The 135,530-nt window shown below is 41.9% G+C and overlaps 6 protein-coding genes and 1 long non-coding RNA gene across 9 annotated transcripts in view; 4 read left to right on the forward strand and 3 right to left on the reverse strand.

The window, feature by feature from the left end:
- Positions 1 to 5,352, forward strand: part of LOC130155128 (deleted in malignant brain tumors 1 protein-like) — a 10,119-nt gene extending 4,767 nt beyond the window's left edge. The window contains exons 5-9 of the mRNA XM_056352092.1: positions 1,078 to 1,255; positions 1,566 to 1,777; positions 2,031 to 2,203; positions 2,735 to 3,123; positions 3,760 to 5,352. Of these exons, the coding sequence (XP_056208067.1) occupies positions 1,078 to 1,255; positions 1,566 to 1,777; positions 2,031 to 2,203; positions 2,735 to 3,123; positions 3,760 to 4,045 (1,238 nt within the window). The 3' untranslated portion in view covers positions 4,046 to 5,352. The remainder of the gene's footprint in view (positions 1 to 1,077; positions 1,256 to 1,565; positions 1,778 to 2,030; positions 2,204 to 2,734; positions 3,124 to 3,759) is intronic.
- A 41,626-nt stretch (positions 5,353 to 46,978) lies between these two features.
- On the reverse strand, positions 46,979 to 53,501 carry LOC130154876 (uncharacterized). The gene is made up of 2 exons (XR_008823872.1): positions 48,468 to 53,501; positions 46,979 to 48,290 (listed from the first exon to the last, which is right to left on the reverse strand). It is a non-coding gene; the product is annotated as an uncharacterized LOC130154876 (long non-coding RNA).
- Positions 53,502 to 55,561: 2,060 nt separating this feature from the next.
- Positions 55,562 to 61,824, reverse strand: C9H10orf88 (chromosome 9 C10orf88 homolog). 2 transcript variants are annotated; one of them, XM_056351507.1, is made up of 6 exons: positions 61,643 to 61,824; positions 61,250 to 61,447; positions 60,244 to 60,316; positions 59,457 to 59,663; positions 58,229 to 58,698; positions 55,562 to 57,175 (listed from the first exon to the last, which is right to left on the reverse strand). In XM_056351507.1, the coding sequence occupies exons 1-6, from the start codon at positions 61,777 to 61,779 to the stop codon at positions 56,947 to 56,949; spliced, it is 1,314 nt and encodes a 437-aa protein (XP_056207482.1). In that variant the 5' UTR covers positions 61,780 to 61,824; the 3' UTR covers positions 55,562 to 56,946. The 2 variants fall into 2 exon arrangements, with proteins under 2 accessions (XP_056207482.1, XP_056207483.1); XM_056351508.1 differs by lacking the exon at positions 61,250 to 61,447.
- A 1,189-nt stretch (positions 61,825 to 63,013) lies between these two features.
- On the forward strand, positions 63,014 to 82,403 carry LOC130154864 (disintegrin and metalloproteinase domain-containing protein 9-like). The gene is made up of 22 exons (XM_056351477.1): positions 63,014 to 63,289; positions 66,004 to 66,101; positions 67,017 to 67,093; positions 67,712 to 67,790; positions 68,737 to 68,813; positions 70,414 to 70,633; positions 71,147 to 71,212; positions 71,294 to 71,365; positions 72,043 to 72,215; positions 72,712 to 72,796; positions 73,929 to 74,050; positions 74,932 to 75,103; positions 75,937 to 76,026; positions 76,529 to 76,724; positions 76,844 to 76,949; positions 77,149 to 77,323; positions 77,736 to 77,816; positions 78,442 to 78,547; positions 79,501 to 79,633; positions 80,071 to 80,134; positions 80,641 to 80,693; positions 81,037 to 82,403. The coding sequence occupies exons 1-22, from the start codon at positions 63,220 to 63,222 to the stop codon at positions 81,113 to 81,115; spliced, it is 2,394 nt and encodes a 797-aa protein (XP_056207452.1). The 5' UTR covers positions 63,014 to 63,219; the 3' UTR covers positions 81,116 to 82,403.
- On the forward strand, positions 81,137 to 86,323 carry PSTK (phosphoseryl-tRNA kinase). The gene is made up of 6 exons (XM_056351479.1): positions 81,137 to 82,825; positions 83,169 to 83,454; positions 83,829 to 84,027; positions 84,478 to 84,553; positions 85,019 to 85,112; positions 85,330 to 86,323. The coding sequence occupies exons 1-6, from the start codon at positions 82,475 to 82,477 to the stop codon at positions 85,533 to 85,535; spliced, it is 1,212 nt and encodes a 403-aa protein (XP_056207454.1). The 5' UTR covers positions 81,137 to 82,474; the 3' UTR covers positions 85,536 to 86,323.
- A 133-nt stretch (positions 86,324 to 86,456) lies between these two features.
- IKZF5 (IKAROS family zinc finger 5) lies at positions 86,457 to 100,761 on the reverse strand. Its single transcript, XM_056351478.1, has 6 exons — positions 100,674 to 100,761; positions 98,941 to 99,006; positions 97,370 to 97,464; positions 96,907 to 97,070; positions 96,433 to 96,615; positions 86,457 to 91,563 (listed from the first exon to the last, which is right to left on the reverse strand). The coding sequence occupies exons 4-6, from the start codon at positions 97,037 to 97,039 to the stop codon at positions 90,620 to 90,622; spliced, it is 1,260 nt and encodes a 419-aa protein (XP_056207453.1). The 5' UTR covers positions 97,040 to 97,070; positions 97,370 to 97,464; positions 98,941 to 99,006; positions 100,674 to 100,761; the 3' UTR covers positions 86,457 to 90,619.
- Positions 100,762 to 100,794: 33 nt separating this feature from the next.
- Positions 100,795 to 121,448, forward strand: ACADSB (acyl-CoA dehydrogenase short/branched chain). Of its 2 annotated transcripts, none has more exons than XM_056351908.1 (11): positions 100,795 to 100,890; positions 105,377 to 105,536; positions 106,471 to 106,571; positions 108,508 to 108,714; positions 109,143 to 109,313; positions 111,625 to 111,750; positions 112,112 to 112,204; positions 114,935 to 115,024; positions 116,606 to 116,743; positions 117,426 to 117,525; positions 118,212 to 121,448. In XM_056351908.1, the coding sequence occupies exons 1-11, from the start codon at positions 100,852 to 100,854 to the stop codon at positions 118,280 to 118,282; spliced, it is 1,296 nt and encodes a 431-aa protein (XP_056207883.1). In that variant the 5' UTR covers positions 100,795 to 100,851; the 3' UTR covers positions 118,283 to 121,448. The 2 variants fall into 2 exon arrangements, with proteins under 2 accessions (XP_056207883.1, XP_056207882.1); XM_056351907.1 differs by having other exon boundaries at positions 100,799 to 100,890; positions 105,374 to 105,536.
- Positions 121,449 to 135,530: the final 14,082 nt, after the last annotated feature.

A 135,530-nucleotide genomic window follows, 5' to 3' on the forward strand; every position in this document is an offset into this window, starting at 1 on the left:
TGCTAATTCTTAGACAGGCTACGATAACCCCTTGAATTTCAGTGATGCTTATTTTGTTGTTATGCTCTTTGGCTTTGGGCAAGCCATTTTCTCACTGGGATCTTCAGCTGGGTGAAGGTTTAGGAAGTTTTTTCTAAACCTCTGACTTCTAACAACATATATCAATATTGGAAGTGTGGTGTTCAAGTATTGCAAAATGTAATTTTTGGCTCTTCTGTTTGCTAAAGGTGCTATGGTCTTCAGCCTGCTATTTTTGCCTTAGAAATCGGATTTTTGATTTAAAGCGAAACCATTTACAACTGGAAATAGTATGAAAGTGAAGGTGTCTGAGAGGCCCATCGAGTCAGCTCAGAGGAATGGCAGTGTCTGGGTACAGCTGGTGCTCCCAAGCTTGGAATAACCAGAGAATCCCAAAAACCTGAGGCAGGGAGGAGTGTGCTGATCTGGGGGGTGTCCCTGTGCAGGAAAATAAAATGGGGTGTTGTTGCCTTTATGTTTCACATCTTTTAAGAATTAAGTTCAGAGCTTGTGCTCTCCTTCCTATAAGGAAACTTTTAGGATTTTCTGTTTAACATAAGAATTATGCCATTCATGCTGGCAGGAACATGAAAGATTTTTGCAGCTGTGCTTATAGGAGAAATAAGGTATATTTAAGACTTGGCCCAGCATCCTGGAGTGCTTAGTTCAAGACTGTAAAATTACAGAGCTTCCTAGAAGACTTGCAGCTAATTTATCCTTCAAAGTCTTCAGGGGAATAAAGAGAAGCAGCAGAGTAACCAAAGGGATGCTGTCTGCTTAGTAAGGTACTTCCATGACACCTCCTTGACTGCAGAAAGGAGACACCAGATCAGAAAGCGTCAAGGTGTTACCAGCCCAGCCTGCAGAGGGTGGTCTGACACCATAGATGTGACAGGGAATCCCAACTCCATCACAAAAGTAAACCTAAAGCAAAACCAAATATTTGTTTTTATTTGGGTCATGCAGAATATCACCTCCAGTCAGCAGGAGATCTGCTTTTCAGCAGCTGCCGATGAGACGTGTGCAGCTCGGGTTCAATTTTATAGGGGTTACTGTAAGTGAATTATCTTCCATTTCTTTCTGCAGCACCTTATTTTTGCGGTGGCTCAATCTCAAATTCTTCTGGGGTGCTGCAGAGCCCCTTCTTCCCTGGAAGATATCCAAACAACGCTGACTGCATGTGGGAAATACAAGTAGAGAACAATTTCCGTGTTATGCTCACATTTAGAGATATTGTGTAAGTAAAACATTGATTTCCTGGGCAAATAACAAAGTTAAAAGCTATATGAGAAGTTTGAAAATTTATTTGAAACTAGCAACCTTCCCAATTTTAAAGATACTTCCAATAACATCCAGCAGTTGGAAAGCCAGAACAAAATCTGGATTACTGCAGTACTTTTTACCCACCATTTTCTGTGACATCTACATACAAAACAAATAAAACCTCTGCTGTAAAAACTTTGAGTGCTGAAAGATTCTATCACGTTAGGCAGTCACATCAGAGTTTCTGAAACACATTTGACAAGGTGCTGCTATTTCTTCACCAGGATGCAAGGCAGCAGATGCCAGTACGACTATGTTGAAGTCTACGATGGGCCTCCACACTCTTCCCCGCTTCTTGGGAGACTTTGTTCTGGTTCCTTTCTCACGTACATATCCTCTTCAAACATGATGACCATTCACTTTCACAGCGATTCTAGATACACCTTCCGAGGGTTTCAGGCTCACTACTCCTCCATTCCATCAAATCACAACATTAGTAAGTTCCCAGACAGCGTTTCTGTTTCTAATGACTTGGGAAAGCTCTTACCCAATAAACAAGCCTGTTTATTGCTTTTGTTTGCAAAATAAATATTTGTGTATATTTAAAGATGTTAGGGAAATGAAATTATGTGTCTAAAATATGATGCTTGCCTTCTAAATGAAGAAAAAACCCAACATATGGTACAATTAAAACTTTAATTAACAAGTTCCTGAAGTCACTAATACATTGTCATTTCTTCTTCTACCAGCCCTCCTGTGCTTGCCAGACTACATGCACGCTGTGGTTAACAGAGACTATCTCCAGGCTCAGGGCTACTCAGCACAGACGGTCACCCTGAATGACAGCCGCTGTAAACCAACGGTCACGTCACACGAGGTTATCTTCAACATTCCCTACAACAGCTGTGGGACGATACGAGAGGTACGCTCACCGTTGTGCACACTGGATTGCGGGACTCACTTTGAAAAGAGTCATGACAGGGCCATTGTGGTCCACAGCATGAAGAAGTGAACCAGCGAGACCTGGAGGGTTTTAGTGCTTTTGCTTTCCATACCTTCGAGAATCCCCATGCTTAATAGAAATGAGCTTCTAGGGAGGAAAGTGTGGAAGGAAGCTATATCAACTTTGCCTGATTTAAAGTAGACGTAGCCTTGTAAGTGCCGTGCAGGTTTGGGATGGCTGCATACAACACAATTGGCATTTTGTACAGATGCTCAACGAAGTTTCCTCTGCCTTGGATTTATCAGAGTTTTTCTCCACTGATTGCTGTTTAATTACATACTCTAGTAAGGTTATTTACAATGTGTGAGCAGAAAAGACCCACACAGAGTTTCTTGGTTTAAAGAGTTTAAGATGAATCTGCATTTTTAAATTGTCTATTACTCTACCAAAGCTTAGAACATGGAACATGAAAAAAATGTGGTTCCTCATTTTAAATTATATGTTAAACAGGAGAACAATGATACAATCAACTATTCCAACATGATCAAAGTTACATCTTCTGGGTACATAATCAAGAGGAAAAAGAATATTCACTTACATATCAATTGCAAAATGCTACACAACACATGGATGCAAATAATGTATGCTGCTGAAGATACTGTAGATGTGAATGAAAATCAGTTTGGAAGATATGACATGAACATCTCTTTTTATGATTCCTCATCATTCTTGCGGCAAGTGCACGACTCTCCATACTACATTGACTTGAACCAAAATTTGTACCTTCAAGCTTCTCTTCACAGCTCTGACCCAAATCTGATCGTGTTTGTGGATACATGTGTGGCATCACCTGATCCTCATGATTTTAGCACTCTGGCCTATGACATAATCAAGAATGGGTAAGAGCTTTATCGATAAAGTCATTAGAAGCTTGGCTGTAATACCCTTTCTGCCTTTAGTTAAAATAAGAGAGCCAATCTGAATTGGTTTCAATCTCATTATCCACAGACTCTTAAAAAGGGCTGTTGTTTTTTTAGTTTTACAGTATGAGCCTCAAAATAAGAAATTACATTTAGACCTTACTAACATTTTATTTCACTTACTTCATTCTTGTCCTATATGCAAAATTCAAAGTAGTGGGAGTGAGGTAGATGAGATAGTGAAAACTGGCAGCAGAAATCTATTGTCCCAGGCATTATGTATTTCAGTAAAAAGAGGTCAAGCATTAGACTCATTTTTTTTATGCCTAGTACAAGCACAGACATTAGTAAGAGTCTGTTCTTCTCTCTTCACCACTTACAGTCCCCTTCTCTTGGAAAAAAAAAAAAAAAAAAAAGTCACCAATGCTCTAGCTGCTTCATAGGACTTAAGTCAATATTTTTGAAGTCTATACTGTGCTACAAAGTTGCATTGTTATCCCATTGTGTTCCTAGTACCTGGCTACGATATAACTTTGTTTTAATCTATTGGCTTTTTGCAGGAATGTTCACGTGTGTATCCCTGAAGGTTAATTCCCTTTTTTCACTTCTTTCCAGATGTGCTAGAGATTCTTCCTATGCTACCTACCAGTCCCCCTACAGCCACTTTGCTCGGTTCAGATTTAATGCCTTTGAGTTCATCAGCCGCCACAGGCTGGTCTACCTGCAGTGCGAGCTGGTGGTGTGCCGGCTCCGGGACTATGCTTCCCGCTGCTACCAGGGCTGTATGAACAGATCCAAGAGAGATGCACGTTCTGCTGAGGAAAGAGTGAATGTGGTTGTTGGACCACTTGGGCTTCGAGAAGGGGGTGCTCAGAGCAGGAATATGGGTAAAGTCAAATAAATTTGTCTCGTATTTACTCTAAGACTACTTCGGGCTTCAAGGAAAGCCAGAGCTCTGCGTTTCTGGCACCACTGAAACTGGCTTTTGCTAACTTCTCCATAAAAAAGAAGGGACTGTCTGGCTGACCCAAATGTCTACAAATCTTTTCTTTTAACACCTTGCAGCCCCCCTGTTTTCACATGCACATATAAAAAGTACAATTGCTGTGGCGGTCCCAAAGGAGAGGTAGCATGTAACCCATTTTAGTGCTATGAGTCCTTTGACCTAATTAGCTCCAGCCTGCTTGTGTAACGTGATGGCCAGCGGGGAGCAAACTCCCAGCTCTCTTGGGAAACATTTAATTCCCTCAGTTGCCTTCTGCTTATGAAATTTGCTTAGTTCAGTTGTCATCCCTGCTAACATAAAACCTGTTCAAATAGTTTAAAGCAATGAACCTGTAAGAAGTTAGCTTATTTCTGACTGGTCTGGGAACCATCCCTTTTAATGTAGCAGCTCTTTATGCCCTGATGCTTAATACACCGAGATCAAACCCCTCCTGCCTTCACTTGCAGGGCTGGACTCTCCTGTGCCTCCTCCCCAGGCGGGTCCCACTGCTGCTGACAATCCCCTCGTACCCGTCGTTGCTGCTGCTGCCGTCCTGGCCGTTGCCGTTTTCGTTCTTGCCGGATTTCTGGCAAGACCTGCACTGAAGAAACCATTTTCTCATGGGGTAATGTGAGATCAAAGGTCAGCATCATCCATGATGGTTACAGGGCAAACATCACGTATTACGAACTACCGAAATGCTTCACTGACGGCAGTGCGGCAGTCACATACGTGCCATTTGTAAGAAGCTGTGATGCCTTTATCTACAAGTCCTAGCCTCTTAAAGTGCTTTAGAATAACTTTGCAACCCTAACACCTGTTAAACAATGAAGAAATATTTTAAACGTTAATGTTATGCATTGTTTGATACAGTCATTTTATCGTTTTCCTCGTCTTCAATTTTATTCTCACATACTTCTAAGACTATTTATCTAATGGCTCAAAATTTTGTGAGCTAGAGAGAAAATATGAATGAGGTATCAATAAATTTTCCAAGGTGTATTAAATGGGAGGAAGAGTTAATTTGGGGAGAAGTAATAGATCATGTCTGGAAAGGAAATGTAATAATTGATCTTACCATGGCATCTAGAATTGCGACTATACAATATTCTAATTATTTTGACTATTGCTTTTAATGCTAATTTTCACATTGAAACAATAATGTATCTGTGCTTATTTATAAAATACAGAGATTTCCAAGCTAAAGTAATCTGTTAGGTGAGCCGTGGAATTTAAAATCAAAGGAAGGAATGTTTACAAAGCAATAATTCTATTTTGTCTTTCAAATTAATGTCTCTGATTAAAATACAAACATTTTACTGTGTGGAAGAATGTGGTCTGTTGGATTAAAAATTCACCAAGCGATGGACTCAGTTCCAGCTTCTGACATACTGAACAGGGAATTTCCAAATACCTTAACGTAGGCTTCAAAAGGAATGAGCTAATTATTTTTCTTTCTGTACAGGCAAATTTACAGGCAATACCTTGCCCTAGGGAGCCAGATTGCTGCCTCTTGGTTCCGAAATGCCTCTTCTTTTGGTTTCCATTACTTTCTCCTGCATGTCACACACAAAAGCACAATAACCCACATTGTTTAGGGAACTTCTAAGGACCTGTCTATGCATTTCCCTCCACAGCCGATGGTTAATCCAGTCCCTGAGCATCCTCCCCCATCCAACCAGGTCCCACATCCGCTGCTCCTCCCACAGCATCACCAAAGGTGAGGACTTCAGGAAAGGTGGCAGGAACTTCCCCTACATGCCAGTGAGGAATAACCGTCCACTACAGCCGGTGTGTTTCCCCATGTTATTGGAGAGAAAGCTTTCCCTTCGGTACTCAACTTTCTGCCCACAGCTGTGTTTTGAAGCACCACTGTGAGGAGGTGTGGGGTACCTCTTCTCTGTACCAGTGTTGGGCACGCCTCCGGGTGTGTGGCTACAGCAAGGCGTTTCCATGGAGTTGAAGTGTAAAGGGTGGATAAAAAAATAAAATAAGATCTATCAGCAAAGGTAAAACAAATGTCCAAACCTCACATGAAAGGCCTTGGGAGACTCCTTAGTTCCGCGTTGATGACAGACGTATTTGCAAAGCTGAAAAGCCACAGAGCACAGAAACCATCGTGCCCTGTCCCCCAAGCATGTAGTGTAACTGCCACAGCTCTTTTCTCTGCTGCCACTTGTTATCTCCGCGTGGCCCACACCTCCTGCTCCTGACATCCCTGCTGTAGCCCTGCTCGCCTTCTCACTCCGCATCGCAGGATTTATCCCCGTGAACTCCGCAGCCTGTTTCCCACAGAGCTGCTAGGTGCCTGCTGCTGCCTCCATCCTCTGTGCCACCTCCTCCTCGGCCAAGGGCACTGCTGCTCATCCACAGCACCAAAAGCACATCAGCTGGGGCTTCCCCCTGCACCCTCAGCACCACCACCTCAGCCCAGCATCTTCCCAACAGACATTTCCCTAATGCCTGGGCAATCTCATGCTTCACAAGACTCACTAATTGAAACCAGCATCACCACTGAATGCTTTTCACAATGTCTGTCCTCAGTTTTCACTGTTGCTGGTCAAGCCCACTAGTACTTGCCCTGTCCCTCCTGTCCCTGGGAAGTAATTTTCTCCCCTTTCTCTTTAGGTGCATTTTACCTAGTTGAAGGCTGATTTATATTTTTTCTTCCCCATTAATTTTTCACTTCTCTAGATTAAGTACATCCAAATTAAAAAGATGCTGAGCTCTTACAGGTGTTTTGTTTGCAATATTTAAGGCTGAAAATCTGACCTAAACGTTTGTCAAATCAATTGGAAGCCTCCCCATTGACATACATCCCAAACCGGGCACACCCACGGGTCTTATCCAAGAGATTGAATCTCAGCCAGGAGACATTTCAGGTCTCACCAAAATGTCATTTAAACATTGAAAGACATTTCATATCTGTTTTCTAGAGGAAAGAGTTTTGTTCAGTTTTCAACACTTTTGGTTGCTGATCACAATAAAATTACTTCTTTTATTTCCCATGGTTGTATGTTTGGCTCCTCAGGACTTACCTAGCCTTTCAAGGTGTTGTGTGCACATTCATAAACCAGGCTGAAATATGCTGGAAATGCATACAGTCAAATCCCACCTAAGCATTTAACATTGTTGCATGAAAACATGAAAAACGAGACCTGAGATTTTTGCCTTTCACGTCCTAGTTGAAAATACAGAGAATTAAAGGCTAAATGTAAACTACAATTTTTGTTTTGTTTTTTTTTTTGTTTATTTGTTTTGTGTGTGATAGGTGTTATGTCAACCACATAGAGAAGCCTGGTGCCTGCAAACACAAGGATGACAAGAACCAGGAGCATGTGGAGCCCACTGCCTTTGCTTTTTTTAAATGAATTTTCTTTTCTGGAGGCTGCAGTTAGGCTCGTTATTGTTGCGCCCTCCACCCTCAGAGAAGACACACCAACCATCACTTGGCAGGTTTTTGCTTTGAATACCTATCTGACTTTGGCATTAGATTATCTAATTCCTTCCTAGTATGTCTGTCACTACTCAACCATGTAGCATGTACTTGTTCGCTCAGTAGTATGTACGCAGCCAACAATCTCAGCACCAGCTAAACATTTTTTGCAACATCATGCTGAAATCCCTTACAAGTGTCAGCCTATGTGAGCTATCCTTTCCACCATGGGAGAGGATAATGACTGAATGACACTGCTGTCCTGGTTTCAGCTGGAAAAGAGTTAATTTTCTTCCTGGTAGCTGGTATAGTGCTGTGTTTCGGATTTAAGATGAGAACAATGTTGATAACTCATCGATGTTTCAGTTGTTGCTAAGCAATATTTACACCAAATCAAGGACTTTTCAGCCTCTCACCCCACCCTACCTGTGAGGAGGCTGGGGGACGACACAGCCAGGACAGCTGACCCCAACTAGCTAAGGGGATATTCTATACCATATGACACCATGCTCAGTATATAAATGAGCGGGGAAAGATGGCCAGGGACTGGGAACTGGCTGGGCGTCAGGTGGTGAGCAATTCCACTACGCACCACTTGTTCTTGTTTATTATAGTTATTATTATTATTATATAGTTATTATAGTTATTATTATTATATCATCTTCCTTTTCTGTCCTATTAAACTGTCTTTATATGAACCCATGATTTTACTTCCCCCCCCCCCCCCCCCCCAGTTCTCTCCCTCATCCCACTGGGGGCAGGAGGGGAGCGAACAAGCAGCAGCTTGTTCATAACTGACAAAACTGCATATTCCTGAACAACTCTTCTGAAGTGGCATTTCAGAAGGATTTTTTAATGGAAAGAGAATGGAACCATAGCAATTTGGTTTCAAACACATACACTACACATTTTTAGGTAAAAATATTGTACATACTCTACGGGTTCCTGCCATTATGTTGCTCCCAGAGTCATCAGGCATCCTTTTTGGCCAGCATTGGGGTTAAAGCAAGCTCAGGAACAAAGTTCTTGTTTGCTTGTTTTTATGCTGAATTTCCTGTGCTTTGATGTCCTGTTTATCTTTCTATTCTAATTCTGGAGTCTGAAGCAGATAGCTGAACTCTGTAGTCCTCATTCCCAGGAACATGCTATAATAATATTTATAATTGGGTATAAATAAACATTTTTTTATTTCTGCATCTTATAGCGACCAAGTAGATTCTTTTTCCAGTTGTTAATAACAAACCCCCATGTCAATTAAAACTAAAAAAAAGCTAGTTTGGGTTTGCAGGATATGAGTAAGAAACACAGTTGTTCTTGTTTTCATTACTTTCTCCCCATGCCTTGCCACAGAAGCCCCAGATAATAATTGACATCCAGCTGAATTAAGAAGCTAAGCATAATCATCTTCTCACAGTTCCGGCTCAGGTGTTCCTTAATGTCTTAAGACCGAATACTTGCACTTAATTTCAATTAAATAACTAAATGAATATACCCTGGAGATCACTTTCACTTGACTGATAGTTATCTTTTTTTAATAACTCCATCAGACTCAGCAACCATGGGCAAGCTTTTTTAACAGGATTGCACTAGAATCTACCTTGAATGAGGATCAGTCAGCCAGCCACCGCAGGTGGGTTGCTGAATTGCCCACCACTTAATAAGCGCAGAGGAAACAGCAAATGCATTTTTTGACACTGACTCACCACTGCCCTTCATTTATGAGCACTTCAAGATAGCAAGAATTACAACCCTTTGCTGTCCTGAACCCAAGCACATTTTCTAGCACAATTTCTGTCATGTCTTCTGTTACAAGAAGAGATTTTCTGTATTTATTTGTTGGGGGTTTTTTGGTAGAGTTTTTATTTTCATGAGGGTTTTTTTTAATTTCATTTTAATTAAAATTTAATTTTTTTTTTGTTTGACAGTTTATATCTAGCTGGGAAAAACTAAGGAGATATTAAAATTCTCACAGCAGCTTATGTATTTTAGGATATTTTCTATCTCAGGCTCAAGAACTATGGCAGAAAAAGCATATTATAACAAAATCATGCCTAGCTGAGGAAACTCATCAGTGACCCAGCTGGGTCACTGAGAGGGACATTTGTTTTCATTTCCTAGAATAACACTTGGATCACCTCTTTTGCCCTGAACCACCTGGTACCCATCCAAGCAGATTTGTTCCTCTTTCCGAAATAAGTAAATTAGTCACAGGCTGTAATGTAGAAGTTAATTGGACTCCACAGTTCTAAAGAGCCTGCCAAGTTTGAAAACTGTCTTCTTTTGGGGGGGTTGTTATTTTTTTCTATTTTCAGAAACTGTAGTTTTAGAGGGATGGCTTCTCTCTTTCCTCCTCTTTCTGTATGAAGACTGTGATGTATTTTATCCTCAGACACAGTCATGCAGACCTGTTAAGTCTGGGGAAGGTTTGCTGTGGGTGTGTGCGTGACTAAATAGAACAGGTAAAATGTGGGGTTTGAACAGTTGCAATCAGATGAGTGTTGCCTGGTAGCCTCAGAGGTTGCAAAGAAACCCATCTACTGGGATGAGGATGAAGTCTCTTATGCTTTTAGTAGAGGTCTCACATCACTTTTTTTTTTCTCTTTCTTCTCTTCCCTCCCTCTCATCCCTGCTCCTTGAAAACCATAAGATCAGTTCCCAGTACATGTCAAGCTGTTGTTGCTCCTTGCCTTATCTCAGTCATCACTTTTGCTTACTGCTCTTCCATTTAGGCACGGATTAAAATCAGGCACTCTGTGCAGCGACTTGTCACAGCACTCTCCAAACTATCAAGCTGCAACAAGGTCTTTTACTATCTCATACCAACGCACTCTTCATGCCAGTCCCTCTGCTGCCTTCTCCTCATCTCACCTCATCCAAGGTCCACTCACTTGCTCTCTTCTCCCTGCTTCTTCCTCCTCTCTCTTCCTTGGCTGCTCCCTCTTCGTTGGTTGCCCACCCTCCTAACAGAGCAGCCACACCGGCACCTCATCTACATCAGCCAACCCACCGCCCCTGAAGCCAGCCCACAGCTGTATATTATCAACACTAATTAACCCAGCTTCATTCCTCTACAGCGACTGACTTTTCTTCTGTGCCTGACCAGTTGCTAGCACAAAAGGACCCCAGCTTGAGGGCTCATTTGCTGAAGTTACCTGGTTACAAAGGTTTATATAGGTTCAGCTAGTGATGTTGAGGTATTTCTGAAGCATTTGGCGTTAGTCACCACCACCTTCCATTGCCAAGCCTGGATTCAAACAAAGCTACTTTGCATGAGATACAATGAAAGCTGAGTTACACAGATGTGAGGGCTCTGTTCTCCCACGCAAAGAGGTGGCAGGGAGAATGACTTACTATTAATGTGGCAAAGCCAGGCCTTCTTTAAAAAATGCTGGATCCTGACATCCCTAGTCACAAGCTCAGGAAGCCAACTATGAAGCCCCACTTGCAGAAGGGTGGCCACAACCTGTTCCTTCAGTTTCTTTTCAAGTTCCTGAGCAGCTTACTAGGCAGCCTGGGCGGTGTGCATTTGAAAGCTGCACGCTGTGCATGTAAACACTTGATCTGAGCCTTGCCAGTGTGAAACAAGTCTTCTTTGTTTCATAAAAGTTCATGGGATTTCTCTAAGGAATGCATTGTTGAGGAAGACAAGTGGACTACTCTTTGCCAACACTGCAAGGATTAATCCGGGCATCACATGAGATGCTTCCTGAAGGCTATGGAGTATGACAGCTGGGATGACACTTACAGGGCAAGCAGAAAATTAACTGTTTAAAATACAGACTAGAGTTTGTAGTCTTGAGGGGTTTCTGGCATTGCATCTTGAAAAAAACCATTTTGTTTCCTAGCAGATAAGGCAGTCCGGTACCCTGGTAATGCTTACATCTGCAAGTGCTCTGGTGGCCAGGGTCTGGCTGTGTGAGCCATGGAAGCATGGGGCTAAGACCTCAGCCAGCTTGTGGTACCCCTGCCCCAAGACGTGCCCCAGATGGGGCTTTACTTGCTGGGACTCGTTTTGTCCAGGCTGCTGGACAGTACAAGCAGTCCAGGACAGGAGGTGCTGCAAATCCCTGCAACCCTCAGCCCACAGAACCACCTCAATGGAACCCGGACAGAGCCACCACCACGGACGTGTGGGCTGGAGGGTCTGGTGTGCAAGGGGACAGGGGAACACAACCATCCCCAGCTCGACTTCAGGACAGCGGAGAAACTGAGAGGTGACAAAAGTCTGCCATCATTTTTCACTTGGCAACACCCATGTTCTCCTTGGCTGCATGCAGCTGGTTCCTCCTGGGCTGCCATCGGATATGCCAAGGGGAGGGTTTAACCACTGGTCCCACAGAAGAGAAGAGCTTCAAACAATAATTAATGTCATCAAGAAATCAAGCTATTAGAAACAAACTCTTGCCAAAAAAAATGAAGAAAATGTTTTTAAAAGTTAAAAGTATCTCCATTGTATGAAATCACCAACTTAAAAAAAAATAAGGCTGGTCAAACTGCAGAGCACACCCCTTTAAATCTGCATGCTTATAAATTCTGAAACACATTTTATCAGCATCATAGGGCACGTGGTTAACGTGAGTACCATGCTGACCGCTGTTCGGATGCTGCTGCTGCATGGAGGATGTCTGCAGGGGCCAGGTACCGTGCCTTGTGCTGTTCAGCACCATATCTCTTTCTCTTATACTTTCCTCTTTTTTTTCCCCAACTTCTTTGCTGTTTGAAGTTCCCAGTAATTTTCATGTCATATATACCTTTATTGATTTTACTGATTAAATAAATTTTGCTGAATATAGTCATTTAGTACCAGTATGTGGTTACAAAGAGATACACTTGTAGATCCTTTTGCCAGAATGAGATTTTAATTTATGGATCCCAAACACTGTAGAATATACATCCCTGTGAGACTTTGACCATATCATATGTTAATCCTAAACTGTTGTGTTAGGAATATGCTGTATCTTCCAGTTTTTAATGAATTTATATCACTTTTGGCCAATCTTTTGTCTTTGATTATGAGAAGCAATCTCTTGTCTCAAATTTGCAACAGTCAGCTAAAAACCTGACAATATGGAAGTATCACTCATAATGTCTTTTTTGGCCTCGGGAGGACTTGTGCCTCAGGCTTGTGAGCAGAAGGAACAGATGTGGGGGCCATGTCGAAGGCCATCACCAGAGCAGCTGGGGCACCCTCTGCGGTGATTCCTGAGACCTGAAGGATGCCCAGGGCATCTGCAGCCAGCTGGTGTGTGGCAGGGCAGTTCCTGCCCCTGGAAATGTCAGTTTTAGCCAAGGCTCAGGAGAGATCCTTCTTAATGATGTGCACTGCAAAGGGAATGGGGCTTACACCTGGGAGTGCTCCGCAGGAGGTCTGTACACAGCTGTGTACCTGTGGAAGACATCAGCACCTTTTGCTCAGGTGCATTTTATTAAGTCTGACTTTGCAGAGCCGACCTCAAGCTCCATGTCAGCATAAAAGCCACTACTGCAAAAGCTTGCTGCTCCCTTCCTCCTGCACTGAACCTTCATTCACCCCGTACCCAGCGCTCCGTTGCACACCCAGCTCACAGCTTGGCAGTGCAAAGTGGTGCAAAGTCACGGCCAGCCAAAGCGCAGCAGAGAGCCCCGCTACGTCCACCCCATAGACATTTCAGTCTCGGTTAGAACTGAAATGGCCAAAGGTCTTCCCATGAAAACTGGATAAAATGGTCCGAGAGAATTACCAGGTGAAGTAAAACTGTTCAGTCAATGTCACCCGACAGATCCTACTGCCCGTGTCGTGCAGAGGTTCCTTTGATGCTTGCTTACCCTGCAGCTGATATGATGGAGCCATCCTAGGGAGAAATGCCTGTGCAGGTGCAGAGGGCAGGGACAAACTGATTTCTGAGCCACCTGGCACGGCGTGTCTTCCAAAACTTTCTCTCAGATGCGTCATTGAGCTAGAGGTGAAATAAACAGTGGCCCCGTGCGCTCACTGGGAGCATCTGCCTGCTTGGACATCAATAAACTCAACTGTGAGGAACAACCTGTCCTCATCCTGTACTAGTTAATAGGAATAATATCGCCTGTACATGTTACCAACAGGCCTACAAGAAGATCAGTGCCCACTGTGAGACACGTGGGAGTTACTGATGTCCTTCAGGGAATAGCCTAGAACTAATTTTTCTCTTTTCACTGCAGCCTACCTGAGTTTCCTCGTTAACCTGAGCCTTCTGAAAGCCAGCAAGCCATCATTAAAAGAGAAACACTGGCCATGACTACTCTTCCAGTTTCTCACAATATTTCTACCTTCCAGTAACGTTTCCTCTGTAGTACTCAAACCTTGCCAAATCAAATCCCTTTGGTTTACTTTGATTACCTTGGGGTTTTTTCTCTGGTGACTACATTATCTCATTTATACAATTTTTTTATCACTAATACTTTAAAAATCCATATTTTCCCCTACAGTAATAAGCTGATGAACTTCAGAACTAGTCTGACTTCTGTTGTGAGCCTGTGTAGCAATCCTGGCAGAAGATGCATCAATCCGCTGCTCACTGTTTCAGTAACATTTTCAGCACGATGTGTGATAAAACATTTCGTTGATGTTGTCACTGCAGCGACTGAAAACACCACCTAGAAGTGACCTACTGCCTTGCATTCACAGCTTATGCAGGATCTGAAGTGACAGATAAATTTCTTAAATTTGTGTCACTACCTTTAATATCGACATGTTTTGACGTTTTAGAACTGAATTGGTGCAGTTAAAAACACTGGTTGATTTTAACTGCAAAGTCTGGACATTGCTCTCTTCGTGTTGCATGTGAATTCTCTGTGAAATAACACACCAGTGTACCCAGGTACCAGGCAGACGATTAGCTTTTCTGTTCTGTTAGTGCTTAACAGAGCATAAAGTCAAGAACTTCCCCAAATTACATCCATCTGAACATAAAGTCAGGGTAAATTAGGCTTGACTTTGTATATACTGAATGAAAGTTCACACCTAACATTTACTCAGAGCAGTGCTGCTGCGGATCCTGTGCTGCAGAGAGTGAATTACTCAGAAATATCCCTGTCCTGTGGGTAGGGGCTCTGGGGGCATGGCCTTGCCCCAGGGACCCTGCAAAGCAGGAGCATCCCAGCAGGCTGAAAACGCATGTTCACACATAACTAGCGAAATGAGAATGGCGCAGAAGTCTCTCTTCTAACTTGCTTTGGACCACCTCAGTTCCCCCTTAGCAAAAAATATCTTTGATAGTTAAGTATCAGTGAAGACTCTGAAGCACAGCAGTACGGGCGGCGAGCCAGCTGGAAGGAAAGGATCTGGAGTTCCTGGTGGACAACAAGTTGACCGTGAGCCAAAAATGTGCCCTTTGAGCTTTGCCAGCAGATCAAAAGAGGCGATCCTTGCCCTCAGCACTGGCGAGGCAGATCTGTAGCTCCCATCCAGTACGGGAGTGTGGCTTCCCCCTACGAGAGAGGCAAGAGCACCTTGGAGCAAGCCCAGCAAAGGGTCATCACGATGTTCAGGGGGGCTGGAGTACAAGATGTACAAGATGCTGATGGACTTGGGCTTGGTCAGTCTTAAGAGTGTGAAGGGAAGATTTTATTGCCACCTACAGTCATCTGCTGGGAGGGCACAGAGAAGGTGGAGCCAGTCTCTTCTCAGAGGTGCAGAGCAATAGGACAAGAGGCAACAGGCACAAGTCAGAATATGGGAAATTGCACCTAGATATAAAGGAAAGTAATTTTTTACCATGAAGTGGTTGAACACTGGAACAGGGACCCAGAGAAGCAGTGAGATCTCCATCCTTGGAGGTATTCAATGCTGTCATAGACATGACCCAGAACAACCTGCTCTGGACCTGCTTTAAGCAGGAGCTGGATGAGAGTCCCCTGGAGGTCTCTTCTAACTTGCATAAGTCTCTGATTGTGTCTTTCCATGAAGTACTCAGGTTCGGGGAAATTCTCTTTTTTCTTTCAAAGAAATGTCAGTGAGTTGGTGAATGGATGGAACCCTGCGAAGGGCACGTTGAAATATTTTACAAAGGAACCTGGGGGACCATTTGTGACTGTCCGTAACTGGCAGGTTTGTGGAGATGCTGTATCATCTTCAGGAGATGTCACTTTCACTCACAGCCCAAGAAATATTGTCATGGATGATGTGCAGTGCAAAAGGAGTAAGAACTATCTGTGTGAATGTTCTCACAGAGGGTGGTATAGACAGAAGCATGACAGCCGCCACAATGCCAGTGTCATTCGCTTGTGCACACGTTAATATCTTCGCTTTATCAAAAGGAGTCACAGTTCATTTTTAATTTTCTCAAATTGAGAAGTGCTCCCCTGAACTAGAAAACCCGTTTCTCAAGTGCATGATGGCTCTTTTGCCAGCAGCAAGGCTCTATCCTACACAGAGAATCTCACTTTTTTTTTAAATCAATTTTTGACCTTGCAAGCTTCCATCTAGCTAAGAATCAAGAACTTTAGTGCAATTTAGTTGGTGTCACTCAGTCCATCCAACACCTTCGTACCACCATCACATTATTGTAATCACCTGTAATCTGTAATAACCAATTCTATTTGCTTACTACCACAGACTAGGGAGGAGCACCAAAACGCAACCCCAGGCACATTCTGCACTTAGAGAACCAACAAGCCCTCACACAGGGGACTTTTCATGAACTGAAGGTCCTAATTCCACATGCCTCACCTTGACAAAGCTTCTACTGAATGCCTGCAAAATATTTATTTGAGTGAGATAACCAGGGTAAACCAAATCCAAAGGTACTCCTGCAGCCCAGGGGTAGCGACCAGCAAGAAGGAACCAGGGCTGTGTCAGATTCCTTAGAGGACGAAAGTGCTGCGCTCAACCTTCTGGCCATTCTAGGGTCTTACCCAAATTTAGCCCTGGCAACTTTTTTTAATATCTTGCCAGATGGCAAAAAAGTTACCAACTCTTATCCTGTCCTCCATTGATTTTCAATTGCTAGCAAGGAAAGTCAGCTCATAATCTCGTGTCTCATCATTTTTGTCACCCAGATTCAGAACACATGTATTATAAAGGGCTTAATCAGCCAGCTGTTGAACGCTTTCTGAAACAAAAATACACTTTGCAAAGGTGAACTATTATAGAAACACAGAATATAAACTGGAGAGCATCCATAAGGATTATCAAGTCCAACTCCTTGCTCCTTGCAGGACTACCTAAAACTAAACCATATTCCCTGAACTCTGGCAGGCTTGGTGCCATGGCCATTTCCCTGGGGAGCCCATTCCAGTGACCCACCACCCTTTCAGTGAAGAATCTGTTCTAAAAATATAGTTTTACAGAAACTGTGATTGCTAAAATGTGTACTTTGTCCACCTCCTCCTCTCACAGCTTCTATGGGAACTGAAATACCTGGCAATTTTGATTTCATATTTATTCAACCGTTTCTACATTAAAATGATTTCCCTTAGCATAAGCAACTTCCTATTTAAATTGCTACAAGTTTACATCTTACTTAGTTTCTTCAGTAGTTTATGCATGAGAAGAACTTCTTAAAATATAGTATATTTTGACCACAATGAAAGCGGTAATACTGATTTACATAGTTTTCATGAGGGTAACCGTGGATTTTTAATCTTTAATGAAAATTAATAATTGAAACTGAGACATACAACCAGCTTGCTGGCACCTTCCAGAGTACTGGAAAGATGGGACTTTTTGTGTGTGAAAGACTCCTTCACTGGATCAGGTTGCTAAAAGCCCGAAGTATTGAAAAAGAAAAGGCATTGCATAAAGCAGCATTTTTCGTTTTATCTGCTGAGTAGAGTTACCTCACACGCAAAAATAAATCTAAGAGATTTTTTCCACTTTCTAATGAAACTCAAAGGACCTTCAGTGATACTAAAATGCAAGGAGAAAAGATAATTTAGTTAGAAGAAAGTCACAGTCACATTGTGTTCTTTGGCTTCATTAACCTCATCTCTTGGTTTATTCATCTCGATGAGTAAAACCTTGATTCTACCTCCACTAATTTTAATGCTTCATTGTTAATATATCAATAGATAAACGCCCACTAGTATTTATCTAACATAATTCTGTCAGGTCAATTCTGTCATTACTGTTAATGTCATAACCAGTATTCAGCTGGGAATGAAAACCTGATTTAGGTCACCGTGACCGTCTGCCTGGCCCAGGCAGGGGATCTTTGGGTCAACCAGTGGCCCAGGAAAAACCCGGGGACTGCAAATTGCCCCCCAACGGCACTAGGTCTGCTGGCGCTGATCACTCTGTCCCTCCACCTTCCCTGCAGAGGGAAGGCCAGGAGACAATCCGATAGCCACCATGACAGGCTGAACCAGCTCCAAAACTACTCCAGGTTTTTAACTTGGGGGTTTGGCAACTTGCAGAGTCTTAGCTCCCTCACTCTTCTCTTCTGCTGAAGTGTCCATGAAGTTGATAAACAGCAGAAACAGATGTGAAGGCTGTGGCGAAGTCTATTACAAAGGAAGCTGGGGGATGCCCAGGGATGACTTTTGAGACATAAATGATGTGCAGGTCATGTGAAGACAGCTGGGATGTGGAAAAGCTCTCTGTACTGGGAAGTGCACATTTCATTCCAGGATGAAGGAGCATTTTCCTGGCTGAGGTGCAGTGCCATGGAAATGAATCCTACCTGTGGGAATGCTGTCACACAGGATAGTCAACACAGAACTGTGGGCACAGAGAAGATGCCAGTGTGCTTTGCTCAGGTACGTTTGGCATGATTTTATTTATGTAAAATTGTGAATTGTGTAAACTGCAAATCTAATCATCAGCCTGAGACACGGCTTATAGCAAGGAAGCCAGCAGAGCTGCCAGGGTGTGACACAAGAGCAGCACAGTGAAGGCAGAAGTGAATTGAGAGCCCAGCTGCCTCTTTCTGTTCTCCTGCTCATGCTTCAGGGGTGGCTACTGGGAGCAAGAGCTGGTGTTGCACACTCAGGAAAGGTCTTCTCATCTGGGATGCTCCAAATATGCTACTGGTGGCGAGTCAGCAGCATTGGTGGGAGTGTAGGAAAGAGATGTGTTATGTTTTGTGCGAGATAGCGAAGGAGGAAAGAGGCCTGGTAAGCACATCACAGTTTGGCTGTTACTCTCATAAAAACTCTAAGGTAATCAGCTACCACCAGCTATATCACAGATATCCAGTCTGTGCATGTTCAGACTGAACCCTTCCCATGCCTCTCCAGAACATAATTTTTAACTGGTTTTGGGTTTGGTGTTTATTTTTTTTAACTTAGAAGCCATTCCTAAAGACTAAATTCTTGCTCTAGCTTTTCAGCACAAGCTCAGATCTTTGTCTTGATTAAGGTAGTAAAGACAGGTTATAGCAAATGTAATTTCATTTTAGAACAAACTAGAGAATATAAGGGAGAGGCTCCTCACCGCTCAGAGAGAGCAGGCTGAGTTACAAAGTTCTCTCCAGTTGCCCCCAGGTACCACAAAAGTCTGTTGTAGTGTTTTTTCTGCTTCTGGCAATTAATTAATTTCTTCTGAAATACAACTGAAGCTGCTAAGATAACAATTTTTGTGTTGTTCATATTTTCATATTTCTAATCCATAGCTTCCAGAGGAGACAGGACATTTGGTGAGTCTCCTCAATTCTTGAACTGATCATTCTAATGACTGAGTATTTATTGATAAATACATTTTGCTTTTGTTGGAATGCAAAGGGAAAAGGTTAAAATTTATTTAAAGAGGATGAAACAGTGCCATGCTATAGCTCATCAAATGATGTAGGTTTATGATTATGGAAGACACAAATGTTGGGAAACCACCTTGAAAAGGAGTGTAAGGTGTGCAATTCAGAACTTATCACTGAACAAAAATCAGACTCCCTTAGCCTATCGCACTGCCTAGCACATCGTGTTGCAAGCAGATGAAAATCTTGGGCATACTTTCAGAAATTCATCACAGAACAGCAAAGTGTCCCTCGCATGTGTCTGCTTAGACCCTCTAAAAGTTGTTCTCAGGGAATGCAGCCTTCCTTAAAGTGCTGTGCTACTCCAAAGAGTCACTGAATCTGCACAGAACAAATGGCCACTTCAGCTGTTCTTGCCAACACCCAGCCTCTGCGTCTTAGTGTTTGCTTATGGTGTAAGTACAGCACGGCATCGGAGGGGTGTCTGCCTGCTCCAGGTACCACGTCAGGCTGCGTGAATGCCTCTTTTCTGCAGAACAGCTTTTTCTCAAGTCTTGTCCTTTTTGCAGTGCAGACGCACACCTGGCACAAGTGCCAGGTTAGAGTCAGGGCAGCGTGTAACTCACCTCTGCTCTGCCTTTGCTAGAAATATCTCCGTGGCTGGAGAATGGCAGAAATCCATGTGAGTGGCATGTTGAACTTTTTTACAAAGGACAGTGGGGAACTGTCTGCCATGATTTCTGGGAAAGCAGTGATGTTGGGGTCACCTGTGGGCAGCTTGGATGTGAGCAGCCCACACCAGCACCAGTTTGGGAAAGGTTCTGAAGTGATTTTCCTGGGCGATGCGCAGTGCTGAGGGTATGAAGCTTACATGCGGCAACACCCCCACAACAGGTAGTCAAGACATAACTGTGGCCACAATGAAGATGCCAATGCTGTCTGTTCAGGTACTTGCTGCTTTATTTTTTTCATTTCCAGAATTTCCCATAAGATGCATTTTGACATATAGCTGCAAAATCATTAGGAGCTAGGCCCGTGATGCAAAATAATTTCTTCCTACACTTCTGTGGGCTGTTTGAGACCTAACAAATATGAATCTCATACCTATTTGCCAGCTCAACTCATCACTTTTCTCTTTGGTTGTTCTTACACGGTCGGCAGGATGAAGAGAGGGGGTGAAGACGTACATTACCTTTCAGCCTGGTAAATTGCTGAGGTATCTCCAAGAAAATCTCCACAGGCACTTCCACCTTACAGATCCCCGGTCTCCATAAGAACTGGATTTCTCAGAGAGGAGTGAAGAGGAAAGCCTCTTTCCAATTAATTTTATCTATTACAAATTCAAAGTCTCAGTGATTTCGTCTGCTAATTACCTGAGATTCACAAGGCTGAGTATTTTGTGACTAATGTTCTTGACCTTTAGTTCAAGTAGCAGCAGCATACAAACAGTTTGGGTTCTCTTCGCTCTAGAGTCTGCTAGGATTGATGTACCCAGTAAGAAAACTGTGAGACAAACTTTGTTAACTTGATTGACACAGGATTCCACAATATGGAATCAGAAAAGGGAAGCCAGGTGTCCGTTGCAGAGATACACTTGGCCCACACTACATCCCTGACAGTCTCCTCTCTTGAAGAGCATGGCGCCTCAGAGGAGTAGTGTTTGTGTCATTCTCCCATCACACCATGCCTTTTTACCTTAGCTAACAGTGCTTTTTGTTCACATCAAAACGCTCTTTAGAAAATAACATATTTCTATAATCCTTCTAACAATAAGTCTTTCCTGCAGTTATCTTACTTTGTATGCAACGTGTTGGAAATCTAGCCGTCTTGTGCTTTAATTCTCTCCTCATGGTTGGAAACAGTCCAGTACTCAAATAAACTGAAAATAAGCCTGATTACCAGCAGATTCATCCAGCAGAAACATTTTCATGACTAGAGATTCAGCACAATTCACACTAGTACATGGAGGTAGGATAGTCAGAAATGTTTTCCATATGACCTAAGGTGCAGGTATTGATTGATGTGGTTATTAGATACCATTAATACCTAATAAATGCTACCATTGCATAACATAGCTTGCTACTTACCCTTTTTTTTTCCATACCAACTGTCTCACTGCATTAGTTGCCCAAAATGTCACAGTTAAATAGTCTATCTGCTTTTTCACATAGTTCTGTCACCACCACCCACTGCTGTTCCCCGGGGCAGACGGGCACGTGGAGCAGGAGAAGGTGCCGCTGTGACATGTCCCACAGAAGCTGGTCACTTCATAGCGTCCATACCTATTGCACATGTGTTTGCACAACCTTACGTGTGCAAGCTGGGAAAAACATCATTGCAGAGACAAAAAATTTCTACACGTCTCTTTAGGGGCACATTTTTCCTCTTACATCCCAGCCGCTGAGGACTTACGAAGGGAAGAAAGTTTTCTTAATTAATTGATGTAGTTAGCCTGATTGTTTATTGTTGTTTATTTTCTTTACTAATTCATCTTCCCTATTTTGTTAATTACTCTTTTCATCAGCTTTCATTAGTAACTAATAAGACAAAGCTAGGGCTTCTATTTATCATTATTATTGCCAGTAAATATGTATACAAATTTGATGCAGCTTTTGCACATACATCTAGTATACTCAACTACCTCATGAATCAAGACCCAGGGTATTGTTACTAAATTCCTGAGGGAAACCAAAGTGCCAGATCCATTCTCTTCGCTCGCTCCAAGGTGCCACAGAGGCTGATGGGCAGCAGGAACCATGCAGGGACTCTGCTGAAGTTCTCTGTTAGGGCTCTAATACACCATAAAAGATCCTTGAGTTTTATGCAGGCACAAATACTGGTATTTTCTCCACAGAAGCATTTGTGAATTTCCCTAAACAATTTTTTGTCCTTAATTGAACACTACTCATACGAAGGAGTATCAGAAGGAGTCAATTAATCAGTATCAGAGGAACCGCTGGCTCAGGGCACTCCTCCCTCCTCTTCTGTGATTTCAGCTTTGTTGACTTTAATTTGGGAGTTGATCTTGTTGGGGTTGGGCCACTTATGTGCTGGGTTTTGTCTTGTCTCTGTGCACTTTTTAATCAGTAACATAATGATTATTCTTCTGTTAGGGAAGCCTCTGAATCAAAATCCTGAGGAATTGTTGTGGGCTCCCCGAACTCTCAGGAGATAACGCTCCAAATAGAAATGTCGCCTTCAAATATGGATCTTCTTTCTTGAAGGAGTCAGACTTTGACAAGAGTTAGCATTTGGTTAGACTGCGCACTTCAACCCCCGTTTCTTATTGCATCGATTTCACTATCAAAATGTCCTTAAAAGACATTTAAAGGCAGCACAAGTCACACCTCACTCCCTGGCACCCCCGATGCACTTAGAAGACCACTTCCATCTTGGTAATAACAAACGCTTAAAGGTGCTGGAGACAGGCACCGGCACCGGTGGTACTCTGTGTGACCCCTACCCATGGTACCTGCTAGGATGAAACAGATTTGCTAGAAGCTGAGAAAACCTCTTTATTAAGACCATACCATTGTCCAGGGGAACGTGACGAGCAGGAAAAGCTGCAAGAGTGCAGCACCCGCCAAGGTAAGCAGCCTGTGTTGACACAAAGCCTGGGTGACAGGATGGACAGAGCTGTCCTACTGCCTGCAGAGCCAAGGTCACCAGCACCCATTTACATTGGCACAGCCTCATCCCTGACAAATGTTTTCCCTCGTAGGATTCACCAGGGTGGACTGCGGCTTCCAGAGGCTGGACAGTGACATCCTTATCCCCAGGCAATTCTCCGCTGGGACCGGGAAGCCGGAGCCAACACTCAGTACTCAGTTTTGCCCACAGAAGATAGCTTCACATGGGAAGTTTCCACTTTGTTTCACCAAGAAATTCACCACAAATGTGGGGAGGCTGTTTGCAGCCTGTTATCGGGGATGTGACTCACTTCACCTGGGCTTTGCCCTTTCCTCTACACATTCTTCAGTGTGCAAAAACACCTTTCACTTCAGAACTTAGCAGGATTGAATTTAATGGAATGGCTGGCAGAGAGAAAACACGAAAAAAGAATTCATTGAAAGAATACGCATTTAAAGCATAATTAAGAATACGTCTGGACAGCTAAGGAACAAGTATTAGGGCATTACACAGCTGTGTATAGCTGGCATGGGTAGCAGCAGCAGTGAATACACAGCATCAGGGGCCTTACAGGAGCAAGCAACCAGGCACACACCCCGCGCAGCCAAACCTCAACAGAATATTGCACTTCCAAATGCAAAGCATAGCGCAAAGCTGCACAACAGCTATTCATCATCCTTTAATGCACACACATTGCACCCAGCCGCCTGCTAACCTCAGGCGTGCAGAGATGTGTGTGCACACAGGACCAGGACTGCTGTTATCCAGGAATTCTGCTGCCCCTGAGGTGGCAGGGATTAGGGCTGGGAAAAGTAGGAAAAAAGCGGTCTTTGGCTTCTCTGCTTGCTCACTCTTCCTCGTGCATCTTTCCCACCTTGCTGCTCTTTGGCAACACATTATTTCATTCCCATGTTTGTTTCCAGGTGTTTTTCAAAGTAGAAAAAATAAGGAACCTTCATGGAACCTTCATTTAGACGTACATCTGGAAAGCCTCAGAATTTCCTTTGAAGCTCGTCCTTCTTCCCTGCTTTTAGAAACAAAGGATAAAACTGATGAAAAAATGCATGGCATGTCTTCTGAAATCAATGTTTTGACTTCTCTTCATTATAATTAACTACATCATTTTTCACAATCATTTTCGCTTCAAAAGACACTATTTTTTAAACAGCTAAGCAGGTCCTTACCAAAGGTATTGCATGACCCGAGAGAAACATTTCCCTTGTGCCCCCAGGACAGCCCTTATGGGGCAGATGGGGTCACTGGTGTGGGGATCCAGATTTTGGCACGCTGGCTCCTCAGCCACACAGGCTGCTGGGGCTGTTTCTGTATGGCCCTGCAAACACCTCCACATGGCAGGGCACTGGGCACAGCCATTACCAGGCTGCTGCGACCATGACGCGTTCTGCAAAACCCAGGATTTGTTGCATAAGAAATCTTGAAAGTGCCGTAAGTGTGTTTAAGGAAGTAACAAATACATCACCGTAGCACGGGAAAAAGTGCACTGTTTTGTGAGTTCGCACACATTAGTAGTCTTTTTTTTCAGGGAAGAAGAAATACAAATAAGTATTTGTACAAGAAATACATGTATAAGAGAAAGGCAGTCAGCTCTGGTTTATTCCTTCAAAGATAACTTCAGTGAAATTCTTTGCAAATATTAGGTAGGAGAGCTATCAGGCATTGTGGTTTATAACCTTTGTAAGTGATAACTAGGGAAGAGCTGCAAGGGAAGATGAAATAGATGGAATCCTAAAGCAGACCGGAGAGTTTCTCCCGATCTCCGTTTGGGAGATCCTCCAACCTTGGCAGGAGACAGATGAGGAATGGAAACAACCGTCCTGCCGTTTGTAGCTGTCTCTGTTGCACACGTTTGTTTTCATCCTGCTTACTTGTAACAAGTACTTGCTGAAGCGGAGGCCTCCTCACCGACCCTGTAAAAGCACTGTGCTGCCAGACCCCCTTTGCTGCCAGACCCCCTCCCCCAGGACCGTGCTCGCTCCCCAAGGACAGTGCCTGGCTGCCCTCCAGTGGCAGGAGCCTCCAGAACAGCCTGGCATTTCCCCTGGTACGTTAGACCCAGATCCTTATAGGAATTACAACGCTAATTTTCCGTGAAAACCAGATGTTTAAACGCCTTTGGTGAGCTCGCTTTTGTTTGCAAGTGCTGGAGGCGTTGCGCAGTCAGAACTGCAGAGCAGTGTGACTGCATGGAGAACCTGCACCTCAGCAGAAGGTGTCCTCTGGGGAATGTTCACATCTACAAATCAATGTACCTGTCTCCGTATGCACACACATAGAATCATAGAATCAGAGAACGGGTTGGGTTGGAAGGGACCTCAAAGCCCACCCGGTTCCACCCCCGTGCCCTGGCAGGGCCCCCTCCCCCCAGCCCAGGCTGCTCCCAGCCCCATCCAGCCTGGCCTTGAGCACTGCCAGGGATGGGGCACCCACAGCTGCTCTGGGCAGCCTGGGCCAGCGCCTCGCCGCCCTCACGGGGAACAATTTCTGCCTCACAGCTCATCTGCATCTCCCCTCTTTCCACTTAAAGCTTAAGGATCCCACACTTCATGCATGCTACTTCCCCAATGTTCAGATGCCAGATTTCACAACACCAAATACACACTGAAATTCACATGTGATTAGAAAAAGCTGGAAAAAAGCTATTTCCAGGGAGGGGTAGATTTGCTAATTCAGCAAAACTTCACTCTGTGAAGAAAGATTATCACCCAAGCTCCAGCACAAAACTATTTCGCTACAGACAAATGCCATTTGTTTTCTGAGAGTGAAATTTGATAGATTTCTTTAACATGTTCTGGGAAACAGCTTTGCTATTCCGAGACCACAAAGGTCAGCCCTGCTGTCATCACTGCTGGTTCCGGCCACAGAGGATTAATCTGCTTGCTCAGCTCCGGGCTGAAGTCTTGCCACCTCCTTTCCAATGGCGCCTTCAATGTCCGTGACGGGAGCAGCAATGTTTAATGTGGAGGCTGGTTACTCTTTGTTACCTATCACTACAGATTAGCTGCACAAATCTTTTGTCCCTGCAAGCATTTGTGCCTACCACCATTCCTCCTTAGATGTGTAAAACAGCCTAAGGTGAGATCCGGCCTCACCAGGCAAGAGCTGGGCAGTGGAGTCCTCAGCCTGCCGCATGTTCCCTGGGACTAATGCCTTCTTTGGGACCTGTTTTATCAAAAAGGCTGAGGAATGCTGAAAAAGCTTCTTCATATTCAAGATAACTTGTATTTGGCCATGTTCCCCTTATTTTCCTATCCCTGCATTGAGACTCCCAAACAGAGGTGCACTGAAATGCCACTGATTAAGGGCTTAGTTCATAAACAGATCAGATGCCCACAACTAGATAATGTGAATTATCTAGTTAACTAGATATATAGAGATGTATATATAGATATAACTAGTATAACTAGATAATGTGAATTATCTAGTTGCATCCCCACTTTCCATCAACACCCACGCTCCTGCTGCATGGGATTTCCTTGTTACTTGTTCCTGCTGGGCACACTGTTCGGCTGAGTCACCAGACCGACACGTTCGCTGTTTCTACAGGACTCCACACTTCCTAGAGAGAATTGTGCTGGAAGTCCAGTAGCAGCCAAAGAAATGCTTTCATTATAAGGTGGAGACGAAGCTGTACTGAAATGGCACGTGCACATCAGACTTCTGTGCCTTCTGTGTGACGTAGTTCAGATCCAAATCTTTAAATCCAGAGTGCTTAGATTTGGGTCATGTCACAGGTTATAATTCATTTGTTTGTCATTGCTTTGAGAATGAAATCTTAATGAGGTTTCAATTGCAGTTTTTGACTATTTCCAAAATTTCTTTCTCATTCAAAAGTGAAAAATGTTTGTATAAAATAGCTTAATTGCTGTCAGGAAAGAAACCCGGTACGTACCGTACTGTTCAGCCCCAGCTTAGAGCTATGTGGATAGAAATATATCGGTAAGGATCTACTATAAACCCACTTAGTCACTTCAGGGAATGACACTGAATTCAATACACACGCACAGAACTAGGAGTTTCGGTACCTGGCACGACTGGTTTTGCTCAAGAAGGTACTGTGAAGGTAAGAACATGGATATCTTAGCAGATATCACAGAATCACAGAATGGTTGGGGTTGGAAGGGACCTCTGGAGATCAGGTAGTCCAGCTCCCTGTTAAAGTGGGTTCAGCTAGGGCAGGCTGCACAGAACCACGTCCAGGTGGGTTTGGTATGTCTCCAGAGGAGACCCCACAGCCTCTCTGGGTGGCCTGTGCCAGTGTTCCCTCACCCTCAAGGTAAAGAAGTTCTTCCTCATATTCAGCTGGAACTCCCCGTTGTTGCAGTTTTGCCTGTTGCCCCTTGTCCTGTCGCTGGGAACCACTGAAAGGAGCCTGGCCCCGTCCTCTTGGCACTCGCCCTTAAGATACTTGTAAATATTGATAAGATGGGTATCACATACCATACTGTGCTAAGAAAATAAGAAAAGCGTTTGCAGAAAGAAAGAATTGATGTTAAGTTTTAAATCAGCTAAGAAAACTTACTTTTTTTTCCTTCTCTCTCTAGCTGAGACCCATCCTCTCCCTGACAGTACCAAGTGAGGCAGAGCTGGAGGCACCCCTTGGGGTGTCAGAGGCCACAGCGGTGGTGACACCACCCACCTGATACCAGGGAGAAGACTGTGTGGCTGCAGGGTCCACGGCCATGCTAGAGGCCAATCTTTTCCAGCTGTTTAGGATGGTCTTTCTAGGTGGGATTCCCTTTTCTAATGCAAGTCACCTAATCCGAAGTGATACCGTGATGACCTGTTGTATATTTCCTCTCCACAACGACTTTTTTTCATGCTTTCTCCTAGTCCTTTACTAATTTACGTTTATACTGGCACAGCAATACCTTCTGCCTCGCATCCTACAATCGCATATCTCTTGCCAGTAGGATTTTTGTGTAGTATCTCACAGATCCACAAACTTGTCTCATAGGTTCTAACGCGCAAAGGCTCCACTTCCTTAGGCCCTGTGCAGTCCATGTTGGTGAGGGATGGAACACAAAGGACCGGCAGATAGCACGTGTCCTTGTCCTTTGAAGGTAAGGGGAAACTCTCAGCCTAGTTTGGACTTGCTGTGAAACTGCTGGATGGAGTGCAAGGCGTAAATGGTCAGCAGAGCCTTTGTCTTGCCCAGCATTTACAGCACTGTCATTAAGGGGACTGATTCCCTTTGGCAACCTCACAATTCATGAGGATCGTTTGGGTTTTCCCTACTGTGCTCCATCAGTGCTCACCATTTTCTTGGGCATCACACCAGATCGGTGTAGATCACTGCACAGGACCCCGTGACTTCAGTCTATACTGGTCTTCTTCCTCAGAACAGGGCATGGCAGGTGGTCATGCCCCTCTGTTTCAAACTACAGATTCCTTGAATTGCACAGGTTTAGCTTAATTTAGCACTGCCTGGTCCTATCTTGCTCCATTTCCTCGGGTGCTGCAGTTCAGCAGTTGCCCTGCTTTTCTACCCCCAAAGCAGATCTTACTCAGCCGTGCCTTGGCCAGTATCTCTTAGTCCTGTTTCATTGCTCTGGAGGCTACAAGTGAGACACAAATAACTGCAGATCTGAAACACGCTGGAGGGATCTAGTCCCGGCTTAAAAAGGAGTCAGAGAAATATGAAAAAGCATAGAAACTGCCTCTTACAGGAGCAATCTGTGGTGGACAGAGAGAATTTGGTTGAGACTTTCCTGATGGTTTTTGGATGCTAATCTTCTTTTGGCACAATTCTCACACCGATTTAATCTGGTTTAGTACGGTTCTAAGTTGGAAACCGACTTAACTGGTGGCATGAGAAACATTACTAAACAGCCTAATCTCCAAAAGTAAACCGCTGCTTCCTGGAACAACCACATCATCAACACACCTAGCCACAAAGGTGCCTGGGGAGTGTTTGGGAAGATCTCGGCAGCCAGTCCGGAACAGCACCGTGATCTGGATCTACCTATCCGGATGTCTGGATGTACCCTGTGAAATGAAAATAACTCAGTAAATCACTTTCTTGGCATTGATCTGGAAGCTCAGGAAGAAAGATCAAATTGCACAGCACACGCCTTTGGTATAGAGCAGGACTCATTCCGTATAAATTCTGGAAGTGCTTTGGGTCGGAAAAGCCAGCCTCAATGAAAATGGACCTGCAAGCCAGTCTCACTTGGGTGCTCCTGCTGAGTGCAGCTCTTCTGTCTGAGCCAGGTACTGTGTCTACAATTCTTTCACGCTTGCAGGGAAGTGTTACAGACAGAATTAATTACTAATACAGACCAGCTTGCTGGGAAGTGGTGGCAGAGAGTCTCCTAGAATATTGCTGACAAGCTTTGTACCGTAGCGTTGATGGTTTAATTTATCTTCTAATTCAAAGATTCAGATCAAATCCAATAGTTGCATTTCAAACTATAACCTGTAACTTTCCAAATATAACCTTACAGGCTGAAGAAGGCTGAAAAATATTTTCTTTGTTTCTCTTCCGTGAGGGGAATAGTTTGGGAAAGGTGTACTCTAAACATTCTTCTAATATTCTAGTTTTTAATTTAAATTCTTCTATACAGTACCTTTAAAAGTGTAAAGAGAGAAAAAGAAACATAGAGCAGCCTGCCAGACTCAGGTGGAAATACACTTTACTGCAGCGTCATGTTCCTTCAAACTTCAAACGACAGTAACCCCAAACCTTCCTTATCATCTTGCTGGCTTGAATGCGATACTTTGATCTTTAATTATCAGAGTGGGCACCATGAAGAAAGTCTTGTCAATCTCTTACAAGAAGAGATAATTTCATAAAGTCTAGATTAAGAGGTTGGCTATATTGAATTATTTATAAGACCAGAGTAAAGACAGCCCAGAGGGAATTTCAGCATCAAAGAGGGCTAAGCTGCATTTCCAGAAGGTGGTCAAACCCCAGAGCAAAACTTTGTCCTTATTCCACAGGTTAACTTTTGTCTTTGACATGACCTGATGTAGGCTGGATTAACCTTGACTGGAAAAATCACTTAGGGTGATGTCTTACAAACCCAAGAATTATAGTATCACTGAAGTCAAAGTCTGTGAAAGTGAGTGTCTGAAGATCAAATGCCAAATTGAAAAACAGAAAAAAAAATCCCCAAATGAAATTTCTTCTGATTTTAGTGACTGAATCAGGGACAGCTCTTCAGAGCACGCTAATTTTGAAACACCAAGGGTATTGGTTTTTAAAGCTGCCATTTGAAAACATTGCTTTTACCCCTGGAAGCCTAAATCCTTTTCCTTCCAGTGAACACCAGTAGATTTTCGGTGGTATTTATGTGACTAAAAGTACAGATTATCAAAACCGCACGATCAGACCACAGGTTTGTGTCCTGTTTTGGAAGACCACTTCATCCTCTGGTGTCTGAACCACGATACCATGGTCCGGTTTTAATCAAACATAGATTTTTAAATACCTTAAGCAGTGTATAGTATATTCTTCACTGCAGAGTTAAAGTTGAGCTTCCCATGCAGACCTGGGCAGGTATTTGCAAAGATTTAAGCGAACACGCTGGGCTGTCAGCCAAAACAACTGCCATGGTTTGCCCAGAGGAATGGTCCTGAGCTGTGGAAATCCCAGGGGTAAAGGTGAGTAACCCCTTCTGCTGCCTCGGTGGAATCCAGCAGAGCTCGGCTCCCAGAAGCTCGTGTCTTCACTGGAGGTGAATGACTCACACGAGGTTTTCTGGGATAGGATCCCTTTGCTCTTTGTGCTGCCATGAAATCAGGTCCTCCAAAGAGAACTTCCACTGAACCATGAGGAAATGAGCATGTCCTTCCAGACCGAGGGGGGAACCACGGGACTGCTTTGAAAACACACCACATACCAACACTTACTGTATCTCTGTATCAGCTCATAGCGGGTACCATCTCACAGCAAAACATAAAACATGCCTAGAATTGTGACAAGTGACACCAATACTATTGTGTTTTATCTGACACAGCAAGTGGTGCGTGGTCGAACTCACCAGAGGGCTCAGAAGATAAAGATCAAAAATCACTATGGAAGAAATTTTCAGACTGGATAAAAAGCAAATTTAAATCCAAAGGTAAGAAGGTGAGACATGGTCCTGAGTGCGAACATACCGGGCACACCTGTAAGGTTACATGAGCCAGCTCTGGGTGAGCTGGTTATCCCAACAGCGACCTATCGTGATTGATCGGGTCCTGTACGCAGCAGGATTAACCTTAACAGGGCTGAATTAACAAGGCTGAATTAACAGGGGTGAATTAACAGGGCTGCATTAGCTGCACTGATTCGGGCTCTGCTGTTCAGCTCCCTGCCCTGTGCCGCCTCGCGCGCTGCAGGTGCTCCCCAGAAAGTCCTGGGCACTGGAGACCCAGTAACACTGGGCAGCCCATCCCGGCACAGGTGCAGATGCAAGCTTAGGCATAAGAAGCTTAGATATCCTGGGAATTAACAAATTGAGATGTTTACCTGTCAATATTTGCTTTAATTTCAGAGGTTCCACAACTGCGACTGGTATCTGGAGGGGACCGATGTGCCGGGAGGGTTGAAGTTTACTATGAAGGCAAATGGGGGACAGTCTGTGATGATAACTTTGATGTGAACAGTGGCAGCGTTGTATGCAAACAACTTGATTGTGGTCAAGTTGTCTCTGTCTTGGGACAGTCTTACTTCGGCCCTGGCAAAGGAGACATCCACCTGGATGACGTGGTGTGTAGAGGAACTGAATCTTACCTTTGGGACTGTCGGCACGGCGGCTGGAACAGGCATAACTGTGAACACAATGAGGATGTCAGCGTCATCTGTTCAGGTAAAAAAAAAAAAAAAAAAAGTTTTATGCAATCTTTAAAACCTCTTTGGATTTTCCTGTTGAAACCTCTTTGGATTTTCCTGTTGACCGTAAATGCAAGAAACGTCAGAGCAGAGCCTGGAAACAAGACTAGAGCTAAAACGTGTGCATGTGGAGAATTCCCTGTATTCAGGCGAGATTGAGGAACACAAGGATGTCCTGGACAAAACACCAAGACTGGTAGCAGCAAGCACAGAGTATCACGGTGGTGAAAAGAAGGTAGTTCAGGACCACTTTAGTCAACTTCTGACTACAGGCAGCTCCCAAGATCAAAAAGGTGACCACTTAAGAGGAGATACAAGCACATCCAGATGTGAACCAGGCATGTCTGAACTGAAAAGAAAAATTAATCCCTTTGTCATAAACATAATAGGAACCAAAGATCGCGTAGCTAGAAGCAGCCTATTTTGAAGCAATATAAATAACTGCACGATAAAAGCAACTTTCTGCTTCTTTTCAATGTTCATAGATGTGGCATACTCCCCGGCTCCACCGTCAGTAAGGCAGGGCTTCGGAGACATCAGCCCATTAGCTCTTCACGGTCTCCCCGAACGCTCAGAGACTGATTTTTAACTCAAAAATCATGCGATTGCAGCTTCTTGGCAGACGGTATTCTAGAAAGGTCACGCTCTGAATTACTACTTATTGTTCCAAATTACTATTTATTCACCATCTGTAACATAATTTCTGGGTTTTGGATTACTTATAGGAACTGTATTTGCCATTCATCTACTAATAATAATTAGGGAAAATATAAGGCTAGTCTTAGCACTCCAGGTCTGAGTTTCTGACCCCTGGTTTTTTCACAGTTCCCGAAATAATCACAGCACCCTGTAAACATTAAGGTACAGGCTTTACTCATGTTTCCTGGGGTTTTTAAGTGTTGAGTTAATTATGCTCTTCATAATCCACAGCCACAGAGAAGTGGGTGCTAAAATGCAGTTTTCTACCATACGTAGCACAGAAATGAAAGATTGGTTCCCAAAATACCTTCTCCTCAAGACCTGAACCCACCATACCACGTCGCAGTAGCCCTGAACTGCATATTCTGCACGTCTACCTCTGCACTGACGGCATCCCTGGCAAATACCTCTGAAGTTCATTTAGAACTGCCATTAATTGACAGAAATCTCACCCACACTACCAGAAGTTAAGGTCTGGCGCATTAACCCAGTGCTGAGCAAAACCTGATGTTTAAATTATTGCACCAATGTCTCAGTTCGCATTACCGTTCTTACAATTCTCTAACGATTTATTTCCTCTAACTTCCAGCATCCTCACAGACGCCCCAAACTTCCACTTCTGCGTCAACATTTTCCACAGACAGCACTGTTGTGACATCTACCACAGCATCCCTGATTTCAACTGGCAAAGGCAAGGGAAAAAAGACAAACTGAAAATGTCATGTGCGGAAATTTGGGGTGATTATGCAATTTGTTTAGAGCAGACAGGAGGAACACCGGGAATTCAGTAAAAATATTTAATAACTCTGCATGTAATTAGCCTTGGAAGAGCCAATGGCCAACACCATCTTCATTTTCATAGGAAAATGTGGTTGGAGGGAAAATGGGCATGTGATTAAGCCAACTGCATACACAATTATTGACTGCACGTATGTATGGTGAGATCTTAACAATCAGTTCATCTAAGGCACTTATATGTAGGGGAATGAAGACAGTGGGTTGATCGACATTGATAATATGCAGCTGTGGCCTTGCTTGGATGATGTGCAGCTGTGATCCAACAGCAAAGCAGTTAAATAGCTCTGAGGAGTGTGGGGGTGGAGGAAGAGTCTGCAGAAGGAGGCTTTGGATGAAGCAGAGATGAGGAACAGTGTGATCTGGCCTCTGGAGGATGGAGAAACATTTGGACAGTAGAATTTGACCAATGGTGATGCTTTCTGCTGCTTGCTATTTTGTTTGTGTTGTATTATTTGCTGACTGCCATAGCTCAAATTGCAACACTTTTACCTGGCTATCTTCTTCAACTTGAATTCTTTTAACAATCTTGCTTTGTTTTTCCTGGTTCTTAAGTTAGTGCAAAGGTAGAATGGAAATCGGGTGTTTTATACCCTGCTGAGAGGTGCACCAGTTGCATCGGTCTCCCAAGTTCACTTACAATTACTACTTGGAAGATGTTCTTCTGAGCAACATTACCAAAAGTTAGGGTTCAGGGAACCGACCGTCTTTTCCATGAAGTCTGAAGTATTAATGGTTTCATGGATCTTTGAAATGGCAGCTATTCCGTTTAGTAACGGATTTCCCCACCCCCTGGCCACCTCTGCAGGTTCCTCCTGGGCACCCAGCTCAAGCTGGGCAGGGGCTGAGATACCGTCTGCTCCAGGGATCTTGACAATCCTTGAGGATGGCAAGGAATACTCACGTGTTGGAATTCACTTCCAAAGCACAAGACTAATCAGGTTCTTTATTTCCCCTAACAACAGCCACTCTGCCTCTTTCCAAACGGCTATTGCATCTCTAGTAGTAAAAGAATGCAGTCAGAAATAACACAGGTATTGACTATATTTATTATTGAACATTAAATGAAGGTGAAGCCCTTGGTTTTCAGCAAAAATAAGTCTGTGCATTGACTCACTGTCCCACAAAACCCAAATTACTTACTTTCATCAAGGCTGCAATTCACATGTTCACTCCTAATTGCTGCTGATCTTTCCTCTTCTTTGTATTTCCTCAACTTTCTCTTAGCCTCAGTTACACCTTCTGCATCCATTGCTGCCACGGAGAAAACTGTCCCATCAGCTCCCGAAATCCCAACCGCAGCTTATAAAGGTAAGAACAGCCATTTTGCAAGTGCTATTTAAAACAAATAGTCTGTTGATTTGGGGGTTTTGGAAGAATTAAGATGTGACCATGTAAATCTGTAAAATATTCATGGAAGACAACTACAAATTAAACATCTCTGTGAAAGAACAACCCCCTTACAACACCTTAACTTGAAAAATATCAGGCTGTCAAGACATATCAGGAATATATGGATATGACTGATTTTAGTCATTCAGCCTTACCCAAATGCTCTTTTCCTCCCATTTCCATGTTTCTTCCCTCTTCTCACAGCCCCTGAAAGTACTGCAGGATCATCCATTTCACCCGCTCCATTTGCAGGAGATGGTGGTACCTCAGCTCCAGAAATCTCTTCCACAGCTGCTGAACGTAAGAACCGATACTATGACATAAAATTTAATAATACTGGTGTTTAGTTTTGTTTAAAATAGACTACATTGGTAGGATTACAATAACTGTATAAAGTATAAGATAATCAACAGCTAATAAATCATCTCAGTGAAGAAAGAATCCAGCTTCTAAACCCTTCCTTTCTAAAATATCGGGTGGTCAGAGCTTGGGAGATATGTAATTGTGAGCAATTTGGAGCTTTAAGCTGCTTGTGCTATTTGTAAGAACTCAGGTATCAGCAAAAGTGCCCAAATACCAGTGCTTTTGGCTGGGAAGTGGAGAGCATCAGTGATTAAATCAGACGGGGACATCTTCACTTCAAAGACTCGATTAATCTTTGATAATTCTTTCCCAGTTTTAAAGAAGGAGATGCTACCACCTGACACAGTACAGAAGCTGGTTCTATATACTTTCCCATTCATTCCTGTTGGACTTTTTCATCAAGGAATTAATGATGGGAGAGTGTAAAGCACAGCACGCAGCAGCTGTTCTGTAGAGCTGCCTACCAGCAGAAAGTTCACTTGACTGCCCACTGCCTAAGCCCCCACACCTGCTGCCCAGATCCTTATTGTCAATATTAACAAAATATCACATTGCCCGAGTAATTAGCTACTTGAAGTCGTGACTCAAATTACCAGATTTTACAGGCTAAAATCCAATTCACTTTTCCTTCAAGAACATGATCAAAATCCTATCAGCAATCGTCAGCTCCAGTTGCTATCAGTGATGGATGTTTTTCTCCAATAATGTATTTCCTCAAGTCTTTCACAGTCCCTTTAACATACCTGTATTCCTCCTCTGTATCCACGTCAGGAAATGAAGAGGCTGAGGCAGTATCTACACTAGGAATCCTAAGCACAGCTTACAAAGATGAGGCTATAGTTACAAAATCAGTTTTGAGTCTAAGTAATCTCAGGGAAAGCCATACTACATGGAAAACGTACGCAATGAAGTTTTAATAGAGGGCTAAGAACTCATTGCTTCATGTTCGGTGGCTGAGAAACTTAAAAATCCAAATTTTAAATATTTATTTCATATTTAGACTTAGGTAGAGGTACAAGTGATAAGTCCACGTTCATTCTCCGAAACAAAGTTTCCTGTATTTTCACATTTTTCTGGCAAAATGACAAATCCCAATGGTTTTAATGAAAAACTTAATTCTGGTTGATATTCATGTTTGGTCATTATTGGTCATTGTTCCTGATGTGGTTTTTTTTTCCCTCAAACCTTCAACAGAAACAGGCAACCTGACCACATCTGCCCCGGTCACAGAGAGTACTGAGCCATCAGCAGCTCCAGCACCGCCGTCCACGCCAAGCGAAGGTAAGGAACAGCCAGACACAACCCCTGCACTTTGCATCCTTAGGAGCAAACCCGCCTCTGTCCTGTACCACCATGCAAGGCACCGTTCGGGGCTCAGAAAGCCCCTGAACTGCAAACTAGGAGGCAATCCTGGGCGTACCTTGTATGCTTGTTCCATCCATATACCCCCCCTCGGCACCTCTTAGTGTTCCCATTGGGGAAGGGAAAGGAACCTCAACAGAGCTCCGGGTCCAGCCCTTCACCAGCGCTGATGGTGCCGCAGCGTGCGTGTGTATGTCCCACCCTTTCCCCATTCTCTTTGTTGAGGCAGCTTTTATTCTTGCATCTATTTTATAATACATTTTGCAAGTTTTTAATGAATGAGCAGTTGTAGTGAATCTATTAAATTCCTTACATACTGAAAAATCTTAAAACCAGAATTTCACCAGACAGGGCCATTTTGCATCAGCCATCAGCTGAGCTGGGACCTTCCTACCCACCACATGCTGTCCTACCTCCTCTTCTAATGAAGCAAAAATTGATAGCATCGGTGAGCTTTAAACTCCTATGCAAAGCTCCACCAGGGGAGATGACTGTTGTACTTTGCCTCTGAACTTGACAGGTGCTTTCAAGACACACCCAAAAAAAAAAGCATTGGACGCTATATTCAAAGTTCTTTCATCGACAGACGTTTTCTGTAGTGCCTACAGTTGCTCTTCTAGCTCTCTGTGGACTCTGGTGAGCAGGGTCACTGCTGACCATCCTCTTCCAAAGCCTTCTTCAGAACAGTGAAAGACACTTCCCACATAAAACAAATGCAATTCTTTAAAGCTTTCCTCGGAGCTCGTGATTTTCAAGCCTATTATAGTCTTGATTCGTTCACCCAAACTCTCCCATTACCTCTATCTTCCCCAAATGTGCAATCATTGACCGAGCAGCTGAGGTCTCCTTAGCCAGGGCAAGAAAGTAGCTCCCACATTCCACCCCAAGAGCGAGCCCAACACTGGACTGGCTGGACATGTTTTTTCCATGGTCCTGTGCCAGCTGAAAGGATGATTTTGCCTTTGTGCATTGTTTTTTCTCTTTCCAATGAGCAGCCCATTCCACCTGTCTTTATTGAATTCCAGCTTGCTGATTTCTGACGTTTATTCAGTTTATGTAGATCATTTTGAATTCTGATCGTGCCCTCCAGACAGTGCACAGAACTTGCCTTTCCTCCTGCCACTCTGTCTGTACTGTGCCAGTTTTGGTGGCAAGGGCTGAGGTTCTCATTACGGGTGGTGGCAGTGCTGCTGTTTTACACCCATACCATCTGTTAGTCCAAGATGCTGCACAAAATGATAAGCAATTACCAAGGCAACCAATAATTCCTCTCTTTACCACCTTTTTTTAACACTGCTTGTCTTCTACAGCCTTATCTATGCTGTCAGAAGTTCCGAGCTGTGACTCTGTACCAGTGGTAGCAGCACTACAAAGTGTAGTACAGACTTGCTAGCAGCTCCGCCCACTATTGCAAACAATATTTTCATGTTCAGATCTAGGATCTATCCACCCTAATTTCTACAAATGTCTTGGAAATGAACAGACTAATCTTCAGCACAGCAAAAACATTTTAGTCACTGTTTCTCTACCTTTTTCCTGCCAGTCATTTCACTTCCAAAAGGACAGAAATGAAAACTTTCCCTACTTGGAAGAATATTTGGCAGAGCTTTGATCAGGTTTTGCTGCTTGCCTTACTGGTTCAGACTGGGCTCTACTCCAGCTGAATGAAAGGAGTTTGCACTTCTTTGCACGCACCCATGAAACTAAGAAATTAATGTGGTCCCTCAAGATTCACTTTTATTTGCTTGACATTCAGAAGTTGACTGTGAATTCCTCAAACGAGTGATGGATGAGCTGACTACTCTGCAGGCTTAAATAACCTAATACATGGTGTAGATACGGTTTCCTAAGAATTACTATGGAAATATGTGCTTGCAACTATTAAGTGCTTTGCCTATGCCTGCTCAACTAAGCTTCTGAGCAAACAATTTCATCTTATTTACGTATACTGTGTGTAACAGGGATGTTGTTCAGCAGTTAAAGGGGAAAAAGGCTCCTCTATAGCTCTAACTAATCGTCTCATTACTTTCATTTCTACATACGGCAGGTAAACTGTTGTTTGTGTTAAAGTCTCAGGAAAACTAAGTGCTCACTGACTCCTTTGATTATATTCTACACTTCACTAAGCAGAAAGCATTGACTTTGAAGAGATAAATATCGATTCTTTTCTTTTAATAACTTGCTAAAGTAAAAAGTTACCTTTCAGCTTTCAGACATCCCCACAAGAGCATATTAAAGATTCTTGGGACTGTTACTTAATCAATCTTTTATTTTCTGAAAAAGTGCCCCAAAAAATTCAAATTGATGCTCATATTTCAGATTAATTAAATACTTAATTTACTTAGAAGCTTTCGTAGGAGAGATGCCTCCCTCCCAGTAAAAACACTTTTATATCAGATGAATCACAACTGATTTATTTCTGACTAATTTAGGTCAAGATCTGGATCTAGGATTTTCAATCTGCGTCTTTCTCACTATTCCTACCTGGATTTAGATAGCTGGCGTAGTCCAGTTCCTAAACTTTTTATTTAACACCTTTCACTATCGCTGGTGAATACTCAATGCCTGGATCAACAGACTAATTACCTTGTGTCTCAATGATATTTTTTTTCCCTCCTTGAAATCATATTTGGCAGTCTTGTAGAAGTTTAGACCTAGATCTTGGGAAGTGAGCCAAGCACGTTGCTGCTGGCATTTCTTTACAGCCAACTTTTGCAGAAGTAAATGACAAGCGTGGTACTTGGATATAGAAGGAGCTTTGATCATGGTCAGAGAAAAGTAATTAAGAAGAAAGAGAGTCCTAGGAAACACGGCCCTCATTCTGAATGGATGTGCATTAGTTGATTACAAATGGCTGCCAGGTGACAGTAAAATGTCTTGAAATGAAAACCTCGTAATTACTGACCCACCAAGGAGTAAGACAGGTGTGTATACTTGGTACAGTTTATGATGGCCACAAACTAGGAGGAACTCAATTATGTTGTTGGCGGTGTCTCTGATTTCTTTCTCTGAAAGAAAAACACACTCCAGGCCCATAAAACTAATTCGGAACTTCAGATCTCTAAAAGCCTTTCCCTCTGAAAGTGAGATAAATGTGTGGAGTATTCTGTAAGTACCCAGCTCTCAGAAATGAGCCTGGTCTGTAGAAATAGCTCTGCTACTATTCTGGGGAAATGATGCTGTGCCAACCATCTGTTACTCGAGAGGGTGAGCAAGGATGGGAAAAGGAGCTGGACCAGGCATTATTTAAAGGAAGGGAAAAAACCAAACACCAAACCGTATCCCTTAGATTGCAAGGTATCCCAGGGAAAGGTTGGCTCTGGGTATTTGTATTCATCCTTTAGCACTACGGTATAGATGAAAATGATGGTAAAGAAAAGTAGAAAACCTGCTTTATGCATCACTATTTAAATCATCATTTTACATCATCCCTGTTCGATCTCAGTCCTCCTAGTCCTGACTTCCCATAAATTATCAACTATGACTAGTAAATCAGACTCCCTTTTCTTATATTTAGTAGGAAATTAGTAACTTCCTTTAGGATTTTTCCAAATAAAGTCCCAGATTTCCAGCAATTCTATATTCTGGCTGGAAACACATGTACAGTTGGAGAGCCCTGAGTCACTGCAGCATCCGTGCAGCTGGTGCCATGGCATGGCGAGTGGTGGCCCACGGACAAAGCTCGCCCACGTGGTGGGCACGCTACAAGCATGAAACGTAACTGGGTGAAAGGGCTTGTGGATCAGACCTGGCACAAAGAACGCTGATTTACAGCTTATCCTGGGAATATCTTTCCCTGGGGGAAAAATCAAAGCAAATTTTTAATAGGGTTAGATTTTTAGTAAAGACCTCGAGTGGAGTCAAAACATGACCCAAGCAGACACGTGTCTCTTTGTTGTGTATGTCCCTACCTATAACAATTACAGATCACATCTGCAAGGTAACCGCAACCATTAACACCTGACATGTAAAAAAGAGTTTGCAGCCTTCTCCCTTTTGGCGATGATTCGATTCTTCTCAAACGGGTTGCTCTGTATCACTACTGCTTTTTTTTTTTCCCCCACATGGTAACTGAAGAACATTATTAAGCATCCTTTGCAGTAAAACTTTTCTGTTTTCTTTCCTAGAGCCAGTTACTACCCTGACTATAACAGAGCCTGTTCCAGCTGTTGAGCTCTTCCTAGATGGGTCTTGCAAAGCTTTCACAGCTGATATATTTTATGCAGTAACTTAAGCACTGGTAGGAAGGTAAAAATTTAAAAGCAAGTAAATGCATGCAAGATGAGTTTCCGAGATACTTGAGGTTTATCTGAGTTTTGCTGTTAAATACTGCTATCAATAGGAATGGTAATGTTAGCTATGGACACACATATCAGAGCCTGAAAGAGAAAAAAAATCTTTACATTTACTCCCAGGTGTATATGGCACACTATGAGAGCAGGCATTTATGATAGCTGATGAGCTGACACAATGTGGCTTGTTACAATAAGATTTTTGCCACTTTCTGTGCAACACAACAAAGTTGGCTTTTGCTGTTTGATAAACGCACCTGGAAAGTCCATTTCTGAGGCTGCCGAGTGCCCACGCATTTCCCTCTGCTTTTCCAAGACATGTCCCTCCGACTGGTGAACGGAGGGGACACGTGCTCGGGACGCCTCGAAGTCTTTCACAACGGGAGCTGGGCAACTGTCTGCGATGATGGCTGGGACATGAAGGACGCCGCGGTTGTGTGCAGGCAGCTCGGATGCGGAGATGCTGTCTCAGCCAAAACCGATGCCTTTTTTGGGGAAGGCACAGGAGATATTATCCTGGATGAGGTGATGTGCAGAGGGGACGAGTCCTCCCTGGAGCAGTGCTCTCACAGGGGGCTGGGCACTCACAACTGCTGCCACAAGGAAGACGTGGGTGTTATCTGTGAAGGTAGGCACCTTTTCCATTTTATTTCACGTGAACTAAGTTGCCTAAGCCATGGATGCAAGCTGGTATGTGTGAACGGAGGAGCCTGGCGCAAGCCTGGAGCCACTGTGGGAATGGGGACCCTTGGCAGTGGCCATGCAGGAGGGGAGGCCGGTAAGAGGCAGGAAGGATGGCCAGGGGCACCCTGGTCCCAGGAGGGACCAGCCCCCGTGGGCTCCATACACCCCAGGGCCATCCCATCCTTCCAGCAGGGGATTCCTCTACCAGGGAGCAGAGAGGGCAGCGCAGAGCTACAGGCATCCTCTTCCAGAGAGGACCACCAGTAGGTTTTGGCAGACCAACCTGGAATCTGCCTTTGGGACAAAGGCTGTTTGGCTAAAAGCCTCAAAGTACTCATGTCAAACTTGCAGCTTTATAAATGTACTTTATTCTTTTTATGTACTCGAAGATCTGCATCGTATTTATGTGCCATTTATTGAGGAAAATGAAGAAAATCCCTGTCAGCTGAGGAAATGGTTTTGATTGAGGTTCTGGCACTAGATGAACGTGGTGTATCTGATCCTAGACATCAGTGTAGACTGGCAGGGCACTGCATCTTTGTGGACCCAGGAGGTCCACAATTTTGCTTCTGCCCAGGAGGAAGTGAGATCCTGTAGGGAAGTGATACTTATGCTGTGCTGTCATGTTGTATTATAATGATAAAATGAGTAACAATAGCTGAGAGACTTACATATTCCTGAAGAAGTGATTGAGGTTTCTACCACTCCTCTGAAGAGGTCCATATTTTCACTTTGATTTTTTGTTCTTTTTTCTTCTCCCCTTTTTTCTGGTATCATGCACTGGTTTTAGTTGATGGTTACAAATAATTACGACAATTTGAGAAACAATCTTTGTTTCCAATCTTTGCAACAAATCTTTGATGAGCTGCATATCAGCTGCAAGCCCCAGGAGAAGCATTTAAAAAGAAATCATGTTCAGACTACCAGCCTGCATCCCTCATTCCCTCCATCCTCAGCCCACCACAGTCCGCACACCACAAACCATTTCTCTTCCACTGTATCAAAAGGCTGTATTGCAGAACGAGCCATACCAGCTTAAACATTTCGTTGATTTGCAGAACAAAATGTTTGTTTCCCAACCTTCCCAAGCTGCATGTAATTTATTATAATAAATACCATATTAAAAAATATAATAACCGGCAGCAATACCAATGTCTGGGCAGAAGCACCTGCAGCTTCTCTGAGGTTTCAGAAATCGTCACCTCAGTCCTGGTTTTGGGGAGAGCCCTGACTGTGCTGCTGCTTGTGTCACCTTAGAACTGAGAGCATTGGTCGGGTTTTCTTTCTTCTGATGGTTTCTGTTTTCTCTTCTGACAGCCTCTGAGGAACCTACCACACCTGAAGTAACAGGTCTGGAGTACTTCGGTGCTCGTTTATCTCAGGTTTAGTCAAACACAGTTTATCCCGCAGCAGAGTGCTGATTCCCCTGGACTTCAGCAGCTCTGAGCCAAAATCCATGTTCTCTTGGAGGTGAGAGATCCCTCACCCCATCATTAGCCCCAGAGAATTCAAGGCACTCGGGTGAACACAAACTGATCTTAGAGGTCTTTTCCAGCCTAAATGATTCTATGGTTCCTGGTGGGATGGGTGGACCAAGCTGTCCTGCCGCACTGAGCTCTTTTGCAGAGATGCAGCCAGCCACACACGGCTCCCATCCACCCTCAGAGGTGGTGGCGATACCGCAAGCTGCTTTGCACAAACACCAAACTATGGTGTGGACTGCTGTAGTGTAGTTGGATTGGGGATCTTGTTACATCAGGTCTAATTACACCTAAATGATAACACTGCTTTGCTTTGTCAACCTATGCTTTGCTCACTCAGTATTGGAAAAATTCCTAAAGCGTGGTTTTTATTCTCTCTTTGACAGTCCTGAAGTCCACGACAGCTGGAGCACCAGGTATTTATGTCTGGTCACTCACTGAACCGTGGTGAGCAGAGCTGCTGTCAGACCCTGAAGGACAGCGGGACCCCCAGCTCACACAGCACTCCTGCAATCAGTCAAGGAACTAACTGCCAGGCACTCACATTTTCCATCTTAATTCAGGATTTAGCAGGCTACCCGCCTTCCTGGCAAGGCAATCTGGCTGCCAGAGCCAGGCCCTCCCCAGCTGCATTACTTTTTTTTCCCCCCCCAAAGCTCAGGGTCTCGCTGTAGGTTCTCCAGAGGTGATGCACACCAACGCACTGCAACGTGCGTGCTCACAGCCATATGCAGCGACAGCTCAGCTGTGCAACCACATGTTTCCTAGTTACTCACGTGGCTTCATGCACTACTGCAAGTGGCCAAGGCTTCTGCTATGGTTCTCGGGGCAAAAATATATTTAAAATGTAGACAATATTTAATTTCATCTGTTCTTTCTCACAGTGACAACCTCTCCCACTCCTGAACCAACAGACGTTACCACTTGTAAGTAATAGCGTTACTCTGGCTTACATGCTTAGTTGTCTGCCCAAGTTCTGATCAGGTACCTGTGTGTATAATCTCATAGATTTAACCACTAGCCTCAGGGATAATCCCAATCACCTCTCCCTTGGCTTCCATAAAGGAGGGAAAGGGACTTGGTATCGGTACAGGAGAAATACTTCAACTGATGAAAGCACTGCGGAAGGGAAAACCACTGGGGCTGACACACTGCACCAGTATAAATTCAGATTTGCACTCCATCATTCCACTTGGAGGAAGCCAGCCTTCCTGCACTTCCCCATCGTTGCACAGTGTGCTTCCCACGGGAACAGCCACGCTCAGCACCCACTGGGGCAGCAGCACACACCGGTGCAGCGTGCAGCACCACGGTGGGCACCACATGTCAGAAACAAAACTTTTATCCCGTTATCCCCCCACACCCAAGCCGACGTCAGCGAACACCCCGCAGGTTTCCAGAGCCCGTCATGCGGCAGCTCAAAGCCTGTTGGCACCAGGGCAGAGGCACCACACGGGGATGGTTCCCTCCCACGGAGGCTGCTCATGCTCCGGCAGGCTTGGCACACTCCTGCCCCAGCGTGCAGCATCCCTCGGCTGCTGTGGCTGGTCCCTGCTCGGGGGACGCCTGCAGGTCTCCTCTGGGCCGGGCACCACGCACCTCCACACGGGTGGGACGGCAGCTGACCTGCAGCTTTGGCTGCTCTCCTGCCTCGCACCAGCCCCTGCAGAACACACGGCACCTGAGGCAGCAGGAATGCATGACTTCAGCTTTGGTAGAACTGGTCTAATGCTTGGTCCTGGGAGTAAACCGATTCCCTCCCCGTTACCACTCCTTGCTCTGCCCACACAGTAATGGGCACTTACTGAAGCCGGGCTTTTCCTTTCTCTTTGACAGTGCCAACTGAGTCCACGACAGCTGAAAACGCAGGTATTCATTTCTGGTCGTTTCTTGAATGGTCCCGAGCAGTTTACAGTTTTTCATGCGAGTCATAGATGTAGTTAAAACATTGACAATGTGTAATTTCAAGTTTCCTCTTTTCACAGTAACAGACTCATGCATTCCACCATTTTCTCCAACTCCTGAAGCAGCAGCCACTACCACTTGTAAGTAACGCAGCATTTACTCTGGTTTACATGCTCGGTTCTCTATCAAAGTTGTGATCAGAGGATGTGTTGGCATGGCTCCCTGCCTCCACTGTGTGTGTAACCTCACCGGTCTGGTTTTCAGCTTTGGGAATAATCCCTTTGGCTTCCATAGTCAAGGGATAGGAAATGTTCTGGGTATCCATATGGGAGAAAGACCTGTGCTGACGAAAGCACTAGTGAAGTGGAAACCGCCGGGGCAGACACAGTACATCAACACAAATTTAGGTTTGGGCTCAATCATCCCATTCCAATGAAGCCAGCCCTCCCGCACCTCCTTAGGGTGTAAACCGATTCCCTCCCCGTTACCACTCCTTGCTCTGCCCACACGGTAATGGGCACTTACTGAAGCCGGGCTTTTCCTTTCTCTTTGACAGTGCCAGCTGAGTCCACAACAGCTGAAAACGCAGGTATTCATTTCTGGTCGTTTCTTGAGTGGTCCCGAGCAGTTTACTGCACGTGAGTCATCAGTGTATTTAAAACACAGACAATATTAATGTCATACTTTCTCATAGTAACAGACTCACCTGCTCTACCAGTTTCTCCAACTCCTGAAGCAGCAGCCACTACCACTTGTAAGTAACGCAGCATTTACTCTGGTTTACATGCTTGGTTCTCTATCAAGTTGTGATCAGAGGATGTGTTGGCATGGCTCCCTGCCTCCACTGTGTGTGTAACCTCACGGGTCTAGTATTCAGCTTTGGGGATAATTCCTTTGGCTTCCATAGTCAAGGGATAGGAAATGTTCTGGGTATCCATATGGGAGCAATACCTGCACTGATAAAAGCACTAGGGAAGGGGAAACGACTGGGGCAGACACAGTACACCAGTATAAATTCAGAGTTGCTCTAGATCAGCTCCCTCCCTGGAAGTTGAGTGGGAATCCTTCTGACATATTCAGTAGTATTTGGTTTGAACCTTAGTTTTTCTACAAAGGGATTTCTGTTTTGGAAATCTGAATTGCAAGTTCTGCATTTGTTGCAGGTTTTAATTACTGAAAATATCCCTCCTCACATGCTATGACAGCAGGCTAAGGTTTCCTTTTAGTGTCTGGCCCCACCAGCTGCACACTGGTAAAGGGCACTCAGCTGCCTCATTAAAACATACATACTTGTGTTGACAACATATAGGGAAACTGAACTTCATAGGCAAAGCATGTAGGCTATCTGCCTACACAAAGGAATAAACAGAATTAAATCTTGTTCCCATTAATATTAATAACGTGTCATCTTTAGTATCCAAGCCCTTACATTTTTCTTAGTAAGAGCCCTTTGTCCATGTCAACTCTATTCCTCAAAACTGTTGCTGCTAACATTTCCTAGTCTTAATGGATTCAGCTGATTACAATGTATACTAATTGATTACATAAAAGCACACATTTTCCTCATTCAGTCTTTCTTTCTTTTTGTGTGTTCATTTTGTTTGGTTTTTTTTATTTTGGTTTGGGGCTTTTTTTTTTTTTTTTTTTGCATTAAAAGTCCATCAAAAACCAGACCCAGCACCTATAAGCCCAGGTAAGGTATTCGCCTTCTTTCTTTTTAATGCCTTCCCTTCCCCAGGGCTGGCAGAGGGTATCTGAGTGCAGAAGAAAGGGGGAAGCAGGCAGGAGAAGCCGGGAGCAGGCAGATAACTTGGGGATGCCACAGGTTACCCAGGGACCACATGCCACTGCTACAGGAGCTGGCAGCTGAACCACCCTCGGTAGTAAGCATCAAGGGGATGAGCTGGCCTACATCTGCACCACTTACGGAGAAAATACATTTAAAACATCCCCCCATAGCCTGCCAGGCTGCCGGCCAGTCAGTACCTGCGTGCTCTGGACTGACAGTGCTAACGTGTGTAACCTTGGGGTTAGCTGTAGGAGAGGGAGTTAATGCGATTTTAATGGTCCATCATCAAAGAAAGAGAAATTCATTCTCTCTCCACTTATCTGCTATTTCCAGGTACAGCAGCAAGGCCCACGTTTGCATTTGCAAAGCCTATTAGCTTTTAATACATACTGCATTTTACTCTATGCTTACATATGGGTTATTAACATTACATTTCTTATTTTACAGAAGACCTTACTTATCTGCCTAAATACGTGCGGGTGATGTTACTAAGATACTTAATTGGCCTGTGCCAACCGAGGAGGCCTGGGATGCAAAGTATAAAATTACAAGGGTAAATATTTATTCATGTACGTGTAGTATCACACCCAAACTGGGGCAACCCAAACACAGTTTTACATTGGGCTCTTACAGCCTTCCAACGCTCAGGTACAACATGATTTGACTAATCACTCACACCCACACTACCAATTGCTAACCATGGCAAAACTTTGCAAAACTCTGTTCCTGCAGCATTCTTAGTGCCTGTCTATTGATGCAGACATCCCTGGAGTCAGTCTTGCTGGAGTTACTGGTCTATGACACCAGATGGTGCTGGGAGGGTTTCAAAGACGCATCAGAGGGGCTGGGATGCTAGTGTTATCTTGGCTGTCCAAGAGAATCCTTCATGGACAGCTCAAAGCTTCCACAAAACAAAGTCCTGCTTTCTTTGCTGGCTGTCCTTCATTTTAATTAAGCACAAACAATACCAGAGTCTCCAGTAAAATTCCACTACCTCTGTTTATAATGTGAATTAATATATATTAACAAAGTTAATACACTTGCATCCTCGATTGATTGATATATGAGTTAGGGAAGGGAATTTTCTTAACAGTGACCAGAAGACTGTAGACCAATGCCAGAGGCTACCGTGCAGGGAACAGATACCTGAGCAACCCCTGACACTGACTCCTGTACCGTGTTTCACATGCTGTACAAAGGCTGTGGCACAAGAAGGCTGGTAGAAACATACAGGTTTGAAATTATCATGTGCCAGGATGTTACCAAAATCATTTATGAAAAAAAAGTAAGTCCAAAGTATTTTTAAAGAGTGTTAGCAGATGATGCCACCCCATGGCTTTGTGAATGCCAAGATGTGGGAAGTTGACATGGAACATCCACAGCATAGACAAAGGTGGTATTAACACCACAACAAAACTATGTTCCTAAAAGTTAATTATTCTAAATTATATGATATTATCAACCTTTCCCACTTCACACACTACCCCACCTCTCTTTCATAACCCTCCCTCGTCTGGTCACATTGTGTGCAGCTAAATGGGCCCAAAACAAAGAGACTCTGCAAGTGGATTATGTACAGCTGCAATGTAGAAAGCAATGGTGGTGTACTCACTCCAACCTACAACAGAGAGCAGGATTCAACAAGCTGTGCACTATAGTGTGCTCAGCACACCGAGGACACTCCCAATGAGCCTTTGCTGGTCAGGTCAGTCAGGCGAGGAAGGGTCAGTCTTCCTCCATGGCTCCTTGAAGTCCTCCATGTGCTCGGCTGCCATTCTTCATGGGGGTTTTTCCCTTTAAGACTTTTCCTCTCCATGTTGGTGTTTTCCCTCTTGAGTCCTTGAGCTACTAACTGAACACACACCAACAGTAATTGATCCATCAGTAATTTCACCTCTTATTTCGCATGGTTCTGCAGACTTGCTCACAATTTGACAATGTCCTCAGCTGGGACAGGCAATTGGGCCACTTTGGGTGGCCCAGGATCCTCCCAGCACAGACAGCTGAGCCCTGTTACCCCTTAGCTCACCTGACTTTAGTCCAGAGACATTCAGGACAAGGTTTCAGCCATACTTTGCAGCTCTCATAGCCCATCAAGCCATGACCTCCTCCAATGTAGTGGAAGGATCCATATCTGGCACCTTCTAGGGCAGAAATACAAATCCTCTTGCCAATCCTCGACTGCAAATCACACAGGAACGCTGGTGTCCAAACAATACCCAGCGTTAGTCTCTCCATACCAGGGAAACTCCGTCTACGTGATTTACTGTCAAGTTTGCCTTTTACAATTCACAACCTTTTTCAAATTCAGTGAGGGCTTCACACTATGTTCAGCCAACCCAGGATGTGTTTTGCTACCTTCTACAGCACAGAGCTAAATCTATTTAGAGCCACCTGTGTGGTCTCTCAAAATCCTCACAACTTTACAACTGCGGCACCTGATTTAGTCAGAAGACAGTAAGGAAAATATATCAACAACCATTTCAAAATAATTCTTCACATGCAACTGACCTCCTATGGACAACAATAAATACATACACCAAAGATACACGGTCTTGAAACACGTTTGATTTACCTGCTTGCAAGAAGCAGCAGGATGTGAAATGAACTAGCTATTAGGATAAGGACACCAGTTCTGTTAGTTGGCTTTTTAGATGTAATTAATTCACCATAATATTCTGCTAGGGGAGAAAAATCTGTATAAATTCTCAGAAGGCATTTCATAAATTATATAAAAAATTTAGAGAAGAATGAAGCATATGATTAAAGGGGTTTTGGTTGGTTTGGAATAGGGAATTGTTTCTTCACAGCTCTTCAGAAATTCTAAGGTTGAAACAAAAAAATAACTTTGGAATGATAACAGGCCTACAAAGTAAGTTTTTCTGACATATTTAAAATTTCATCAGGTGCTTTACTTTTATACATTTACATACATGTGTGATATTTATGTATGTTGTGTTACATATTATACCAACATACATACCTAAATTCCACAGTTGCATCTGTGTTCAGTTCTGTGCTGTGAACAGTGATTAACATCACAGTTAGAAATTTCATTGGTTACAAGAAACTTTCCTTCAGAAACAAATGGGCTTAGTGACCATGTCACAATTTTTGTATGAAAATTAAGTGATTTTTTTTTTTTTTCCTTTTTCTTTTCTCAGGTGTGTAAGGGACCCAACCTGTAGGAACTACTACTACTACGCACCAGGCACAAGGATTGTCCAGTTCAAGTACAGAGCTCCCATGTACCCAAGAGTTTGCCTACGGTGCAAAGTATTAGCGTGCAACAGATACAGTTATCCTTTCCAACACTACCAGGGCTATCTGGCAAGAGGCAAAAGAAGTGCAAGTGACACCGTCATTGTTATCATCCCCAAATAACTGTCCCAATAACGCTTCTAACCATAACATTACATTGATCACTTATATACATGATCTGTGTATTGCACATCTGCTACTAATTTCTAAAAATACATTATACTAGAGGGGGTATAAATCTGAAGGTATTTTAATCTTAACTGTACTTGTGTTCCTTAATTTCAGATCATTTGGATCTATATTCCAGATCTGTAAAACCTTAGACTTCAGTAAATACTCTCAGTGATAAAAAGTCATCAGAAAAGCTGGCTGATTTTTCTCATCAAGACTTTGTTTCCCTCTCTCAGTTCTTCCAGTTCTCCTCATTGTACCAAATAGCTCAAATCCTGAGCATTTAAGGATGATGAACCTGCACACGTCAGCACTGCTTTCTGAGCTCACAAAGAGATACAAATCAAAGGATATCATCCCTTGTAACCAGTAACGTCTGAGCAATTACCTTAAACAGGAACTCAAATTTGGAAAAAATATTGTACACATGCTGAGATATAAGCTCTGCAATACCTATAAACTATTATAATCTTTCCATATGTCAGGTTTTATTAGTGGAGATCAGAGCTATAAAAAATTGCAGATCTAAATTTACTTCATTATAAGCACTTGCTTCATCCTTTTTCTTTCAATATCTGTTCAAACAGTATCACTATGAGCCAAGAAAGTGTTTCTGCGCTTTAATGTTAAATTGTCCTACTTGGAATGACTTAGTGGGGGGAAAAAAAAAGGAAATTAATAATTTTCACTTCATAATAGAGAAAAATACCTTGTCGATTGCAGAATTGTACAGCAGTACAGCAGTCATCTCAGGGAAAGAGACGGATGAAATTTTGATAATCTGATGAACTTAAAGATGCTTTTCACAGTCAAAGGCCAACGCTCAGTTTCCATAGGGCAAGTACATGCAGACTACTCAAACGCACGATGAGATGCCCTGTACTGAATAAGGATGCCCTGTGTCTAGAGGCTGTGCCACACAAGACAAAAAAGATCCACTTTTTCAGCAGCTTTTCCTTTTATGCTTCATCCCTTCAAAAAGGAACTAGAGTCATTCCAGAATTCAGTTTCTCCGTGAATAACTCAGCCAGCTCCCAAACACCCAAATCACGCAGCTCTCTCACGAAGGCCCCAGCTGTAATCCCTCATCTGACGGTTAAGCCTGGGCGCTAGCTGAGCAAGCTCACTGCCAAAGCCCTCATCCCGCAGGACCACAACGCCCATCCTCAGGCATAGTATCACCTCATCATAATTAGTCCCTACAAAACTCCATTACACTCATAAAACCCTGCTGCTCTGCTTCTCACAGGTGATGATTTAAAGTGCCTGAAATCACATTTTCCCTGCTGTTGTGCTCCCAGGTGCAGGCAGTGGGAGAAAGCGCCTGTAAATAAGTGTCACAAGAGCAGAATCCTTACTCCTTTGTATCAAAATACACTCTGATTTGTTCTGCGGTTCTGCTACTGTAAAACACCTTCCCTACAGTCATTCTCACTCATCTTAAAGAAGTATCACGAAGACTAACCATTTTCTTTTGAGGGAGGAAAGGAAATTCAAAGCCCGCTGTTAGTATTTTGTTATCACCCGACAGCTGAACACATCACACTCTCTGAACACGGGCTTAGCACACTCGATTGGAAAACAGTTTGAGCACCCAGATTTGTAGCGTGATGCGGTGGGTTGACCCTGGCTGGAGCCTGGGTGCCCATCAAAGCTGCTCCATCACTGCCCACCTCAGCTGGGCAGGGGATAAAAACTAAAATCTTAAACAGAGATAAAAACTGAATCTTAAAACACCCTTCCCCCCAGCTCAGTTTCACTCCGGATTTCTCTCCGGGGTGGTGAATGGGGCCGCGCTCAGCTCATGACCAGCTGCCACTGCCACTCTCCTTCCCCAGCAGGGTCCCTCCCTGGGCTGCCGGGACTCCTTTTCCCTTTTAAAGTCTGCAATTCATTCTGTATTACTGGGTTTAGAATTAAACTTTCAGCATGAGGTTTACAGAGTTTTGCTTATCTAACCTCTTTGTTGAGCATGAAATTCATGACCGCAAATGGCACACTAGTCGTTTCAGACTGACAAATCAAAAACCATCAATGGGTTCAAGGATCTGGACCAAGTGAGAAATGAGCACAGCAGTTTATGGTAACATGCTTCATTTTGGTTCAATTTCTCTTTCAATGGCAGCATTCCTTACACGCTCTTCAGAGAGCGTGAAAATTGTTCTGAGCGAGTCTTACCCAGCTTCCCTCGGTTGTAACGAGACTCACCCACAGCTGACTGATCCGTCTGGCAGTCCGGCTGTAACAGATTCAATCTTTTCCTTGCCATCACTCAGCTGTGGAACAATAAAGGTAAATAGGGAAAAAAATTATTCATAAGCTATTATTAGCTTATTCGCACGGTAAGAGCTTGTAAAAACAGTTTGTGAATAACATCTGAATAAGCTGATTCACTTTCACTTAGCCCATCCTATTGCACATTTCCAGCCTTGAAGCAGAAAGAATATTTTTCCTCTTTAAGAGCCTGACGATCAATGGGCATTTCAAAGTCCAGTAGAATCCACACAAATTAACCCCAAATATCTCATTCCCTCTCCAGCTCAGGTTATCCGAAATAGCACAATGTTATGTATGTAACTTAAAATCTTCTCTGCAAGTGATATGGCTGGTGCTTACCCTGGAGTCACAAGAAAAGGGAAAAACTCTAAGATGCTAAGATGTGAAGGTTCCCAAGGGCTCGTTCATAGCACTGTTTTGATAAAGGTGACTGAAGCACAGCTTTGGTACCTTCCACACTCCACGCAGTATTCCTTAACCTTTTTGCTGCATGGGTTGGGTCAGCATTTTGAAAAAGCAAAAGGGTTGATAACAGCTTTTCCATTGCAACCTGGTTCACACTGCAAAGGCATCTTGATCCTCTCATAAGCATAGCTGGGTGGCTTTGTAACTTTCAGTGCAATTGCTTTCAACTGCACTGCTCATATAACCACAACTGAGCACTTCATAGGATTCCTTTTACAGGATGAAGGTCAGAGCATCACTTACATCAACATCATCTCTCTCTCTCTCTCCTGGTAACTGGCAACATTATCGACTGTCAAAAGAGCATACAGATTATTGTAAAACAAAATGGAAAACAATTCAACCTTAGAAGTTGTTTACATAACAAACAATAATATCATTCAGAACACAACCACTGTGGGTGATTCAGATCCATTCTCCAAGCCTGTACATCAGTACTCGTATTCCGCAGACCTGAATCAAAACTCTTTGCTCAAGTTTTCATTCTGCTAACTCAAATCTTTTGATGTTTGTTGACACCTGTATAGCATCTCCACCACCCCAATTTTGGATCACTGACATATGACTTAATCAGAGTGGCAAGACTAAAATTAATTTTATTACCATCTCCTAATATGTGAGGAAATATAACCTAACAGTACTTAGCAAGAATGATTATTGTACATGGACTGCTTTAACAGATCTATAAATTCCATTGCAGCTGAAATGAAGATGATGCTGTGGTAACCTACCCACCACTTAAATTTGAATCTTCCATAGTGTTCAACACCTTCAGGTCCCTGGGGAGCTTTCCATCAGTTTATCTCCAGTGTTGTATTTTAATTTGCAACAGCAGCAACTCAAACTCTCACTGTACCGAAGACTATATCTCCGGGGGGGGGGGGGGGCAGGGGGAACCAACCCAAACAAAAACACTGTTTCTTCATACCCGTGGAAAACTAGTATTGTAGCAGGTCCTATCGATCTGAAAAGAGATCTCAGGTCTGCTGATCACTCAGTTAAAAATAATATATAAATTAAGAATCAGATTAAGCTCTTCCTTGGTGCAAAACCATTACCTTTGTTCCACTAACAAAATAAGTGAAATACACTAGTACAAATCTAACATGACAGCACAGCAATGGGTTCAATGAGGTTCATGCCTTGTGAGACCACAAGAGTACTTTTCAAACTGACAAGCTGACTGCCTTCTGGATTAAAATGTGCTTTTTGAAGTACAAAAAGCAGCGCTCACTCCTGGTTATAAAGGTAGCGTATGCAGGATCTGACTACGTATTCAGAAAAAGTTATGAATTGCAAAAGATTACAGATTTTCAAACATGACATTTTTGGATGAGGCACATAGGGACCAGGGCTCATTTCTCAAGCCAGGCTACTTGCAAAGCACACTCCAAATCATTGTCAAGCTTTGTTATAACCTGCGTGTCTTCTAACAGTCCGCTCAGTTTTCTTTGTTGGTACTACAGAAAAGATAAACACAGAAGACTTACTCTCCAGGCTAGGTTAAATCCTCACACTGTATGTATTGCCTAGTAAAACAAAAATTATTAAAAGGACAGCCTCTGGAGCAGAAAGCAACAGCACCAGGCTTCTAAATTACAGCTGCAAAGCTGTTTATAAGACAATTAAGCCTTAGTGCCCCAATCTGACATACTCTTCAGCACAATCTGGCTTTCAATACTCATCAAGATTACCGCAGAGCCAACTCCAATGTAGACTACAAAATACGGAAAAGATGGCTTTAAAAAGCTTGTGTTGTTACTCCCAGTATGCTCATGCTCTAACTTTTATCGAGTCCAAAGCTTCACCTGAGAAAAGCACATTGTGCCACGTGCTTTCAGGTGTCAGATGTAAGAAATACTCAGAAATAATCATGCTCTTAATGAGCAATTTAAAAAAGTGAACCAACATCTCTGAACTCTAGCAGCATTTTAAACATATTTCCATTTATTTCAATAGTGAAAGATTCTGCACCCATGTGCTAGAAACTGGACACATCTATAGTGTGAAAAGGATGCAAGTACAAACAGATTACACTCAAAGTATTATAAAGCATAGATTAATTCTCATAGTATCTTTCATGATTTCCAGAAAAATAATGAGTTTTACTGAGGCCCTGCTACTACACCATTAGAAGGCACAGTGTCAGAACCTCAAGTTTCTTTTTCACCCAGCTTTGCTTCAGCAATGTCTCCCATCTGTCCAGTTCTAAAGATGACAGCACTGCTGGGCAGAAACTTGGCTGCAGCAATACCAGAGAATCTTTTAATCATAATGCTCTTCTTTTGATTGCTTTATTACAAATTTTTACAACTCTTCAGTACTACAGATTCAGAATTTGCAGTCTGTGTGGGTCAACTTCTCAGAAGTATCTGAAAAAACACTTATTTCCATTGAAATTACACAGTATTTAAAACTTTACACATCCCACTTTATTTTTTTCTCTACACAGAATCCCCCACGAGAGTAAACGCCGAAGAAACCCTGAACCTGCCACAATACAGCTTCTACACTTTCATTTGTGGTTTTAATTTCAACTATTATTGTTGTGATAGCTGTGATACTAAAATATGACAAACAACAAGCAGGATATGGCTACCAAAAAATCCAGAGCTCATATTAACTACTTCAGGATTTCAAATTTGTGTCAACTTCTGTTCTGATTTGTCACCCAAAGAGGGGAGATGGAAAAAACCCAAACCAACCAACCAACCAAAAAAAAAAAATCAATAAACTAACAGCCTTGGAAAACAGCAATGCTTGGAAACGTATTTCAACTTCTTTTGTAATGAGAAAAAACCCCACACTATCAACCAAGTACTCTATCTAAATAACCAAGTTCAAAAAGAGTGTCTACCTCAGGGTGTTTCTTAGAAAGCATCTAAAAACTAACTTTACTTGTGTAAAGTGACTTGCATAGTAAAAGATAATTTAGGTCCTTTTAAAAAAAAAAAAAACCAACAAACAACCCAAAAAACCTCTCTTGTTTTTTTTTACTCACTTTGAAACTGCACCTGACATGAGTTAAGCTAAGGGACAACTGCAAGATGTCTGTCCAAAGCAAATTATCCCCTCTTCAAAATCTACTGATGTGGGTGGCTACCATCAAGACCTGACCATCTTGAAAAGACACCGGTTTTCCTCAAGAAGAAAATATTAGGCAGGCTAGATAAAGATACTGGATTGTACATGCCTATGCTGCTTTGTTGAGTCAACACTTGCTTCCCATTAACAGCTTTTGCTCAGTGCATTTTAAGACACAGAATACAACCAACACCTGTGCACATGACTTCGGAATTTACCATCAATTCCCTATACAGGCCAAGTTAAATGGGGGCACCCCAGAACTCAATGAGTAATCAACAGAATCAAGTATGACACCTGACCTTCCACAAAAGAGGAACCTCGAGTCACACTTCTGCCTCCACAAATGACCACAGAACTCATCCCAGCAGGTTCAAGTAAGCATGATGCAATAAAGCCATTTATCTGGCCTAAGGCTGGTGACACGCAGCAGATCCTGCCCACCCCCAGCACGTTCTATCTGGCAACGAAGTCCCCTTGAGAGGAGCCACAAATGAAGTACTTACATTTCTCAGGATAACAAAACACGGACAAATACAAGATTACTAAGTATATGTTCATTTCAGTTGTTCCTGCATGGCTCAATTAGTTTAGGAGGGAAAAAGTATAATGACAGTCTTGTTTTAGGTATCACTTAAGGAGCCTAGACTCCTAACTTAGGTGCCCACACAGCCAGCAAGGCTTTCAAAGAACCCAGGCTGGGGGGGTTCAATTTAGCCTGCCTCTCTAAACCTGACTCCTTAAACAGTTTAAGTTCGGCAATGCCAGTAACACCTGTCTTCTTACAGATGGAGTAATAAAAGTCTTCACTAGAAGTGCTGTTAAAATAAACCAAAAGCACCAAGAAACTACATTCTATTCTACTGGTAACACATTACATATTAAAAATCAAGACAACAAAAAAATTTAACTGATTACATGCAGGTAAAAAGACAAGCTGTAACTCAGTTTATTTACAGTACTCCATTGTTCAAACTGAAACTGGGAAACTGTGCTTCATACAGCTCTTAGCAGTGCTCTTTAAATAAATAAGCCATAAAGGGCATAGAAAATTCTTAATATTTAGGAAAACACACACATTCTTAAATCTCTCATAGAACAACTGTGTACAATAGTGAATATAATTACAGTAAGAAAATGAAGCTCAACACTGAGGTTCTTTACTCCATATAGAGCTCCATAAATACTAAGCTTTGTAAAGTATAATTGCCCTTAAAGTACTTACATTGAAGTCCTATATCTATATACATCTACCTCTCTCCATTAGAGAACCCTTCGTTAGAATCATAGTGTGCTTGTGCAATTTTGTTTGGCGTGGAGTTCTGAACCAAGTCCATTAAGAGAACCATTTTGTTATCTATGTGTGTCTGAAGAGTCTGGATTTGGCGATCAATGTAGTCCATTAGCTTTTTCTCCATCAGCTCCATATTTTTTGAGATGATCTTTTCCAAATAGGAGCAAATAGGCTGTTGTTCTACTCTGTGAAAAGAGCAAATATAAGAGTAAGTATAACCTATTTCTTAATGACAAGGGCCATGACAGAGATCTGGGCGCTTGAACTTCTTTTAAATGTAACATCTCATTTATTAGACAATAAACTTTGGAAGGTATTAGCTTTTATCACAAGCAAAATACCTTGCCTGCCTGACATGTTTTGTTTTAAACCTCAAATTTTTTAAGAACATGCTAGGGTATGTAATCATCTTCTTTCAACCTTTTTTTTTTTTCAAAGGCTCCATTATGCATTAGACAGCTCAATTATGTACAACAAAACTCACATAATTCAACAATATATACAGTTCAAATTCTGTCAGTATGCCAGACTATATTCTTCACAGCTGAAGTGTTTCAAGAGTTATACATACCCTGCAATTCTTTATTTTTGCATCTGCATTCTTTAAAAAGACTCTACTTTCCCAGGAGCCAGGCTCTATTAAAACTCTGATTCCTACACAACATTCCTACAGCTCAGTATTTCCACTAATGTTCCTTAGGTATCAAACTGGGTACACTACTACTATGAAGTTTGCACTGTAAATGCCAAAAAATGAGCGAGGACAGGAAAGATCAGTGGGATGAGATACACCAAGTATAGCAGAAAGGTCACAGCACATTGTGTGAAAAAAGAAGACATAAGAATTTAGGAGGTAGAAATAATCAAAATGAAAATATAGTAACAGATAAGGCAAACTAAATTTACATTAAACTGCAGAAAGATTGTACTTTTTTAAAAATCACAATAGGTGAAATGGAGGCAAAACACCATTTTTGTAACAAAAATGTAACAAAAGAAGTTTAGTAACACCAAATGAGGTGATTTCTTCTGAAAAAATTCCTATATATTCAAGCAGCTCACCTGGAAAATTAACTGTAATCATGTTCATCGCCACACAGCCTTCAAAACCACGTATTTTAAGAGTCACTATTATTGTTAATGGGAATAAAACACCCACATGATGTATTTTGTTTATTTTTTAAACTTGTCAATTAAATAGCCAAACAACTATAATAAGTGTACCAAATTTAACTTACCCAACACACTGAATGCCTTCCTCTTTAGTCACTGCATTTTTACCAAAATGCCTATCGCCATCTTTTAACCGAAGATGATTCACCTGACTACATAAGTTTTGAAGAAAAGGAAGAAGCACCTGTGGAACAGCTACATTTGGGGGTTTACTCGCTTGTTCCTGCATATGCAAAGATCCCATGACTTTAAAATCATTTCTGAGGTCAACTGTATTTTGCTGAGCAGCAAGTCTTTCAGAATCAAGAGTATTCCCTCTTTCAGGTACCTGTGAGTTCAGATCATGACTTATTTTTAAGTGTTCATACACTGTTTCACTTGTTAAATGATTTTTAACAGGCACAGGTTCAGCAGCTGATTGGTCTCGTGATGTCTGAATAGCTGCACTGCGCAATCCATCTATTGCATGATCACCTCCAAGGTCTGAATTTTTCCCAAAGATCCAGTTAAATTTGTCTTCGAGAGATAAACTGTTCTGATAGGAAGAAAAAAAATTAACAACATTTAAGTATCAAAATATACTGAAAATTATACAATAATAAGAGAGACTTTGTAAGTCAGCATTCTACCATTGTGATGCAGAGATTTGGGAAGTAGTTCTGAATTATATTATTAAGGAAGAGCACAGGAAAATATTTTCCCTGTACCTACTATGCGTTAATTATCTTGTCAGTCTCGAAGTAGCAAAACAGCTTTACGACTTCATTTTTACTACGCTATATCCCCAAGTTTATTAACATCGGATGGATTCAGGATTCTGTGGAAACAGCCCACTTTGCAGGATTAGGATCTAAATCAAATAAGTGCCCTGTATGAGCATCTTCTCTCTAGTTGAAGGGGACATCCTTTTAACAGCCATAAAGGAGACAAGCCAACCCATCAACCTACACCCCAACCATTACAGGGAACATGCCCACCATCCTTGACAAGTAGTGACAATGGAAACACACCGAAGAGGAGTAGGGTGGCAGTGATATGATGATACCGAGTTCTTAACTCTGGATTTTGTGTATGCACAGCAATTCCTTGAGTACACAATCTTTATTCATTGCACTAATTTAAGAGTGGCAACAGCTAAACCAGGATTAAAATGGCAGAGGGTGTGGGTTAAAAAAAAAAAAAAATCATCAACAATCTTTCTCACCAAATCAGTTTAGAACATGCTTAAAAGTTACAGAAGGTAAGGTCACAGATCTGTACTACTTATGTTTATGGAAAAGCACAGCAACTTACTTTCTGCTGACATCGAACCATGTCCATGAGCTGCTGAGCACCCGGAGACAACTTAGATCCCATAGATTCCATTATAGTTTGCACTCTGTCTAGATCTATACTTGAGCCTAGTGAAGGAAAATCAGTTGCTAGTTTTGCAGACACTGTTTTCACTTGTACAATTATTTTACTGATGAGTACTCTTTGTTTCTCACCAATGGAGAGCAGCTATTGCAAGAAGGAAAAAAAATACTTTGGTTAGGAAAATTAGTTTCATGTTTTCTTTATATGAATGGGACAATGCATTACTCTTGAGTTTTGGGAAAAACAATATTGAACTCTTTTCCAGGGAAATTAAGCAGATTTCTCCTTGCTATTACTTTTCAGAAAGCTCTTGACGGGAACAGCGGTGCCTGCATGACCTAAAGATGAATCAGGCCTTGATCTTTAAGCACTTAAGAGTAGTGGCCAGACAGTTTTTCATAAGGTTATTTAACTGCATCAGAGTTCACAGTTCCAATTACACAGCAGCTATTGAGTATCTGCAGTTTATCTGGTTTATGAAGCTTTTTCCTGTAAGACTGCATTCTCTGTCTCATATAAATATTGTCTTCATAAAAAGAAATCTGTAATACAAATTTAAAAGGAGAACTCTGCTTTCAAGACGAAGCGCCATCTAACTGATTTTTAAGTGACTATACAAAGCAAAGTGTGTAAAACCAATAATTTGACTAAGAGCAATGCAATTTAGTCGACTAAGTGATTAAAAAGATGAAGAAAAATAGAAAAATTCTGTTCAGGTCCCTACCTTAATTCTACAGGAGGCTGCAGGGCATTCGAACTTCAGGTACTTTTTGTATAAAGTAACCTTGTCAGTTTCGCTAGAAAAATAAAATAAATGAGCTGTGACATCACTACATAAAGTACTTTTTTCTTTAGAAATACTCTGTATCAGTAAATATTTTGATAAGAAACATGAGTGACTGGAACATATTTCTAATGTGGTATAGCAGTTTTAACGCTTATATGCAACTCATATTGAATCTTAGTGGATAGTGTATAAAAATGGCTTTGTGTGTTACTTACATTATCTGCTAGTGAAGCTTTAGAGGTTCAGTACATTATTCATGCATCTTCCCTGAGGCTGCATCAGCTGTTTTTATTCAGCTAATTAAGCAGATGTGCCATGTAATGACTTAAAAACAGAAGAGAACACACCGCCTTAATTCCCCTAAGAAAGCATGGAAGTATTAAAGGGGAAAACAAATCCTTTTTTTGTTTTCTCTCTTCTCCTTAAAAGTGGGTAATGCCTACTTACCAAAGAGACAAGAGATCTTTTGATAAAGATAAGCTAGAAGAGATCTGCTGAAGAGACAAGCACATCCGTCATCCAGAAAGAGCAAACAGCACAGGAAGGTTGCACCTGTCCTAAACTCCTGCTGTGGTCTCACGCAACGCAATTTCAAAGTGGCACTTTGTAACTTCATCAAACGTTTCACTAGTAACAGAACCCAGACGGCGGCAGCACGCCTGCAGCCCTCCGGCTCTACCGAGGCGGCGGCACCGGCGCAGGCACGGGGGGCGCAGCGGGGGCCCCAGCCCCGGCGGTGCCCGCTCCCAATGAACCACTTTTGCTCAGACCTCCGAGAAAGCCCCAACCGGGTGGCTGGCGCGGGCGGACACCGGGGCTTTACCGGCCGCGGCACCTCCCGGACACACAGACAAGGAGGCTGCCAGTAAGAGAAGGGCCAGACGCGTTGGCTGGGCACCCAGCAGCGACCCGCCGCCCGCCGCCCGCCCCGGGCCCCACTCACCCCGCGGTGCGGGCGGCGCCCAGGCTCTGCCCGCGGCCGGTGCCGCAGTACTCCTCGCCCACGTACACCTCCATGTTGCGGGCCTCGCTCAGGATCCCGACGGAGACCATCTCGGCGGCGCCGCCGGGCCGGCACTCCAGGTGCAGCACGCAGGGCGCCTCGCCGCCCGCCCGCCTCTCCACGACGACGGCCTCGGTGCTGCGGGGAGGAAGCGCCACGGCCGCGTTGCCCCGCCAGGCCCAGGTTCGCTCCCGCCGCCCGCCCGCTCGCCCACCCCGGCCCAGCCCGGCGCCCCCTCACGCCGCCCGCTTGGCCGCAGCCGCCCGAGGGGACCCAGGGGGACAGCGCGGCCCTCCCCGGCCGGCGGAGGGTCCCGGCCGCCGCCACCCTCACCTGGCCTCGCCGCCGCCCGCCTCCCGCCGCAGGCAGAGCGCCCGGGCCAGGCCGCCCGGCGGCGCGCAGGGCCAGGAGCACCCCGCCGCCACACAGCACGGCTCGGCCGCCAGCCCCGCCGCGGAGCCACTCGCCATCGCTGCGCCGCGGCCGGAACCGAGCGGGGCGGGGGCGGGGCGGGCGGAAGGCGCCTGCACAGGGGCGGCGGGCGGCGGGGCTGCGCATGCGCGGGCGGCGGGAGCGCGGCTGGGGCGGGGCGGTGACCCCCGCCCGGGGCTCGCGTCCCGGGATCGGCCTTGCGGGGTCCCGTCGCCCTCCCGCGGGGAGCGAAGGCTGGGGCGGGGGGAGCGGCGGTGCTGGCGCTGTCCGCCAGGCGTCCGAGCTCACACCCGGCGTGCGGCAGGTGCCAGCGCCGGGCCTGCCCCGGGGACCGCCCGGCCCGCCGAGCCGCCCGCCGACGGTGCACCGCATAGGAGACAGGCGATAAATAAAAGATGGGATTCATCGCATTTCCAGTAGGATCCCGGCTGCCGGGCAGGGAGCGCTGCGAGGCGGCCGAACGCCCGGGGACGCGGGTGCCGCCTTCCTCGGTGGGTGCCCGGCTGAGGGGCCGTAATTAGGCCGTGCAAACGGGGCGGTGGATCTGAGCAGGCTTTGTACAAGCTAATATTTACTGATGCAGTCGGTTCTCTCCTTTTTTTCACTTAAGCCGTTGTTTGATGTAACTTACTGGCAATGGAAAAAACGGATTTGCTCTGTTTTAATGAATGAATGAATTAAAATTCATTAATGTAAATGTTTTAGCACGAAAACTGCTGTCTCAGTCTCCTTTTTGAGTTTCTAAATGCGCTTGACACCTCTGAAACACGTAGCAAATTCATCCTGTTTTAGAAGCATTTCTCTTCTGCGTTTGGTGGCAATGTGGTTGCAGGATGCCTCGGAGGACTGTTCTGATCCTGGAAGAGCAATGAGCTGCACAAAATTACTTTGGTGAGGAGAATTATCTTTAACATAGAAGGGGCTGGGTAAGATCCCTGGTTTGGGGACTTCCACATGTTTATGGGATTTCCATGCTTTCATACACATTGTATTTTTGATATTTTTAAAGTAAAGATGAAAAAATGGAGAACAACAAGCTGAAATTTCAAACAGTAGATTGTTTTATACTAGAGGTTTGTTAACTGAGCTGATAATAGCCAGTATAAACATCCTAAACATTGTATACGTTGGTAGCACTATTTTATGTTTCTAATCTCATATGATCTCACTGTGGTATCAAAGTCCTTTAGGACAAACCAGTTTGATCCCAGCATGGGTTGGTCCTCTCTCCAATCAGCGTTTAAGGACACGCTGCTTGTTATTTGCCTTAAGCTGCCTAACCAGGTTATTTTGCAAGCCTAATGGATTAAATTTTACTTCCCATTTCCTTAGCAGAGATGAAGTATCGGAGTACTTTTTCTGTTGTTTACCATCGGAGCAGACGGTTCTCGTTCCTCTAGTTCCCTGGTGCAGAGCAGCTAAGAGCCAGGTACACAGTCTGCTCAGATGCTGTACTAGTTTCTCCAGCAAACCTAATCATGTTAATACACAGCCTCTTTTTGTTCACTTTTGGACTAACTTTAACTGGAAAACCTTTTTGGATAAAAGGTAAGTTTTCAGTTTTTGTTACATACTCAGAAAGTTTCTCCAAGTCTTCTTGTACGCTCCAGTCCTGATCATAACGATGCACACCTTTCAAATCGAGTCATGGCTCTTCCCAGCTGTTAGGCTATTAGCTGACCTGCTAATTGAGAAAATCTTGTTCGGGAAAAAGGTGTCTGGAAAAGATTACGTGTTGAACCTTTTCACAGTTGAGCTCTTTGTGTTTGTTGTGGTTTTTTTTTTCTCCAGGATGTAGTAGGTAGGTAAATACATCATCTTCCATACAGGACACGGGTGGTGACAACTGCAGTTACTGTCACTTTCATCAATAGTACAGACTGTAGAAAAAGATTTCTTCTTCAGGATTGTGAAGGAAATGCCTACAGTTCTGTTTTAGTGCCTCATTAACTCATTTCCATTTATGACTTGTCTTCAGATTTTAGATTTAGCTGTAAGAACCGAAATATTTCTTAGAAAGTGATATTTTTATGATGTGCATTAAAGACCTGCTTTCAGGTGTCAAAATTTAAATTGTTAGAACCGCGTTGCCACTGCTAGCTCAACACACATTTAACTCATGAAGCAGAATGGATTGTGTTATTTAGGTAGTGAAATTATTGAAGATTAAGGGCAAATTCAGAAGTAAATACTGAGTGCCAATATTCTTTGCAGACCTGTTCACTAACAGCAACTTCCACATTTTGATTGCAATGGCAGTCTTTAATGTTAAACATGTGCAGCCTGCAGCTAGCTTATAAAAGTCCTGATGTTACCTGATAGGTAGAGATCATCATTACACTGGAGAATCCTCCTCCCCACTTTGAATGGGTGATTATGTGGCTTCTTTGCAATTGTGAATTCCTTTCACAGAAACGTGGGAGGCTGAGGGTGAGTTTGTACTGCCATAAATGAGAAGAAGTCTCTTTGTTTCCTTATGAAAGAACAATTTAAGAGGGAAGAAACCACTTTTGTTGTTAAAACCCATGTTGTTGATTCTGTAGCCTGTTTAATAGCAACAGTTGTGTCTCTGCTGATTAAAGTCAACACTCAAACCAGACTGATGAGCTGACAAGAAAAAGAAAGATGAATTCAAGTTCACACAATTTTTTTTAAAGTCACTGGACGTTGGTTTTGACTTTATAAAACCACTTACCTGAAACCAGATATGTGGAAGACTTCTCATCTTTAGCTTCCTGCATTGGCATGATGTTCTGGAGATAATTGTGATATAATTTAAATGGCTACAAACCTTTTGCAAAGGTTTGACTGTCGCTTGAACAAACAAAATGCAGCGTTAGGTGATGGCAGGAGGCAGCATGGTGAGCCAAGACTATACATGCAGTGGGCGGCAGAATTATAGCCAGAGGACAACTGCAAGTATTCCTCATTCAGGGCAAGGGGGGAAGGAATACAAGTAAAGGCATTTATGTGGAACGAGAGGGCTGAAGGGAGCGTTGATTTAATCAAGGAAAGGGCCGAAAGAAGTAGAAGTATGAGCAAGAGGGAGAAGAGCAAGTGCAGGACCTAACAGCAACTAGTAGTTGAAGAAAGTAAGAAACATCTCCCAGTGTATTTAGGGACTGAAATTATTCTCCTGGAGATACAATATTCTCCAATTATCTGTCTAACAAGTTCTGAAATATCCTGGCAAAGTTGGGCCCGCTATTGAAAACAATTGTACCATACAAATTACACTAGGACCATTGTGTCAGCCACGCCTAGAGAGCCCTGCTGTAGATTTACGGATCAGCACAGTATTCCTGGCACCAACAAGGTGATTTCACAAAGCTTGAAGGAACTGAATTCCATTTGAGATGTTTGCATCTCTTGCAGTTAATTTTAACTGGCCAGCTACTTAAAAAATTACTGTGATGGCACAGATAGGTGGACAGAGATGGTAGTGTATAATTTTTTTGTCGTACATCAGGTTAAAAGCATAAATCATGGGAGAAAAAAAATGTTTCGAAAATTATAGACAAAATTAATAATCCAGAATAAGTGAGAATTAAGATTGTTTAAATCATGTGATAGTGTTTCTTTATGTGCTTCAGAAGAACCCAGCTTTAATCTGAAGTTAATTTTTTTAATCAATTCCTAAACTTTCTTCGTCACTATCAAAACATACACTGAATACAGGAAGGCATCTATTTATTTTATTTTAATTTTTCTTGTTCTTGGAGTTCTCTATTATGTTAGTGTCATATTCATTGAGGGGTTTATTTTTTAAAAGACTAATCAATTTGGTTTGATACTGTCTATATGAAGGAATGAGAAGAGTTTGACCTATTATCCAAGCTTATAATGTAACTAAGACCAAGAGTCAAAGCCAAGATTGCCAGCCAGTTTTGAACACCCTGTTAAAGAAAAGTTTTGCTTGAATTTGCAGGTTTTAGCACTTTACATCAGTTGTTTGGAGTGGTGGAACCTTGAGTACAGTCAAAACGGCATGAGGCCACATTTTAAACACTCAGAAATTAAGAGTAACATGGCCATGAATCAAAATGTTGATTTCTGAGACATTCCAAGCATAATCCAAGAGCTCTGGCACAGAGCAGCCCAAACTGAAGCATGGGCAGTCAGGTCCTGTACTGGTGAAATTACTCTTTCTCCATTTACAGCCAGATTAGAATGGTCTTTCGGCAATCACCACTGTGCAGCTGCCAACATAACAGCTTGCTTACCCTTTCTGATTCTTTAGACATTTCAAACTTTTTTTTTAGGTGTATCTTCTGAACAGACATCCAGACTTTCTACATTAGAAATAATTATTCCTCGAAGTCTGACAGGCAGAGAGAAACATCACCCATTTTTTCATGAGGTTTGTCATTCTACCTGATTTTTTCTTCTGATGTAGCTGTTCTTCCTGATACTGCCCTGTATTACACACACACATGCAATATATAGTATACATATTTTTGTGAAGAAATGCGCCCTGCACTCATTCTTTAGATTCTTAGTGTTTTCAACTAGTGTTGAGTATATTTGTTCCCCCAAATGTCTGGGATTTCGGTCCAAGCTAGCACCTTTCAAGCTTCTAGTCCTGTTAACAGCCTTATAAAACAGGAGGGAGAAGGAACATAAAGACTATTTCCATTTCCTCTGAGCTGGATTAGATGTTGAACTTGAACCATGCTGTATGTGTTATTTTACTCATGGAACCTGGCCTTTGGATAACCGGAGGATTTCAGCCATGTAGCACCTAAAGGGCTGGTGCTTGCTTTGTAGAAACGGTCCCACAGAGTCGCACAAGTTAAACAAATGAGTTAAAAGAGAAAGATCTGAGCCTTAATTCTTCAGTTCTGAGATAACTCTCTTTTGTGCTAGATAACGAGTCCATTACTGAAGTGACTGTTAATGAAATAACATTAGTCATCTTTGTGCAAACCAATTAAGGTAGAATCTGTGAGTTGTTCATCCGGCTGCCAATGATTAACATAAGGAGTGTCAGGAAACATGGTGTGGTCATTGGACGAGGAGTGCATACATGGGCCGTGCCCTTCTGCCTTCCAAGTGAAAATTTATACGGTAATAGAATTTAAACTTTCCACAGGGAAGAACGTAAAGTGTGCTGCTGAGGCCAAAATATAGAAGGCATGAGGGTTAGGAATCTGTGTTTGGTAGACACTTAAATCATACGTAGTAGCTGGACTGCTCTTCTCCAACAAAACATGGAAGGGACACAAACAAGTAGAAAAATCACCTGATTAAGTGGTATCTTTTGTTCTGTTTCCAGGAGCATTCAGATGACAATCTTTCTTACTCAATTAAAACCAGAAATGGAACATACCTTCTAAAACTGAAGAAAAATAAGTATGTGATGGAGTGTTCTAAGGAATCATACCGTCTTGGGAGTTAATTGCATACAGAGGAGTATTTTTGTACTGAAAAAATCCAGAGGAAAACATTTAAATGGCAGATTGTAGTAATTACAAAATTACTCTTAAACATTGTCTCTGTTATGATACAAATAGAAGGGAGTAATATTTTTTCTTGTTATGAAGAAATTTATTTCAATTAATTTTTTATTAGCAGCACAATATAGTACATTTCAGAAAATCCTTATGGACAATTCAAATTCAGTTCAGTGTTAGCTTTTTATTAGTGGGGGGCGAGGGTTGTTAAACATGTTGTATTTGAGGAAATTTGTCTGTTATTGTTGTTTCTCTTTCCTGAGCCTGTAATAGTCCAGGCCCTGATGCAACGTGGTCTGTTCAGATCCTACTCTAGAGGTATTTTAGTTAAAATATTTCAAAATAACTTATGTTCCAAATAATGCAGCTCATTTTAAGGTATTTTGTTTCACATCTGTGGATTTTCATAATGATTTAGCATGAGTGTGCTGCTAACAGAATGTAGTACTTACCAAGATTCTTGACTTTTCTTGCTTTCTAGACTGTTAAAAGAGCTGTAGTTTATTTTTGTTTCCAGAAAGCTTCTTAGTGAAGACTTTATGCTGTATACATATGGGGGAAATGGGAAACTGGAGGCAACACAGTCACAAAACGAGGTATTGTACATAACAAAATATTGCATCAGTTTCCTCAGACCAGGGAAGCCAAGCTTTATGAATTGAAGGCCACATGAACCATTTGATAAAACTGAAGATGACAAGGACGTGTGTGCATCTAAATGTATTTTCAAAGCAATAGCAAATGCACAACCATTAATTCTGAGTGTCTTTGTATCTCTATAATAGGACAGTGAAAACTGGTGACATTTTTGGCAGTAGGAGGGAAAATGCGAGTGATGCATGTAATGTAACTACAGAAGAAAAATATATTTGCTGGGAAAGAGGCTTTTGTGCGTTTTCACATTCATAGCATTTCTGTTTAACCGATACAAAACGTAAGGTTCTATGTCTTACGGGGGAGTGGGCTGTTTATGGGGATACAGCACCACTGTTTTCCAGGGTGTGAAAGGAGATGCCAGGAGATTATGCCAAGACTGAATTTGAGCTACCTGATTAGGTCGCATTTCTGCAATTAAAGGTACAATGGCAGCACCAAAGCTCTGTCGGTTTTAGGTCCTGTATCAAACAAACCTTATAAATGATGTTGAACTTAATTTCAACTTTAAACTGCATGTGAGCTTAGTGAGACTTAATTGGGTGCTTTGTGCATGGGAGATCTTCTCAGATCAAGCCTTTGAGAGGAGTCTGTTTAAGAACAGGATGAGCAACGTAGATGAAAATATTTTGCTAAATGATGGTGATGGGTTAAACTAAAAAGCTGTTGTTTTCTAGAACGAAGGGACCAAACACTATTGTAGGTACTCACGTCAAGTAATATTTTACTCCAAGAAGGCTGGGATTACTTTTAGAATAGGGAACTCTGTAAATTTGTAACAGCCAGCCTTGATGTCATGCAAATAGAACGGTTAGTTAGAATGTAAGTTTGCATTTGAAGCCAACAGTCTTATTTTGTCATTAATTATGTGGTTTTGTTGCATTTCAGACACACTGTTATTATCATGGCACTGTTGAAGGAATTTCTGACTCAATGCTTGCTCTTAGCACATGTGACGGCCTTAGGTATTACCTCTTGCTTTTTACTTCAGGATAATTCATAGTGCAGTACCAAAGTAAAACAGTAAAAAACAGTTGCTATTCATCGTACTGCTGCAGAGAAAACACCATCCTATCTTGCAAAAATTTTTTACAAGTATTTCACCTTTTTGTAAAGCTGAAACTCTTTACAGGGTTTATAGTTTACCTCAGCTACCACTTTTCCCCCCTTTTCCAAAATTCCTTCACAGAAAGAAGATAATGCCAGAGGGAGCATCATCTAAATACAGGCAGAACATGGGCATGAATTGAGGCCTTCGTTACTTGATGCAAGTGTCTTGACCAGAGATACGTTTGTAGTAGAAATGCTGTCTGATGATGCTTTCACTGAACTTAAAACACTCCTGCAAACAATTCTGTCTTATGAATTAGGCACGTTTCAAAAGACAAACCATTTCCCTGAAAAAGTTTTGACCAAATTTGAAGCAGATTTTTGTGTTTCAAATACAATAAAATTACATTTATTTGAGAAACATAAAGGGGCCAGATTAATGCATCAAAGATGGTTGTGTTCTCCCTGCAGAATCAGTCCGTATGAGTTGGCAAAGGAGATGGCATGCACGGCAAATTGTGCAGATATTCAGGATGTTCTTAGAGCGTGTCCATGTTCCACTGTGTTCACTGAGCCTGGCTTTTTAGCAGGAGTTTGAACGTACTTGTCGGTTGTAGTAGCCTTGTTCAGTTTGATGGCTTTTTGACAAGCAGGAAGAGGCAAATGGGGCAAAGTTCACCCATCTCTCACGTACAGTAACACAGTGAGATGCCACTCACAATAAATGATATTTCCTGGCATTCTTTTAAATGAGGAATAAAATGGTCAACGTACTGGTACTCCAGGTAGTGCTGGATCTCACTAAACAGAACAGATACTTCATTTTGGCTGTTCTGCAAACTTACACAGACTCAAATCCTTCGTTTACTTTGTATTCACATTTTGGAGGATCTTCCTTCACAAGACTGTAACTAGAGAATTCTTGTCCTAAATATAGTTTTGAGATTCTGGAGAACAAGATAATAGCTTCTCAAAGATTTTGGCACAGCAAATGGGCATGTATCAGGTGTTCCTGAGCCATGGACAAATGCAAAATCTTTTATACTTAGGGGCATTCAGCAGTGCAATACTGCTGTTGCCCTCATAAACACCCCAGTGATTGCTTGTAGCCTCTCTGTCTTAAAAGATACCGTTTTCTAAAATGCTGAATTAGTTAGCTGCATGGGGCTAGAAGTGAGACTAAAGATCAGGACTAAAAGAGAACCTTTGCATCAGCTCTTTACCCACAATCCAGACTCAGTAACAATTTGGCTTTTTTTTTTTTTCTTTTCTGATTCAAGGAGCCCACACTTGTGTATGACTGAGTATTTTAAACAAGTTCTGTTTTGTCTTTTGAGAACCTGTTGGGCATTTGAACTTATATCCTATATTAAGATAATTTAAGATAATGACATATTTCAACATAGCGGTATGAACAGTTCTAGTTTTTAAGTATCCAGCTGTCATTCACTCACCTAGTCATAACCACAAGGGAAAAAACTGTGGAATAATTTTTCATTCTTTTATGATTATTAGAGGAATTCTCTACATTGGTGGCAAATGGTATGGAATGGAGCCGCTCAACACATCCAGCACATTTGAACACATGTTTTACCCATTGGAAGATATGCAGGATATCCCCTTCCAATGTGGTGTGCTGAACGTCAGCCTTCATCACGAGAAGATGTTTGTGAAGCACTCTGTGAAATACGTGTTCTTATCAAACAGTACCTCTAGCAGGGAAAAGCTTTTCAGGGTAAATACATTTCTGTTGCTCTCTTGAAAGCTGCAGTCTAAGCCATCTTGTCAATCTTTTCCAGCAGCCAAGGTGTCCAGAGCTTTGGCATGGTATTGCTGCTGGTGGGTTTGGCCTGGCAGGCCACTGCCTCGTGGCCTTCATTTTCGTGGACCCCAAACCGGTGAGAGTACTGCTAAGGAAATCCTGAAATAGAAGAACAGCACAATGGGAATTTAAGATAGCTTGAAGCAATCCTTTAGCAGAAGAGCAGAGTGCCCAAGACAGTCATGGGTATGACACGAAAGGCACGGAGCTGCCATTCAGCTCATGCCTCCCCATGTCTGACCACATGTGAATTACTGACATTCAGATGTTTATGTGGAAATCTAAGGCAAATTGACTTTTAAGGCCATATTAAAACAAATTCATCATTGCTTTGTAAACACATGAAATGAAAATCGTGAGAGAGATAAGTAAAAACCTGGAACTCATTATTTATTATGTTAACTTATTGTGCTTTTTAATTTGCAGAAGAAGCGAGCTGTCCTGCCACAGAAAAGCTATGTGGAATTATTTGTCGTTGTGGATAACAACAGGGTAATGATAACATCCAATGCTAAATACATTTTATTACTTCATTAAATTTTTTCTCTGACATTCTCATCTGCTATTTTACAGTTTTTGATGAAGAAATCTGATCCTGCTGCGGTGCAAAGGGAAACAGTCGAACTGATTAATTATGTTGATGGGGTAGGTCAGATACAGTAGTTTCTCCTTTATCATAGTTTTTTTCAAAAGAACAGCTAATGCAGTTCTGAAGCTGTGTTGGAATTTATACAACAATTTGTAACACGTTTAAGGCACATCATGAATTTATGCACAAGTCTTGTAGCAGTACAAGCAGGGGGAGAGATGCAAGATGTTTTAAAACAACTTCCATGTGCTCCCAGACTTTTGACTGCTCCAGGAACATGAGGTCTTTGCTATGTTTTACATTTCTAGGAAGAGTATTTCTCATGTATGTAGTTTTTTATCAAGCGAGCTGTCAGCACTGTGAACAATTCCATAAGCTCTCTGATCCTCTGTTCCCAGCTTCTCTTCTAGATAATTAGCTAAGGAGATGAATGAACATGGTCTTTTCAACTTCTCAAACTGAAAGATATACTTAGGTACCTTCACGAAGAAGATTTCCTTCAGTCATATATTCTTTCCTTATTTAGTCTTATATTATACATATTTTTATTTCGTTTGTAATGTATAAATGTATTTTAGTTTATAAATACAAATACATTTAGTTTCAAAGAAAATAAAGTTATGTCTCAATCATTATGTTCAGCATATTGTTTACTCAGTAGTAGTGATGTAAGCTTTCGTAAGTCAGTTGAAACAGGCTGATGGACAGTAATTATCATTATTTTTTTTTCCAGATGTATAGAGCATTAAACATCCAGATTGTTTTGGTTGGATTAGAGATCTGGACAGATACAAACCATATATCTGTAATGAATGGTTCAGCTGGAGATGTACTGAGTAGATTCGTTTCTTGGAGACAGAAAGATCTTCTTAAACGATCAAGAAATGATGTTAGCCATCTCATAATGTAAGTTTTCATTCAGTGGAAAAGCTAGCCATGCTGCAAGTGTTGTTAACGTATATGATTTGGGGTTTACATATGAATGAAAACATAACTGGAGTAAAATTCACTCACTTTCCAAGCTGTTTTAACCTGGAAAAATGGCAAGGAAATATAATCAAGTCTTTATAGTTAATCAACTCTAGGTAGCTCTGCTTGGGTAAGGGGACTGGAGCAGACGACCTCCAGAGGTCCCTTCCAACCTCAACCATCCTGTGATTTTGTGAACTCAGAAGCACTGACACAGCAGACTTAGGTGACTGATCATTAATTTCAAGTTATGTTATTTGGATATTCATTATTAATTACAGTGAAATCCTGATATGGTGATAAATTTCTTCTTGACTTCAAGACGACCATATTTTGTCTTGCAATATTTGTTTCAAACTCATCAGTGTCTTTTTAGTAGAAATCCCCATTCATCCCCTCCTTCAACAACACCTTCAAGCTGCTTTTGTTGCAGAGGGAGAAGTTCTTACGCTGGATCCATTGGAATGGCTTTTGTGGGTACTGTCTGCTCACAAGTCCAGGGAGGGTCAATCAGCACTGTAAGTACATAATGTTGTGGTTAAGGAAGAAACTAGCACAGGAGCTGCCAAACTGTCATAGATATGCTGCTAGTGAGACAAAGAGGTACCTGGACAACTGTAGGCTTTCCCCTGTGTATTTACAAAACCTAGAGTTGTAGTTACTGCTGTGGCCAGACATTGCTTCCACAGAGGTACCTTCCAGATCATGCTAATAAATAACGTGCACTTTGCTGACCTGTTTTGTCAATTCACTCTGGCCTTGCAGACTAGGCTTGGAGTTGTACGGTTTCTTTTAACTGGGTTTCTTACATGAAGACTTGTGCATATTTTACCTTTTTTTTTTTTCTTTTAAAGTATTTCCCAGTTTCTCTCTTCTCTCCTCTTCACATTCCAGTCCACTTAGCCCACGTAGTCCTGAAATAATTTTTTGATCACCTTTTGTAATTCATCTATCTCAAGATTGCACAAGGAAAGCCCATCCTCGTATCATTAAAGTTCATAAGCACAGTGGTTTTGGAATGGGAATACAGTTACAAAATAATGTGTATTTTTTTACTCTTTACATGGATGGAAAGTGAACATAGTGCACTTCAGTGTCTGGAATTCCCCACAGTAATGCTAAACAGGCAAAAATTTTAAACACAGCAAAATCAGTAAGAATCTAATTTTTTTCTCCTTCACCCCTGGGGCAGAACCGGTATCTCCAGCAGTTCCTGTCCTTACAATATGGATGCCACAACACTGTGGACAATCTAAGAAGTAGATTCTGTTCTTTAACTGTATGTCTGTCATTGAAGGCTCCATTGAAATCAGTGTCATGACTAATTAACTGTGTTAGAGTAGAACAGAATAGAATAGAAAAGAATAATTTCAGTTGGAAGGGACCTACAGCAATCATCTAGTCCAACTGCCAACTGTTATTATTCAGCATATGATCCTAATGGAAGGAATAGAAAGAGTGGCAGAATTGGGCCCTACCTGAAAATAAACGGTGACAAATTGTGTGTTCCCACTGCTTTTGCTCTACAATATCATTTAGTATTCTGTCTTCGTAGACTCTGAGATTTGTGGCTTGAATAAACCGGTAGGTAGAAACGCAGTATTTTCTTTAGTAGCACATTGTTTTTTTAACACTGATTCTCTTTATTAGTTGAATCATAACAATATGTTACGTCACGCTACAGTAGTTGCACATGAATTGGGGCATAATCTCGGAATGAAACATGACGATAAAAGGTGTCCTGCATCCTATATTATGCACAGCACAGATAAGTAAGACTTCCAGTTATTTTATTTTAACATTTGTTAGTTATCTGCAGTGACTATGCCTTATCAGCTGTGAAACTCCCATGAATCTTGAAGAACTTTTGTGAATGGGGAGTTGTTTGAAAAGTTTAATCACAGAAGTGAATTCACTGACTCGGGACTTGACATAATTTTAATTTATTTGAAATGATATCTGTTTTCCAATCCAGTCATTCTTTATTTGTAGCATTCCTAAAACCTTGGATTTTCTTAATTTTATTTTATTTTTAATGATAGTGTGTTGCTGGGTTTTTTACGCTGCTGAGAGTGCTTTACATATATTCACTGGGTTTGTGCAAACGTGCATCATTCACACAGAATCTCTTAACAGTTAATTTAAACAAAACCTCTCGGCTTACGTTTCTTTCAGTTTGTTTTTTTGGTTTCCCCTTAAGAGAAAAGGATCATATTATTTTGCCTGTCCACATTTGTATTAATAAATCAGGGTAATTGAATACTGGCCAAAACTACTGTTAGAAGATGTATTCCTGAGTTCTTAGGGACTCCATGTCAAGGTGAATGTCTGTCTGGAAAGTGTTTTTTAATTACGCATTTTTAGACTCAGTACAGACAAGGAATTTCTAAGGCCTGTTTTATAAAGGATGGCAGAATGGATAATCTGATGGTCTCTCTGGCTTATAAAAGTCCTTGCAGTTATGTTATACGTAGTATATTTAACTTCTAGTACTGTACTGTAATGCAAAATAAAGTAAAAATGAAGTATCTCATGATCTCTTAGCATTATGAAACATGTTTATTATAGACTGACAATATTTTAAGGGTTTGAGTTGTATTTTTTTCCTGTAAGCAAAATATTTATAATAAAAAAATAATGTTATGCTTTCCAGTGGATCCAGGAATTTCAGCACCTGCAGTGCTGATGATTTTGAGAACCTTATTCTAAATGGAGGAGGACACTGCCTTAGAAATCCTCCCAAACCAAGTAATATTTACAAAGAACCTGTCTGTGGTAATAATGTGGTAGATAACGATGAAGAATGTGACTGTGGCAAACCACAGGTAATGAATGAAATTCAACTGTATACTTGTTTTATGTTGTTATGGTTTATGTTATATTTGTTGTATAATACTGGCCTTTTGGTATCCCTGATTTGCCTTAATAGAGGACTTAATTTTACATTTTTGCAAGCAATATGAAGTTAAATCTTAGTAAAAGCCTAAAATCATACTTTGATTTTGCTATAAACTCAGTCGAGGGCTACTGGCCTTCACAGAACTTTGAGGCAATGCTGAGAAAGAGGTACCTTTCAGCGAAGAGTATGTGGAAACACCATTTTTGTGCTGGTTTTAGTAACATGGATATTTCTGTTACATAAAAGAGACAACTCATCTACAGACGAAAATGTCCCTCAAAGAACGGGATACATTGACTCGTTCTTTAGAAAATAAGTGTCTCAAAAAAGACACCAATAAATCGAAAGGCTGTCAGCAAACACTGCTATCTTCAAAGTTACTAAAAGGTACCAACATTTCCCTACATCAAACTGCTAGTGTAGCAGAAAAACGAGATGGGCGAAGGGGTGATAAGAAATGTTATTTAAAAACCGGTCTATTCCGCTTCTTTTAGTGTCCGCTTAAAGTTTAAACCTACCCTATAACCCCTGTGCCACAACACGTCAGAACAGATGTTTTTCTGATGACTTGTAGTAAAGAAATACAGACAAACTGTCTATTGGTTTCTGTTAGAGCAGAACGCTGTCAGCCTCTGGGCATGCCAGAGAGATGGCGTGTTTAAAGTTTCCTTTCTCCGTGCACTTGGATTGATGATGTACTTTCCTAGCTATACAGTGAGGTAAAAACATTGTGTCCCCTTCTCTGTGCTTGTTCTTCAGGAATGTACTAACCCTTGCTGTGATGCTGCAACCTGCAAACTCACGCCTGGATCGCAGTGCGCTCAAGGACTGTGCTGCAAGAATTGTAAGGTAGGCTGTTTTATTTAGCTAAATTGATGCTATTTCCTAGTGTTTTTTAATGTTTTAAAAGAGGTATCACAGTACTCTTGACATATTATCACATTATCAAACTACATTCACCAGCAGAGTATGTAAACAGAGAACACATGCCTAACAACTCTTGACTAGCAGCGAAGAAATAAAATGTAATCTGTGTCATCCCTCGTAGGACGCAGGAGCAATCAGTAGAAGTGATCTCCATTGTGCAACACCAAGGCTGTGATAGTTGGCTGCTTGTTAATTTGTACTTGTGTACGCATTTGCACTATTTACCCAAGTCCTCTGCAGACTCAACGCATAAACTTGTGGCCACACCACATGACACTGAAGTTTTAGATATTCATTAGCTATCAATCTGAAAAAATATTTTATCTTCTTTAAAATCACAAAAGGTTCCCAGCTGTCCTTGTTTCACATTAGAACTTCTGTTGTTCCAAAATAAAAGTCGGGTGGCATTCCTCTCTGGTTCTAGTTTAAAGTGGCAGGAGCCGAGTGCAGATCGAAAATGGATTTCTGTGATCTACCTGAATACTGCAACGGAAGCAATGCCTACTGCCCAGACGACGTTTATATCATGAATGGTTACCCATGCAACAACATGAAGTCATATTGCTACTATGGAGTATGCCAGAGTTTTGATTCACAATGTGAAGCTATATATGGAAAAGGTATGTTTATAATTTAATGTAAAGAGACTTGTAGTCTCCTAATAGACAGTTCTGATTTTTCTTTCTCATATTTTTAAGACAGTGTACTGGCTTACTAAGTTTCACTTTTTTTTGTATAGGAGCACGAAAAGCACCTGATGTATGCTTTGAAAAAGCAAATATTAAAGGAGATAGATTTGGAAACTGTGGAATGAGTGGTGGAATGTACAAGAAATGTCCTGTTCAGTAAGTCACCAGCAAATAAAAGCTAACCTTGAGATGTTCAATGTGAAATATACATTCTGTTACAAACTCTTAAAAGCATGAGATTTAAAAGATTATTTCCTTGACGTGCAAGCTAAAAACTTTGACTGGATGGTGTATTGCACTGATTCAGGGGTTTTTTCTGTTCACCTTGTGTCTGAGTGTCATTCATTCAATACAGGCATAGTCTGTGCGGCAAGGTCCAGTGCACCTCTGTTACTCTTCAAAATCTTCCTGCTTGGAGTGTTGTCAATAACGCATCTGGTGTTTTATGCTGGTCTTCTGACTTTGACTTAGGATCAGATGTCCCTGATCCTGCTCAAGTCCGTGATGGAACTGCCTGTGGAGAAAAGAAGGTAAGATGAATCACAGCAGCATTACAGGATATATTCCACCAACTGGAAAGTTCTTAACTTTCAAAAGCATTACATAGCTCTCTTATTTTTATGCCATAATATAATAAAAAAATCTGCTTTTTGAGATGAACATATGCAATGAATTAGCTCTTCAAAAACTGGTATGCTACAAATCAGTGAAGTACATTATTAGTTATTCAAATTACTCACCAAAATGCATCCACAGACTTAAGAAAATCTGAGACAAACACAGCTATAGAACTGTGAAGTACTGAATGTTCTAGCAGCCCTTTTTCTTGACATTTAAGTAAAAGCTTTAGACTTGTAAACATATACATTTATATTGTATATTTATAAAAGGATGGGATTTTTTGAACTTTTGTGTTTGAAAGACACTAACTACTTTTTCCAGGCCTGTGTAGGTTTTGAATGCGTTGATGCAAGTCGTCTGGGCTACAACTGTGATGTAAAGGAGAAGTGTAACGATAATGGGGTGAGTAGATGGCGTTTTCATGCCCTGTTTCTAGAAGACAGAGATAGGTGCAAAATCCCTGAATAAAAGCAATAACCAGCCAGATGGATTTGTTTTTTTTCTCATCTGTATGAAAAGTTAAGTCCGCTTTTTAATCTGTAATTCATGTTGCCAGTATACTGTAAACCTCTTAGCACTAACACTGAAAGAGATTTCTTCTGAATTGCCCTAGGGATTTTTCTAATACTACTGAGCTGTTGAACTGTAAAGGGAAAATGTTCCTTTGAGGAGGACACGCTAGTGATTCCTGATGTATGTCTCCATGAAAAATCAAAATGGAGTCCAAAGGTTATAAAAGTGTCTTCTCTGGACTGTAATCTATGGCAGGCGAATAACAAAACAGAAGGTTAATTTCTATAGAGAATTAACTTGCGCTGTCAGTATCCCTCAGTGTTTTGGGATGTTATGGAGGGGGAGAGCTTATTCCCAGTTAATACTTCATGTATTTCTATGCAATACTGTGCAGTATTTCTTGCTTCCACATGCAATTCTTAATGTGGAACTCCAAATATAATACTGGAGGTTGAAGTGGCAGCTTGCAGAAAGGCATTGTTCATTTGACTAATCCCTGTCATATGGACTGTAGGTGTGTAACAACAACGGGAACTGTCACTGCAATTCCGGATGGGCGCCTCCGTTCTGCAACGAGTCAGGCTACGGCGGCAGTGTTAATAGTGGTCCAGCTCACATAGGTAGGCTAGTGAAACTGGCCTTCATTCTGTCCGCACTGTCTGGTAAAATAACTACTAATAACTAATGGGTGCGTGCATGTGTGTGTGAGTCTCTTTTCAACTGGTTTTTTTTACTGTGTGGGACACTTAATCATGGGCTGACTTGAAAAACAAACATTATTATCTGATGTGCTTGTTAGTAGACATCAAGGAAGCTGGTCCAAGGGAGAATTTGACCTCTATTTACTCTAAGATAAAAAGCAATACATTAGTTCCCTAGAATTACTGTTACATTTTTTAAATAGTTAGATATTTACTTAGGTATTTAAAACAGAGTTCTGATAAAATGGATGTAATAGAGGAAGACCATCACTTGAGAATGAAACCAGCAGCCTTTTTATATGGAAAGGGTCCTCACAGGAATGAGAGGGGTTAACAAGGTGCATTGGCTCATGTAAGAGCCCTGAAATTCTGCAGAGGGAAAATGGAGTAGATTTTGCTGGCCTTTACACTGAGAGACCATGCAAAACCTTTTCCCTCTCTTTGTTCACAAGCAAAGTTCATCATCTGTAGCTTTGTGAGGCAAAAACCAATCCATATTATGAGAAAGGGAAAACATGGTTTGTATTAAAGGCTTAGGAAGGCAAAGAAGACATGCAGACCAGTTGTGGGTAAGCAAATACAAAATAAATTTGTCTGCTTTAGAATTCTTGAAAAAATACATGGAAAAGGGTAATGTTTGTACATCATACAACATGGGATGAGTAAGGCATAAAGAATTGGTAATAACATAAGGCCATATCCTACTTTTCTGATCACAGCATTTTATAAATTTCAGTGAAATTACTAGTTTTAATCCATAATAATTTGAAGATTGTAGTTTTTATAACAAAAGGTGGTTTAGCAGAAAAAATGCTTTAATATGAGGTTAAACAAGATTATTATTTTAAATTATTTCGATTATTTTTCTCTAGATACATCACTTCGGGACGGTCTGCTTATTTTTTTCCTCCTTGTGTTGCCAGTTGTAATCATTACTGTATTAGCAGTAATGAAGCATGATGCAATAAGAAGAAGGTTTTGCAGGAAAAGCAGAAGACAACACAGGTATTTTACTTATTACAAATGCGTATTTCAACACTTTGGAGCATCCTCCAGATTAATTCAGCAAGCCTGGTAGATGCTTTAGCTAGACAATGAATTCCATACCTCCGAAAAGAAATAGACTTTGCTGCTAATAGTAGTAGTAGGTAGTTTAATAGCCAGTGCCCTGCTATTAGGTAGTTTAGGCCAGATGCTCCAGTTGTCACTTCTTGAGCATTTTTTCCCAAAATATATTGCACTTTTCTAACTGTTACTGATAATTGTATTGCATGGACACAGGGGCGTAGCACACTGAAATTATCTGTCAAGGCCAGAAAGGGGTGGAGTCAGAAACAGAATCCAGATCTCTGAGCTATAGACTTGTCCCTTGAAAAATGCTGCATCCCTGATGGCAGTTAAACCAAACGGGGATTTTCCTGATGATGTGGTTTTTATTTCAGGGACAACAATGTGCAGCAACCAAAGCAAAGTAACGGCCCAAGTCATAACGCAAGAAATAAACAGGTAAGATAGATGCATACTTGCATTATTTTACGTTGAGTAATCTGAATTATACAGTGCCTTTTCTCTAACATAGTTACTGATGACTTTGTGGCTTTCTGATACATTGAAACCATCTGAATATATATTATTTAAAATAATTTATAATGTGTTAGACAGGATTTCTGTTTGGGTACGTATGAGCTTTATTGCCTGCCCTGTCAACACAGGCTGTGAGTGGTATGGGATGGAACAGGCTGCAACTTAGCAGAGCAGCCAGAAATTGAGCTCTGGGTTCTGTGGCCACGTACCAGAGAAGCTGCTTAGCCAGGCTGTATATCTAGCTCTCATAAAACAAAATAAAAATTATCAAAACAAAATGTTGTGGAGAATATGGAGAATGTATCAGGAAATAAAAGTTTTCTAAATTTTCCAAATTCTAAAATGCCATTAGCTTAATACTGAATAATTAGCTACACTTTGAAATCTGTGTTTTCTGTTAACCTGATCTTCTGCAACATCTTTTCCAGCCTGCCACATCAAGTCCTGATTTTTTGACAACGTTGCATTTTCCTGGTCCAAGGTTTGTAGTATTTAAAACCACCTTTACTTCATATTTGCTATGTTTACATTGCTGTATCAAGTGAAGTTCCTAATGTCTCATGTCCCACTTAGGAGGATTTTTCATGCAGCTGCATATGAGATGTAATAGATTAAATGCTTGAAGGAGAAATGTTGATTTACTGCTTGTATAGAAAACATAACAGCACATGTAAATGCTACAAGGGAGAGGGAGGGGTAGAGAGAGTTAAATATATGCATAAATGCTAGCAACTGTATTAAAATTATAAAGAACTAGTTTAGAAATACCAGTCAGTTGTCTCAAGCCATGAAATACTTCACAAAATGTGTTTTCCACACTTCAGGCAGCTAGCACAGACCCAGATTCCTGCAGCTCCTTCAGGACCTCAACAACCCCCACTCCCACCTACACCAACCGTCTGAAAAGTTTCTTGGGAACCCTCACCCAATTCTGACAAGTAACTGGTCTGAAAAAAACTTAAAGATTGCAATCCTCCAGTCCTCTCCTCTCCTCGTGTAGCCAAAACGCCTTCGGAAAGCACGTACCTCTGGAAAAAGACCTGATGCCAAGAGGCACCAAACACAGATTTTGTCACACCCCATTGTTTTGCTAATTGCTGCTGGCTATATTTGTGCCTCTTCTGCCTCACCTCTTGATTATTTTTAAACCAAAAGCCTGAAGTTCAACTCTTGTTAGATTAAATCTGTAACAGCATCTGAGAACAGGACTCTTCTGAAGTGCAGCTTTACTTGCAGGCCAAAGAGAAGTGAATGCAGTTATTTACAGAGTTTATTCTCCTCTAGTCATACGCCGCTGTGAAAATTAGAATGTAGATCGACCTCTTGGGAAGCCCGCAGTCTGCCCAATTCCCAGAGCGCTGTCTCAGCGGCACACGCACCGCAGCTGCACCCCACATGCCAGGCTCGCCGACAGTTCCCACGCGTTGCTCTGAGCCTTGTCCTCGGCGCAGCCCAAGCAAAGCTGGGACCCAGATGCCACCCCTCACGACCCACTGGCCACGCTACCTGCCAGTTCAGGTAGTGTATGAAAGTAACCTCGTAACACTAGCCGTGGAAACAAACTCAGTAGGTAATGTATCTGAGTCTAAATGAAACCAGCCCATCTCTGTTGCTACAGAAAAGGTGGGGTATCAGGAAACAAATTATACAATGTAACGATGGTTTAATGGTTACTGGTTACCACAAATTGCGATTTTTGCTAAAAACTGATTCAACTACAAAGCCAACAGGTAACTTTCATCATGCTAAATGGGACAATTGGAATCCTGTACTGATGTAAAAGAAAATACATGTAGCGACAGTTTGTCAAAACGGCAACTAACTGAAAAGAAGCTGCTACGCAGAGACAAACTCATGGGCAAGACCAAGGCTGCTGACCAGCCCGTACGTCGCGGGGTAAATCGCACCGTGCAAACTTTGGGGTACGAGCTAGCGCGTGGGGCAGGGCACGGAGCCCGGTACAGAGCCGCCTCTGCAGAACGGGCCTCTGCCCCCTGTGCTGGCCGCCTCACCGGGGGCTGGCCGCGGGACCCAGCGCGTGCAGGCAGGGCCGGGCTCTGCCGAGGGAGCGTCACCGTCCTTAATTCCTCGGGATCTTTAATTGCTGTTATCACGTATCCCTATCGCTTAGGCCTCACCAACAAGCGCAGTATGAATTACCGCAATTTAAAATAAATCATCAGGGTCCGCACAGGTAGTAGCATCTCGATTTTATGTTCGTAACAGACCCCACGGCCGGGCTCGCGCAGCCGCCCGACTCAGATGCAATATTTAGCTCATTATCCAATTAACCGGCGAGTGAGGCCGGCGGTTCCCGCCCCGCCCCGCCCCGCCCGGCGGCCCCGCGCATGCGCAGAGCGGCGGCAGTCCCGGACGGCTACCGGGCCGGTGGCGGCGCTGGCGGCGGCGGCGGAGCGGCGGGGCGGCGGCGGGCGCGCGCGGGTGGGGCTGTGCGTGCTGGGGGGGCTGCCGGCCGCCGGCAAGTCCACGCTGGGCCGCGCCCTGCGCCGCCGCCTGCCGCAGCGCCGGGGCTGGGCCTGCGCGCTGCTGGCCTACGACGAGCTGATCCCGCCGGAGGCCTTCCGCCCGCGCGAGCCAGGGGCGGGGCCGCTGGTCAGTGCGGCTCTCCGCCTTCCCGCGGCGCGCCCTCTGCTCTCATTGGCCACCCGAGGCGCCGCTCAGCAGCGTCACTGGCTGCGCGACGGCCGTTGCCAGGCAGCGCGGCGCGTCCCGGGGCCGAGGCCGGGGCCGAGGCCTGGGGGGCGGCGGAGGGCCAGGGCCGGGGCCGGGGGTCGGGGCCTGGAGAGCGGCGGAGGGCCGGGCGGGCGGCTGGGGCCGGGGGGCCGGAGCCTGCCGGAGGGCCGGGGCCTGGGGAGTAGCGGGGGGGGTCGGGGCCTGGCAGGGGAGCTGGAGCGGGGCGGCGCGGGCCCTCACCCCTCGCTGCCTTCCCCCGCAGCCGCCCTGCTGGAAGCGGAGCCGACGCGAGCTGCTGCAGTGCCTGGAGCGCGTCCTGCGGGCGCTGCTCGGTGAGGACCCCCAGGCCGCCCCCGCCCCGCCGGCCGCCTGGCACCGCTTGCTGGCCTGCTGCCAGCGGCAGGGCCTGCTCTGCCCGCCGGAGGGACAGGCCGGACCTGGCCCTTGCTGGGCACCTCCAGGCACGTCTAGGCCGCTCTACCTCATCTTGGATGACAATTTTTATTACCAGAGCATGAGATATGAGGTGTACCAGCTGGCTCGAAAATGTAATTACTCTTTGTTCCTACACACAAGAACCTTTTCAGCTTTGTTGGAAATTCAGCGTGCTTTAACTCCCATTCTTTACATGCTCATGTGGAACATTTGTAACTCTTAATTGTTAGATTCCTGCAGTACAGTAAGCATCACCTTTATTACTGCGTCATTAGAAATGCTAGGTCACTCCAAACCATTCTTGTATGTGTTGATCTCAGAAATTACTACTTGAGCAGCCTGGAAGGTAAAATTGTTCATACTCATTTCAGGCTCAGAACTAGTGTAGAAATTCTTCATTTATGTAAAGCCTTTCTCCTGCATGTTGCACTTAGAATGTTTTGCTTTAATAGCTTAAAGGTAAACTCGGCTGTTTATGTTCTTTTAGATTCCTTGAGCTTCTGCCAGTTATTTTTAGAGTGTCCACTTGAATGCTGCTTGCAGAGAAATTGTCTAAGAAGCCGTCCAGTACCTGACCAGACAATATATCTAATGGCAAGAAAAATAGAAATGCCAGATCCCAAGAAGAACGCTTGGGAACAGAACAGCCTCATTCTGAAAAGTTTGGATGGCGCTCCAGAGGATGAGTATGCTACCGGGTTGATGCTGGGGTTTTCACTAAGTACCATTTTCATGAACGGGGGGGTAGAAGCTTTTCACTGTGCCTGAACAGTATGTAAAAAACATTCCATATGGCGATTTTTGGAAGCCTGTCAGCTACACAGAATACACGCCAGTTGTCAGGAACTCATGGCCATCATTCTTTGCAGAGTTAACCTCCAAACTGTGTTACTAAACTGCTGCTGAAAATCTATGTGAATTGTCTGAAACTTTTAAGACTGGAAATAATTGGCTGTAGTTTTAGCTGTAATTGTTTTTCATCTAACTTGCTGTATAAAGATTATTTCATTGATTGCCTCATAAATTTAACTGGACTTGCTTTTTTTTCTGTGATGAGGTGTCATCACAAAATGAAAGAAAAATCTTCAGCGAAACTGTTTGATTAATGTGGTTTACTCTGTTATTTTTTTTCTTAGTGAGCAGATAATTAGTTTGCTGGCCACTGCTTTGGAAAATCCAGTGAAGCAAAATGAGGAAGACACTGAGCAAAAGGTAGCAAGGCTTTTCTTCACTGTTGCAGCTCTTTCGGATAATGGTGAATGAGCAAGTTAGTTAATCCTGAATTGTATTCAGAACACCACAATGACAGAAACTGAGAAAAGCAATTGCACTTCTTGATTGCAAAAGCATACACAAAGAGTTAATCCTATTTCAAATGGGTACTTCTATCACCTTATTAAGTTAAGCGACTAAACTACCTTTAAGAATACTGTTATATGTTCTAGAGTAGTAAAAAGGTTTTGGAGCTATCACATCACACTAAGGAAAATAATGTTCACTTCTTAACATCGCACATACCCACCTCTGAATTCAACAGAGCAGGTGCGCACTGCACTGGTCATCAAGTTGCTGCTAATGTTTTACTTGTTTTCAAAGAGTACTTCAAATGTTGATGGCAGCCTAAATCAAGTTTAATGCGTTTGCACATATTCTTCCTCTGTTGGTCACCCTGGCTAGGAAGCAGATCGAGCAATCTGTGCAGCTAGTGCTGTCCATCAGGCTGATCAGACGTGCAGACGAATCATCTCTCAGGCAATGAAGGATGCAAAAGGTACGTGCAGCATGTTCTAGGTGCTAGCTGGCAACGTAAGACTAAGCCTATGAAATTCCCTTGGGGTAAACTGTTAAGGAATCCCAACCCTGCGGGTGTGACCAAAGCAATCACCTTCTTCCAAAGTCTGGTCAAAGTTACTTGTAGTGCGAGTCAAGAATCTGTAAATTTTATCTTTAAGGATCACGTTAAAATTTCAGCTTTAATTTTCTTTTAGATAAAAACATACTCCCAAGTGAGATGAAGAGCCTGGCAGAAGAGCTCAACAAACTCAAAGCAGAACTTCTGGAAGACTTGCGGCAAGGAAATAACTTGAAAAAACAAATTTGCATACAAAATCAATATTCAGACCCTGCTGCAAGTTTCATCTCTGCATTCCAACATGGAGCAAGCAATGTAGTTAATAAATATATTTTAAAATAATGACATAGAGAATGGTGGTGTTTTCTAAGAGCCCAGAGTGTTTATTCCTTGAGCAGTACCACTGAAAGCATCTAAGAGATAAAGCCTTCTCCTTTGGAGGCTTGTGCCTTGTCTAACTCTTCCTCCCTTATTATGAAGAGAAACAGTCTAGCGTACTTTGAATACCAAGCCAAAACCAAACCATCCTTAGATTTTATTGAAATTTCACAGAATCACAGAAAAAGTTAGCCTGGGGGGAACACATAGAAGTCACCTAGTCCTGTTTCCTGCTTACAGCGAGACTAACCCCGGTCTGGATCAGCTTTCCCAGAGCCTCCTTCAGCTTAGGTTTAGAAGAGCACGTTGGATGGTGACCTGCTGTGCTCTGTCAATCGGCTACCTGAGCACCTCCAGAGAATACATGCCTGGGAAGGTATAAAACCAAGAAGCGAGATGGGATGGCTCTAGGCTTCTCTGCTTATTTCCCTGACAAACTGCAAAGAACCAGAAACTTGAGAACTGCATGCATGTATGCACGCATGTAGGATTAACTCCGATGTCAACTTAAAACGTGGTGCCTTCAGAGTTGCTCATAACAACATACACAGAAGTTCCATAGGCAGCGACAACCACCTCACCACGATAAAAACTGATTTCAGACATACAAACGCTCTTGATAAAAAGGGGATCCGAGTATGAGGAAACAAAAAATTTGGAAGATGACCAAATGTGCAAGATTAACAGCAGAAAGGAAAAGAAGCACGTCCTATGTCAGCAATAAAATGAAGCCTTTTCAATTAGAGTAGACAAAACAAAGGCACTGTTCCTTGCTTACCCAGCAGGTAAGCTTACCTTCCTTACCATATCTAGACCACACCTAGTCATGAGCAGTTCACCAGTTCCACCTGTTGAAGCATAGGCAACTAAGAATTAACATGCAACTTAATTAGAAAGTGTTATTTTATTCCTATCTTACAAAAGCAAAGCTTCACAACATGAACTACACCAGATATAGCAGAGTTACTTCAGATTTAACTGTCATCTGAAAACATTCACTACACAATTAAATTTATTTTACAACTCTAACAGGTTTCATTTTTGCATACAAAATATGCTCTTTACACTGAAATACATATTATTAACAAAGCAGGTACTTAGAAGCACATACACAAAGATTGCTCAATGAAAAATGTTTCAGCAGGGGATAGATTTCCTGCAGCAGAACATCCATTTGCCGTAGATTAAAATTAACAGAAAACTTGCCAGTGAAGACTTCTAAATTACATTCCCTTTGTCAAAAAGAAACAAAAACCAAACGAGCAAACTCCCCAAACATTCTGGAACAAAATAAGTAACAACAGATCGTTTTGCTAGGAAACACTGTTGGAACATGTATTCCAGCACAGAGTTTTGTGTTAAAATGCCAACCAGCATTTTATGTCAAAATCCTCTGCATCTGAACATATATCTGAAAAAACAATTATTTTTCCCTATTAGCTGCTTCCCAGTTGGTTTAAGTATTAACTGAGATAATCTACTAAGATGTTCAGCCTCATAATAGTAAGTCTGTATTGAGTACTGTCAATAGTGCATGTTAAAAATTTCAACAAATCTATAGAATAATCTATTACAATAAAAACAAAAAAATCCACAAAGTTAATGTTTTGCAACTACAACAGAGTCAAGCTATGGAAAAATTTCAGCTCATTCCCAAACTTGCCTGTTAATACAAGTTACAATGCTAATCACCACCTTATAAGGATTTGTTGTTTTTAAAAAAAAAAAAAGAAAAAAGTTAGTGCAGCGTAGCACATGGAGAACTCAATATGAAAAGTCTTACTAACCAAGGACTCAAGTCCACAATTCCTGACAAATATCTCTCACTGATTCAGAGTAAGGCCTGCCTGTGCAAGGAAATAGTCAGAATCATACTCTAAAACAATTTTCCAGTACTCATTCTGGTCTTTAAATTACAGTAAATAGCATGTACAAAATTAAGAAAAACTAATAGGAAAATACACCTTACAAACCTACTCAGTAGACAAGGAAACAGATCAGTCAGTGTACTGTTTGGCACAACTGAGCATACGGTATTACACCAGAAAATTAAGAATCCCAGTCCAGATACCAAAGCCTGCTGCTGCCTATGAATCCACCCTGCAAATAGGAGCTTGCACAAGGAAAGAAGGAAAAATAATTATTTTTATCATTGGTCAACAGTTCATAGATGTCCAAGCTGATTTTCTTAGGTACTTTGAAGGAGAAACAACGGTATGAAGTCAGCAGTATTAGAACACTTGTAAACAACAATTTGCAAGGTTTGGGGTTAGATTTTCTTTTTCATACTGAGTTCTACTATTAAGAACATGTGTTCTCCGGCAACAGAGGATCCCCTCCTAAATGAGGGCCCGTTTTCAGTAAGATCTTGCAGGCTTCCTCTTGCTACCAGCTACCTCTAGCAGTGACCTACCTGTTCTCCTATCTCAAATTTCATTCACGGGCATCATGGTTCAGAAGTCATTCTTCTAAATTGCCAAATCATTAGCTGATGCAAAACGAAAAGTCTATAATGTTTGCAGGCACTGCCAGTGAAAGTCCTAATAGATCAGAAGGATGAAATCTCAAACATTTGCACTCACTGGAGTTCATCTCCCTACCGATACGAAGAGGGAGAAAGGCTGGAGCTGCAAACCAACGAGTACTTGGCTGCTATGGTCCACCATTTCAGAATCTTGGAGTTGCCAGAGCCTAGGAATAGACGTTTGCACCACCTACACCAAAAGGCAAGGAAAATTATCTCTATAATTACTAATTGTAATAGTCTTCACCAGTAACGTCTGTTGTTCTGTGTTCTACCTAAATCCAGATTGTAGAATGTATCAATATGTGATCAAAAGAGAGCTGTAATTTCTACATTCTTTGACTAGAAAAGTCAAGTTACAAAACCTGTACAGGAGCAGTAACTTCCTACTGGATTCCAGTTCAGTCAACTTTTAGTCATTAACATAAAGGGCTCTCTCTGTATGTTTACACACACAGAGTTGCAGTTTTGCCTATAAAATAAATTTAAAAAGTATAAAGCAACTAAGGGATATTTTGGAATTATAAAGAGTATCATTATTAAAAATGAAAATCAGATTGTTTCACAAATGCACTGAAAAGGATTTTGAACCAGGCCTGAAACCAAAAATCTTTTTAGGAGTGAGAGTATGTTATCATCCATCTTTACTACATAAGAAATACTTCAACCGTGTATTTTTGATCTCACCGCTACAAGACTATGTGCAGCCAAGAATCCAGTTCCTTCAGCTGGTTACTTAAGCATGGAAAATTCAACAGTAAGTAGGTTAGGTACAGTGAAAGATATTTGGTTCTCAAATTTCTAATTCATTAAACTGAAAATTAATTCTAAAGCTAGAATTCTCAGAAGGGTGGTTTTTCCTGCGTTGACCTTACACCGAAGTCATTGTAAGTTTTTCCATTGGCTTCAGGAAGCTTTAGCTCCCGTAACAATATCAATTTGAATAAGCCAAACATTTGCTATTCAGATTCCAACCACTGACTTGCAGAACGTTAGTAAAATCTTCCTGCTTTTAACAAAATATATTTGCTGCCATACTTTGTTGACAGTAAAAGGGGAACATATAAGGGAAGCTTTAATTTGTCTCAAATAAGACAAACTAAGATAAAAGTGCATGTCTAAATAATGGGAAATGTAACAGTTCTTCACTTTTTTGAAACATTACAAATTCCTGTGTAGCACATTAAGAGCTTTTATTAGTTTTGCTAGGTTTAAAGTGCCTGTCTGTTAGCCTAGGTGCTTCTAAAGTAAGATGTACAGTATAAAAAAAATAAACATGTGCAATGGACTTCATGTACATCTTCAGTTACCATTTGCCACCTACAATTATTAATCACAATGACTTCCAATGTCGTTAGCTGGCATTTCTTTACCTACTACACGACCAGTTCAGAAAACCCAGAAGCCCCTCCCCTTATTTCTAGCACACTAGAAGAACAGCAGATCTGGGGGAGGGAACAAGACAAACTGACTTCCAAGTTAGCTGAAGTTTACAATAGACCTGCTTATAAAACTTCCAAACATACAGGCAACCTATCAGTTGTAGCTTGGCCCAGGATGAAACTGAACAAATGACTTTTAATTTGTAAACTTCTTGTTTGTTTCTATTAGAACTTCTATCTGCAAGACAGAAGTCTAATTGTGCAAATTTTAAGTATCTGTACAAATTAGTTTAAGGCAGTTAAAAATCTCATGGAATATATATTAGTTCTACAAGTTCTTTATTATGACTGTTTTACAATTACCTTCTTTTATAAAGAATGATGTAAAATTTTGCGAAGTGTAGTTTAAAGTAAGGTGTCTCACTTTATTTTTCTTTTGTATAACTAGTGAATGACAAGATTTTAACTTCCTTTTTTTCTGCCAGAGTTTCATTCACAATAATCTGCTATCTTCTAGTTTTGTGAGGAGTTTTTAAAATAATAGTTAAATTAGTATTTGAGCCCTAGGCGTGAAGAGTTTAGACTATATTAAGGAAAAACTTATTATTAACCTCCATCACATTAAAGCAAGTTTTACACCAAATTGAATTTGTATGTGAAAGTTGCTTCTGTTTGTTTTTCCAGTTTGGAGTAGCTAATTTTTTATGGATAAGCACATCTCCAAAGTAGTCATATGTGTCACTGCATTAACCTTTCATATCTTATGGTTAATATATTTTGTCTTGCCTAGTTAATAGTCTGATAATTGCATCCTGTATCTCAGGACACACTCTGCTTCTACATTTGTAGAATGTTTACTGGGATTAAGTGCAAGCAACTTAAATTCAGCAACAAAAGCATGTGAATGCATTCCAATTCTTATAGCACTATCTCAGCTTTTTTTGAAAGGCTACGTATGAAATAACAACCACATCTTATACAAAATTTCCCTGGCAAGTTTTATGACAACATAGAAACAAATTTGCCTCCCTTGTCAAAATGATTAATGTGAAGATTCATACGGGAATGTGCAAGCTTTCCTTCAGGAAGTATGAAAAATATACTGTAATATGTTAAAAAACTAAATGAAAGCATGTTCTCAGTCAATGTTGACTATGTTGGCCTCTTGCAAAATGGCAAGCAAAGTCATACTTATTTTTACACTTACACCCACATATGTTGCACTGAAAAGGATTTTCAAATCCATGACATCCCATGTGAATAGTATAAAGGATATTGTCCGCAAAGTACATGTCACAGTGTTGGCAGTGATGCAGAAGCTGCGGGTCCTGAACCGGAAGGGTTGGAGCTGGAGTACTTGGTTGACTGTTACTTATGCTGGGAGTACTGGTGTGGGCACTGCGATCACTGCTGGGACCTGCCACGGGACTATAGTTCCTTTGATTGTGTGTAGGCCGAGGGTCTGGGCTGGTTGGAGATGAACTTTGAGGAATATTTGCTGACACAGCTGAAACTACTGCAGGTGCAGCAGGCTGCTGTATCATGAAAGGCTTTTCATCTTGACAGGAAACAACATCTGGAGAGGCTGGATTTTGGTTTTCAGGTGGCAAGCTAGATAACTGTCCGGCTAATGTAGAGAGCTGGTTTAAAGGATTATCTACCATAAGGTCTTGCGGCTCTCTTGGCAACCCACTGCTCTGGGTTGTTTTTGTCATGCTCTCATATGCTTCAGTCTGGATATTTGGGATCTCATGAGTGAAATCATTAAGGTAGTCTGGTTTCTGAACCACCATGGAAGGTGGACTCAAATTAATTAATGCTCTTCTGCTGTACCCCAAATTGCTGGTCTTCTTCTGCAAAACCCCCCACATTTTCTTGCTGCTTAGGGAAGACCTTGTACCCTTGATAGGCACCATTTTATGTTTGCGTCTGCGGTGATGAGATAAGTTGCTTCTGTCACTGCAGCGAAAGGAGCACAATTCACATTTGTATGGTTTTTCACCAGTATGCGATCGCATGTGAGCTTCCAGATGACGTTCATAAGCTGATGCAAAAGGACACAAATGGCATCTGTGTGGCTTCTCACCTGGAAAATTAAAGGAGGTTAGCCCATAGCATCTCATAGAGTGCTTGAAAAAGGCTTTGCATGGAACAAAAAGTAGCTAACTGGGAGCTGCATATTCGTAAAGCAGAAATATAATTGGTTAGTAGTCTCTAAACGCGCGCAGTTCTCACACCCCTAATTATCATGACTAAAATAAGCATTCTATCCATGTAGCTAATTGTGTTGCTGTGCTTCAGCCTTGTAGTTTGTTACTCCCTATCTTCCCATACTGGTCCCTATCTTTGTTGGCCCTGCACCTGCTTTCCCAGCAGCTGTAGCTTGTTACAGCCACGGCCTGTTGGCACAACAGAATTACTTGGTCTCAGGATTCAAGAATAGCTCAAGGCTACCTTTCTTGTTAACTTCAGCACAGCAACTTCAGTACAATTCTGATTACAGGCCTATTCTGATACCAGGCCTGCATTGTGCAGATCCTCAGAGATTCTAAGGCCATGCTTCTGCAGCCATTCTTCTACACCATTGGCTACAGGACTATCTGTACCACCAAAATGTAATCATTCTAAATGATAACTGCGCTTCAACATTGAGGGAGGGTATCCTTTCAGCATCTTCCAAACACTCCTACTTTTAAACATCCTGGAACTATTATCTAAATAACACATGCACACATGCATCTACTCCAGAACTGAATTTTGAAAAAAAGGACCCTGTGGCTAAAGAGTTAAAGAAAACAAAAGCCAGCTAATCCCTGGGCAGCTGTGTGCTCTCTCTCACATGATAGTCAGGTATTCTCCTTTTGGATAGGTGGAACTTTGCTCTTCTATTAAATGATATTTAGAGATACTCACATTAACACTTTTAAAAGTACTTAAAAAAATTTCAGACATGATTAGAGGCCAACCTATTTATAACATAGTACTTTGGGACTTTTGATTTTCCTTTCATAGACTGATCTTCCAGGAGTTTTTAGATCCAGGTGTGCAATGTTAGTAGAAATGCCTGAAGGATTTGACACATGTTCCGGTGCTGAAATGAAGCACCATCTCATATTCCTACATAGAATGCCAGGTCAGTTCCTAAATCACTATTGTGCAAATGATTCTCTTGCCACACAGCACAACAAACTCCAGAAAGATGTGAGTGGACTCCTTTCTCTTCAGCTTTCACATTTTTTTGGAAACATTGTCTACTATTTTAAATACAGGCCAATACATCTGTTTCCTGGCTTTCAAAATCCACCTAGAACTATAAAAGCCAGAAATCTGAATGCAGTGAGGGCCACTATTACACTGCAAGCACTGTAGAGGCCCCGTAAGACAGCATGTGACTGATTCAGGAAGCCCTTGTGGAACATCACACAATTTGGAGTCACAACCTGGGATACCAAATAGGTTTTTTCTTTACATTACTGGCTCTTCAATAGGAAAGAAAGTAATTTTTGTGCTACTTCCAAGTACCTTATTTGCACCAGCTGAAACCTTGACTTCTCCATAGCATACATATGTATTCATATATATATACATACATCTGTAAAGATCTGGAGATTTGGTACAAACAATGATGTAAGACAACTGACAAACTCCCCGTATTCACAAAGGACTTGTCAATCTGAATGGTCTTATTTCATTCTAAACTGGTTACAGAGATATAAATTTGCATCTCATGTTGTATGCCCTTAATACTGCTGAACTACTAATTACACTGCTGTCAGACTCAACATGATGTTAATTCTGCAGTAAGTTGCACTTAATTGTTGCGCGATCATGCCTGGTTCATAATTACTTTGGCAGATACCTTGCTGCATTTTTGTGTGTTAACCAGGATGCACTAGCAGTTTACTTAGATTACTCTGAGGCTATCACGTCCCTACTTTGATTGTATGGACTATGAAGGCTCAGAGTGACTGAATCAGCATCAATCTCTTGGCCCTTTGCCACTTTTCTGAGCCAAACAACACTCAGGTCTTGGATCCCCTTGCCCTTGAGTGAAAAAACACAAGAAAACCAAACCAAACAAACTTCCCTTATTCTGGAGTCCCCTGTCTCTATCCAAAGAAACAAAGCCAGGCTTTCCTGAAGAGCCATTAAGGTAATGGCAAAATGGCATTGTTGTCACTACACCATGCAGCACTCTATTATTGTGAGATGTATCGTAATAAGGCAAAGGGGAAACTACACAGAGAAATAAAAGGCCTCTGGGAGCCTGAGATTCTTGTCTATGCTATAAAACTGAACAGATTGGTGTAGGGAAATGAACTGTTATCATTTGTACAGTTACTGGTATTTTATTGGGCATGAGACATGTTTGAACCAGTAACCTCGCTATAAAGCACTCACTATGTGAAGGTGTGTCCAAATTGCTGAAGCTCTTCAATCGACAGTAGGCTGACATGTCCTGTATCCCTCTCTCAATGCTAGCTAGCTTTCTGAAACAGATAATTCAGACTGCATGATTTTGCAGTAGAGTGATGCGTGCCTTCAATTTGGCTACCTTTTCCTATGATATTTGTGAAAGCTTCTTTGATCAAATGTGTCATGCATATACCCTGTTAACAGGAATACCTGCAGCAGCGCTGAGACAATAGTCAACCCACATGTAAAGCTCCATTCTTCTGGTATAATGCTAACAATATCATATAACACAACCTTGAGAAACAACTTAAAATGTTAGTCAAGGCTGAAACCCCAAATATTATGCCTTGTCCTAAAAAACTTAAGTTTGTGTGGCTTCTGAACAACAACCACTGGGTCAGAGATTTTTGAGGACACTTCTCAGCATCTCAATTCTTGGTTGGAACCCTTCTTGCTTTTGTATATATTATGCTGCAACTGTGCTGAAATGGTCATAACCTGCAGCAGTTATTGTTCCGCTCCCTCTAGCCACTTCGGGACCTCTGCTCCCTAAAGCAGCAGCAGGATAAGAAAGCATTCTGAAAACACAAAAGAACTGTTAACCTAAGATCTGAGAATATAAAAAAGGTAGGCAGCTTCCTAGAGTAAGAGAAGAAATGCTGACACTATACCAATACCCACACTTCGACATTTAAAGAAGATTTAATTTTTTGCTTCCTAGTATACCTAAAATGTATGACATTTGATATTAAGTAACAATACATTATTTCAGTCATTCTTTCTGAAAACCCCCCTGCACACCGAAGCCATCAAAGACACCTCAAGAATCAGCAAACACACAACACCAACATCTAGTAGCAATTTATGTTTCCCGTCACACTTCTAGCAGTCCATCTGCCCATGTTGACAACTGGCCATTAGTAACTGTGGGCTTGGGATGCAAGATTTTAGATGGCACTAGCTATATGCTACTAAAAAGACATGAAATTTTAAAGTTGATGTTACTTCTGCATCTTTAAGTACCATTTAAAAATTAACTGTGTAAGTCTGCAATACCTTTTCTCCTACTACATGGCCCTCATTCCACAAGCTCAGAAATAGCACTGCACGAGCAAAGCTGTTAAAATAAAAAAATTTCTTATTGTCCACATACCATATAAGGCAAACAGTAGGCAAAGCTATAAGTGCTTTATGAAAAACTAGACCAAAAAAAGTGCTCCAAAACACAGTGCTGCTTTGCAGATCTGCAGCAAGCCATGGCATTAATGCTGTGTCAAATGCACAAGCCACAGCACTTTGTACACTACTGAAACTACACAAAACTTTCACTGGGAATCTGAAAACAACCACAGCTACACACAGAGGTAGCTCACAGTAGCACAAGACGAGAATTTCCAAGATCTTCAGAATCTGAACCTCAGAACTCTTGGATTTCTAGTTGGCTGCCACTTTCTATCCTGTTACACCTTGTTGAAACAAGCCAACACTGCAGGACCAGTGCAAAGAGCACTGACTCCCCCAAAATACACCCTGGGAGTTACTGTGTAGAAGCAACCGTTCACAGCAATGGGTCACAGCAACATGAGAATCTGACTAATAACTGCACCTAATTACATCCAAGTTACAACAATGTGTTTCCTTCAAAGTGAGTCCCAGAATGCCACCTACCCAAGACAATCAACACCATACACTTAAAAGTTCCGGGACAGTTCATAACAGATCAGAAACCTGTCAAAACTTCCATTCTTTGCAGAATACAATTTTTTTTCTTATTATTCTAATTAACAACCATAAAGTCTTCTGTATCAGTATAATATACTTGACAGGGACCAAAGACAGACATCACAAGGACCTTTCATTTGTTTTCTCTCATTTGCCAAGATGTCAGAGCTGACTTCATGAACAGTTGAGGATATTCTAACCTTTACTGAGAGTTCTGCTTTTCAACTTTAGAAATCCAACAGTGGCAAATGCTCTGAAACAAGCCATAGTAAATACTTTTCCTTTTCATTACTGTTACTAATCACTTATTTGATGATATACCCTGATGTGAATATTTTACCTGTAAGAATAGTTTTCTTATTAGTTTTATACTGCCACATCTAGAAAGTTCTACAAAACAGGAATATTTTCATAGCTGAACAACAGAGGAAGAAAAGCCCTTATAAGTCTCCATGGGGCAGGATGTATGTTTTTCACTTTTCTGATTAGCAAGGAAAAACTAGAAGTTACATTTAGGGCCCTTCAATTTACACTGATGTTTCCATTCTAAACTTTACTTCCATACATAGTTACTTCAAATTCAGTAGTCTGCAATAATAAATGCAAGTAGGAATCTGCATAATTTGAAAAGGTACAAGGTACACCTTTAATAAAATAATCTATTTAAAAAAAAAAAACAACAAAAAAGGAGTTCCAATTGTTGGGTAGCTCCAAGAACTATCACACTGCTTGAAGGTATTTACTCCTCACATGCAAATCATAACACTGAGTTAATACCACAATGCCTCACAGCAAAATACTGCAGAATATTCCATACCTGTATGAATTCTGATATGTTCTATAAGCCGTGCTGTTCCTTTGCTGGCATAGTTGCAGTATCGACACTTTAACTTTCCATCAAATGTCCTTTCAAACCCATCCACTAACATTCCTGAGTTTTCATCCAGTGAAACTTCAACAGAAGGATGATCCAGACCATTCTGATCACCTTCTGTCCCAGCTGTGAATAACGTAACACATTTCAATCAAGAATCAGTGGGATACTACCTACCCTGCCGTGCGAATATGCCAAATATCTTCTGCTTCCGCACGCCCTTGGTCTTTAAATATACAGAACTATAAAAACACACCCTGATTAAAAGAAAGGTACATACACATCTTTTGTGATGTGAAAATCACTATCAGAAATGCATCCATACAATTGTAGTGGTCTACATAATTATATCTGAAATGTAAATCATCCAGTCATTCTCAAAAAAAAAAAAAATTGATAGCGCTGAAATTAGCTTACCTCCCTGAAGAGTCTCTGCTTCCTTGTCTCCACTAACTGCTCCAGAAATCATATTTACATGGTGAGTCTGCTGTGTGAGATATTCCTGAAAATCTTTTACAAAGTCCAAAGGTTCTGGCTTCTTTTCACCCATATTCACTCTTTATGTTTACAGCCTCTTGTACCTAGAAGGAAAAATATTTTCAAAACACGTATGTCATTGAATTTGAATGTATTCATAAAAACAAACAAAAAAACCCACAACAAACTTAAGTGAAGGGTTACTTTCATCATACCATATGACTCAATGCACAAACTGACAGCCCTAATAAATTATTTTTAGCTTTTAACTCAGAAATCACCAAACATATTACTGATGAAATTAATTTCAGCAACGTAAGGACAATATCAAATTGGATAAAATGATGTAATAATCAAAATCAACTTGCCCCTCCCCCCCCCCTTTTTTTTTAATGGTTCATACCTGAATTTTAGTACCTATCTAAATAGCAAACATGCTCCAAAATGTACTCCCAATAGGTCAGATAGAAAACACAGAGTACAGCTTCTCCACTTTCCCTGGAAAGAAAGAAAGGAAATCTAAGTCCATTATTTTTCCCAAGCCCCATGAGTTGTAAGGAAAAAACTTGAAAAAAATACATTATTTTGAAAGACAGGTTCTAACACTCTACTGCTCTAAGTTTAATTTAAAAAAAAAAAACAACAAACACTTCCAGCAAAAACTTTTCAAAAGACTGCATACACTCTTTCACATATTCATCACATACTGATGATTTGAATAGTTTCTCTGGTGAGCATGTGGCACCAAAAAATCCAAGAGTTGGGCAAGTCAGTTACGGTAACTGTAGTGTTGGGAAACCAACTGAATATCACTGATTAGCAAAGATGGAAAGAAGCCTTACAGAAAGCCGTATTTCATAGTTCTCCCCAAATTTTAGTTTCCTATCCTGCATGAAAGTCTTAATCCACTTGTCCTGGTCTCAGCTGGGATGGAGTTACTTTTCTTTTCAGTAGCTGGTGCAGTGCTGTGGTTTGGATTTGGTGTGAGAACAATGTTGACAGGATGCTGATGGTTTTAGTTGTTGCCAGGTAATGTTTATACTAAGTCAAGGGCTTTTCAGTTTCTTGGGCCCAACAAGCAAGAAAGCTGGAGAGGCACAGGAAACTGGGAAGGGACACAGCCAGGACAGCTCACCCGAACTAGCCAAAGGGCTATTCCATACCATATGATGTCACACTGAGTATATAAACTGGGGGAAGGAGGAGGAAGGGGGAAACACCTGGCATTACGGTGTTTGCCTTCCCAAGTAATCATTACGTGCGATGGAGCACTGCTTTCCTGGGGATGGCTGAACACCTGCCTGCCCATGGGAAGTAGTGAATGATTTTACTTGTTTTGCTTTTCTTGCATGCGCAGCTTTTGATTTACTTTACTGCTCTTATCTCAACCCTTGAGTTTCACATTCCTTTCCTATTCTCCTCGCCATCCCTCTGTGTGAGGGGGGAGCGAGAGAGTGGCTGCATGGTACTTAGTTACCAGCTGGGGTTAAACCATTAACACACCACTTCATTATTTCACATGGAAATAATAAAAATATTCACTAGAAGTAACTGGTCATCCCCTTTTTTGGGACTGTAAGTAACAAACATCTACAGTCTCAACTTGCAATGAGTCTGTGAAGACAGAACTTAGATTCAGTTAGAAAGAAAGCAATGAGTTAGTCACATTACTATTCCTGCAGATTGTAATCAGAAATAATATATAATGCTACATTTTAACTAACAATACCCTTTTGTTTTCCAATAGCTACTAAACAAAACATTAGGTGACGTACAAACACTCAAGTCCTGAGTTCAAGCCCACACTTAAAACACATTCTCCCGTATTTCCAAAGTTATTTACAAGCATTAGTTAATTTTTGGCATCCAGATGAGTATATTCTTTTACATCATACTGATGCATGCTCAGCTACTACTATTATCATCATCATCAAGTCAGTTTTGAACACATCTTTACAAATCAATTTTGCCTACCCTCTTTCAGGTGTCACCAGCCTCATGTAGACTTAAGTTAATTTATGTTCCATTTGTTGGTGTCTCCTGCAATAAAATAAAGATATCAGGATAAAAAATAAAGATATGGAAAAGAAAAACAGGACAATGTAAGGTAGAGTTCTGATCAGGCCAACTTTCACCAAATTATAAAAAATAACCATTTAAAATTCATTCTGGTTTTTAAATATTGAATAAATTCTAAATTCTAAATAACATTCTGAATCTTGAATGGTTCAGCGTGAAACAATGTTAAAGGTCCATATTTTCACTGAAGAATCTGTGTACCCTTTTCTGCAAGGTAGAAAAACTTACCTGACTGTATTTCCGTAATTACATTTAATTTTTAAAGAAATTACGCAAATTTAAACCAAAATGATTGGGGAAAATACATAATTTTGGTAAACAACTGAATAAAACTGTACCTCATCAATTTAATTTCAAAACATTCTCTTTTTTTTCATGTCAATGTAGGTAAGTTGTCATAATTTAAGCACCACCTCAAACCTCTACATTTTTATGCACAAAAGGACCTTTTGTGATTTTGTGTTAGGGGTTTTTTTATAGATATACAACCAGCAATTCTCCTTTTCAGGGCTCGCTATGTCGTCGCTGCCGCAAACCAGTAAGTGCAATTGTAATTACTAGAAACCTGAGCAGACTGGCTCATGTTTCAGGCACTCGAATGGACTGATCACACTGAATGGTCCTCGAGTTCTATTTACACAGAACGTTTTCTGCATAGGCAACTACATCTTCTCCAGCTTTATATGCCGACGGGTAGAATACTGGTTATTCATTTTCTACACAGGCACAACTGCTGGATTTAACACTAGTTATAGTGTTGATGTGTACCGAGTTTATTGCCTGAGAAGCGCCACAGGATGCGCTAGGATGAAAGGCGTTATAAATATTTTGCCTCAAGAATTCTACCAAACAAAATAATTCAGACGCAGAACAACCAGTACTTCAACACAGCCAGCAAGAACTCACACTGTAGTAATTATAAGAGAATAAAATAACATGACTACAAGCACATATATGCATCACGTTTTCTTTTAGGGAATTAAGGAAGAAAAGGGGGAATCTCTCTGCACTAGTCTCATTTTTTTTCCTGGTGCAAATGACTTAAAACTAAAATAACGAAGGAGGAACGATCCCAAACTCTCAACCAAGGCCCTCCTGCTCCTTCTCAGGCAGTTGTGCCCGTGGGAAGGGGAATCGCAGCGCCGGCGGCCGCCGGGACGAGCCCCGCGACCTGTCACCTGCCACGGCAACCTCGGCCAGCGGTGCGACACCCCGCGCTGCCCGCTGCCCGCCGCGCCCGCACGCCTGGGCGGGAACCGACAGGACCGCGGGAAGCCACAGGGCCGCGGGGACCCCCGCGCCAGCCTGCCTGCCCCGTTCCCCCGCTTCCCACAAGGGAGAAGCCGAGGGGCTGCGCCGGCTGGCCCAGCCCGCCGCCCCCAGCGGGGCAGCGCGGCCATCCCCGCCCGTCCTTCCCCCGCCGCTGCCCACCGGCTGCCCGCAGGGAAGCCGCGGCCCCCCTCACGTCAAAGGGAGGCCTCACCGGGGACCCCGCGGCCGCCAGGCAGGCGTGTCACGGCACCAGCCACCACTGCTACAGCTACCTAGAGGGTGGCCGGCCACGCTACCGAGCCCCCTCACAGCGCGGGGAAGGGGGGGGAGGGCGTGAAGGAGAGGACGTTACTCACCACCGCCGCCCCGCGCCGCGACCGCCGCCCGCCTCCGCCGCCGCCGCCATGTTTGTTATGCCTCCCGCGGCTCGGCCCGGCCCACCGCAGTCTCGCGAGACCACGCCGGGGGCGTGGCCCGCCGCTCAGCGGCGCGGCGCGCGCATCAGGGCGGGGCCGGCCCGCGGCGGGCGCTAACATGGCTGCGGCGGGCGGCTGGTTGAGGAGCTGCGCGAAGGTGAAGCGGGGCGCCTGAGCGCGGGAGAGGGGTGGGCCCTCCTCTCCTAACCGGGGTGCCGGCCTCCTCTGACGCTTCCGCGGGTGCCTGAGGGAGGGGTGAGCGGGGGATGTGCCGTGCGCGGCGGGCCCGCGCCTGGCCTCTCCCTGCCCCTCGCCGCAGGCTGCTGAGGGGGCCCCGCCGGCCCGGTACGCGGCTCCCCGGTGCCACCGGTGGGGAAGGGCTGCCGCGGCCGGCCGGGGGCGGCTCCCGGCGGGAGCTGAGCGCGGGGGCTCGGAGCTGGCGGGGCGCAGGCGGCCGGTTCAGGTGCAGCTCTGCAGGGGCCTGAGGGTGGGTTTGCAGGCGCTCGGCTCCTTTGCCTTGCCGGTTCTTTGCATGGAGGGGTGCTGTCAGGTAACGCCTTGCTAAGAGAAGCTCTTGCTAGTCTTGTGAAGCGGCTTGTAGTTGGAGCAGCTGACACGCCTGTGAGGAGACAGCACGGCTCCAGCAGCTGTGGTGCTTTCACGTCTGCTTTACTTACCTAAGCAAGCTTGTGGCGCCACAGGGATAATCAAAAGGCGAAGGAAAGAAGCAGGATACCAGGGTTCGTGCCATGCATGAGCTTCTACTGTGTAGACTGAGAAAACAAACTGTCTGGGACCTTCTCATGGCAGCTTGTGTGTGTGTGGTGACAGCAAATAAAGAAAATCAACCCCATAAATGAGAGCAAGCAAGCTTCCTGTGATGAAGCTTCTCAGCTTAGAAACAGGAGCTGGCTGGAAACCAGCTAGAACAGATACAGGAGTGGAAGTCATCAAGGAAGGCAGAGTGAGCTTTGGAAAATATATTGCTTTGGGCTTTATCTTAATGCTGCTGCCAGGTCTACCAGCATTTAAAGTCTTGTTTCAGATTGTATAAAACAAACAAGGAAGCTGAAATAACTGATCTTTAAAGAGCTGAGGTAGAGGTAAGAATTGAGATAAGCAGAAAAATCAATGTTATCAGCAACCCAGAAACCAATTTTCAAATACTTGTGTTCAGTAGGGTAAGTAGTATGAATCTTGTAGCAGTGGACATCTTTACCTTACCTACAGAAAATAAGGGAAGGGAAGCAGTATCAAAAGATTTGAGTAATACACATACTTTAAAAAGCTATCTGTAAGTTAGTAATATGTATGACTTCTAAGAATAAAAATGTAAACAATAATGTAGTGAGTTGATTTTTTAAAAATGTAGGTGTTGAAATAAAACATAATTTCTACACCATGCTATTAGTCTGGCATACCTGTGGGTTGCTGCTGTGTCCGTGGGTGTTGCCAGTACAGCTCTCATCCCTTGGGACCATCCTACTGGTTGTAAGACTTTTCAAGGTAACCTTGTGATAAATACTGCTTTTGTTCTGTATGTACACTGAGGGCTGCCTTTGTTTCTCTTGCTGCAGTAGGATGCCTTTCCCTGCTGCTCTCAAGTGAGTTGATTTCAGTGGAAGAGCCTCCACGTGAAAGCTGTGGGGAGAGGGGAAGGCTTGGGGTAGTTTCTACTAAGGGATGGTTCCCGTGAGTGGTAACTTTCTCAGAACCTTTGGCATGTTGCCAAGAACAGGCCTGCTGTAGTGGCCGTAACCTGTAACAAACACTAAGCTGTTTACTGTGTTTCAAAGCTTCTACTTGCTAGCCAGGCATTTGGCAGGTCACCTCTGCCGATACAGCCCCATGCACTTGTGTTTGACCTTGCTGGGCTGCTTTTAATCAAGTTTGTCTGGCTTCCCGTTTTCATGAAAGCATCTGAGAAAAATCAGTGTATTTTTTGTGGTCTACAAGATCTGTACTTCTTGCTTTGCGTGAAGCAGAGTGCTCTGCATGAGTTTCGTGATATGTTCACCTGTGGGGTTGATAATTCTACACCCAAGCATCAGGTGCCATCAAACAAAAGTAGAGGTAATCCCAGAGTAATACTAGTTGTTTCAGCAGTACTGGCTTATTGCCTACTGACTGTACCTACCTGCAGATTTTCAAAAAGATTTGTATTCCTAAGAAGGCACTGTGCATTTTTTCCCGATGGCTCTTGGTCAGTACCAGTAAAATATTCTCAGTGATTCATCTTCGGTTAAGCTACCATAACAGAAGAATGCTTTTTTCTTTGTACTTGGAAATAAAGTAGTGGAAGAAGCAGGAAATATGTGTGATTTCTAATCCTATAACTACTCAGGAAGCATACCATGTTAAATATATGTGTGTGTGCATACTTAGGTTTTTCCTTATCGGACCTTGCTAAGAATATAGACTTACACAGGTGGATGTTTGCGCACCTGGGTGTTGAGTGACCCTACCATAGTTGGATGTTCTGCAAATAATCTTTTCCTGACTTGACAGCTTCCAGAACATGGTTGCCTTGGTTTTTATCTCTAATAGAGTAGCTCGCTCTGTTTTTCTGTGAAGCCTATGGTCATGCCAGTAACTTCGTCTTCATTTGAAAGTGTTGCAGCTATTGCTGGTCATCCAATCTTTGTATTCATGAATCAGCCCCACTAGTCAGTGTTTGGTTTATGTGACCAGGGGTGTCGAATGTGAATGAACATTGAATGTTCACAGCAATATTTTCTGTATTACCACTTCTTACTGTGTTTTTTGTTGTCATGCATGACTGGTTGTGCTAAAGTTGGAGTTTTCCTTCCCATAATAGACTTATGCATCTTGTCTCTAAGACAAAAAAAGAGTCCGTAGATCTGTTTTACATCAGTTCTTCAGCCAGGCAGATGACAAGTGTTGAAAGCCAACATGAAAGAGAGTGAATTATTAGAAGGATCAAAGGAATTTTTACTTCCTGACCCTGAAGTTTCTGCCATTTTTTGAGGAATGCTGCTGTCACAGTGTGCATTGCAAAATTGTCCTGCGTTCTGTGAGCCAAATAGCAGTCTGGTTACGGCACAGTCAGTCGGTCTCCTCGCTTTGGGGTTAAGAATGCATGTTGGCAAAAATGGATGTTGGCAGGCATATGCTCATGTATACGTTATTTTTATGGCACAGCTGTGTGTCTGCTGGAGGTTTCTGTCAGCAGTTGTCTTGGTGAGACATTAATATCTCCACAATTTAGACTAACATAGCAGAAGTGACAGAAATCTGCAGCAAAGATCTGATCTGTAGATGTTAGCCACAGAGTAAGCTGGGTTTAGGGAGCCATGAGAGCAAAGCCATTTTCTGTCTTGTCTCTTTGGAGATCAGTCAGTTGAACTTGCTTCTTTTTTGAATACTGCTTTTCAGGAATACATTTTGCAGCAGTTGAGCTACTGTGTTAGCCTGTTGCTTTTTAAGCCAGATCATATTTATTATGCTAACTTTTTTTTAAATCCTAAGAAATTAGTGTGTCATTGGAAAGTGTATTAACTTTCAAACCAAACGTTCCTTTCTGAAGCCTGCTGTTACCTACTTCATTAAGTCTTTGAACACAAAGTAGTTCATAGGTCTCCAAGGTACAAAACTAATTACCTGTCACATTATCTATGTCTACCATTCTGACAATCAACTATATGTAGCTTGCTGCCAAAGCCACTGTCCTGTTCATTTTTGTGACTTTTGCCACGTGAGCTTAACACCATTCCCCCTATAGTAAAACACTCTAATACCTCTGCTCTCTTGGTTGGATAACCAGTGCTTCTTGATCTCATTTGAAATTGTTGTATACCATGGATAAATGGGAAGGGGTTAATTTTAGTTCCTTCCTGTACTTTTTAAATAAGTCAGCCAAATAAAACAATTAGGTATTAGTTACATGGTATTATTAACATACTAACTATAGGATTTAAACTTAACTGTGTAGAAATTAACTATACAGAGGCATGCAAATACCAGGGCTTCGTCTATCAAATGTCTGCTCCTTCTGAAAATCATTAAGTAGTGGAGTTTGAACACAAAAATCCACAGTGCTGTTAGAAGTTCTGCCCTTTCACAACATTACCAATAATCCAGATAAAGTGCTGTCAGATAGCTTTAGAAACAAGAGTTGCTGGTCTCTAGAAAGCCAGGTAGAAACCTTAAGATAAAGTTGACAGGTCTTCTATGAAAAACATCTGTATGTCTATTTCACATTTACTCTTGTATTTGTTAATTAAGGTATTCTGTCAAAATAGATGCTTACTACATGAGCATTGCAATGGACTTGCAAAATCATCTATAAAAATAAACACTATCAGCAGGATTTATTTGGTGTAAATGCCAAAATTGACTAAAATTAATGTTTGAATACTTTGTAGAGCAGCATTGTGTTAGCAAACTTAGAAAGAAAATTGCGTGGGGTTAAAAGTGTAATTAAAGGATATTATGTTTTAGGACACTGCGGGAGGGGTGGGGGATGTAAATCTTCTCAAAACCTTTCAAACTAGAAATTGAATGTAAGTTACATTTCCTGATCATTTACTGAATAAAAACACTACGTAAAATTTTGTACTGCTGTCTGTATACAAATACAAATTCCATTAACTGTTTGCATGTTCTGTATTTATTATCAGCAGCTGAAAAGAAATATGCCAGCGTACTTGGCTCCTTGGAGGGCTTATCCACATGTCTTTAGATCCTCCAAATCGGAACTGATGCCAAATCTAGCCAGTGATGGAGTTGTCTGTGCTCCGCTTCAGACATTCACCGAAGAGGAAACAATGCTGAAAAATATGGGTACCTATTTTCTGTGTAGTTAAAATTCAGAAATACTTAACTAGAAGGGAAAGTTTGGCTTAGAAGTTTCTTTATTTAATTCTAGTTAAATGTTGAGATTATTTTGTGGGATTGTGCTTAATTTTAAAACTGCTTTAATTCACAAGAGAAAAATGTAATGTTCTTTTTTCATGTTACCATAGCACAGTTCCACGTACCACAGTGGAGTGTACTCTGCATAAATAAATGTTAACTGTTTAAAACTGTTGCTGTCACAGAAGTTGCCTGGCATTGACTCGTGCCCTTTCTGAAGTGTTTAGTTCAGCTCCAGTTAACTGCTCCAGCTGGTTGTGAGAGATTTCAAGTATACCCAGAATGGTGACAGATGTGGTGTGAGTGTCTGCAATGCAGCCAGGCCTGCGCAAAGAAGACAGTGTTTCAGAAGGGATCCTCAGAGCAAAGGTGAAAGAGTGAGGACCTGCACATCTGGGAGAGAGCTTACAAAAGGCCCTGATTAAACAAAGCAGTCTCAGGATTTTGTTCACTCAAAATAACATGCATTAAAACCTGAGACCATCTTACCAAAATGCAGGTTTAATTTACAGAAATACAATACAGCTAACCAAATAAGGGATGTATTTAAAATAATTTGCATAATTTTTTTGGTCAACCAATGTTACATAAGTGTTGCTGAGATGCTTTCAAAGTTTCTGAATTTATAGGAAGTATTTGCTTTGATGTAGAGAGTTATAGCTAAGTTCAGAATGTAATTATAATTGAGTCTTGTGGCAGGTAGGTCATCTTGTTTCAATTGGGCAACTTTCTTTTTATTAACTTGTCTGGGAGAGTCAGGGAATACATACATAACCTGTCAAAAGTACCACATTACTGTTATATTGATCTTCAAAGAAAGTGTTACAATACTTACATGCTTTCTTTCTTGTCCTCTTTACAGTGGCAAAATTTGCTCAGGAGCAAGTTGCACCTCTGGTGCAAAAAATGGATGAGAATTCAAAAATGGAAGACTCTGTAATACGAGGATTGTTTGAACAAGGGGTCTGCACACTTTTACTTATTTTTTTATTCAGAAAGTGATACAATTTTGTTAGTCTCTAGCTGTGCACTTTTCAGATTTTTAGCTTAAAAGATTGAGAGATATAATTCATGTGAACTAGTGAATCATTAAAAACTTCTGATTTATCAACAGCAAGGTAACTTTCTCTTCTTTTCCACTGCATTATCACTCTCCATCTTTTACTGTAATACTGCTTCCATCTCTCCTTCTTACATACCACATTCTTCATCTTACCTTTGAGTTCCTTGACTCCCCCTCACCTCACTATTTGGATTTTTTTAACTGGATAAGCATAATTGCATAGAATGTTAGAACCACCATGACTCAGATAAGTGTTGCTGGAAAAAGGTATCGGGAGTCCTGTGTCCTTGGTGGGCAGTCTCACGAGGACTTGTGTAACAGCTATTGTGGTGTTCGTTCCTGGATTCGATTTTAGCCTTTCCTGCTATCAAACCTAAAGCTTGTCTGTGTTTAGAATGTCATTTCATATAATGTCAACAGCAAATAATAGACTTCTGTTGAGATTGCAGTTGTTCTGGAAAATTTAATTACATTAGGGTGATGATTGGCGCGTATAATGAATGTTAGTTATTTCTTGCGTTAATGTGCATGTTGTCTGCCGAGGCGTGAGCCAAGCCATTGACCATTCCCCACCGCATCTCCTGGAGGAGCTGGCTGCTCCTGGCGGGGGCAGGTGTCCCCCTCACTGGGTACAAGCCTGGTGGGTGGCCAGGCCCAGAGCGTGGTGGTGACAGGAGTCACCCCCCGCCGGCGGCCGTCACACGTGGTGCTCCCCAGGGCTCGGCGCTGGGGCCGGCTCTGTTTAATCTCCTGATCGATGACCCGGGTGAGGGGATCGAGTGCCCCCTCAGTCAGGTTCCGGCCCACACGCAGCCGGGGGGAGCGCTGACCTGCCGGGGGGCAGGGGGCTGCAGAGGGACCTGGGCAGGCCGGGCCGAGGGGCCGAGGCCACCGGTGTGAGGGTCACCCCGGGTCCGTGCCGGGCCCTGCCCCTGGGGCACAGCCGCCCCCGGCAGCCGCGGGCTGGGGCAGGGGCTGGGAGCTGCCCGGCGGGAAAGGGGCTGGGGGGCTGGGCAGCAGCGGCTGGGCATGAGCCCCCCGTGTGCCCAGGGGGCCGAGAAGGCCAGCAGCACCCTGGCTGGTAGCCGAAGCAGCGTGGCCAGCAGGGCCAGGGCAGCGCCCGTCCCCCTGCGCTGGGCACTGGCCAGGCCGCCCCTCAAAGCCGGGCTCAGCTCTGGGCCCCTCACTCCCAGACAGACCCTGAGGGGCCGCAGCGTGTCCAGAGCCGGGCAGGGGGCTGGGCAGGGGGCTGGGGCACAGGGCTGGTGGGCAGCGGCTGGGGGAGCTGGGGGGGCTCAGCCTGCAGAAAAGGGGGCTCGGGGGGCCCTGATGGCTCTCAGCTCCCTGGCAGGGGCTGTGGGCAGGGGGGGTCGGTCTCTGCTCCCAGGGAACCAGCCACAGGACAAGAGGGAACGGCCTCGAGTTGCGCCAGGGGAGGGTTAGGTTGGGTGGCAGGGAAAGTTCTTCTTCACCAAAAGGGTGGGCAAGCCCTGGCACAGGCTGCCCAGGGAGCTGGTGGGGTCACCAGCCCTGGAGGTGTCTAAAAGGTGTGTAGGTGTGGCAGTTAGGGACACGGGTTAGCGGTGGGCTGGGCAGTGCTGGGTTGGTGGTTGGACTCAATGATTTTAAACCTTATGATCTCCAACCTAAATGATTCTACGATTCTGTGAAGAATTGTCATTTTTTTCAGGGTATTGAAAGAAAACAGGTCTGGGAAAGGATCTGGAAATACTTATATTCTGTGGTTTTTATTTTAATCTCTTAAGTGTCAGCTTGGACTAACAAGTTGTTGACAGGAACTAACAGGTCTATATATTTCCATCTTTTACATTTCAGCTGATGAGTATTGAGCTTGGGGAAGAATATGGAGGAACTGGAGCTTCATTTTTTTCAGTCATATTGGTGGTGGAAGAATTGGCCAAAGTTGATCCAGCTGTAGCTCTTCTATGTGAACTCCAAAATACACTAACAAATAAGTTGTTTACCACATACGGAACAGAAGAACAAAAGAGAACTTACTTGCCCAGAGTGGCTAAAGATACAGTGAGTGAAAGTCTTACTTTACTAAACTATAATGTAGTTTTTACTACCAAAGTAACGTTACTGGGGTGTGTTTTTTTGTGACTACAGCACTGGAAAGTATCTTTACATGTGAACTTTGAAACACTGGTTAGAGCTGAGATCTGTGGTGATATAGATGCGTCCTGTCATCAGTAGCTGAGAGGTAAAAGTGGAAAGGCGTTTATTAGCTTCATTAAAATTTAATTTACTGTGGAACAGAACTTTAAAGCAGTTGACTTTGAGAGACATGTAATTACATAGTTCTATTCTTAATCTCCTTATCTGAAACTTAGCTACTTGGATGCAATAGGTTAAACTGAGTGCTTGTTTATAGCTATTTTCATTGCAGAATTTGTTATATGTTGGGCCTATGTGTTCAGTAAAAATTAATTTTTCCCTTCAATTGACAGATAGGCAGTTTCTGTCTTTCGGAGGCTGGGTCTGGCAGTGATGCTTTTTCTTTGAAGACTCGCGCTGAAAAGAAAGGAGACTACTATATTATCAACGGCTCAAAGATGTGGATTAGCTTAGCAGAACATGCAGGAGTTTTCTTTGTGATGGCAAATACAGATCCATCCTTAGTAAGTTGCTAAAGTTAGTTGCATTTCAGTGACAGCTGATGGTACATGAAACTATGGATTTTGTATTAATAATCTGATGTTAAAGGTTAATATTCTTTGCACCTTTTCCTAGCTGACAGCAAACCTTCAAAAATATTTCCCAAGAAAAATAGAGAACTTGCTGAGCGATTGAATAAATTTCTTCCACCAGGGAAAATAAAAATGTCAGAATGATAATTGCTTAGGTGAAGAGCACAGCATGCATTGATATTATTCTCAGTAGCGCAAGAACACGCAAGTCTAAGCCTTTCCAACCCTTCTGGCTTAATGGACAAGTTGGTGTTAAAATGCAAAATAGAGCCTGGGCTACATGCGCTGAAAAACCTAACAAGTATACTGTAGGAAAGTGTGTTCAGGTAAAAAAATACATAGCTGAATATCCTTTTTTCAAGTTTTGTCACCAATTTGGATGTAGATTGATAAAAGTCAGCTGCAGACTTTAAAATGTACTGTACCAGTATGGTAGAGTAATAATCAAATACAAAACTACATTGTTTAAAAAAATGTACTTATTTTTTAAACATCTTCCAGTATCTCCTTCTTAAAAAATTAACTTGAAGGTACTTATTTTAAAAATTGAGTTTTCATGTTTTGACTAAATAAGAAAAGGGAGGTTTCTGCAATTGTATTGAGCAGTTGAACATCATGTCACTTTCTTAATTTTTATTAATTTCTTCACAAGCTGGTGGGTGGTTTTGAGAGTACTATATACATTGAAAATATATTCAGTAAGCTGGTTTCTATATTTGTTAACTGCTGTACATCGCCATATAATCTGGAGTTGTTTCTGGTTTAATGTAACATTTTAAAAATATTTAATTTATTGTCTGCTTAAAGTTAGAAGTTTGCTTTTAAATATTCGAGAAGATTAAAAGTCAGTGTTGCTCAAAGATTAAATAACAGTTGGCATCAGTATAAATAAGAAAACAGACCAGTGTAGAACTGTGTACTGAAATGGACCCTTTGCACCAGTGGCTCCCATTTATTGAGGTGGGCTGTCATTAAGGTGAGGTTGACACAGCAGCCTGCTCTTTCATAAGAGGCAACTCTTCCAGAAGAGCCACAAGACTCTTTCTACCTCTCAGTGTCACTCTCTTAAGTGAGAGGAGGTGCTGTGGATGTTAGGGACAGAAAGAGATGGAAACATGGCCAGGAACATCTCACATTTCTGTCTCATGGACCTTGTAGTATGTTGCTTAAGAGACACTGCTGTGGTTCTGGCTGGGGGAAACGCTGAGGAAGCAAGAATGAGTGATGGAGAGAGAACTGGGAATAGGAATTACACAAAGGAAAAAGTGACAGCTATCAGGAATCACTATTCTGTTCTTCAAGAATCTAGTTTAAGGTATCAAACGTGAAGATCGTAAGCCTGTATGTAAGAGAAGCCAATATTTAGATTAGCTGTACAATCTATGTGTCGTCACATGCATTAGTGTCCTGTCCAGATTGTTATCTGAATACCAAATCAACTCTGGGCTTTTTGATAACTTTTTGATAGCGTCATAATGATTTCAGACTACTTTATTGGTTATATTTCCACTACCTCTAAAGTGAGGAAATACATACCAACATTCTGCAACCTGGAATCACAAGGAGAATGTGTGCGCCGATTCTGGGTGTTAAATTAGGTCTGTTACAATGCTTACAATTGTGCAGCTCTTCCAATATTCACACATAGTTCCCAGAGACGCCAGCCTCATCAGCCAGGGCTCTTACTTTGGACACCTTTAAAAGGAAGAGTATATATGCAGGCTTATATGAGAAGAGTAGCAGAAAAAATTAGGCTTAAGTGAAGTCTTGCATCCTATAGAATCATCTGACAGATGGGTTTAGAGCCATTATTCATTTGACCACTATAGTCTGAAGATACCCAATATCTTCTTGCAGTCTGTTGTTTGGCTGTTGACATATGTTCCAACAGCAAGCAGTAACTTCACAGCAATAACCTGCTTTCCCAGTGATTTCCAGTATAGAGAGGCACCACAGTCCTGTTTCATGTACGTAATACCAGCCCTCTTGTCTTACCAAGAGAACTTTTAAGGTTTTTCTGATTATGTTTTCCACACGGAATATTTTAATAGAAAGGTATCTCTGGCCTCTGTTAAACCAAAATTAGCAGGGATATCGGGAACAGGTGGTGGTGCCAGTGTTTTATTTCGTAATACAGTATTAAACAAGTGTAAAATTTCAGTATTGGAATGAGATATTTAGACCAGCATTTGGTGTCGTTAGTATAAAAAACAGTCCTTGAATATTTTGTAATTCATCCTAGGGATACAGGGGAATTACATGCTTCATAGTAGATCGCAACACAGAGGGCCTACATGTAGGGAAGAAGGAGGACAAGCTTGGAATCAGAGCATCTTCTACCTGCCCAGTGACATTTGAAAATGTTAAGGTATTGTAAGTTGTTTGGCTATTGAAGCATAATTTGTGTACAGTATTGATTTTTTGACCTATTTTAACTTTTTCCTCCCTGTTCTTTCACGGATGTCTTGAGGAGGGTTGGATTTCTTAAATTTTGATACGGTTTTTTCTCAGTCATCAGTTTGTAATGACATGTATCAGGAAATGTTCTGATCAGATATTCTAGGAATCAAATGTCTGGCTTATATTTTATACCTTTATGAGGCATAACATTATGTCATAAAGTTTATGAGGAACATTAAATAAAACACGTACACTGTTTCACCTGTGAACCCTACTAGCAGTTGCAAACCAGAAAAGAACAGGAATAATTGAGTTGTTTCATTCTTTAGGTTCCTGAGACCAATATCCTGGGACAGGTTGGACAAGGCTATAAGTATGCAATTGGAATGCTAAATACTGGCAGGATAGGTATTGCTGCACAGGTGGGTGATTTTGTTTAATACTGAATATAACCAGTACGTCACTTTGAATTTGAATTGAAATTTACAGAATATTTAAAGTTAGGAAGAATAAACTTTAGAAAATACTTTATTAAAAACTGAATTGCCACTAGATGTCACTATTCCTGTAGCTAAGTTACAGCAAAATACTAAACCAACTGTAAATGGTAGAATTCTCCTTTGGTGACATAAGCAGTAGATTTAGAAAATATTAAATAGCAATTAGTTTGTCTTTGGTGGTTAACTTATTGCTGATGAAATATATCAACAATTTTATCTTCCATTATGCAAATTTATTTTACAAAGAAAACTAGCTTTGGAAAATATAACACACTGAAATGTATAATACTAATGTTTCCAATTGTGATTGTATGGGATTGCCAAATGCGACCTTACATTAACTGATGCTTTCCCAACAACTTATTTTTAAAAGTCAACTTACTTTTAAAATAAATGTGATATTTTTATAGCAGAAGTGTCCTAGTTTGTTGTTGCGTTTGAAAATTGAACTTTATGGCATCTTGGGGGAAAACATTTATTGGCCTTGGAGTTATTTCAAAATGTTGTATTTTGTTGTAAACTCAATTTGGATCTCAGATTGCTGTTGATTTCAGTGGAAATCAGGGTCAGCCCTAAAATAAAATTACTTATGGCAAGTTTTTATATTTTTAATTTACTTCTGAAAGTAATCTTTTCTTTGATTCTACTTTGTTGTGGGTGTAGTTGTGCTGTATATGATGTAATATGTCTGTACTACCAGTCTGCCTTACCTTTTGCCCTAGTTTGCAGGCAGACCAGAAGTAATTGTCCTCATGAAAAACACTATGCTGATAAATGGATTGGCTTTTGTATCATTACTCAAGATTACCTGTGGCTGAACTTTGTCTGATACGGCATTTAAAAAACTGGGCCTGTGGGCCCCATTGTTCCCAGAGATATGGATAAAGTAGAGGCACTGGCAGTAAAATATATGGTCTGGATTTTACTCTTAATTACTCCAAGTTACACTTATAACCTGAAGTTAATATCAGGTAGTTGTTATATCTTAGTTACTACTTTGTTGGCATCTCCAGATTAAGAGAAATGTACTCGAATGGACAAGAACAGCAGTTCTAAAGCCCTGTAATACTGAATTTAGTTTTAAAAGATAACGAACATTTCATAAAATGGAATTGTGGCTGTGAGAACAGTCTCAGATAGTTTTAGTGCAAGGTAGCTGCGTATATTGTTCTGGGTGCTGTAGTTGATATACGTGGTTCATCTATATGAGTTTATATAAGAAGGCAACAAATCTGGTAATACAGCTGATTAGCAGCAGACTGTGTTATTTTCTAATGTTATTTATGTATTGTGTGGTTTTTTTCTAAAACCTTAAATGATGGAGTAGATATCTGAACCCAGCCAGAATCATGTTTTTGTCTTCCTGGGGCCCTTGGCTTTCAGCTTAATATGCAGGTCAATCAAAAAATACCTATACACTCTTGTACATCGTTACAAGTAGTTTGACTAAGCCACTTGATGTGGCCGCTGACCGCCACATTGTGGAATCCCTTCCTGACTTTACAAGATTCCAATTTTACCATATACTGCTGCCTTGCTTCTTGATAGTTCTTCACGCCATTCATTTCCCCCCCCTTGTTTTTTTCTTTTACTTATCTGATGCTTTCCCTAATCTTAATTTCCTATCTTTGTTTTTTGTAGGAAAGAAATTAGGTAGAAACAATGCATTCAGATGGATGGTAGTTATATAATGAAACCAACTGATCTTATTTCCTAATAGCTATATATGCCAAGGTATATGAAAGGCAAGGTCCTTTCTTTGCTGTCTTGTTTGGAATGCAATACACTCCTCAAAATTTAGTAGTTAAAAAAATGTAAAATTAACTTACTTTCCAGATTTCATAATGTTTCTTTAGGCTAACAAATCAGACACTAGGATAGATGCGAGTTACTTCTTTATAAATGTTCATGTGTAGTTTTCCCGTATGTTATCCTCCAAGATAAAAATTATGTTTTGCTCTCTTCACTGCTGAGTGAAGAGAGTGTGTGAAAAAGCAGTGGGTCTTCTAAACTTGTTCTGCAGAGTTGCTTTTTCTAGAAAATTCTGGAAGAAATGTTCTCTCTCCTCCCACTACGCTAGTTTTCTAACTTCTGAAATAAATTGCTAATTCTGACAGTCCAGTGTCTTCTATAAAATGAAAAATTATTTTGATTATGGAAATAGCTTTGAATAATCATTCAAATTATTTTTCCTTTAACAGTGTAATGTAGATCTGTAGCTTACGGTAATTTTCTCATGTAATTAAGAATTTTCCAAGAAACACTTAATATTCATGCAACCACTGTTGGCCCTTAAGTTTTGTTCAAAAATTAGTGATGGTGTTTTCACAAATATTTGCCTGTACTAATAAAGTTTCTTTCATGAATGGAATAGGCTTATTCCTCAACATCTTCTGTTTTGTTTTGTCATAACTCACCTCGGTACATCTAGTAACTGTAAAATTCTGGCTTTTGAGATTCTATATAGAACCTTTATTATATTTTAGCTTTGTGTAAGTTTTAGCAATCCCTAGGTAAGAAAACTTAACTTTCCTCCTGATAACAAGCTTTTTACAAAGGGTGAACTGCCTAATCAGAAGATCAACTGTTACGGTCTCCATTAAGTACATTCAATTAACTAATTTTTAGTTACATATTTCTTATTTCTTACAGATGTTAGGACTGGCACAGGGATGTTTTGACCATACGGTTCCCTATACAAAGGAGAGAGTCCAGTTCGGGAAAAGCGTATTCGATTTCCAGGTACTTGTTAATGTACACATAGGAAATTTCCTCCATGAAAGTAGCACTTATGACTGTAGATGAAGTCAGTAAAACGAATAATCTGATTTGCATAATTTGTACTGCACCTTGTGCCATGTCTCTCCTCCTCAATATCTGAGAATTTTTCAGAAGCATTTCGGATGAGCATTCATCTGCCACATCAAATACATGAGTTCAGTGCTATATGCCTTTGCAAGTACCATATAAATAATTGAAAACTTCAAAACATTACTGACATAACTCCTTTTGCTTGATAGCATATTGACAGCCTTTGAAAATAATGCACATGGAACTCCTTTCTTTTCTGATTTTGATATCACTGTGTTGAATGTATTCCAGTTTTTATACCCTTTCATGAGGCATAGGGGAAGGCCTTTTTCTGGAGACACTAGAAATTATAAGAAGATGAGGAAAACTGATTGAGTTATTGGATTTCCTGTGCTATACAAAGACATTTCGTTTTCAGGATAATATCTGTATCTTAAACCAAAAAAGACTCTTTGTTGCAAAAATGATGTATAGTTTAATAAGGAAGATACATAATTGTAATTACTATAGTAATTTTCTTGTTAAAAGAAACCTACATCTTGGCTGAAGAGAAGGAACATTAGTACTACTCGTAATTTATACAAATTTTAGGATGCACCCACAGATATCTAGGAAGTGATTGGAACTGCATCTTTTGAATGGAAAATGGAATTTGTAATTGCCAAATCATTTTGTTATTTCAACCTGCATCATTTTTTGCAAATTTTAGGAAGAAGAGTTAATGTTCAAGTAGGATGAATGATTTCATTGTGGTTTAGGAGCAAGTTAGACTACTAAATGTTCATTTTTCAGTCATCATAATGTTTGGGTCTCCTTAAATAAACCCATTCTTCTGTAATATCTACCATTTAGGTGTAAGCTCCATCACCTTTTTCCTTCCCCTTGAATCTGTTCATCACTCATGTCCGTACTTCCATACTGCTCCTAACTCTTGTCTCATAGCTATGGGACCTGGGAAGAAATAGTTGTCACCTTGCTAGTTGTCCACTTTAGGAGGTACTTGTTTTCAAGTCTTTCTCTGTTGAGCTCGTCAGGGACCTAGACTTGTTAACGTATGAATGTTCTCAGTAGACAGCTGCAAAATAAAAATACAGCTTTGACCTAGCCTTGTCCCTGCAGTGCTGAGGAGAATGTTAAGATTTGGCTGAAATTTTCCTTGATATTCGTGGGTGCCAATAAGTAACCCTTCTGTCCAGCCAGTCAGGCAAGAAGCTCCCCTGTACTCCTGAATCCAAGAAGAGGGAAGGAGAAGATGAGAGTGCAGTTCCTAAAAGGACTTTGGGGGCCCAGAAGTTTTCCCAGCTTCAGTGTCAATAGACGCAGAGAAATGTGGAATTACTAGTCCATCTGGATTTTTGTATTTTTACTTTAGAGTGTAGGTATGTTGCTTGGTGAAGAGCATGGTTCTTGCTAGAAATGCCAGTTGTACTTTACACGTACAACTGTACGTTGTACGGTACAGATACTGTACGAGATACTGGTTCTGGGTGACTTGTGGTGTACTCGTTACAGGGGATGCAACATCAGATAGCTCAGGTGGCCACGCAGCTGGAGGCAGCAAGGTTGCTGACCTACAACGCAGCCCGTCTTGCTGAAACAGGAAGGCCATTCATAAAGGAGGCGAGCATGGCCAAGTACTACGCTGCTGAGGTAACTTGCAGTTCCTTTATTCAGTGGATTTATTTCACTGCTGTGTAGAAAGTTCTTCTGTTACTGAACATATTACTTTTAATTCATATTTTGATGTGAAATATGTGGATGTACTTTTATCTTGCTTCTCAGTCTATGTATGGAACGTAAAGTAGGCTACCAAAGAATAAACTGCTCATGTCCTTAAATAAAATTTTGAAAAACAAGCAACAACATCCAAGGAGAAAGCGAATTAATATTTTCACTCATCTCGAGAGATTTCATTTTCTCAGAATTCTGTTTTTGTGGCTGCAGAAATGGCATGGTGAGACTTCATTTGTGACTCTTTCAACTCTGCTGGTCACAACTGTGACTCTTAAAAAGTTTCAAAACTGGATTGCTTCTGCCCCTTTGTAACTGCTGTCTTGTATACCGCTGCTAGTCTTTTTCAAAGGGCAGCATATGAACTATTGCAGTATTTAGTGGATTCTTGATGTTCTCTGATTTAGAAAAATGTCCTTTTTATTCTAAAATGGCTTGCATAAGATGAATACAAGATTACCAGTCATCTTCTTCCCACTTGTCCTAGTTTACTGCTTTTATTGCTGTTTTGGTTTTCTTTAAATAGCTACAAAGAATAAAATTTACTACCATCTGCAGGAAGTGGAGTCCTGAAATTGTAACTCTGAAACTATTTTCATAGGTTGCAACACTGACAACTAGTAAATGCATTGAATGGATGGGTGGTGTTGGATTCACAAAAAATTATCCAATAGAAAAGTATTATCGTGACTGCAAGATAGGTGAGTGACAGTTTCTAAACAAGTATTTCTTATAGCATTAGTGGTATTAAAGTTTGAGGATGAATGAGTGGCTATTTTTATTTAAGATATTTTTTCCCTGAGACTTACCAACACTGATTCAAAGGCTCAGATGTAAAAAGGTTAAACTTTAGGTATAAACATCTGTATGTAAGGCTAACTAAAATGTTTACTTAAATACCATTTAAAATACAGATACAGACATTGTGTCCCATTCTATTAACAAGATTCCAGCTCAAAAAACCTGAAAATCCCCTCTTTGGCATTAAGATCTGAATCTATGTTGAGTTTTATTCTCAAGACTTGGTTGTTTCCTAGTATAATCCTTGGACCTTACAGTCTGACATCTCTAACAATATTATCCTTTCTTTGACTTCTGTTGCTGATAGCATTTGTAAATACTTAGGGTTTGTTGGTTATTTAGGAATTGCTTTTCAGGAAAACATCATTATATTGTACCAGCAGAAGTCTAACTGTTGCAGATTGTTAAATCTGAACATTTTTGTATTATAATATTATCTATGTTATTGTAATTCTGTTTCTAGAACTTGCTTAGTAAAGTTTCACTTCATAATTTGTGAGCATTTTAACTGAACTGTTAAAACAATATCTTGGTCTCTCATGTACTCACTGTGGTTTTATTCTGACCTATTTTCTTCTGATTTCAGGTACAATATATGAAGGAACTTCAAATATCCAGTTGAGCACCATTGCAAAAAGCTTAGCACAGGAGTACTGAAACCATAAGGACTTATTGACTGTTAATGGAAATTATTTTCCTGAACATTCATTGTTAATTACACATTTGTTGTTAATGCTTTTATAATTACATCATAAATAAGAATATATCATCACAGATGAAATCATAAGCAAAACTATGAATTCCCCATTTCAGGACAGTGTGTGTGTAATTCATGCAAAATCATGAATTCCACCTTCAAATTCAAATTTTGGGTTTCTGCCTTAGAGACTTCTAAGCTAACACATTGGCTGAAATTATTTTGTTGCCTTATGTTATACATGCAGCGTATCTCCACGTTGAGATTTCAAAATGAAAACAAAAGAAGCAAAATCCTTGGCCTACCTGGTGTGAATGGTGTTAGGCCACCTGAGAGAAAGGACTCAGTGTGCAGCAGAACTGTTGTATGGCACAAAGCTTCTGTTTGTTCGTGATGCCCTCTATTAGCATGGGGTACAGAAGAGGTATGTGGAAAGAGAAGTGATGGTTTCTTCTCTTCCAGGTGGAGTAATGTCTGTAGAGCTGCTGTAATTGGAGTAATTTTTATAGCAGCCCTTAGTGTGTTCTTAAGTATATCTTGGTAATTAAGCCCTTCCAGCCCCAATTTGTAGTACTGAAAGCTGGATAATATCTACCTTCCTTTCCAGCCTTCTCAGCTTTTAACGGTTTTAATCTACAAGGCTATTTATAGTTCTCCTTTCATAAAAGGTTGAGTTGAAATCTTTGTGAAATGGGGTTAAAAAAGCTCTAGTAGTTCTGCAAAAAGACAGAGATGTAAGCTAGATAATAGAAATGCTGTGACACTACCTCACGGTGGCCTTTCTGTGTTCAGTGCATTTTACAAATTTTAATCCTTCAGAGCCTTCCTGGGAGTTAGGGAGGGCCTGTTAATTTGCAGCATAGAAAACTCACTCACGGAAGTTAGTGGTTCTCTAGCAAAGTTTTTCTCCGGGGGGAGGGGAGGTTGAGAAGTATTTGCATTTTTACCCCTCTGTTTACTTTAAAATTACACATTTTATTTATGGCAGAAACCTCTTCAGTACTGGAGAACTAATTAACTAAGAATCAAGAGATGGAAGGCTTAATATGTGAAAAATCATTATAATTGCTGTAATTGGCAATTTGTTTCAAGTGTTTTTGGGAGGGACAGATTGGTTTGCTGGTTTTGACTGACTTAAAAGAATCACGTTTTTAAAGCTTGCTAGTGACTGATGATTCACTTAGAGTGGAGCTTAGAATGTTACAGGCTGAGGCTCCCAAAGGATTTTCTAGCAAAACTAGGGTAAGTGACACTTAACAAATACGATTGTTAAGGCAGACTGCGGTGCCTTATACAAAGAAACAAGCAAAGAGGAAAAGCACTATTAGAAAGTTTTCTCCTTTCAAAGGGAGGTAACTACTTTAGTGAATTAATCCCCCTACGTATATGCTTTGCCTGTTGACAGGTAAAGAATTAATGTGATAATTCTCCTAATGCCAATAAAAAAAAACCCTCCCGTATCAGTTTAACAGCTCTGAGATTTTTCAAAAATTCAAGAGTAGGAGGGTAGCCTAGATAATTTCTGAAGTTTGCTTTAGTAGTATTATTGTTGTTATCATTATTAATGCATTTCAAGTGGGTTGAGGCTTTCTTTCAGCTGAAGTGGCTAGGGAGATGGTTAGACTAGAATTAAGACTACAGACACCGCAGCAGTTAACTACAGCTATTCTGCTCAATGCAGTCTATCTGCAAGTCTAAAATAGTCATAACCGTACTACAAAATGGTTGAGTTAGCGTTGATTAACGTGATGAGTTGGGCTAATGTGGGGCAGTCCTTAGCTGCTGCAGTTTAGCCTGCTTTGCTAACATGAGTGTTAGCAGAGATCAGGTTTTGATTCATACGTTTTAATAGGTCTCCTAGTTGGAGATGCTATCTTAGCTTGTCTACTGCAGTTTTACGTGAGGCTAGGGAGTGTATGGCAATACTTAAATGACTTAATATAGAGCTAAAAGCAAACCCTTTATGGAGGAAAGTGCAGAGCTTTCAAACGACTGTTAAGGGCTGGATATCCAGGATTATGTAAAAGAACTGTCTCTGTGTAGAATTGTGTCAGGTATCCATTTGAAAACCTAATCAGGAAAAAAATCAAAATAGTGTTATTTCCTACGGTCTGAACTTGGAGGCCTAGCCCAGAAAACAACCTGAACAGCCTTATCAGCTACTGAACAGTTCTCAGAAAAGCGAGGTCAAGCCTTTAATTAATGTTACAGCTGTAAATATTTCACATCTCTCAGTTCTATATGCTATATTCTGTATGCAATAACTTTTGAAAGAAATGTGTGTATTGTAATTGGATTTTGTCCACAGAATTCTGTGGAGGAATATGTGCACAAATTAATTACAACCACTGAGTTTCTTTCATCATTGTTTTAAAAGGGCACGTGCCACTGTGGAGAGCATTAGCTATTCTGGTCGCTGATTTTGGGAAGAGTTATTTCATCTCCTTAAGCCGGACTCCATTGCTGCACTAAACGCAGATGTTGGTTTAGTGATGAGATGCGCTGTGCCGTTGTCCAGGAGCTGTTAAGAGCTGCCTGCACTCCCCACCTCCTGTTGAGTTTGGGACAGGCATTTATGGATTGTCATAAATTGCGTTTCTACATTTGGCATCGTGGGCACAGGGCTGTTGATGGTGGCTGGCTGTAGCAGTAGGTGCAGGGCTGCAGAGGTGGCGTGGGGAGTGCCGGGAGGCTTTCTGTGCTGGTGATGGGACTTAAAGCTGCTTTATACTCGATATGTGTTTATATTACTGAGTTTCCCCTTTACACGCCCTTAGTCAGCCCAGTCAGTCTAGTCTGTCGTCCTGCAACAGCATCGTCAGTATCAAACGTTGCATCTGGGCTTCCCCGTTAGAAGAAAAGACCTGTATTGAGAATGTATTAAAAAGTGCCTGAATTTTATATTTGACTTGATACAATGCTCATCTCTTGTATCGGGTGATGACTCTCTAATGTGTCATCTAAATTTTTTCCCAGATCTTGCAGTTTTTGTGCTGGGAGAGAATGACTGTATCGTTCGTCAGGTTTCTTTAGTTTTATTCTGTTTGTGATAACGGTCTGAGGCAGATTTCCATGGAAAGGTTTAATCACTACTTGGGAAATACTCAAATACAACATTTTATATGACGTTTTCTATGCTGTTGTTCTTTCTTCCATATTTTCTTTTCCCCATATAAAGATTGTGTTATAAAAGGCTTATGTGAAATACGAAGTAATTGTTCATTGGGAGCCTTTTGCTATGTAAAGAATTTCCTAATTAACATGTTATTGCATTTCCATTTGGAAATCTTTTGGTAAGAGACACATTTCAAGTTCTTCCTACCAAGCTAAGCTTGATTTGAAACACAGTTACTTTGAAAGCAGCTGTCTGACTTTACTGAGCTTGCTTACTGGATACACAAAAGCTGAATAAATGTTCTTCCTTAACCCCAGAATGTATTCAGTGTACCAATGTGATAGATCTTCTCCAGAGAGAATTACGTGAAAGTGGTTAACAGCTACCACAAATACTTCATAAATATTTACCTGTTACGCTGTCACTGTGCAAACTGTTGGTGGAGGCACAAATCAAGTGAGAGCTGACGGGCAGATGAATATATATTGTACGATTCCCGAAGAATTTTCACACAATTTGTCATTTTATGGTGTACTGAAAGGCAGTTGTTGCCGCGCATTTTGCAAGGAGTTGTCTTCTCTGAAGTGCAACTCCTTGGTCTAGGTCCAGGTGAGGGGACGTGGCCAGAAGTCTTACTCTTCTGGATCTGCCTGTCTAGAGTTACGTAGCGTGGTTGATAGTACGCACAGGTGAGAGGAAGCAAGAGTTCTTTCCAAGCCCACGCCAGAGACAGTGAGACCTCAACGTATAGTGAATCCGGAGTGCCAGGCTAACAAATAGGATTTACAATCATTATTTTGGTTAAATATGCCAGTTGTGAGATCGGTTGCTATAATTAACAAAATCCAGCTTAGCAGCATTGAGGGAATTTCTCATTATCTGATATTAGAGACATTATTAAGCTGCTTTGAAATCTTGGCATTTATTATCCTCTAAAAACATTTGGTTTATGTGCAATAACTAATACATTGGGTAACTAGAACCAACCAGTGTTTCCTAATAGCTTGTTTCATAGATCAGAGCATTCAAATGTTGATTTGTGTTGGTATATTAACGTTCAAAAGAACATGCAATGTACAGTGTAACATTTCTTCTGATAAAATATTTTCAAATATAAATCAAAAATATGTACAGTCTCAATAGGCAGTAATAGCATTTTTATATATTCTTCTGTCTTTCGAGATCATTTGGATTTATGTCTTTCTGAAACTACTCTTTCTCTGTTTGTCTTAGTAGCTGTAGAGCTACTAATACTGGAGGACTATACAGATAAAATATCTCAAGGTGACTTCACTAAGGATCCTAAGGAAAACGCACTCCCCACCTGACAGAAAACGGTCTCTCAATAGGCAAGTAGCCAGCACTTTCAGAACTGAGTTCCTTTCGTATACACAATGAGGACTTCTGAACATGCAGAAAAATATGCTCATCAAACATTTTGCGGGGTTCTCTGGAAAAAGGAAAGCTATTACAAACTGTAACCACTCCTCTTATATTAAAACAACAAAAAAACCCACCACCCCAAACCAAATAGCAACAGGAAAACCTAAAATACAGCAACAGACCCCTAACTTCCACGTTGCTAGTTTGTGCATTTGAGGGTCACTTAACCAGTAAATGAGCATATGTTGACTGAAATTAAATTCTTCTCTCTAATCAGCCACACCTGGAGGTCTTACGGCTTGAAGTGTTGCACAAACCATTGTCACAATTTGTGATGGTTTTAGAACATCTGTTGTAAGCCATCCGATAAGGCAGAGCTGGGCAGGACTCAAAACGGGCTTTGGTTCATCTGTGACGATGGCTGGGGGTCATGTCGGAGCAGTGCTCGTCGGTGGGAAGAGCTGAATCAAAGCATTGCTGCTTGTTTGGTTTAAAGCCAGGTGTAAGTTGGCAGATCAAGAAATGTCTTGATGTTTCCCAGCTATGAGACAACTTTCTTTCCCAGTGTAGAGAGAACAAAGGGGAGAGCGGAGCTGCAGCACGATGGGTTCGTGGTGAGTTTGTATCCCCTGCCTCTCTGGGTCCTGTTTGATTTGGTTTTGGGAAATTTCCATTTTGGAGCCTGCAGAAGGACTCTGGTTGGGTCGCAGCTTCAGAGGGCACAGAAGCTCTGATACACACATCCAGAGCTGATGTTCTGCTGCTTGAGGGGTTGTTTCCTGCCTTCTCTTAGGAACAGTCAGCCAAGACTTTTAAGCGATGACCCACCCATCAGAGGAGCAGAATAATTTTCTGATCATCCTTTTCGTCACGCTGTTTGCTGCAAGTGTCTTGGATATTTTTGGTCCAAACTGTTTTCTAGGACATGCTGCAAGACTTTTCACTAATTTGCATCCTAAAGATGCGAATTAAATGCAAATTTTTCAATATAACCAAAGCAGTCACCCAGTTTTAATCAGATACTGTGTTGCTGAGTTTTTCTGCCTTTGTTTAGATGGTACCTAAAGACATGATAATTACATTTTAGAAAGATGCTAGCTTTTCTGGATGTTTTTTTGGTTTTCTGTAGGGATACAAAAAGTAGAATGTGTGAAGAGTCCCAGAAGCTGCAAACGTTATTTATGCTAAGTAGTATTAGCTGATAAAACTTTGTTTATGGAGTCACTGTTATCATGCACCCAACGTCAGCTGAAGGACCAGCTGAAGTGAAAAAGCCAACTTTGAAATGATACAAAGTCATAGGTGCAATGTTTTAAATTTTTTATCATTTTATCCCATAGAGAACAGCTTTGCGTCAACCCTGCTAAACCGACTTAAAAATAATCAAGGAATAACTCAGAAATTAAAGTTAAGATTCTGGAAATGTAGTTAAATACTGAAAAGCTCCATAGAACTTGTTTTGTTAATGGAGCTGTTGGTATGCAGCAAATCTGGTTTAGTGCAAAAGCTGATGCTGTTTGTTTTAGGAAAGAAAACGTTAGACATTCTGTTCCCGAGACTGAGGATGTTTACACACCAAATGCAGCATTTGCTCCAATTGTTCCCGTAAGAATTGACGTGAAGCACTTTTTTCAGCTTAGGTACTTTTTCAACTTTGAAAATGTTTTGTGACTCCCTTTTATGTACTAGAAGATGGTTATACGATATGAAGGCTGTATTTAGGTCCACGGTCTTGCTTTCCCTATGTTCAGAGAAAATTTCCTTATGTTCTACCGTGTGATTTTTACCTAACACAAACTGTTATGCTCCCTTCTTAAATGCTAAAGTACTTCAGTCCTCTCAATGTCTGTCCAGTCAAGCTTTAAAAAAAAATATATTTTCTCGGTTTAATTGCAGCAATGCCTGCATATGATTGATATGGCAGGTTATTTTGATAGTTGCTTGAATAATAAAAGCTAGACTCGGCAAGCTATTTGTCACAAAATATATTTGACTGCCATGCAGGTTTCGTAGTTCCCAAGATCCGAAGCAAGGTGCAGCAGCAGGCTTTCCATTTTGTGCTAGAACTATTGTAGCTCTACTGTACTTTGACTTCAGTGTTTCAATTTGCAGAGATAAACAGTTGTCTGGCGGTAATACAGCTTGTTATTATTTAATAATTATTTAAAATGTGCCCTGTTACCCTTGTGTAAGAATCTGGGCCACGAGAAGGTTGTGGTTGTCCTGTAATGCTTTGGGGGGCTGACACAGCACATGGCTAAAGCACCCGATGAGCTGGTGGCTCAGAGTGTTGTAATTTAATAGCCAACCTTCTCTATACTGCTGCTTCTCTTCAGAAGTGTCCAAAAAAAATTTTTTTTTTTTTTGAACTTTAAAAGCCTTCTGGCACTGAATTACATCTATTTTTTGACTGAAACATATCTGCTCTATGCTAACCTCATTATCCAGGAATGATTTCTAGAAGAGGAAGCGAAGAATAATTAAATCATTCCTAACTGAAGGAAATGCTTCGCAGAACTATGCAAATTCCAATTTGGCCAAGATGCTGTGGTTTCATATTCTATTTCTGGGAATGACAGAGGGAGGAACGGTTATTTTTGGAGTTACGGATAGCCAGATTTTGTCTCTTGCCTTGAGACAAGTGTGCTGGGACATCCCTGCTCAGGAGGAGGCACGGCACCTGGCATCGCCCGCTTCTCAGTAGCTGTCCTGCTGTTCAGGGCTTGTAAATTCAACTTGCCCCGCTCGCTGCAAGTGTTGCCTGCTGCGGCTGACACTTCCCGAGATCCATGAAGTGGGGCGTTTTGCCTGTGTGCAGTAGTAGGGCTTGGCCATCGTCTGAAGTAGCAGCTTCTCTGCAGTGATGCGCTGCCCCGGCTGTCCGTGGGGCAAAGGTACAAGGGGATGGACCCGCCTAGCCTGCGATACAGTGCCTGGGAAAAAAAGTGGGATTACGTTTTGGAATTAAAAAATCAGATTCCCGTGTGTGCGCTCAGCAGGAGTGCCTGGGGGAGCCCACAGGCTCGGCACAGCCCCCCCAGGCTCTGAGGCTCACATCTTTAAATTTTCACATTTTTCCATCTGCAGATCTCACTCTTAAAAGCCTTCAGGCAAAAAGAGGTAGGGGGGAAACCCCACAACTAGCTATTTTTATGTGGGGGTGTTTGCAAAGATGTTAGTGATGTGTTATTGAATTATTAAGTGGGGAAAATATAATTACAGTGCTGGAAGAGTGGCTTTTCAGTGCTCCACAACTTTTGTCTTTCAAAGAATCAGATTGCTAAAATGAGTTATGCACTCAAGAAATCGGCTTAGAGTTAACAACATAGGTTCTGCTTTTCCAGTTTTTCCTTTAAAAGTTACATATTATAATAATGAAGTGTAAATAGCAGACTTCAGTGATCTGCAAAAGGTACCAGCCTTGCGTCTTTTCTAAACTGGTTGATTTATGTGCTGTTTGCTGTTTTTGAGAACACAAAACAATTAATTTATGTGTGAAAAGAAGAGTGAATTAATCCTAGAGAGCCCTGGAGCCTTTAAAGACCTGAATCATATGTTGAGCTCGTTTAAAACTTGCATAAGAAATTAATGTAGAATAAAGCCCTTTAATTTGAAAAGTGCATCTATAGTAGGTGTCCCTAGGATATCTTCTGGATCATTATTTAGAAAGGTTAAGGAGGACTTTATTTTTTTCTCTCTTTCTTTTTTTTATATTCAGTATGTATTTTCCAGTTTGCAGCTCAACATGGTGCATTTCAACTTATAAAGAGACAGAGATTTTAAAAAGAAACAGGGAGCTTTTTATTCACCTTCCACTTAATTTCCTTGCTGCCTTGCCAGTCCCAGCTTAATGAATGTAATTGCTACCTTTGATGAAAATACTATTATCAAGATCACACATTACATTGGAAAACAGTTTTTCTTTAAACACAGCTACTGCAGTCTCTAATTATGCATGTAACAAGTGGCTCCCGAACAAAAGAGCATGTTGTCTACAATTGCTAGGAATTGGAGCAAGGCAAATTTGAACAAAGAACAGATTAGATTTGCTCCATGCTCCACAAAGCCCATTCCCCTGATTAATTTCCTGCAAAAACTAAAACAATTCTCTCTTAAAAGAAACTCGCCCTCATCTCCAGAATGATCCATATGCCATTTGTGTCAATCTATATGATGATAATGGCTACAGATTTAAATTATTAACTATTAGATGTAGTAAAATAGGAAAGCTCTTTTATAAACTTGCCTTTTCATATGTAAATAAGCAGTACAAGGACTTAAGGAACAAAAAACTGACTTTTCTGTGGAAACCAGGAGCAAGAAAGCACCCAGTAACTGAAGGTCTGAATTGTGCACATATAATCCAATTATTTTGTCAGTTTACTCTGCGCTCCTTATTCTGCGTGGGCGTTGCAGCAGGAGTGTCAGGTCTCCCAAAGTCATGGTGGGTTTTCCAAGAATGACATACGTGAGGGCTGCTTCCCATGTGTGCGCCTTGAGGAGAGTTCTCCTGGAAAGGTTTTAACTTAATTCTTAAATTATTTTGTTAACAGGATTTAATGAGTCAAAATCAGATGAGGAAATACATTTTGCTGCTATTCCACGGAAAAGCAGGCAGACATTGGTAAAATCTTGAATTAGTAGCTGGCATGATAAAATCCTGCGAAATGGATTGAATTCTTTTTTGTATTACTAATACAAGAAATTAGTCATAGCAATTTAGAACATAATGTTATTTTTCATTCTTATTTGTATTGATCTAGGATCCCTAGCTGTGGCCCATTGTACAAGATGCATATAAACCCCGGTTATCCGGGTAAAAGAAGAGGAAAAAAAAAAAGTTCTGCTTCAAAGTGTTTGCAAACTGCGTTAGGATTATATGTGGACTAATGTCAACCAGTGTCTAGATTATTTGTAAGAAAAATTGGTGAGCAGAAACAGTGTACTGGTACAAACGTGTCCCTAGCCCTGCACCCTCTCGCTTGCCCTGGTGAAGATGCTTTGTTCCTGCAAGTCAAGTCAGTCCAGTGGCAGAAGTGTTGGTCCCGCAGCTGTGGTGAACGCGGTGTCTGCTTGGCACTGCTCTCCGCCGGGCTGAGCCCAATGCCCCTGTGCCTGTAATACACTCTGCAGGCCTCGGATCTGTTAGTCTGGGCTTCTGGGGTTTGGGGGAAGGTGTTCCGAGCGGTGTCCCCTCTGCCACCGCAGGCACTGCCTGGCTGGGCTGTGAACCCTTCCAGTGGCCAAAGCCGGGGGGCAGTGAACAGTGACGTCTGCTCGTGGACGGGCCGGTGCTGACCCAGGTAACACCAGCTGTATTCGCTGTCAAAAGCCCATCAAAGAGAGGAGGTGCTGAGGCCTCTGTATAGTTTTAAAATCCTTTGAGCTATATCTTCAGTGGGTTGGTTTACACCCTTGAAACTTGCATTTCAAAGCAAGATGCTGCTGAGAAACCTCCCAAGCTTCATAGCTACCACCAGCACTCCCAGTGCTTTACATAAAGCTGTAGCTCTTCATCCGAGATGTCTTTTCATGACAGCGTACCCCTCCGTCAGCTCCGCCCCTGCACTCCTGGGATGTCTAGTTTAAGTCTCTCGGACCGAGTAACTCTGGTCTGTGACGTTGTGCTTGAGACAGGCAATGCTCCCAGTGCTGAGAGGGCGATATTATGCAGCGTAATGCAGCACCATCAGATGCAGCAGAAGAGAAACGATTCTAAAATTAATGATGTGCAATGGCCAATAATAGGTTCCTCACTGTGAAGCCATTTTGCAAGAGAAAATGGCAAGGAGGGGAAGGAAAAAAGATGCCAATTTTATTTTTCAAATTAGTATGAATGGCGAGGATTTTTCTGAGTATCCACAGCCCTTCCTCTTCCTTGGGACTCGTGCTGCACAAGGTCCTGCCGTCTCTTGTTCTTACACAAATCATAAGGGAATGAAGGCCATGTGGAAACTTGCAGGAGCAAGTTGCGAGTGCTTTCAGCAAGGGCAGGCTTTGCCAGTGCTGGGGATCTCAGCGCTGCCGGAGCTGCGTTGCAGCACGCTTGCATGGGCAAGTGCCTCCTGCAGCCTGCATGGTTTCTCGTACTTCTCCTTGGGGCTAAGGCAGAACTCAGAACACCTTACAAGTCTGTCTGCTTAGGAAATTAAAATTTTGCTGTTTTAGAATACCAGCTAAACGTCAAAAAGCGGTGTCAGCTGGCCAAGGTCAAAGGATTAAAATAATCTTAAATTATTTTAGAAGAACCTACAAGAGTCCCAGTCTTGCAGCCTGCTGTTTCAAAAGCGAGGTACGGGAGATGGGGTGCGTGTCCCACGGGTCGCTGCAGGGCTGGGGCTGCTGAGCTCTGCTTTCTCATTCAACATGCAGCAAACCGTAAGGAGCTTCCCTCTGAGAAGGAAAAATAGTAACAGGCATGTGCTCGGTGCCAGCAGTGAAAGAAGTCAGGTGGCAGAGGTATGTGTGTTAGCAGCCTACTTCTTTCTGCACAATAGCTTCCAGGGTCTTTGTATTCTCATAATGTCAATGCAGAGATCAGGGGGACAATCCTGCCCGTTACACCTGTCATTTATCCCTTCTCAGTCACTAAAGGTGCTTTGTTTGCAGACTATCACCATTCTTCCCAACTCGCATTACTTGCAGTTAATACAAAATCTTTAAAATGTACCCTGCAGATAAGGGGAAAAAAAAAAACAAACAACCAACCCTCATCATTTTCCATGTGGATAGAATTAATCAAGATGTCATTATGACACCAAATGAAATTACTTAGAACATCATAAAATCCTCGTTCATCTCAGCGTCAGTATCTTTAAGAAACTGAGTAAAAGAAAATGTAAGTCCTTTCTGTGGACATCAACATTTCTGTTCCTAGACATCTTTTCGTGTTTCAGGTATCATGGGTCTTCCGATGATGGGACCAGTGCAGCACCTGCACTGGGGAAAAGAAACCTGAGAACAGCCCCATAGTTTTAAGGCTTCTAGCTGCAAATATCAGTGACGAAAAGGGAAAGGATTATAATCACTACCTGGGGAAGCTGGAGAACAAACCCGATATATTTAGAAAATGCAGAATTACTTGTGGTTTAGTTCCTTGTCTTCCCCAAAACAAGTTGAAAGTATTGTTTTGAGTTTGGGGACACAGATTTCTGTACCTTTCTGAAGAAATGTCAGGCTGAGAGGTTTTCACCTTTTAGAAACTAACCTGTTGTTCCCTGCGGTGGATGTTAGGGTCTTGGTTTACTGTAGCATTTAATGCAGCACACTGTAAAAAGGCTGGCTGGAGAGAAGACGTGGCACTTGGACAGCATGAATATTTATCCCTTTGTCACCCCATCCCCGCTTAGGTCTCGCATCACCCAGTTTTAGGAGTTTAGCACGCTTACTGGTGTAGCTCCCAGATCCATAAGTGTTCTTCCAGGTGTGATATGGCACCTACTAATGCGTAATTTTTTTAGCACAGACATCTGGAATAAGCATTAATTCACAAAGGCCCTCATAGCCCCTAGTGCAGCGGTTGTGTGGGGCTGCAGGAGGGATCTCCCGGGGGGTACGGCGCACGTGCTGATTGCTACGGAGGGGCTCAGGGTCGGTTCTTTTCTATGGGCAGATCAAAGCAGAAACTGCAAACTCAAGCCCTGAAGCTTGCGTGTGGTGCTACAATGAATGGAAAGCAACCAGCCCCATTCCCTGGACGACGTCTTGTTTCTGTACAAAGTCCTCCCTGGTCAAGGGGTAGCGCTGCCCTCTCCTTTTGCACGGGCACACGGGGTAGCAGGATGTCTGTGGTGATCACAAACCGGGATCTAACTATTACCTGGCCAGCGGTGGGGCAGGGTGGGAGGCCTGGGATGGCCCTTCAAGGGAGAGGGTCTTGCTAATAGTGGACCAAAGAGGATCGTTCAGAAGTGGCGAGGAGGAGGAGGCATCTAGTGAGCGTGTATCCAGCTCAGCCCACTTCCTTCCTCCATCAGGTTCTTAAAATCATGCAGAGAAGGGAGCAGATCTTGCACCTGTGTTTAAATACTCTCGGTGCAAATAATCTCTTTGCTTTTACCTAAGCCCAGTGCAAATGCAAAAGGGAAAGAGTAGCCGGTGCAAGGGGCTGCAGAGGTGCAGAGATCACTTGCCCCTGCCGGATTGATGGAGCTGAGAACGAGCCAGCTCGGTGCACACTGGCGTAACCGCACCAGTCGTTTATTTCACGCTCTTCTCTGTGTAGATGTATGATCCAGAAAGAAGGAAAAAGTAGTTGAGGTTTAAACTCTTATCACTAAAGTAAGTCTCCCTCTACATTAAAAAACTATCCAGACATTGTAACAAGAATGGGTTCAGTTCTTATGTCATAAATTTGTGTGTGTAGAAAAAAGACTTATTGGTGAATTTAGCAGTATTTTTCGTTGAACTGGCAGTTGCTAACCATTACACCAGTATTTATTTGATTCTTAAAGAGCACAAAAGCATGGACTACAAATAAAGAAGATGGAGTAATAGCTTTTGACTGGACCACTAGCTTTAAACTTGAAATGAAGTGTCCAGTTTTGAGTTACTGTGTCCAAATGCCATTTGTACAGTTTGAAAAGTGGGGGCATTTTTCCAGCTTGTCACTGTTAGCTGTAGTTCATTCCAGTGAATGATATCACTGAAGGAGCAGTTGTTCTGCTATAAGTACTTCACTCATGACTGGAATGTATTAAATGTATTAATCTGTGCCTCAGAGTGTAATTTAGGGAAGCCCTACATTTGACACATTCTTGTACATCCTTATTTTATTGCCTTATCCTGCAGGTAACAATGTCTCAAAAGCAAAGAGACTGGATGAAGTTAAAATTACATGTCACCAAGTATTATATGCACTTTTTGTTGCTCATTTCGCTGTCAAAATTACAGATTTTCAACAACATTAGTTTAAATATGTTTATGACTTGATTTACACCTCTGATGTCAAAATAAAATCCCAGGCAGGATTCCAAGGCTTCTAATGAGCTGGGAGGTGAGATGAAGCCATGAGGGGAACGTCCCCAGCCTCACAGCTACATCTTTCACGGCAAAACTCTGTCGCAAACGGCACCTAGGCCAACCAACGATAAAACGTGAGGGCTGAGTTATCCTGGAGAGTATTTGTCAAACCTGCTTTAAGTCAGCAGAATAAAAACGTATTTTTGCGGCAATGTTAGACCTTATGTCAACTAAGTGAACCCATACAGCATTTATAGCCACCTCGTGACTATTACCTATCATAAATTTGAAACACTCTTAATCCATAGGTGTATCATTTTGAGGTACTTCAAGATACTTGTGCCACCTTCTATTTTCAATGTAACCATCATCAGTATTGCTGTTGGCAATTAAATAAGGGCACAATTAGTAGTAATAAATGGCATTTTCTGAATTATGAGTTATGCACCTGCAGAAAGAAATGCATGTCTTGCTGCCCAAACGAGGTGTAGGTAACGAAGCCCTGGTTGTTGCAGGCAAATACAGAGGCATTTGCAATGTCGTGGTTATCAGCCCTGGACTCCCGGCAATTAAGGCAGTTTAAGTAGTTGGATTGAAATTAGAGTGCTAGTGACTGTGTGCTGAAAACTAACTCATCTCTCATTCCTTCACGTGATGTGGAGAGCATTTAACAACCACCTTATACCTTCCTTACGTCTGATCAGAATTTCCCTGGAAGAGCTGAAACCCACAGCAATATTTACTCTAAACACACCGGGCTGCGTTTCTTGTATTGACGTCCGAGTCTTCCCTTGTATACATTTCAAAATGAATATCCCGAGCTACCCACAGCTTTTCCTACGGGGCGTAAAAGCCTTCGCTACAGAGCGAGGCAATTCATAAATGTAGCCAAGTGCCCCCGCTCCACCTGCAGGCATCGTTAGCTGGCAGTGATGGGGATGATCGAGGAGATGGGACCAGTGACTGAACTCCGACCTTATCGATCCAGCCACCTCCACCCAGCTGAGTTGCTGCGGTCCAGTCAGCTGAAAAGGAATTTAAAGGGCACTCGTCTTCCCTGCTCAGCCCTCCTGTCATTAATAACGTTTTCATCCATGACAGTGATAAACACGCGGTACTTGAGGAGAGTTTATTAAGGTCAGTCTATAAATAAAAATTAAAATTTAAAAAAATGGGTTTACACAGATGAACAGATGGATGAATAAAGTGATTGGTAAAACAATAAATATGAAAATAGACAGATGGATGAAGTATCTAGCAGCTATCCTCTAAAAGCCCAATGCCTCAAATGCTGGCAATGTTATACCAGACCCTTCTCTCCCCTCTGATAAAAAACAGATTTAATGAAGCTGCTGCAGAACTTATAGGTTTCGTGGATCTATGGCCTGACTAATATTTTGTCATTTAATGCCTATTCTCCAGCCTGATAAAAAGGATTGCAGCCATTTCTCTATGTCAGGTATATAACCGAGTGCTACTAAAATTTAAATGTCTCATCTGTCCTTGGATTTAAATACAGATGGCCTTAAACCTCTGAGTTTTTCTTAATGTGAGATGGTATACAATGCCCTGCCTGACTTCTTTCATCATTCTCAAAGAGACAAAGATCAGTATCTCGGTGGAATTCAGGCAACCAGCAAGCAAATATTCTTCTTCACTTTCAAAATAGGAATATCATTCAGAAAAATAAAGCCAAAAAGCCCAATAACATTTCAGTCCCCATCAGCTAAGGAATGCTGGCAGGCCTTTATAAAACACAAGTCCACTCAATCTAAAACTTCCTTGTGAATCATTTAATGGCTTGCTATCATGTGAGTTAAACTATAAATTTTATCTTTAGTATTGTTTAAAGGTGATGAGAAGCTGGAAAAGGAGAAAAGTTCATTGTAATTTCACATGATTTTTGAAGGGTTTGCTTCTGTGCTGGCTCTGTAGGTAGGTGAGCTTGAGCAGGAGGAGGCATCATTTCAGGGAAGCTTGTACAATCATTAAGCCTAAAGACTTGACTCCAATTCAAGAACACAGGCTTCAAGGTTGCAACATCTAAAAGAAACTTAATTGTTGCCTCTGATTAAATATTTCAAAACCGTTACTTAGATCATTGTGATTATTGATCCTTTATTATGCCTTGGTTCCTTAATGGTCACGCAGACACTAACCTGCATTAGGTGGAATCACGTGCATCATTGTTTGCGGCAAATGAAGATTTTGAATGCCGAATCTGAATGTCGGCTCAGGACTCGTCCAGCCCTGGCGTGCCATCAATTTCCATTGAAAGCAGCTGCCTAAGTGAAATGGATGAGAAGAGAGGGTGCCGGGCGCCTTGCAGAAGCGACGAGACTCTGCATGACTTGGTCCTTAGGAAGCAATTCAGTCTAATAATGAAGAGGTGATGGGGCACATAACTAGTGTTAGTTAAATCCAGGTTTAAACTGAATAAACCAAGAGTATTGCAGGTCCCTAATGAACAATCAAAAAGGTGGTTAGGATTGTGCAGAGCAGCCGTATTACTTAAAATAAGCAACAGTTAGGGGAATAATGGCTTTCAGCCAGTTGTCGAGTAGATTTGAATGGCAGATTGGAGAGAAGGCAGAGATCCTTCTGCCAGCCATCGCCATCCAGCCCTGGACTAAGCTGTGACACGGGATCCTGGCAGGATGGCTCTGTACCCTAGGGGCTCACCAGGTCACCTAGAGCAGAAGGCAGCCCAGGGTCCCAGCCACCAAACCAGGGGCTGGAATGTCTCCGCAGGCAGCAAGCCTTCAAATCTGCTGCCAGCTAGAGGAGGGTGAGCTCCCTTCCTGGCAGCAGAGAACTACTCAAGATGCAATTTAACCATCCCTGGGGTTGTAAAACACTTTTATAAACAGGAGGTTGCGTTGTTTTGATGATGGGATTATGTTCAGCAAAGCTGGAGTCAAGGAATTATAATGGGAAGAGAAAAAAAAAAAAAGGATACTTTTGAGACTCTCTCTTGCAGCATGTCTTTGGTTCCCTTTAAGACCTCTGGAATATTTTAGGAAGACTCCTCCAAAACTTTGACTGTGCCTGAGGACTTTCAGAAGATTTTCTGGGTGCTGCCACTGCCTTGGTGAGCCTAGAACAGAACAGGTGAGTAGAACTGAGCAGCCGGAAGGGCACAGCCACGGGCCTTCGGTGGGTTTTGTTTCTTTTTGAAAGTTAGCACAATAACCAAGGTTTCGCATGTCAGGAACATTATATTGCTGTGCAAAGCCCTGGAAAATGCCCTTTCTTCAGTGTTTGCCTTCATACTTTGTCACTTAATCTCAAGGTCTTGTACCCAGGTGGGATTCAAGACAAAAGCTGTGGCTGTGACCTCTTAGGCGTGAGATTGGTGGTGGTGTGAGCTGGGTCTTCCTCCTAAAATGGGACTAGGACTGCATGTCCTAGTAGCACTTCCATCCTATTATCTGAATAATTCTGATCCTCTGCAGTCAGCTCCTGCAGCCTCCTTGCTGCCTTCCTCTCCCTGGGTCCATCTGAGGACGACGGCTAATTGCACTTGGTAACTATTTGCTGCTGACTGTCAGTCACTCCGGTAATTGAGCACTCTTGGGTGAAAGAAAAAATTCACAGATGTTTCCTTTAAAGGAGTTTCACGAACAACCCCGTGAATGTATGACATGCTCCAGCCTTTAGCTCTCACTCAGGCAAAACTCTTCCTGCAGGAAAGGGCCTATCCAGTGCATCAGTCATTAATCTCTTTTAGAAGTCTGGAAAAGCTGAAC

The sequence above is a fragment of the Falco biarmicus genome, chromosome 9, assembly GCF_023638135.1.
Source record: "Falco biarmicus isolate bFalBia1 chromosome 9, bFalBia1.pri, whole genome shotgun sequence".
Classification (NCBI taxonomy): Eukaryota; Metazoa; Chordata; class Aves; order Falconiformes; family Falconidae; genus Falco; species Falco biarmicus.

Bases quoted from the DNA above. Each gene is read 5' to 3' on its own strand.
- C9H10orf88 (XM_056351507.1), bottom strand. From the start codon at position 61,779: ATGGCGAGTGGCTCCGCGGCGGGGCTGGCGGCCGAGCCGTGCTGTGTG. The intron at 61,448-61,642 runs GTGAGGGTGGCG...TCCTCCCCGCAG, and splicing joins GCGGGCGGCGGCGAGGCCAG to CACCGAGGCCGTCGTCGTGG. The intron at 59,664-60,243 runs GTAGGGACCTGA...TTCTTGCAATAG, and splicing joins CAGCCTCCTGTAGAATTAAG to CTGCTCTCCATTGGTGAGAA.
- LOC130154864 (XM_056351477.1), top strand. From the start codon at position 63,220: ATGTTAATACACAGCCTCTTTTTGTTCACTTTTGGACTAACTTTAACT. The intron at 70,634-71,146 runs GTAAATACATTT...TTTAATTTGCAG, and splicing joins GCAGGGAAAAGCTTTTCAGG to AAGAAGCGAGCTGTCCTGCC. The intron at 72,797-73,928 runs GTAAGTACATAA...TCTCTTTATTAG, and splicing joins AGGGAGGGTCAATCAGCACT to TTGAATCATAACAATATGTT.
- PSTK (XM_056351479.1), top strand. From the start codon at position 82,475: ATGCAATATTTAGCTCATTATCCAATTAACCGGCGAGTGAGGCCGGCG. The intron at 84,554-85,018 runs GTAGCAAGGCTT...CACCCTGGCTAG, and splicing joins AGGAAGACACTGAGCAAAAG to GAAGCAGATCGAGCAATCTG. The intron at 85,113-85,329 runs GTACGTGCAGCA...ATTTTCTTTTAG, and splicing joins GGCAATGAAGGATGCAAAAG to ATAAAAACATACTCCCAAGT.
- IKZF5 (XM_056351478.1), bottom strand. From the start codon at position 97,039: ATGGGTGAAAAGAAGCCAGAACCTTTGGACTTTGTAAAAGATTTTCAG. The intron at 96,616-96,906 runs GTAAGCTAATTT...CGTTATTCACAG, and splicing joins AGCAGAGACTCTTCAGGGAG to CTGGGACAGAAGGTGATCAG. The intron at 91,564-96,432 runs GTATGGAATATT...TTAATTTTCCAG, and splicing joins ACATATCAGAATTCATACAG to GTGAGAAGCCACACAGATGC.
- ACADSB (XM_056351907.1), top strand. From the start codon at position 100,852: ATGGCTGCGGCGGGCGGCTGGTTGAGGAGCTGCGCGAAG. The intron at 108,715-109,142 runs GTGAGTGAAAGT...TTCAATTGACAG, and splicing joins CCAGAGTGGCTAAAGATACA to ATAGGCAGTTTCTGTCTTTC. The intron at 117,526-118,211 runs GTGAGTGACAGT...TTCTGATTTCAG, and splicing joins TTATCGTGACTGCAAGATAG to GTACAATATATGAAGGAACT.